Genomic DNA, 124,969 nt, shown 5'->3' with positions numbered 1-124,969 from the left:
TCTGCCCCGCCGTGCAATCTTTGATGTGTGCTTTAATGAGATTTCACCCAGGCATGGCCTGGCTGAGAGGCTTGCATTTCATATTTGTCTGCCTGTCAATCCATCAGGCCCCAGAGCGATGGGCACCCACCATGTCTCATTTAGCCCTGGGCTTGCTATGATCCATGCCTTGGTGCCCAAAGGGACACTGTATTTATAGCATCATGCCTGTTTGTCTCCTGTCTTAACCTTGAAATGGTGGCTTTAACTGATTTTTGTTAACCTTGCCTGGGGAACAAACTGCCGATTCTTATGATTCCTTTCTCACCCTGTTCCATTTCTCTGCAAATGGAGCCTCTTTATCTCTAGGGAAGAACTTTATCATCTCCATTCACTCACACCCCGATTGGAAACACTGCCTGTGGGGGTGGCAGGCTATCTGGAAGTAGAATATGCCAGAGATTCCTGGGTCTGTTTTTCCTGAAGCAATTGCTTGTGCATGGAATTGAGGAGATGAGGAAATGCTAAGTAGCCATCTTTTCCCTTGGGGTGGAGTGGTGTCAGCTTTGTTAATATTAAATCATTTTTATGCAGCTTCTTGCTTGGCATTTTCTGGAGTTCAGCATCTCTTTCTGGTTCCAGAATTCTGGGATATTAAATTAGGTCCCTTGTTGGCCTTGCCCACTTAGATGCAAAAGTTTTCTGGGACAATGTTTGGGGGCTGGAATGTAGCTAAAGGGGTAGCTGGAGAACATGGACAGCACATTCTCTAGCGGCCCCTTTCTTATAATTACTTTTAAAATGTATTGACGTGATGGTTGTTAGACTGTGTTGAAAACATCTTTGGGGAGCTGCATGAAATAGGCAATTGAAACATCAGTGGGAAGATGGGCAGATGAAGAAAGAAGGAAGCCTTTGGGGCACAGTATATTGAAGTGCTGGTTTTCCCCACCAACCCAGGATGCAGGCATGGCTCATGATCTCTGCCCACAGGTTTGTGGGTACCTGTTTTTGACAGTGGTCTTTATCCATGTGTTTTCGTAAACATTAGGACACAGTAAGCTTTTCTTTTGTATTTTCTTTAACAGCAACTTGATTTACACCTGACATTTTGTATTATCCTCATGTGCTAGAGTATATTCAGTAGAGAAGGAGAGGTGAGCACAGGAGGCAGGAGGGGTGGGAGATATAGCTTTCAGTATTGATAGTATTCTGTGGTGATCTATGCATATGGGCCACCAAGCTTTGGGATAATGAGTTAACTAATGTCTATTGATTAAGAAGAGAGTATTCAGTGTCAGCCACACACTGTGATCAGAAAAAGCAACCTCTAACCCCAGCCCAAGTCAATGACACTAATTTCTTCCTCTTGCAGGTGAGCTTTCCCTTGGCTGTGGGTGGTGGTGGCTGTAGTCAATCAGTTAGGATGGGGTAGGTTATGCTGTGGTAACAAACAACTTCCAAATTTCTGTACCTTAAAATAACGAAGGTTTGTTTCTTGCACTTGTTCACACTGTGTGCCCTTTGCAGGTCACAGGAGTAGCTCTGCTTTTACTGGAATTACTCAGGGCCCCAAGCTGACTGAGTAGCCACCACCTAGAAAGTTGCTGATATAGGTGCAAAAAGCCAAACCCTATGAACTATTTAATGAGGTTTATTCTGAGCCATTATGAGTGATCATGGCCTGGGGTACAATCTCAAGAGGTCCTGAGAAAATGTGCCTGTGGTTGTCAGGTAACATCTTGGTTTTATACATTTTAGGGAGACAGAAGTTACAGGCAATGACATAAATCAATACATGTAAGGTATATATAGGTTTGGCCCAGAAAGGTGAAACATCTCGAAGCAGGGTAGGGCTTACAGGTCATAGGTATATTTAAAGGATTTTGGTTGGCAATTGATTGAAAGAGTTAAGATTTGTCTAAAGGGTTGAAATCAGTAGAAAGAAATGCTTGAGTTAAGATAAGGGGGGATGTGGAAGTCAAGGTTCTTGTTATGTAGACAAAGCCCCTAAGTAGCAGTCTTCCAGAGAGAATAGATGGTAAATATCTCTCTTCTTACCTTATGAGGCATCAGACTTTTAGCTAAATCCCTCCTGGATCCAGAAAAGACCTAGAAAAAGAACGAGATTCCCCATAGTTGCAAATTTCTCCCACAAGAGAGGGCTTTGCAGGGCTACTTCAAAATTTGTTAAAGAAATATATTTGGAGATAAAATATTTTTATTGTTTTCAAGGCTTGCTATCATGTGATGCTATACCAGTCAGGTTGAAATATAATATATTTTATTGCTATAAGGAGTCTGTTTTGTCAGTCTTAGGATCTCTATTTTAACCTTAATGCTGGTCAGTTGTGCCAAACTCCAAAAGGCGGGGGTATACCGAGATGTGTCTGACTTCCCTTTTTGTCATGGGCAGGAATTCAGCCTTCGAGGCCTCTCTTGGTCCAGAGAGGGTCCGTTCAGTCAGTTGGGGGACTCAGGATTTTATTTTTGGCTTACATTGGTCACTGTGCCGGGGGAAACAGTTCTGGAGGGACTTGCACTGGTAACTAAATGTTTTAGCTTAGAGGTGAAGGGGATCTGAATATGCCACCCCCAAAAGGCTACTTTGGCCTAAGAATTACCTTGATCTGAAGGCAATTAAGAAACAACAGACAGAGGAGGAACTCTCTCTCCTCCACCTTTCTTCCTGAAAGCAGGGCATACATTTTCCTTTGTGAAGGTGTTACCCCTCCTCTCTCCCATACCAGGAAGAGGAGAACAACTCTTAATCACCAGAGATTTACCAACTCTTATCACTGGAGACTCACCAATGTCTCTGCATAACCAACATTACTAACATAACCTTATCTTCCATTAGTTTCTTCATGTATTTATCTTCACACAATTTATAACCCCTAGAAGCCCAGACACTTTTTCCTCTCTTGTCACTCTTTTACAATTTATTGTCCTTTGTTAATATGGTATATAAGCTTGCAAGCATTTATTTCTTTTCTGTAAATCTCTTGTGTGCTTAAATAAAATGTTTCTCTTGTTAATCTGTCTTTTGTCAGTTTAATTTCCAGGCCCCAGGCACAGAATTTAAGAGAACAGAGAAAAAGTTTTCTCTCTCTCCTACAGAAGTGACATCATGTCATTGACTAGAGCTAGTCACATGGCCACACCTTATGCCCAGAAATTAGACAGAAATATGTGTCAAACAGCATTCATGACTACCCCAGAGGACACTGGTTGCTCTTTTTTGCCCACTGATTGTAACCATCCAATGGGTTCACCTTGCCCACTGCTTAGAGAGAGCTAACTTATCAAGATAAGAATTGCAATCGAGAAAGAGTAATTCATGCAGAGCTGCCTGTGCAGGAGACTGGAGTTTTATTATTATTCAAATCAGTCTCCCCAAGCATTCAATGATCAGATTTTTTAAGGGTAATTTGGTGGGGGAAGGGGGTTAGCCAGTGAGTCAGAAGTGCTGATTGGTTGGGTTGGAGATGAAATCATAGGGAGTTGATGCTGTCTTCTAGCACTGAGTCAATTCCTGTGTGGGGGCCAGAAGATCAGATGAGCCAGTTTATCTGGGTGGTGCCACCCGATCCATCAAGTGCAGGGTCTGCAAAATATCTCAAGCACTGGTTTTAGGTTTTACAAATAGTGTCGTTATCCCCAGGAGCAATTTGGGGAGGGTCAGAATCTTGTAGCCTCCAGCTGCATGACTCCTAAAGCATAATTTCTAATCTTCTGGCTAATTTGTTAGTCCTACAAAGGCAGTCTAGTCACCAGGGAAGAAGGGGTTTGTTTTGGTAAAGGGCTGTTATACAGTCTTTGTTTTAAACTATAAACTACAAATTAAGTTCCTCCCGAAGTTAGTTTGGCCTATGCCCAGGAATGAACAAGCCACAGCTTGGAGGTTAGAAGCAAGATGGAGCTGGTTAGGTCAGATCTCTTTCACTGTCTCAGTTATATTAATAATTTTGCAATGGTGGTTTCAAGATAATGCAATAGCAATCACATTTTACTAAGTATTTATTATAGCTTCATAGAGGACACCTACTTTAGTGTTTAGAGACGGAGTGTTTGCATTTGGCGTATCAGTTGTCAATGAATGTTTAACAACCTGAAAATGTTGTGTTCTCTTAGGTATCTTAAATGGCTCCCATCCTATCTCGTTTACTTCACTTTGCCATACCTGTTAAGAAAGGGCATACTTGGCAGTGCTCACTCACAACAGCCTTGCTGTCCAGTTCTCCTAAATTCTGATTTGGAGGATTTGGCATCAATGAGGTTGTCTGTTTATTGAAACAATTTCAAGCACTACGTCAACCACTTGGTATAAATTGTCTTGTTTGTCTTCCCAACAGTCCCATGAAGTAGATACTATTACCATTTTCCCTATTTTACAAAGGGGGAAACTAAACTGAGGCACACAGAGGCTAAGTAACTTACTCAAGGTCAGACAGCAAATGGTAGAAACTGGATTCAAACTCTAGCATGTATATTCAGAGTACCAACTTCCTACCACCACAATTTGCTGCCTCTCTAACCTGAGTTGGAGCCATTAGAACCATTAAAGATATTCTAAAAATATTGAACCTCAAGAGAAACATTGTTCAGCATCTTGGTATCTTCTCTCCTGGGAGCTCCTTAGTTTCTATGCAAATTTGCTGAATTTCTACCCAGAGGTCTTTAGCTTCAAATATCAAGTGGTAAGGGGAGTATGGTGGGTGCAGGGATGACAATTCTCAAGTCCAAAGAACATTTCATTTTGACAAAATGAAACAACAATAGCATATAACATTTATTAAAGGCTTACAATATGTTAGACATTATCAGTCTCCATTACATTTATTTAATCCTCATTACACTCCAGTGAGTATAGGTCCTATTTTTATGCCCATTTTACAAATGAGGTAACTGAGACACAGAGAAGTTAGGTAAGTGGGATAAGTTCACATGAATGATAAGCAGAGGAATCAGCACACCTTTTGGAAAGGTAGGAGATTAAAGAATGGTTGGATTTTATTTTCTTGCCAGCCCCTTATCATAGTATCAAATGATTTTTAGGAAGAGTATCAGCCCTTTCATTGGAATGTATTTCTTTATCTTCTAATTTAGAACTAGAGGCAGCAGCAAAATGGAAAAGGGGAAACGTGGAGACATGAAGAGAAATGGCCACTGAAAACTCAAAGTGGTGCTTCATAGAGGACACCTACTTTAGTGTTTAGAGACGGAGTGTTTGCATTTGGCGTATCAGTTGTCAATGAATGTTTAACAACCTGAAAATGTTGTGTTCTCTTAGGTATCTTAAATGGCTCCCATCCTATCTCGTTTACTTCACTTTGCCATACCTGTTAAGAAAGGGCATACTTGGCAGTGCTCACTCACAACAGCCTTGCTGTCCAGTTCTCCTAAATTCTGATTTGGAGGCTTTGGCATCAATGAGGTTGTTTGTTTATTGAAACAATTTCAAAATTAAACAAAACTTCCAAGTACATTACAAATAACTTATCTTTTTCTGAACCACTTGAGAGTAAGTTGCTGAACAACAGCCTATGGCTCCTGAAGGCAGTATGCTTTTTTAAAAATAAATACAAATATTCTCCTTCATCAGTGTCTCTCAAATGGTCTCTGAATCAACAGCATTGGTGTCCCCTGATAACTTTTCAGAGGTACACATTTTTGGGTCCCCCTGCAGACTTCCTGAATCAGAAACTCTGATACAGAGTCCAGCAATCTGCATCTTAACAAGTCATCTAGGTGATCCTGATGAACACTCAGGATTACACCCCAGGTATTTTGTAGAGTGTCCCATATTATCTCAATAGAACCATCAAAATCAGGAAATTAATACCAATGCATTAGTACCTCTACTTCTCACAATGCATTTGCATTCTACCAATTTCTCCAATTTTCACATCCTTCATAGTAAAAGGATGACAGTCAGAGTTTCCCATTGCATTTGTTATGTCCCTTCAAAACCCTTTAGTTTGAAACAGTTCTTTAATCTTTTCTAGGTTTTCATAACCTTGACATCTTTGAAGGTGACAGGACAGTGATTTTGCAGCATGTGCCTCAATTTGCCTTTGTCTCATGTTTCCTCATGATCACATTCAGGTGATGCACTTCTGGCAGAAATATCATGAATGTGAAGCTGAGATCTTCTTATTATATCGCATGAGGTGCGTGATTTCAATTTCATGTCTCATTTCTCATGATGTTTACTTTGGTAACTTGATGAAGGTGAAGCCCATCAGGCTTCTCCACTGCACAGCTGACATTTTCATTCTGTAATTAATAAGTATTTTGTGGTGAGAAATGTTGAGATTACGTAAATATACTCCTTATTAAACCTTCCGTTTATTTATTTATTTGTCCGTCCATCCACTCATTTATTTATTTGGGCATGGGACTCATGGATTTCTGTTTTATTAAATGGGTTGTAATCCATTACTATCATTATCACTATGTTCAAACTGTCTCAGATTGGGGTAGTGGAAGCCCTTTCAAACTCGCTTCTCTGTCCTTTTCACGTGTCCTCATTTGCTAAGCCCTCCCTTGCTTTCTGGTGCAAAAAGATATTCCAGGATCCTGTTATGTTTTCTCCCCTAGAATTGGCTACTTCCTAAGGAGCCCTAGTTTCATTTTGTTTCTTTTGTTTTGTTTTATGGCAGATGATATTTAGAAATCAAGATCTGGGCACTGGATGTTCTCATTGCTACTGGGGTGTTACTGCTTCCAGACCCACTCAGTGGACAGAGCTAGAGACTATATGTATGTGTGTGTACACGCAAACACACTTACATTTGCTTCAATATCCAGCTATACATATTAAAGACTATGAGTTCACACTGCTATCTCCAATTCCAGTCTAATACCACAGAGTTTATTCTAGTTTTGTCTGTTTCTGTATTTGCAGCTTCCTGCTGTGATGATGAGGAGATGATTCCCAATCTCTTTACTGTGTTATATATTTGATCAGCCTCCCAGTCTACACCACTCTCCCCTCACCATGGCTGCTCCACTCTGCATAGACACCCTCTCTTCCTGCTGGGTTCTGACACTGTGCTGCATCTGCCACTGCTCTGGCCTGCACAGATGTCTCACATCCCACTTGTGCGTCTTCTGATGCTCTGGCCCTCTGTCTGGCTGTTCTCTTCACTCCACTTGGGCTCTGACACCCCACACTGGACCTCTTTCCTACATAGATATCATTCTTACCCTGCTCAGACTCTGACGGTACGGGCTGGGCTGCCCCTCACATATACACAAGACCTACCTCCTCATGCAGCTAGGGCTCTGATTCTCTGCACCACCACCCTCCTGGCCCCACTAAGTCTCCAGAATCACAGGCTGGGCTGGGCCGCCACCCCTTCTCCTTCTCCTTCCCCTTCCCCTTCCTCACTGCACGTGGGCTCTACAAAGCATCCAGCTATTCTCCGCTCTTTCCCCTCCTCACACCCTCACACACTCATGGGAATGCTCTCTGCACCCTGGGAAGGCTACAACGCTTCACTCTGGGGCTTTGCAAATTTCTCCCCCATCTGGGGCTTTTGGAGTGAATTCTTCAGGTCAGAATGGGAAGGGGGAAAAGGGGAAGAGAAAGAGGAAGATACAGAGAGGCTTCAATATACTTTTAAAATGGACTTGTTTATCCACAGTACCAGAAGAATTTAATTTTAGCATTTGTTTAGGAAGGGTACAAAGTCACTCCCACTTTAACTCAAAGCTTATGAACCTTATACTCTCCTAAAATAATAATTTCATATCTATAGTGAGATAGATATATAGATAGAGATACATGTCAGGTTCCTAGAGACATTCCAAGTGTTTTTCTATGCTTACAGCTAATATGGTAGGGTAGAAGCATTTTTCTTTATTTTTTCTTTTTCTTTCTTTCTTTTTTTTTTGAGATAGGTTCTGGCTCTGTTGCCCAGACTGGGCGGTAGTGGCGTGACTGCAACTGACTGCCGCCTTGACCTCCCAGGCTTAAGCGATCCTCCAACATCAGCCTTCCAAGTAGGTGGGACTACATGCACATGCCACCATGCTAGACTGCTTTGTAAAATTTGTTTGTAAAGACAAGGTCTCACTATGTTGCCCAGTCTGCTCTTAAACTCCTGAGCTCAAGTGATCCTCCTACCTCAGCCTCCCAAAGTATTAGGATTACAGGTATGAGCCACCACACCTGGTATGAGAATTCTTGAATTTAAAATCTGCACAGTGTTGCAATTCTTGTTTTTGTTGTTCATGTCACAGTTGGATTATATCTGTGTGTCTCTCTTCCTCACTAGACTCATTAATGTCTCTGATGCAGGTCTTCAGGGTTTTTCCCATTCCCAGCACTCTGATCTGTGGGCTTGCACTTCAGAAACAGCAACTAAGGAAGCTGCTTGTAAAAGTGTTAGATAAAAGAGTCAGATACAAAGTTTGAAAGCAGGCTTGCAAAATGAATTTTCCTGTTTCCATCAACTACATCAGTCTGAATTGGGGAAGGAGGGAGTAGGGAGGAAAGAGTTGGAAACCCTCTAGGTTGGGCTGGTGGCTGGGAATGATGACAGGGACTTTCTGGGGAGAGTATCAGGGAATCATGTGTAGGTCACTCAGCTGTTCTGCTTATTGCTGTCACCAACAGCCAGTGGTCAGCCTGTTAGCCATGAGTGTCTGGGTTGAAGTGACACTTGTCAGGGCTATGGAGAGCCCATTCAGCCTTTTTCCCTGTCCCAATCATAACTTGGGGATACAGACTGGGGAAAAGATAACCCCTGGTGGGCTGAGATGATGGTCTGAAGAGAAAGCTTGCCCTTAACAAAGATGGGGCTAAGCGGGGACTGGATAGAACCAGTGGGCAATTGCGTCTTGGGCCAGTAGAGTGGTAAATGTGCACTTCCTGTTATATTATTGTTTTTATAGTAGATGTATTTGCAAATTAAAATATTAGCACAGCACTCTCTCTGTGTTAGTCTGTTTTTTTGAAATATCAAGCCAGGTGCAGCGGCTCACAACTGTAATCCCAGCATTTTGGGAGGCTGAGGTAGGAGGATCACTTGAGGTTAAGAGTTCAAGAGCATCCTGGGGAACATAGCAAGGCCCTGTCTCTACAAAAAAATAAAACATTAGCTGGGTGCAGTAGTGCATGCCTGTAGTCTCAGCTATTTGGGAGGCTGAGGTGGGAAGATCACTTGAGCCCAGGTGTTCTAAGGCTGCAGTGAGCTATGACCATGCCATTGCACTCTGGCCCAGGCAACAGAGTGAGATCCTGTCTCAAAAACAAAAACAAAGAAACACCTGAGACTGAGTAATTCATTTAAAAAAAGAGGTTTAATTGGTTCACAGTTCTGCGGGCTGGGCAAGCATGCTCTCCTGGCATCTGCTTGGCTTCTAGGGAGGCCTCAGAAACTTTTACTCATGGCTGGAGGTAAAGCAGAAGCAGATTTATCACATGATAAAAGTGAGAGCAAGAGAGAGAGGGGAAGTGCCACATACTTTTAAACAACCAGCTCTCCCATGAACTAAGAGAGTGAGAACTCACTCATCACCAAGGGGATGATGCTAAGCCATTCGTGAGAGGTCCACCCCCATGATCCAATTATCTCACACCAGGCCCCACCTACAACACTGGGATTCACATTTCAACATAAGATTTGGAGGGGACATATATTCAAACCACATCGTTTTGTCCCTGACCCCACAAATCTCATTGCAAAGTATAATCATCCCTTCTCAATAGTCCCCTGAAGTCCTAACTCATTCCAGCATCAAGCCAAAGTCCAAAAGTTCCAACTGAGACTCACCTCCTTCCACCTATGAGCCTGTAAAATCAAAATAAGTCATTTACTCCCAAGATACAATGGTGGCATAGGCATTGAGTAAACAGTTTTATTCCAAAAGGGAGAACCTGGTCAAAAGAAAGGGGTAATAGGCCCCATGTAAATCTGGAATCCAGTGGCATGGTCATTCAATCTTAAAGCTCCAAAATATTCCTTGAATTTATGTCCTGCATCCAGGGCACACTGGTCCAAGGGGTGGGATCTCAAGGCCTTGGGCAGCTCCACCTCTGTAGCTTTGCAGGTGCAGCCCATGTAGCTGTTCTCGTGGGCTGAAGTTGAGTGTCTGTGCCTTTTCCAGGCTCAGGATGCAAACTGCCAGTGGCTCTACCATTCTGGGGTCTGAAGGGTAGTGGCTCCTTTCCCACAGCTCCACTAGGCAGTGTTCCAGTGGTGACTCTGTGTAGGCCTCCAACCTCACATTTCCTTTCAGCACTACCCTAGTAGTTTCTCTGTGGGGGCTCTGCCCCTGTGGCAGTCTTCTGCCTGGGTACCCAGGCTTTCTCATACATCTGAGGAGGTGCCAAGCCTCCTTCACTCTTGCATATTGTGTGTCTGCAGGCTTAACACTACTGGAAGCCACCAAAACTTATGGGAGACTGCACTCTGTAAAGGAGCAGCTGGAGCTGTACCTGGGGCTTTTTGAGCCATGGCTGGAGCTGAAGTGGCTAGGATGTGGATAGCAGTATCCAAGGCTATGCAGGGCAGTACAGCCCTGGACCTGACCCCTGAAACCATTGTTTCCTTCTAGGCCTCTGAACTGTGATGGAAAGGGCTGCCTCAAAGATCTCTGAAATGCCTTGGAGGCCTTTTCCTTGCTGTCTTGAATATTAGCACTTGGCTCTCTTTTAGTAATGACAATCTCTCTAGCAAGTGGTTCCTCTGCAGCCTGCTTGAATTCTTTCTGTGTCACAGGGCCAGCCTGCAAATTTTCCAAACTTTTATGCTGTTTCTGTTTTAAATATAAGTTTCAACTTCAAGTCATTCCTTTGCTCCTGCATCTGATCATAGGCTGTTAGAAGCAGCTAGGTAACATCTTGAATACTTTGCTGCTTAGAAATTTCTTCCACCAGATACCCAAGGCCATTACTCTTAAGTTCAAATTTCCACAGAGCCCTAGGACATGGACATAATGCAGCCAAACTGTTTGCTAGGGCATACATGGGTGACCTTTGCTCCAGTTCCCAGTAAGTTTCTTATTTCCATCTGAGACCTCATCAGTTTGATTTTCACTGTCCATATCTCAATCAGCATTTTGGCCACAACAATTTGACCAATCTATAAGAAGTTCCAGACTTTCACTCATCTTCCTGTCTTCTTCTTACAATTTTTTGAGACTGAGTCTCGCTCTATTGCCCAGCCTGGAGTGCTGTGGTGTGATGTCAGCTCACTGCAAACTCCGCATCCTGGATTCAAGTGATTCTCATGCCTCGGACTCCTGAATAGCTGAGATTACAGGCGCCTGCCACTACGCCTGGTTAATTTTTGTATTTTTAGTGGAGATGGGGTTTCACCGTGTTGGCCAGGCTGGTCTTGAACTGTTGACATCAGGTGATCCACCCACCTTGGCCTCCTAAAAAGCTGGGATTACAGGCATGAGCCACCATGCCTGGACCTTCTTGTCGTCTTCTGAGCCCTCCAAACTCTTCCAACCTCTGCCTGTTACCCAATTTCAAAGGTGCTTCCACATTTTTAGGTGTCTTTATAGCAATGCCCTATTCCTTGGTACCAACTTTCTGTGTTAGCCCATTTTTGTGTTGCTATAAAGAAATATCCAAGACTAGGAAATTTATAAATAAAGAGTTTAATTGATTCACAGTTCTGCAGCCTGTATAAGCATGGCACTGGCATCTGCTTGGCTTCTGGGGAGGCCTCAGGGAGCTTTTACTTATGGTGAAAGGTGAAGCAGGAGCAGGTATATCACATGGCAAGAGGGGAAGCAAGAGAGAGGGGAGAGGTGCTACATACTTGTAAATAACTAGATCTTGCATGAACTAACTGAGTGAGAACTCATCACCAAGGAGATGGCACTAAGTCATTCACGACGGATTTGCCTTTAGGATCCACCTCCCATTGGACCCCACCTCCAACCCCGTATATTACATTTCCATATGAGATTTGTAGGGGTCAAACATCTAAGCCATACCATCCCCTAACCCAGTTCTGTTAGCACCCTGAAAACATAAATATAAATAAGTATTTACCTCAATTTCTCAATTTTTTGACCTAAACTATACTAAATGGTTGACATCTTACTAAAAGGAGGATGTAATTCACTTCCATTGCCTTTTAAAAAAAGATCCAGTACTTCTTTTCTCCTTATTGTGATTTATTAAATTTTTAAATCTATACTTTGTAAGATGAGAAATTTAGTGCCTTATCCCTTTCTACTGTATCTCCTTCCTCTACTTCTCAGCTGGCCAACCATACCAATACATTTTTATTGATAAGGTTTATAACGTGTGCATTATGTTATATTTCAATTGAGTAAAATTAATATTGAGCAGCATTATAATATTTACTATAGAACTAATAGGTATTATTAGACCCTTAGAAAATACTATGTAATATACCACTAAACTTGGGCCATACAGAGGAAGATACTCCAAGCTTCAAGGTCAACCGGAATTTTTTTCAAAATCATGCCTTTTTTTTTTTTTTGCTTCCTATTTGGAATATAATGGTCTAGGAATATGCATTGCTTTACTGAAAGTTTATGATTGCCTTCCTTTTCTGTTTCTTGTTGCCTAAAAGAACATATGCTTTCTTCATCATATTCCTAAGCTCATTCAGCTTTTTAAAGCAAACCACTTAATGAGATACCAAATGTCTTTATAGGCCTGCTCCACAGCTATCAGCCTGGGATTTTAAAAAATTGTATTTTTAATTGATTATACTGTTTCTAGAATCCTGTATCTTTTTCTGTAATAATTATTTTTTTCTCTACTTTGTTTTAGTGGGGTATAGTCTCAATTTTTTCAGAAAATGTTTATAGAAGATAAACTTTTTGAGTTAATGCTTGTGTGAAAATGTCTTTTATTTTGCTCTTGCACTTGATTGATAGTTTGGCTCAGTATAGATTCCCACATTCAAAATCATTTTTTCTTTTGAACTTTGAAAGCATTGTTTCATTGTTTTCTAGTATTCCAAATCGCAATAATATGTGGTCAATTTTTAAATTTTAATCTATTCATTGCAAGTAACTTCTTTTTCCCCTAATTCTAGATCTTGTTTTTAGATTTAGCATTCTTAAGTATTAGGTAAGCTGTTGTATTAGTCCGTTCTCATGCTGCTAATAAAGACATACCCAAGACTGGGTAATTTATAAGGGAAAGAGGTTTAATTGACTCACAGTTCTGCAGGCCTGGGGAGGCCTCAGGAAACTTACAATCATGGCAGAAGGGGAAGCAAACACATCCTTCTTCACATGGTGGCAGCAAGGAGAAATGCAGAGTGAAGGGGGAAAAGCCCCTTATAAAACCATCAGATCTCCTGTGAACTCACTCACTGTCACAAAAACAGCATGGGGGGACTGCCCCCATGATCTAATCACCTCCCATGAGGTCCCTCCTCCAACACATGGGGATTATAATTAGGATTACAATTGAAGATGAGATTTGGGTGGGAACACAACCAAACCATATCAGCTGTGATTACTTGCATTTTGGAAAATCATCTTCAATTATTTCTGTGATTTATTTGTGACTTCCATATTCTCAGACTTCTAGTGGAAGTTCCTTTCCAGAACTTCCACTGGATGTATATGGCCCTTTTTAATTGATCCTCTTTTATGTTCTCTCTCCTTTTTTCTAAGCTTTGACTTTTCACTTTTCAATACAGTATTTTTTAAAAATGTTTTTGTCCAGTCATTTTACTGAATATTTCAACTATCATATTTTTGAATTCCATTAATTCTATTCTTATTCCATTTTCAGAAGTATAATCTTATCATCTGGAACAATATATTCTCTAATGTTAATTATATGCTTTTTTTGTTTTTTTTTTTTTGAGACAGGGTCTCAGATGCAGTGATGTAGTGGTGAGATCATAGCTCACTATCAACTCCTGGGCTCAAGGGATCCTTCCACCCCAGCTTCCCAAGTAGCTGTAACTATAGGTGTGCACCGTCATGCCCAACTAATTTTTTAATATTTTTTTAGAGATGGGATCTCACTATGTTGCACAGGCCGGCCTCAAACTCCTGGCCTTAAGCAGTCCTCCCGAAGTGCTGGGATTACAGGCATGTGTCTTCTACACCTGGCCTAATTATACATTTTTAATCCTTTAAAATATTTCCTTACATTAATACATCCTTCAGGTTAATTTTTATACTAGTTTGTCTTATGGTCTGTCTGTTTTTTCCCAAATGTCTAGTAATCCTTGGTTATACATTTATATTTATGATAGAAAGATGTTGTTTAATGGGTAGTTGGGTAGATTTCTTCAGTCAGTACAGAACTGAATGAGAGCTGAGAATGCATCGGTATATGTGGTTAGGTCTTATCTATTAGAAGTCTTCATATTAGGATGTACAAATAGGAATCTGAAAGCAGGCAGACCCCTTCCTTTGACCCCTGATGGTCTCACCTCTGGGCTGCCAGCCCCTACACAAAAGCCTCAGCCTGCACAATTTGGATTGCTTAGTTTCTTCAGATAGTATTTCTGTGACTTCAGCCTATGAACAAATGCCATCTGTACACTTCTTCAATCAATGACTTCAATTCCTGAATTCCTGTCCCTCATCTTCTGTTCTGGATTGCTGCTGACTTGGAAGAGTTCATCCAAGAAGAAAGGCTCCCTGCTCCTTGCAGCCTTCCTTAGTGGATGCATCAGGCAGTGGCATTTCTGCGAGTTCATCCAATTTGACTTCTTCCATCGTTCAGAAACTAGTTAGGACCTTTGGTCTATTGGTATCCCTCCCTCTAAGTCTTAGGACTTAGAGGAATATATTCTTTTTCTTACTGCCACTACAATCTGTTTTAGGACTAGGAGCAAAAACTTGCATTCAGCCTAAGATTTTGATGAAGAGAGGAGATTTGCTCATTCAATTTTACAGTTGGCTGGAGTATCTCTTTAAATGTTTTAATTTTGTGGGGGTTCTATTTTATAGAACCCTATGTATCTAAGAATGTCTTTCTGTTGTTTTCATATCAGCAAAAATTCTTAGTTGTGTATAAAATTCTTAGCTCAAAATTACTCTCAAAATTCAGGACATGTCTCTCCATAGCCTATTTCAGTAGAGAATTTGAGGCCAGCCAGATGTTTTTCTTCCAGGCAGTACCCCTTCATCTTTTGTTTCTGCTAAGAAATATGTTAGATTTAATTTAATTTAATTAATTTATTTTTAAGTTTCCATTTTTTTTTTTAGATTCATGTAGTACATGTGCAGGTTTATTACAAAGATATATTGCATGATGCTAAGGTTTTGGGCTTCTAATGATCCTGTCACCCAGATAGTGAACATGGCACCCAATATATGTAAGATTTTTTAACCTCATTTAACCGTTCAAACATTTTAGCACATAATTTAAAATGAGGTGTGGGTCTTTCTTAAATTTACTTTTCCTGGAATGCAATTGTGTTCACCTGCAAAACTTGGCATGCAGTAGGCACTCATTAATAGCAAGTAGACAAATTAATTAATACATTATTTCAATTTGAAATCTCAGTTTCCATTTTTTAGGAAAATCTTCTTTTTTATTTTTATTTTTTTTTTGAAACAGAGTTTTGCTCTGTCATCCAGGCTGGTGTGCAGTGGCACAATCATAGCTTGCTGCAGCCTTGAAATGGGCTCAAGTGAAGTGATCCTCTGACCTCAGCCTCCTGAATAGTTAGGACTATAGGTGGGCACCACCACATCTGGATAATTTTTATTTTAGATGAGGTCTCACTATGTTGTCCAGGCTGGTTTCGAACTGCTGGCCTCAAGTGATTCTGCCTCAGCCTCCCAAAACACTGGAATCACAGGCATAAGCCACTGGGCCCAGCCTTTATTAAGTTTTTGATATTTCTTGTTTTTCAGTTATTCTGGTTTCTTTCCCATAAGCTATTATAATGGCTTTGTTCTCTTAGTCACTGATTTGGTTTTATACAATGTGCTTCTGCTATTTATTGCCTCTGTTGTGGGTTTAAATCCTCTTATTGCATTATAGTGTCCTTGCCACCTTTCCTCAAGTTATCATTTTCATCTCATTCTGTTATTCTTACATCTGAATCTTTCTTCTTATGGCTTTTTGTTCTGTTCCACAAAGGCTATGTCTCTAGACATTCTAATTAGAATGATAATTTTAATAGTTTTCTTCTAGTTTTAGTAGTTGCCTTAGTTTGTGCTGCTGTAACAAAATATCCCAGACTGGGTAATTTGTAAGTAATAGAAACAGTTCTGGATACTTGATGTCCAAGATCAAGATGCCAGCAGATTCAGTGTCTGGTCAGGGCTCTCTCTGTCTGTTTCCAAGATGTCACCTTGTTGCTGGATCCTCCAGAGGAGGGGAGCACTGTGTCCTCACATGGCAGAAGGGACAGAAAAGCAAAAAAAGGGCCTAGCTAGTTCCCTCCAGCCCTTTCATAAGGTCGTTAATCCCATTCATGAGGTCTTCATTCTCATGACTTAATTGCCTCTTAAATGTCCCACCTCTTAATACTGTCATATTGGCAATTAAGTTTCAACACATGAATTTTGGGGGATGTTCAGATCATAGCAGTAGAAAATCATCTTCAGAGGTGTTTAGTTTTTCTCCAGGTGTTACTTTTTCTGGTTCCGTAGTAATTGTTCATAAATACCATTTCTTACCCTTCTGCTTTCTCACCTTCAAAGAGGGATCTATACAGAGTCAGTTTTTATCTGCAGAGAGCTCAGACCTCGGCTTCGTAGTCTGCCTACTTTGGTATGGATCACATCTTCTTCTCAGTGGGGTTTGGGTGTGCACAGCCCCTACACCCAATCCTGGTATTATCAGGGCTTCCTCCATTATGCTTTTCTTGGCTGGATTGGGATTCTCACTTTCCTTCTCTACTTGAGCTAGTAGTCCCCTGAGTGCATTTACACTGGGTTTCTACTTTTCTTTATTCTATCCTCAATGTTTCAGTTGAGGGGATTTAATCTCCCAGAATTTAATATGCTACCTTACTACCTTGAATTCCTCTGTCTTCTCCCTAGCTGTTATTTGGGGGTTACTTGAGTCATTTGATCCTTGAGCCTTCAAACATCTGTATGAACATTAATTTAATTTGTACATGCATGTTTATAGCAGTATTCATAAAAGCTGGGAGCAACCCATATGTTCATGAATGAATGAATAGATAAAATGTGGTATATACATAAAATGGAATATCAGTCAGCCTTGAGAAGGAAGGAAATTCTGACACATGCTATAAGATGGGTGAGCCTTGAGGACGTCATTATGCTGAGTGAAATAAGCCAGGCACAAAAGGACAAATACTGAATGATTCCACTTACATGATGGACCTATAGTAGGCAAATTCATAGAGGTAGGAAGTAGAATGGTGGTTGACAGGGGCTGGAGGTGGGGATTAAGGAGTTATTATTTCTAATAAAGTTGAGATAGAGGAAACCCAACGTAGCTGTTATTGACCAGTACTATTGTTTCTGGGATGTACTGTGGAGAGATACAGGTGAAATAGAAGGCACACACCTGGCACTGGAGAATCATTTGTGTACTTGGGAAAACAGGATATACATGTTTAGAATAAATCAGACCTAACTGTGTACCTGTGGCAAGTGCCTAACCTCCCCAAATCTACATTTCCTCACCCGTAAAATGTGTATACTATAGTGGGTACAAGGGCTAGGATCAATATCTTCATTGGGGAGTTGCAGTAAAAATAAATTGATGTATAGGTAAAATAGCTATATTTGGCACATAGTAGGTGCTCAACTATTGTTATTTTCCTTTCCCTTAAAAAGTGAGATTGAACAATGAGAAAAGCTAGAACTTAAACCAAACATTTCACTAAGACTAGAGCATACTACTCTTTCTCCTAAAAGGCAAATGTTCTGAAATGAAGGAGGCAGAACTAACATCATCTATGAGTGCATTTCACTATGGATTCTTGCCTGTGTGGGCAGATTGATGATTATCTCTAAATATGTGAGAATACTAATATATTACACAAGCGTGGGTTGTAATGCTTATTTGATTAATTCTGTCAACCTATGCTTTAAATGTACAGTAAAGTACCTGTTATCTAAGCTTACATTTACCAAGTATGCATGTGCGCGCGCGCGCGCACACACACACACGCACACACACAATTTTTCTGCTTTGATGATTCAAAGGCTCATACAAAATCATTTTTAAATAATTTGATGAGGCATAAACTACTGTGGTCTTGTTGGGTATGAGTTTATAAGGAGCAGGGAATTTAATAACGATTCTAATTCTTATGCTCCATCAAGACCCTTTCCTTGGGTTGGATGTCCTTTCACAAGTTTCTGTATTATCCTGTGTATATATCTATTATTTCACCTCCAAGTTGTATTTAAGTCCTTATGTGTCTGTTTCTCTCCATGGATTGTGAACCCCTAGAGAGCAGGACTGTCTTATGCATTTCTACATCTATACCATCCTGTACAACACCTGATCATAGTAGGTGATCAGTAAATGTTTATTGAGTTGAATTGAGCCTTGGCAAATTTTACTTGGCAAATTCTTGATGTTAACTTTCTTCCCTTTCTTTTGATGTTAAAAAGAATTATCACTACTCTATACAAATCAAGCTAAAACTTTAAGTTGGATACCAATGACTATAAATCAAATGACTCAAGTAACCTTGGGGTACAAGAGTATTTTTTCACTAGTTAGAAATGTTATTTAGAATGTTCCAAATATCATTCATGTTGATGATACCATTTTTCCTCTCAGTCTCTCCAAAAGAGCAATTGAGTACAGACAGCCCCAACTTATAATGGTTTGACTTAGGATTTTTTTGACTTTATGATGATGTGAAAACAATATGCATTCAATAGAAACGATACTTCAGTACAGTATTCAACAAATTACATAAGATATCTAACAGTTCATTATAAAGTGGGCTTTGTGTTAGGTAATTTTGCCGAACTCTAGGCTCACGTGTTTTGAGCATGTTTAAGGGAAGCTAGGCTAAGGTATAACGTTTGGCATGTTAGGGGTATTAAATGCAATTTCAACTTATGATGAGTTTTTTGGGTTGTAACCACATAAGTTGAGAAACATCTGTATATGGATTTATTGTGTTTCTAAAAGATCAATTTCAGAGCTTCAGGATCATGACATGGCATAGTCTACATTGTGAGACCACATTAGATAAGGTCTTTTAGGCTTTTCTGTAATAAAATCCCACAGGATAATGTGCAGGCTAGAAGCACCTCCTCCTTAATTCTGCTCATTTCTTACCAGTATTGTGGAGAGATTCTAGAGTCCTGACACTGAGGAAAACTCAGGATGTTGTGATTCCTCCTTTTCTGTTACTCCCCTTGCAGAATAGGAGATCTTGACAAGGAGGGGCATGAGATAATGTTTGGTGACAGAATTATGAGGAGTGATGTCTAGGTGGCTGATTTTTGGCATAGGAGCTGAGACTGTAAAAAGCCATCAATAAGAAGGCCTTTTTTTCATTTCTGTTTTTCAACAATAAGCAAATATTAACCTGCAAAATTGAATGAAAAAAAAAAACTTAACAAAATCAAAAACATCTCCCCCACCCCAAGCAACTTATGTTTTAAATTGATAAAAGTGAGATATACTGGGTTTTGGTATTGGCAAAGAAATAACTTGTTTCATCAACATCTGTAGCAAGAAGGGCAAGCAAAATAGAATCCACCTTTGTAGTGTCTGGTAGATGTGTTAGAGGAATTCACTACTAAATTGTAGGTAGGAACTTTCATAAATCCCAACCTGCCAGCCTTTTGACCCCCAAATTGACTAAATGGATTCAACTCAGAGAAATGAGGCAATTTCTTCTGAGAATGCAATTTAGGGAGGTAGCCAGTACAATCCTGGAGACAAGGGTTATTTACTGCATGCCACTGCACAAACAATGAAATCACAATTGATCAAGGGGGAAAAATTCTATCAACAACTCAAATAAAGACGCAGGAAAGGGTAAGGGTTAGATAGGAAGAGGAAATAATCCATCTTTGCTGGAGAACACTGGGATTTAATAAATGACAAAATAAAAATTCCCGACTGTTGTCCAGTCTTAGCAAATGGCACACCAGGAGATTATATACAGTGCCTAGCTCAGCGGGTTCCATGCCCATGGAGCCTTGCTCACTGCTAGCACAGCAGTCTGAGATCGACCTTCAAGGCAGCAGCCTGGCAGGGGGAGGGGCATCTGCTATTGCTGAGGCTTGAATAGGTAAACAAAGCAGCTGGGGAAGCTCAAACTGGGTGGAGCCCACTGCAGCTCAGCAAGGCCTGCTGCCTCTGTTGACTCCACCTCTGGGGGCAGGGCATAGCTGAACAAAAGGCAGCAGAAACTTCTGTAGACTTAAATGTCCCTGTCTGACAGCTCTGAAGAGAGCAGTGGTTCTCCCAGCGCGGCATTTGAGCTCGGGGAATGAACAGACTGCCTCCTCAAGTGTGTCCCTGACCCTGTGTAGCCTGGGAGACACCTCCCAGTAAGGGCAGGCTGACACCTCATACAGGCAGGTGCCCCTATGGGATGAAGCTTCCAGAGGAAGGATCAGGCAGCAATATTTGCTGTTCTGCAATATTTGCTGTTTTGCAGCCTTTGCTGGTGATACCCAGGCAAACAGGGTCTGGAGTGGACCTCCAGCAAACTCCAACAGACCTGCAGCTGAGGGACCTGACTGTTAGAAGGAAAACTAACAAACAGAAAGGAATAGCATAACATCAACAAAAGGACATCCACACCAAAACCCCTTCTGTAGATCACCAACATCAAAGACCAAAGGTAGATAAAACCACAAAGATGGAGAGAAACCAGAGCAGAAAACCTGAAAATTCTAAAAACCAGAGCACCTTTTCTCCTCCAGAGGAGTCCAGCTCCTCTCTAGCAACAGAACAAAGCTGGATGGAGAATGGCTTTGATGAGTTGGCAGAAGTAGGCTTCAGAAGGTTGGTAATAACAAGCTTGTCCAAGCTAAAGGAGGATGTTTGAACCCATAACAAGGAAGCTAAAAACCTTGAAAAGAGATTAGATGATGGCTAACTAGAATAAACAGTGTACAGAAGACCTTAAATGACCTGATAGAGCTGAAAACCGTGGCATGAGAACTACAAGACGCATGCACAAGCTTCAGTAGCCGATTCAGTCAAGTAGAAGAAAGGGTATCAGTGATTGAAGATCAAATTAATGAAATAAAGCAAGAAGAGAAGTTTGGAGAAAAAAGAGTAAAAAGAAATGAACAAAGCCTCCAAGAAATACGGGACTATGTGAAAAGACAAATCTACGTTTGATTGGTGTACCTGAAAGTGACAGGGAGAATGGAACCAAGTTGGAAAACACTCTTCAGGAAATTATCCAGGAGAACTTCCCCAACCTAGTGAGGCAGGCCAACATTCAAATTCAGGAAATACAGAGAACACCACAAAGATAATCCTTGAGAAGAGCAACCTCAAGACACATAATTGTGAGATTAACCAAGGTTGAAATGAAGGAAAAAGTGTTAAGGGCAGCCAAGGAGACAGGTCTGGTTACCCACAAAGGGAAGCCCATCAGACTAACAGCTGATCTCTCGGCAGAAACTCTACAAGCCAGAAGAGAGTGGGGGCCAATATTCAACGCTCTTAAAGAGAAGAATTTTCAACCCAGAATTTCATATCTAGCCAAACTAAGCTTCATAAGTGAAGGAGAAATAAAATCCTTTACAGACAAGCAAACGCTGAGGGATTTTGTCACTACCAGGCCTGCCTTACAAGAGCTCCTGAGGGAAGCACTAAACATGGAAAGGAACAACTGGTACTAGCCACTGCAAAAACATGCCAAATTGTAAAGACCATTGATACTAGGAAGAAACTGCATCAACTAATGGGCAAAATAACCAGCTAGCATCATAAAGACAGGATCAAATTCACATATAACAATATTAACCTTAAATGTAAATGGGCTAAATGCTCCAATTAAAAGACACAGACTGTCAAATTGGATAAAGAGTCAAGACCCATCAGTGTGCAGTATTCAGGAGACCCATCTCATGTGCAGAGACACACACATAGGCTCAAAATAAAGGGATGGAGGAAGATCTACCAAGCAAATGGAAAGCAAAAAAAGGCATGGATTGTAATCCTAGTCTCTGATAAAACAGACTTTAAACCAACAAAGATCAGAAGAGGCAAAGAAGGCCATTACATAATGGTAAAGGGATCAATTCAACAAGAAGAGCTAAGAATCCTAAATATATTTGCACCCAATACAGGAGCACCCAGATTCATAAAGCAAGTCATTAGAGACCTAGAAAGAGACTTAGACTCCCACACAATAATAATGGGAGACTTTAACACCCCACTGTCAATATTAGACAGATCAAGGAGACAGAATGTTAACAAAGATACCCAGGAATTGAATTCACCTCTGCACCAACTGGACCTAATAGACATCTACAGAACTGTCCACCCCAAATCAACAGAATATACATTCTTCTCAGTACCACATCACGCTTATTCTAAAATTGACCACATAATTGGAAGTAAAGCACTCCTCAGCAAAGGTAAAAGAACAGAAATCACAACAAACTGTCTCTCAGACCACAGTGCAATCAAATTAGAACTCAGGATTAAGAAACTCACTCAAAACCACTCAACTACATGGAAACTGAACAACCTGCTCCTGAATGGCTACTGGGTAAATAACGACATGAAGGCAGAAATAAAGATGTTCTTTGAAACCAATGAGAACAAAGACACAACATACCAGGATCTCTGGGACATATTTAAGGCAGTGTGTAGAGGGAAATTTATAGCACTAAATGTCCACAAGAGAAAACAGGAAAGATTTAAAATTGGCACCCTAACATCACAATGAAAAGAACTAGAGAAGCAAGAGCAAACACATTTAAAAGCTAGCAGAAGGCAAGAAATAACTAAGATCACAGCAAAACTGAAGGAGATAGAGAAACAAAAAACCCTTCAAAAAATCAATGAATCCAGGATCTGGTTTTTTGAAAAGATCAACAAAATTGATAGACCACTAGCAAGATGAATAAAGAAAAGAGAGAAGAATTAAATAGACGCAATAAAAAATGATAAAGGGGATATCACCACTGATCCCACAGAAATACCAACTACCAACAGATAATACTATAAACACCTCTATGCAAATAAGCTAGGAAATCTAGAAGAAATAGATAAATTCCTGGACACATACACCCTCCCAAGACTAAACCAGGAAGAAGTTGAATCTCTGAGTAGACCAATAACAGGCTCTGAAATTGAGGCAATAATCAATAGCCTGCCAACCAAAAAATGTCCAGGACCAGATGGATTCACAGCCGAATTCTACCAGAGATACAAAGAGGAGCTGGTACCATTCCTTCTGAAACTATTCCAATCAACAGGAAAAGAGGGAATCCTCCCTAACTCATTTTTGAGGCCAGCCTCATCCTGATACCAAAGCCTGGCAGAGACAACAAATAAAAGAGAATTTTAGACCAATATCCCTGATGAACATCGATGCAAAAATCCTCAATAAAATACTGGCAAACTGAATCCAGCAGCACATCAAAAACCTTATCTACCACGATCAAGTGGGCTTCATCCCTGGGATGCAAGGCTAGTTCAACATACGCAAATCAATGAACGTAATCCATCAAGTAAACAGAACCAAGGACAAAAACCACATGATTATCTCAATAGATGCAGAAAAGGCCTTTGACAAAATTCAACAGCCCTTCATGCTAAAAACTCAATAAATTAGGTGTTGATGGGACATATCTCAAAATAATAAGAGCTATTTATGACAAAGCCACAGCCAATATCATACTGAATGGGCAAAAACTGGAAGCATTCCCTTTGAAAACTGGCAGAAGACAGGGATGTCCTCTCTCACCTCATCTATTTAACATAGTATTGGAAGTTCTGGCCAGGGCAATCAGGCAGGAGAAAGAAATAAAGGGTATTCAATTAGGAAAAGAGGAAGTCAAATTGTCCCTGTTTGCAGATGACATGATTGTATATCTAGAAAACCCCATCGTCTCAGCCCAAAATCTCCTTAAGCTGATAAGCAACTTCAGCAAAGTCTCAGGATACAAAATCAATGTACAAAAATCACAAGCATTCCTATACCCTAATAACAGACAAACAGCCAAATCCTGAGTGAACTCCCATTCACAATTGCTACAAAAAGAATAAAATACCTAGGAATCCAACTTACAAGGGATGTGAAGGACCTCTTCAAGGAGAACTACAAACCACTGCTCAATGAAATAAAGCAGGACACAAACAAATAGAAGAACATTCCATGGTCATGGATAGGAAAAATCAATATCATGAAAATGGCCATACTGCCCAAGGTAATTTATAGATTCAATGCCATCCCCATCAAACTACCAATGACTTTCTTCACAGAATGGGAAAAAACTCCTTTAAAATTCATATGGAGCCAAAAAAAGAGCCCGCATTGCCAAGTCAATCCTAAGCCAAAAGAACAAAGCTGGAGGCCTCATGCTACCTGACTTTAAACTATACTGCAAGGCTACAGTAACCAAAATAGTGTGGTACATGTACCAAAACAGATATATATAGCCAAATGGAACAGAACAGAGGCCTCAGAAATAACACCACACATCTACAACCATCTGATCTTTGACAAACCTGACAAAAACAAGCAATGGGGAAAGGATTCCCTATTTAATAAATGGTGCTGGGAAAACTGGCTAGCCATATGTAGAAAGCTGAAACTGGATCCCTTCCTTATACCTTACATAAAAATTAGTTCAAGATGGGTTAAAGACTTAAATGTTAGACCTAAAACCATAAAAACCCTAGAAGAAAACCTAGGCAATACCATTCAGGACAGAGGCATGGGCAAGGATTTCATGACTAAAACACCAAAAGCAATGGCAACAAAAGCCAAAATAGACGCTGCTGCACAGCAAAAGAAACTACCATTGGAGTGAACAGGCAACCTACAGAATGGGAGAAAAGTTTTGCAATCTATCTGACACATGACCAATATCCAGAATCTACAAAGAACTTAAATTTATGAGAAAAAAAAAACCCCATCAAAAAGTGGGCAAAGGATATGAACAGACACTTCTGAAACAAAGACATTTATGCAGCCAACAGACATATGAAAAAATGCTCATCATCATTGGTTATCAGAGAAATGCAGATCAAAACCGCAATGAGATACCATCTCACACCAGTTAGAATGGCCATCATTAATAAGTCAGGAAACAACAGATGCTGAAGAGGATGTGGAGAAATAGGAACGCTTTTACACTGTTGGTGGGAGTGTAAACTAGTTCAACCATTGTGGAAGACAGTGTGGTGATTCCTCAAGGATCTAGAACTAGAAATACCATTTGACCCAGTGATCCTATTACTGGGTATATACCCAAAGGATTACAAATCATTATACTATAAAGGCACATGCACATGTATGTTTTTTGTGGCACTATTCACAATAGCAAAGACTTGGAACCAACCCAAATATCCATCAATGACAGACTAGACTAAGAAAATGTGGCACATATGCACCATGGAATACTATGCAGTCATAAAAAAGAATGAGTTCATGCCCTTGCAGGGACATGGATGGAGCTGGAAACCATCATTCTGAGCAAACTATCACAAGGACAGAAAACCAACCACCACATGTTCTCACTCTTAGGTGGGAACTGAACAATGAGAACACTTGGACACAGGTCGGGGAACATCACACACTGGGGCTTGTTGTGGGGCGGGCGGCTGGAGGAGGGATAGCATTAGGAGAAATACCTAATGTAATGATGAGTTAATGGGTGCAGCAAACCAACATGGCACATGTACACCTATGTAATAAACCTGTACGTTGTGCACATGTACCCTAGAACTTAAAGTATAATTAAAGTATAATAATAAAGTAAAAAAAAAAAAATTCCAGACTGTTGTCATATAGGTGGTGTAGGGTCAACAGTGAGGTATCCCTAGAGCTTTTTAAGACTAGAAAAAGCAGCCATACATTGGTGAGATCAGATATCTTCAGACACATCTTAAAAAAACAAAGCCCCAAATCACAAGAGTGGGGTATGGGTGTAGCCTGAAAGATGCATTAATATGGACAAAGACTGCTCTCAAGAGAGAGACTATGCCATGGGTTTAGAGAGAGGGCATCCAAGGATTTAGAATTTGTTGGTTTACACATGCTGTGTGAATAGAGACAGAACATCTAGGGAATTTTAGCTATCCAGCCTTTTTTGAAAAGTGTGCTCTGTTTTGGGAAAGGCTTTATGAGGCTTCAGCATGACCGCGGCTGCCTGCGGTGGCTGAGACATTTATGTCTGGGAAGGCCTCATTCATCTCACCCTGTCAATTAACCAAGCAGGATTTACTAATTATTTCCTATGTATTATTACTCATGATTATAGCATTCCCTCCCTCCAACTGAAGACTTTCAACTTGACTGCTGTTCTCAATGTAAGCTTTAAGACATTAAGCATAATTTTTTTGAATGTTTAGATTTTTTAGTGTATTTTCTTCTAAAAGCACTTCAAGAAGTATTCCCACACAAATATTGTTACCTTCATAAAAATTTTTAAATGATTCATTTGTTTATTATTTTACAAACATATATCAAGTAGCTGTTGAGTAGTCAGACTATAATCAAGAATAGAGATGTAGAGATAAAAGACAGAGGAGGTCATGATCCAGTATGGGAGGTGGACATTTACAGTGGAGTTTGAGAAATGTTCTGATAGAATGGATCAGAGGGTGCAGAGGGGAGGGAAATTCAGCTGAGATTCCTCTGGGAAGGGTGTTTTCAGAAAAAGTGATCTCTCAGCTAGGTTTAGAGGATCGAGTAGGAGTTAGGTGCAGATGAGATGGAAGGATATATAGAGGGAACCACTTACATTAATTGAATCAGTAATCACTGAACATCTGGTGTATACCAGCCACTCTTCCAAGCACTGGACATACAGTATCTGCCTTCATGAAGTTTGTGTTCTAGTTAAAGGGTGAAGATGGGTAGACAACAATGAGTATTTAAATAAATAACTGATAAAATTTAGTTAAAAGTGTGATGGTTTTTAAAAATTTGTATATATATTTTATATATTTACGGGTACAAGGGTAGGTTTCTTGTATGCATATATTGCATAGTAGTGAAGTCTAGGCTTTTAGTGTACTCATCACCCAAATAGTGAATATTATATCCAATAGATAATTTTTCAACTCTCACTCCATTCCCACCCTCCCACATTTTGTAGCCTCCAATGTCTATGATCCTACTCTGTATGTCCAGGTGTACCTATTGTTTAGCTCCCACTTACAAATGAGAACATGTAGTATTTGACTTTCTGTTCCTGAGCTAATTTACTGAAGAGAATGGCCTCCAGTTCCATCCATGTTGCTGTAAAAGATGTGATTTTATCCTTTTTTATGGCTTAGTAGCATTTGTGGTATGTATATATGTATATATATATACACACACACACCCACTATATATAGTATAATGATATGTATATACTGTATATACTGTAATATATAGTGATATATATACATATATACTATGTGTATATATGTGCATATATACTATGTGTCAAATAGTCATATACTACATGTTGACTACAAGTCAAATACTACATGTTCTCATTTGTAAGTGGGAGCTAAACAATAGGTACACCTGGACATACAGAGTAGAATCATAGACATTGGAGGCCACAAAATGTGGGAGGGTGGGAATGGAGTGAGAGTTGAAAAATTATCTACTGGATATACACATATACATACAATATATATGTATATATTTACATATATACATATATACTATGTGTATATATGTGCATATATACTATGTATATATCACTATATATTACAGTATATACATATTATATATATCACTTTTTAAAAGATTTTATGTTATAATGATATACATAGTAGTTTATATAGTGATGGTCTGTGTATGTATATGTATACAAGTTATAATTTGACAAGAATAATTTGATCTCTTCTTTTCCAATTTGGATGCCTTTTATTTTTTTCCCTTGCCTGATTGCTCTGGTGAGGACTTCCATTACTATGTGAAATAAGAGTGTTTAAAACGGGCATTTTTGTCTTATTCCAGTTTTTGGAGTAACTGCTTTCAACTTTTCCCCATTAAGTATGATGTTGACTGTTGGTTTGTCACATATGGCCTTTATTATGTTGAGGTATATCCCTTCTATGCCTAGCTTGTTGAGAATTTTTATGTGAAGAGATGTGAATTTTATCAAATACTTTTTCTGCATCTATTGGGATTATCTTATGGTTTTTGTCCTTAATTCTGTTTATGTGATGTATTGTGTTTACTGATTTGCATATGTTGAGTCATCCTTGCATCTTTGGGATAAATTCCACCTGATTATGGTGTATTATCTTTTTGATGGGCTGTTGGATTCAATTTGCTAGTATTTTGTTTGAGTATTTTATGAGTATGTTCATCAGAGATATTAGTCTGTTGTGTGTGTGTGTGTGTGTCCTTGTCTGGTTTTGGCATCAGGGTGATATTGGTCTCATAGAATAAGTTAGGGGGAATTCCCTCCTTGTTGATTTTTTTTGAAATAGTTTCAGGAGGATTGTTATTAGTTCTTTGTATATTTGGTAGAATTTGGCTGTGAATCCATCTGGTCCAGGGCTTTTTTTTTTTTTTTTTGAATTGGAAGATTTTTTATTGCTGATACAATCTCACTACTCAGGTGTTCCATGTGTGGATGAAAAGAATGTATACCCTGCAGTTATTGCATAGAATGTTCTGTAAATATCTGTTAAGTCCATTTGGTCTAAAAGTCCAATTTAAGTCCAATGTTTCTTTGTTCATTTTCTGTGTCAATGATCTGTCTAATGTTGTGAGTGGAGTGTTAACCCCCCACCACACACTATTAATACACAGCTGTCTATCTTCTTTTTTTAGGTCTAGTAATATTTATTTTGTGTGCTCCAATTTGGGTGCTCCAATGTTGGGTGCATATATATTTAGGTTTTGTTATATCCTTTTATTGAATTGCATCCTTCATTATTATATAATGACCTTGTTTGCCTTTTTTTTCCTTTTTTTAAATTAAAAGTCTGTCTTACCTCATACAGGTATCTGACTTTGATTTAAAATCTGTCTTATCTGCTCACTTTTGGTTTCTGTCCATGTGAAATATCTTTCTCTATTCCTTTACTTGCAGTCTATACATGTCTTTAAGGGTGAGTTGAATTTCTTGTAGGTGACATATAGTCAGATTATGTTTTTTAATCCATTCTGCCCATCTGTATATTTTAAGTGGAGCACTTAATCTATTTATACTCAAGGTTAATATTGGTATGTAAAGCTTTGTTCCTGTCATCATATTGATTGTTTTCAAGTTGCTTTATAAATTGTTTCTTTCTCTTCAGTGTCTTTTTGTCTTTGTGGTTTGATGAAATTCTGTTGTGTTGCTATTGGTTTCCTTCCTCTTCCCCCTTTGTGTCATTGTTTTATATAAACTGTGAGTTTTATAATTCCGGGTTTTCATGATGGTGAATATCAACTTTTTGTTTCCATGTTTAAGACTGCTTTGAGCATTTCCTCTAGGGACAGTCTAATGGTGACTAATTCCCTTAGCATTTGCTTGTCTGGGAAGAACTTTATTTCTCCTTTGTTTATGAAGCTTATTCTGACAAGCTACAAAATTTTTTGCTAACAGTTTTCTTCTTTCAGCACTTTGAAAATTCCACCTGATTCTCTACTTGCTTGTAAGAGTTCTGCTGAAAAGTTCACTGTTAGTCTGATGGGGTTTCCTTTATAGGTGACTAGACACTTTTCTTTTGCTAATTTTAAAATTCTTCCTTTCACTCTGACTTTAGACATTCTGAATATTCTCTCTTCCCCCTCAGAAATACTAGTAATTGTATGTTGAGTTACTTTATGTAGTCTCAAATATTTCACAGGTTTTTAAAGTTCTTTTCAGTTATTTTGCTTTTATTTTGTCTGACTGGATGATTTCAAAATACCTCTCTTCAAGTTATGAGATCCTTTCTTCTGCTTGGCCTTGTCTATTATTGAAGTTTATCAATGTATTTTGCATTTCCTTCAATGAATTTTTTACTTCCAGAATTTCCTTTTGGTGTCTTTAAAAACATGTCTTATCTCCTAGATACATTTCTCATACATATGCTGGATTTATTTTCTGATTTCTTCATATTTGTTTTGAGATTTCTCTTGAATCTCATTGAACTTCATTAAAATCAATATTTTGAGTTTTTTGTTTGATATTTCAAGGAATTCTTTTTGATCGAGGTCTACTGCTGGAAAATTGTGGTCCTTTGGTGGTGTCATATTTCCCTGCTTTTTCATGTTTCTTGTTTCCTTCTGTTGATTTCTGCACATCTGATGTAGCACTTGCTTATTGCAATTTTTTGAAATTGCTTTTGTAGGGGAGAGTTTTTTCCTAAGTAAGTATATGTGTTGTTGATTAAAATATTTTGTCTTTGATTTTGAGTGTCTGAGGCAATGTGATCTTTGTATTATCTCTTTGACATTACCCTCATCAGTGGTCTCTGTGATTTTCTCAGTGACTAAGGGTATACTTGTTAGTTGAGGTTGTGATGAAGTTTACCTGGGGACTTAGACACCAACTGAGCCAGTCTTTGGGCCCCAGTAGTGGCAGAAGTTGGGTGGGTGTGCCTGTGTCTAGACCCCACAGCAGCTGATACTGGCTTGGTATTAGCAGGTCCTGAAGCACTGATTCTTGAGCAGCTCCAGGTGGTTTGCTTAGAAGGTAGTGGTAGGAGAGATGGGCCTAGTGTGGGGGTGGCACAACACTGGGCAGCTAGTATTGTGTGGGTAATGGCAGTAGTGGTAGTGGAGCAACCCAGTGGGACCCAAGCACTCTGTGTTGATGTTACTGGAAGTTGTGATGGATTGGGTGGGATAATCTCCAACCCCATAGCCACCCATAGCAAGGTGGTTGGTTTTGTCCTAAGTGTGCTTAGGAGAGCTGGTTGTCCCCTGTTCTTCCACAAGCTGGATGGTGGCTGCAGTCACATCATCTCAAAGTTGGCCTGAATGTGGGGCATAGCCCAGTGTTAAACTCTCAAAATGGTGTCAGCTGTGGGCTTGTGGTCAGAGAGGGTGGGGTCCCTCTCAGGCGAGCAGCATGGGAAAGAAGCTGTGGGGAGTGCTGTCAGCATGAGTCTCAGTTTCACAGCAGTCCACAACAGGGCATTGGGTATTGTCCTAGGTATGCATAGGAAAGCCTGGCTTCCCTGTGTCTCCTCTACAGGGAGGCAGCCACAACCATGTCAAGTCAAACTTGGCCCACAGGTAGGATATAACCCAGCATTACACTCACAAATGGTGCATGGGGCCTGTGACCAGGGAGGATGTGACTCCTCCCAGGCAGGCAGCATAGCATCGGCCAGAAGCTGTGGGGACTGTGGTTCATTTGTGACTCAATATCTACAGGAACCCATTGCAGAGCCATGGATATTGTCCTAGATGTGTATAGAATAGCCTGGTTTCCCTGTTGTTCCTTGGGTAGGTGTCAGCTGCAGCCATGTCAGATCAATCTCAGTCTGCAGGTGTGTTGCAGCCCAATGTTAAACTGTCAAAATGGCACCTTGGTCCTGGGACTAGAGAGGGCAGGGCACCTCTCAGGGAAGTAGTGTGGACAGGAAACTGTGAGGAGTACAGCCTGTTCACATCTCAGTCTAAACAGCAGCCAATTGCAGAGTAATGGTTCTCACCTTAGATATGATATGCACAGGATGGCCTGGTTTCCCTGTTTCTCCTTGGCTGGGTGGTTGCTTCAGCTGTGTTAGACCAACCTCAGGCTGAGGGTAGGACACAGCCCAGTGTTAAACTCACAAAATGGTGCCTTGGGCCTAGAAACTGAGAAGGTGGGGTTCCTTCCAGGCAAGCAGTGTGGGCAACAAGCTGTGGGGAGTATGGTCTGCTCCTGTCTCAGTCTCAACATCAGCCCACAGAAGGGTGGCAGGGACCCTCCCAGGGGCATGTGGGAGGGTCTTGTCTCCCCTCCCCTTCCTTGGGGCAGCAGGATGGCAGCAGCCATGTCTGTAGATCCCCAGTATGAAGGCTTTCAAAATGGCTGCCAGTGGAGCCTTCTCCAGGCTCAGATGCCTGTGGGATTTTGTCTGGGTTCCCATTCTGGAGCAACATCTCTGTGTAAACTTTAGGTAGCTCCGTATGTCAGGCCCAAAGCCTAATGGGTTGAAGGTTTCTTTGGTAGCCAAGATTGTAAAAGCCTATTTTGGAACCCTGGGGGTTTCTCTTTTACTGTTTCCCTGCATCCAGAAGCCTTCCTTGGCTTTCAGTTGGTTCCTGGCTGGGCGAGCTGCCTTGAACCCTCTTACTTACCTCTGTGCTTTCCCTCTCTTCTCTGGTGAATCCCAACATTCTCTCCTACATGATCTGTTCAAAATCTGAGTTTCTGCTTACTATTCTAGCTCTTCTCTATGGAGAAGGCATACACTACCTTCATCTAGTCAGCCCTCTTGATCCCTCTCTCCTGTAATGATTAATTTGATGTGTCAGCTTGGGCTAAGGGTGCCCATGTAGCTGGTAATTATTTCTAGGTGTATCTGAGAAGGTGTTTCTGGAATAGACTATGATTTAAATGGGTAGACTGAGTAAAGCAGATGGCTTTTACCAATGTGGATGGGCATCATCCAACTACTGAGCACTCTGATGGAACAAAAGGTGGAAGAAGAACAAGTTGTGTCTTTCTCTCTTGAGCTGGGACACTCATCTTCTCCTGATCTCAGGCATCAGAGATCTTTATTCTTAGGCCTTTGGACTCTGGGACTTACACCAGTGGTGCCCATGGTTCTCAACGCTTTGGGCTTAGACTGAATGACACCAGCAGCTTTCCTGGTTCTCCAACTTGCAGATGGCAGAGGGTGGGACTTCTTGGCCTCCATAATAGTGTGAGCCAATTTCCATAACAAACCCTCAAATATATGTATCTTATGTTTGTGCTGTTTCCCTAGAGAACCCCAACGAGTACCAAGGTACTAGGAAGAAAATGAAAATGTGATACAGGACAGAGAATGACCAGGAGAAGTGGCAGGGAAGGAGCTGGCACTTTAGCTAGAAAGGCTGGAAAAAGTTCCTCTGAGATTACCAAAGGAAAAAAGAAGACTTGCAGGAAGAGTATTCTAGGCAAGTGAGCCAAAATTGCATGTTTGGAAGGGGCAGGGAGAAAGACAGTGGAGGGGATTGGGGATACAGGGGAGGGGAGACTAGTAGATGAGGTCAAAGAGGGAGCTTTGGTACTGGCTGGCTTTGTGGGTCATGGTGAGAGCTAGGATTTTACTCTAAAGTCAATGGGAAACTTTGGAAGTTTTAATCAGAGGAGCGGTAAGATCAGATTCATCCTTTAAAAGGATCACTCTGGTTGGCACATGGAAAAAAAGGGTGTTGGGAGTAAGAATGGAAGCAGAGTAAGTAAGTAAGTTGGCAGGCCATGCTGGGATCTAGGCCAGATATGATGATGGCTTGGACCAGAATTTGAGCACTGGAGGAGGAGAGATGTAGTCAAAATTCAGGATGTATGTTGGAGGCAGATTCATTTTGTATAGGGAATAAATAAAGACAGTGATCAAAGATGAACCCCCTGGGTGTTTGGCAAAAGTAAAAAGACAGGCAAAAGCAGAAAGTAATAGGGACCAGCAAAGAGTTGATTTAGGGTACTGAATACAACATTAACTTTGGAATCAGAAAACCTGTTTTATTCCTGACTATGTCACTTCCCAGCTGTGTGACCCTTGGACAAGGGACTTACCTTCTCTGGGTGCTGGTGTCTTCAGGGTGACAGTATTTATGTCTTCCCTAGATTGTTGTGAGGGTTCAATAAGCTAATATATGTCAGCTATAATAGTATGTGACATGTAGTAAGTACCTAATAAAAGGTAGCTCTTATTGCTACAGGTTCAAAACTGTGCTGTGTTTTGTCCTCACAAAAGGCTTGTACATTAAAATAGAAATATAAACGTATCCAGGTTCTTCTGTCTTCACATGTATAAGTGTTTTGGTTATAGCTCAATGAAGGAGGAATCAGCTCTCTAGGACTGCTGGTTATTTATTATAAACATTCTTTCTGTTTGTGCAGTTGAATATTCCCCCTTTCTGCTCTTCTCAATCTTTCTAACATTTATTTCTTTGATTGATAATGATTGGTCTCATCAGGAATTAAAATACTTATTGTGAATTGAACACTCACAGGTGTGTTCCTTTTATCAGCTGGGAATAGACCTGTGCTGAGTACATCCTAGCACTCCTGATGTTAAGGCTAATTTACAAAGGAAAAATAGTCACCTTTTCTCTTTTTACTACTGGTTAAGAAGCAGTTTATGAAGGCAGTGCCATGACGAAGGATGAGAGGATTAAGTGATTAATAACTGAATGGGAGGGGCCTGCTATTGGGCTGCTGGCAGGCTCTGAAAATGTTGCTCTCTAGATAGCGGAAGCCAAGCACTGAGTGCTTACTGTGCCTATGCAGCATGTAAAGGGATGGGCACGAGGTTGAAGAGATTGACTATAGACTTGAAGGAGTTTGGTAGAGCTGGAGTTGGGCAGGCATGGTGTAGGGCGGAGACTGACATGCAAAGGGCAAAACACAAGGGGGATTATAATGAGGACTCAGATAATGGGGCAACAAAAGCTATGGGGGCACAGAAGAGAGAGCAATTCATTTCAACCTTTTGATCTTAGAAGCTTCTTGAAGGAGGTAGCATTTGATCAAGACATACAGGCCAGTGGCACTTTGAGCTGTGGGTCTGGTCTGAGCAGAGGCATGAAATGTTTTTTATTCTTCTTTCAGCCCTCAACATGGTACCGACACACAGTGAGTTTCAGAAAACACGAACTGACTAAATTACTATGAAAGGTGTGTATATGGAACCACAGGTAGTGAGGCGGGTCTGGGATGTGGTGGGAAGGAATATTTGCTGTCCTTAACTCTGTAGTTTGATTTCACCTCCTTGTGTGTTTTTTTTTCATTGTGGTAAAGTATATATAACATAAAATCTGTGCTTTTAGGCATTTTAAAGTGTACAATTCCATACCATTAATTAAATTCACAGTGTTGTGCAACCATCAGCACTGTTTCAGAAACTCTTTTTATTACCCTAAACTGAAACTGGGTACCTGTGAAGCAATGGCTCTACATTCTCCCCTGCCTCTTAGCCTCTGGCAACCTGTAATCTACTTTCTGTGGCTCTGAATTTGGCTATTCTAGGTATTTCATATAGGTGAAGTCATACTATATTTTCTTCACCACCTCCTCTTTTTATTATTAACCTGGAAATATCAGATAGTTTTGAGGCATTTTCTGCTTTAGCATGGCTTCAGGCTTTATGCAGGTCATGTTGAGTGTACTGTCTTGTGACTGTTTGATTTCACAAAGTAAAAATCTCTTACAAAATGTTCAGCCTCACTTCTTGCATAGTCATGGGTATGCTCATCTTTCTCTCTCTAGACTGCGAGCTCTGGGCAGCCAGGCAGGTGCCTCACTTTCCTGTTTTTTTGGATGTTACATATCTCTCTTGATGATGACAGTGTGAATAAATATAAAATAATACAAATTAACTGAATTTGATACACAAGGTATAATCAAAGAGAAGATAAAAGTGATGGAGAGTCATGTGTGTTTATAGTAGAATGATTTATAATCCTCTGGGTATATACCCAGTAATGGGATTGCTGGGCCAAATGGTATTTCTGGTTCTAGATCCTTGAGGAATCACCACACTGTCTTCCACAATGGTTGAATTAATTTATACTCCCACCAACAGTGTAAAAGGGTTCCCATTTCTCCACAGCCTTACCAGCATCTATTGTTTCCTGACTTTTTAATAATCGCCATTCTGACTGGCGTGAGATGGTATCTCACTGTGGTTTGGTTTGCATTTCTCTGATGATCAGTGATGATGAGCTTTTTTAAATATGTTTGTTGTCCACGTAAATATCTTCTTTTGAGAAGTTTCTGTTCATATCCCTCACCCACTTTTTGATGGGGTTGTTTGTTTTTTTCTTGTAAATTTGTTTAAGTTCCTTGTAGATTCTGGATATTAGAACTTTGTCAGATGAGTGGATTGCAAAAGTTTTCTCCCATTCTCTAGGTTGCCTATTAGCTCTGATGCTAGTATCTTTTGCTGAGCTGAAGCTCTTTTTTTTATTGCAGCACTATTCACAACAGCAAAGACTTGGAATCAACCCAAATGCCCATCAGTGATAGACTGGATAAAAAAAAAGTAGCACATATACACTATGGAATACTATGCAGCCATAAAAAGAATGAGATCATGTCCTTTGAAGGGACATAGATGAAGCTGAAAGCCATCATTCTCAGCAAACTAACACAGGAACAGAAAACCAAACACCACACGCTCTCACTCGTAAGTGGGAGCTGAACAACGAGAACACATGGACACAGGGAGGGGAACAACACACACCAGGGCCTGTTGAGGGGTGGGTGGGAGGCAAGGGGAAGGAAAGCACTAGGACAAACATCCAATGCACGCGGGGCTTAAAACCTAGATGACGGGTTGATAGGTCAGCAAACCACTATGGCACATGCACACCTATGCAACAAACCTGAATATTCTGCACATGTATCCCAGAATCAAAAGTAAAATTTAAAAAAAATTGAAAGAAGGTTAGAGGTAAAAAAAAAAAAATTCTTCCCTTTGGGAAGGATTTTTAGCTCCCAAATTACAAAATGAGCTACCAAAGATTATGCATTTATTTTAGCATTATAAATATGTTACCAGTTTGACCTCCATTGCAATTCTAAGGTAAGCTAACAATGTTTTAATTGCAATAGTGATTTTGTAATACATTTTAATAAAACTGGAGTGTTTCATAAATTTCCCAATTATGACATCATTTTAAGGCACTATTTAATTGATACTTTATTAAATTGGAGGATTACACAATTAGAGCTCATTTTTTGTTGATTCTGAAAATTTATTTTTAAATAAATATTTTTATTTTTGAATCGGCGTTATTCATTTTATTACAAAGACTAACATATTTTTGCATGTGAGATAAACTTTATTTCCCACTGAAATATCCTATTATTCCAATTTTATTTAATAAAAGGTAATTTTTCCAGTACTGTTATATACCAAGTTCTATATACCAACATATATATAATTTGTAGGCTCTTCATTCTTTTTTTTTTTTTTTTTACTTTAAGTTCTAGGGTACATGTGCACAACGTGGAGGTTTGCCACACAGTATACATGTGCCATGCTGGCCTGCTGCACCCATCAACTCGTCATTAACATTAGGTATTTCTCCCAATGCTGTCATTCCCCCAGGCCCCCACCCCCGGACAGGCCCCCCTGCATGATGCTCCCCATCCTGTGTCCATGTGCCCCCACCGTTCAACTCCCACCCATGAGTGAGAACATGTGGCGTTTGGTTCAGGGAACACACAGGTCTGGGAAGTCCCATGCACTCAGTCATGTTTGCTGAATAAAAGCGTGAGTCAATGCAGGAAAAAAAGAGGAAAAAACCTTTTGCAAGAGAATGTTTAACAGTGGGGACTGAAAAAGACTGGTATTCAGACCAAAGATATTTAAGAGTTTTAAGAAAAAAAGAGGAGGCACACAAGAACATATCTAGAGCCCAGAACGACACAAAACTCATCTAAGCAGTGAGATAACAAGGCGGTAAGAAAAGCCCTTAGCAGGCCGGGCGCGGTGGCTCACGCCCGTAATCCCAGCACTTTGGGAGTCCAAGGCCGGCGGATCACGAGGTCAGGAGATCGAGACCATCCTGGCTAACACAGTGAAACCCCGTCTCTACTGAAAATACAAAAAAAATTAGCCGGGCGTGGTGGCGGCTGCCTGTAGTCCCAGCTACTCTGGAGGCTGAGGCAGGAGAATGGCGTGAACCCAGGAGGCGGAGCTTGCAGTGAGCCCAGAAAGCGCCATTGCACTCCAGCCTGGTCGACAGAGCAAGATTGCGTCACAAAAAAAAAAAAAAAAAAAAAGCCCTTAGCAATATCTTACAAGGCAGGACATTGACAGGTGAGGTCAGTGAGGATAAACGTTAATGGTCTGACTGATTGGAGTAACAGCTACCTTTCAATAGGTCTGCTACTGAACCTTATATAGGGTATCTGTTTTCTTTGTGGCAGTCTTGTGATGTGCCATTAATCCATCTTTCAAGTGACGAAGTTGAATTTTAGAGATACTCAGTTACCTGCTCTAACTCATAAACTCTAGTAAGTAGCTGAGTTGGGATTAGAATCAAAGTCTGTCTGGCTCCAAGGCCCAGGTTTTTTTCCCGCTATGAGAAAAGCTGTCTCTCACATTTGGAGTGTGGACTAGGGGAGAGACTGAGAAAATGACGATCCAAGAATGAGATTAGTAAAGCATCATAGATGAGTTTCTTGAAGACATTGGTCCAAAGTGCACCAAAGGGCCCCAAGAAATATTGGATACCACAGTGAAGGAGATTAGGGAAAATAAAACAACAGTCTTATTCTGCTCACAGCAAAGCCAGAAGAAAAATGATCACGAGTGCAATGCTAGTATAAACACTGGAAGGGTGAGGACTTGTAATAGCACCCACCCCTGCATGTTCCTTGTCATCATGTAGTGCAGAAGCAACACGTATTATTAAAAATAGTTCTGAAGCCCATGGTAGAGCAGCCACTTCTCTTCCTTTTAGCTCACCCAGGCTAACACGATAGCAAAAGAAAACTTGTCAATTTTTTACAAAATGCACAGCAGGCATTTACCCTCAGATGCTTTAAAAAACAGAGATATTTGTACTTACAGGCTATTAGTTGCTATAGAGTAATGTCTGCTAGGGCTGGTTTTTCCATCAGGGGAATCAAATTTCTTGTTGTGCCATTAGTTTCCCGCTATATCATTTTTAAAGGCGAGTCATAAAATGTTTTTTCTCTACTGTGGCAGCAAGGGGGAAACTTTATTAGGGAAAAAGTAATGCAGTTAGAAAGAGTCCTGTAAACTCAAAATCTGTTTAGGGTACATAATTCTGGGCTTTACAGGGCAACTGCATCTTTATTTGCAAATAAACATGCAGCTCTTCAATGCACATGTCAGGCAGAAAGAATGTTCATGTGGGTGTTTGGGCTGTGCTGATTTCATGGCATGGTGGAAAATTTGGGGATGAGAAGGTAGGTTGGTAGGATCAATCAAATAAGGACTTCTGTTTTTTGCTCATTATGTGGCTGGAGTAGGTGTGCAAGGTCAGTGTGTCTGAGAATGAACGTGGCTTGATGTTTCCCTCTTTCCTATCCCCTGACCTCATTTCCAATGAGTAACAACTAATCTGGTTTTTACTCATTGTTACTCAACTGATTAGTGACTGATTTTGACTTATTTGCCCCACCACGAAAACAACCACAAAAATGCCCTAAGCATTATAAAAATAATATATATTAATCACAGAAAACTTGGAAAATATAGAAAAGCAGAGAGAAGAAAGAGAAAATTAATCATCATCTTTTTCTTACCACTCAGGAAAAACTGGATTAAGTTTATCTGTTGATTTTTTTGCCTATTAAAAACATAGTTACGATCATATTCTATATACAAAATTACGTATACTGAGTTAAACATCTATTTTTGTTCTTGGATCCATGTGCTTTGCAGAAAACTTGAAAAATGTGAAAGTATAAAGAAAAAACAATTACATAGAATGTCACCATCCAGAGAAGAATGCTTTTGTTCTATTTTAATGTATCATCATATAGTTTTTTCTATGCATTTAAAAATGTATTTGTTTCAAATTTAAAATACAGTAAATGCAGGGACATTTGTAACTGTGAGGTGGAGGATCGGATAGGGTTTGAAGGAGATGATATTTTCCATAGACTAGTTTTTATTTGGTTTTCACCAATTAAAAAAAGACAACTCTGAGACTTAAGCCATTCAATATGAATTTTAAAGTTGCAGAAAATCATTACTTGAGTTCTTTGGCAATGAAAATGCTTATTATATTGCTCTATGTAGCTCTATTTTTATGGAAGAAGAAAGAAAAATATTTTAGTGATTCTCCCAGCACAGCATCTTAACCATGTAAACAGTTTAGCTATTATTAGAGCAAGTGCTGGAATAGAGTAATATAGGTCATCTTAAGTGGCACTCAAACATGGAAAAAGCTTTTATTTGAACTCTGGGGTAGAGAACAGAATTCAAGAATGGATGTTTTCTGGAATTGATAAGGGAGAAAAAGCCAAGAGTAGCACTGCTGGGCCAAGCTTCCCTGGGACGTGAAATCCATCTGAGGTCATGGAATCCAACAGACATTCTTAAGTTTGTGGCCCAAACAGAGTAAGGGAAGTGATTTTATCCCATAACTGACACATTTTTGAGCTCTTAAATATGATTCTTCTTTTGATTCCTAGAGTACGTTGTTAGTGACTTCTTTTTCCACAATAGAATGTTTGGCAGCCTATTTCAACTTTGCCTTGGGAAACAAGTTTGCTGGGTATAAAATTCTTGGCCTAAAACCTCCTCCTTTGAAATAGTAATTGTAAAATAGTTTTAAAAACTAAAATTCTAATATTAATGTTAATAGTAAAACAACTAAGTTTAAGGTTTATTTGATATTTTTTACTTTTAGAATATATACCCCTAAGAAGGTACAATCATACTTTTGTATTCAAAGAAATTTTAAATACTGATTTTCTCTGTGTAGTTACCAATTTTATATGCAATTAGACTCATTTGTTTCCAATTGTGTGTGATTTTAAGGCCTATTTTTACATAAAATCTTTTAAATTATTTACTCCTTTTTCATATGAGGTAAACATTACCTCTATTTGATAGATTAGAAGAAAGAGAGGTTGAGTGATTTTACATAGGCTTGTGAGCACTAGCATCAGGACCGGTGCTCATGGCGTCTACTGCTGAGAAGGTGAGTATTCCATTCCATTATCTCTCTCTGAAATCCACCTAGGGGATGGTAGATGGTTTTTATCTGCTGGCATCCAGTGCTGTTTCTTTGGCAAGGAAACAAGACCTCGTATTGTCTATGGAAAATTTAGGCTTATTTTTAACTTAATTTTTAAATATGTAAAATATATACATGCTTCAAAAATCAAAATTATATACAAAAATATATTTTAGAGAAGTTTCTATTCCTTTCTTTTCCACCTTATAATCCTTATAATCACCACTCTCTATAGACAACCATTAGTCAATATTTATGTTTCTTTAAAAAATAAGCAAAATTGTGTGTGTGTGTTTGTATACTCATTCCCCCATTTTTCTTATACAAAGGTGCCGAGCTCTAATAACACTTTATACTTTGATTTTTTTGCTTTACAGTGCATTATAGAATATATATTACTCCATATTTATTCATAGAGATCTTGATTCTGCTATATGGTTACATGGTTCCCTATGGTGTATCATAGGCTACTTAACAGCCCTCTATGGAGAGACATTTGGGTTTCCAGACTTTTGCTCTGACAAATGCCACAGCCATAAGTAACCTTGTACATAGGTAGTTATTTTTAGGCTTTTATCATTGTATTTTTGTTCATGTGGTCTCTGTCCCGTGGAGAAGCCCATGGTCAGATGTTCTCATTCAAGTTCTACTTGCTTTATAGTATAAGTAAATTCATTTTGGATACATGGTGTTAGCTTGATGCCAGTTTAGACGTCAGTATTTTTGTCTTTTTTTGTCATAAGTACAAGCTGTTCTTTCCTTTCATATATCCTTGAAAGTTTGTACAAGGGTTGAATGTAGAAAGCCAGAGACTTATTTGATATAAAAGAGGTAGGAGTTCCATTCCTAGAGAGCTAAAAAGGTGATGAAACCGCTAATTACACCTCCGTTTTTAAAACACAATCATTTGATTTATTGCCAACATTTGGTACATGTTCTTTAATTGTGTTCTGTTCCTTCACAATTAATTGAACGTGCAATTGACCTGTCTGAGTCCAATGAGAATCTGATTAAGGTGAAAGATTCTCTGTCTTCAGGCTGCTTAAGTGATTTTCGTCTTTGTCTCAATTGTATTAAGTTTATATGACCTATACTTCTTATCCCTGCTATCAGTACTTTCATTTTTCTGTTTTTGACTCATTTGTATAAAACAATATGACAAAATACAATAAACATCAAAACAATTGCATAAACATTTCTAGACTGAAGTAAACAATGGATCCACAGGTAACACCACTATGTGATAGCTTGAATTGATTATTTCTAGGCAGTTGCATGACAATCAGAATTTAGCATACCACAGAGAGGTTTGGAGTGATAATATCTAGTGTTTGGAACGTACAGACTGTTTGGAAGGCAAATTAATGAAAGCTGAGCAGCCTCTGTATTTTGTGAGAAGTTGGGAGAGTTTGCATGGGCAGCTGCTATGTCAATGCCATTTAAAATTGACCAATAAAAATGCTGAGAAAAATGTGTAGGCAGCCTTCAAATTATGACCTAACAGGAACACAAATTGCATTACAAAGTTGGTTATTTGATAGACAGTTCTAATTCTTGCTCTCACTTCTATTTTACCCTTTCCGTCCATCCCTACCTACCCCCAAATTTTACTTGAATCCTGAGACGTTTCTGAGAAGAGGAATACTGAGGGCAGGATCCAACTGAAAAAATGCATGAATGAGAGGTGCCTTGGTTCTGGTATTCGTCCAGGTCCTACTCACTAAGTTTTTATAAGGCAAGTGATTTTACCTTTCCATCTTGGGTGTGAATCATGGCTTATCAATGGCATTGAAATATACACACCAACTCTGGACAGTGCTTGAAGAAATAATTCTACTGGCTTTAGAAAGCCTGCAAGGGATGGCAGGATACCCCTGCTGACTTCATGGGGAAGAAATGTGTGGCCTGGAGCAGGGTGCCAGGAAACGCAGGATGTGGATCAGAGAGCTTCAGGGTGTGCACAAGATGAAACTACAAGCCAGGGTCAAGTCATGAGTCTGAGACTGAAAAACATTAAATGAAGTCAAAAGAAAGATTTTGGAGGAGGCCAAGAACAAACCCTGAGGGGTGGAGTTGAGATCAAAATGGGATGCTTGAAGAAGAGAGGGTGACACCAAACCACAAGTTTTAAACAGGAGAGGAACCAGAATGAACTGTCGTTAACAGCAGAGTTCCTGGGGGGTGTGGCTTACAGACTGAGAGCCAGCTGTACAACCTGCATGCCCCTTTTACAAAAGGCACACACACGAGGCAAGGGTTAGTTAAATAGAAAAGCAAGGAGAGAAAAACTGGATGTATGGGATGAATGTCCAGGGAATTAAAGCATTGGAATAATGACTATGATGAGGGTTTTTGGAAGACTGGTTTTCAGACTGTTCCATGGAGCAGCTTTGGTGCTCCCACGTGGATGGGGAGTTTGCCTTCAGTGTTCCCCACCAATGGGAAGGGAGAGGGTGGGAGAGGAGAGATGACTTGCAAGGGAAGGGATGGGAGGCTGCTGTTTCACACTCCCACTTGACCACAATAGTTCTCCTTTTACATATTGGTGGGGGGATCTGTGTAAGATTTCATTTGAAAGAAAGGTTCTGCTGTGTATTAGTTTCCTGTGGCTGCTATAACAAATTGCCATCAGGTTGGTGGTAATGGCAGAAATGACAGAAACTTATTCTTTTATGGTCCTGGAGATAGGAAGTCTGCAATCCCAGGGTGCCCAGAATCACACTCCTGTGGGAGGCTTTAGGGGAGAACCCATTCCTGGCCTCTTCCAGCTCCTGGTGGCTGTCCACGTTTCTTGGCTTGTGTCTGCTTCTCTCTGCTCCATCTTGGTGTCATCTTTTTCTCTGTAGAGGCGTCTAATGCCCCCTGCCTGTCTTTCATAAGGACACTTGTGATGGTGTTTAGGGTTTACAGGGATAATCCAGGACAATCTTTTTATCTCTAAATCCTCAACTGAGATACATCTACAAAAGACTTCCAAGTAGGGTGACATTCACACATTGCAGGGATTAGGATGTGGACATATCTTTTTTGGGCTCACCATTCAGCCCATTACATGCTGTTAAAAAAGGCCTGAAACTTTTTAAATCTTAAATGATGAACCTGAAAGAATTGGTTAAAGAAAAAACAGAAAAAGCCTCAACCTTTTGGAGGCGAAGGAAGAGAAATACAATTATGCTGCCAATGTGATGTTTGAATATGTAGATAAAACAGGAAGGGAATGTGGTGTAAGCTTCACAAAAGGAGTAGAATGCATATTTATCCGGGACTGAACGTGATGGTACTCCCTTGAGGACCATTGGCCTCATTACAACTCATCAGTAAAGGGTTAGCTCGCTCAATTTCAACCTCTCAGTCTTTTTGTATCTTGACACTGAACACTGATGTTTTTGAAGAATGATCGGCTAAGGGCTCACCGGATGTGATGTGGTTCTCTAACAAAACCTAGGTGTATGAAAACTGTCAAAGGAGTATTAGAAATATGCTACCCCCATGTCCATGTAACTAGTGCATAACGTAAGCACAGCATATCTAACAAAGGTGTGTGTGAGATAGTCAGTGAGGTTCTGATTTTATTTTCCGTTTCCTCCCCAGGAAGGAAGAAGTGAGAATCTTTAGTCATGTCTAAGGAAATGGTCTTTGTTTTGTCCATTTTCTCTACTGTATAGTTACCATTTTTTTCTTTTATAAATTAGTAAGCAATTTGTGGGGAGAGATTGTGAGGCCAAATAAATATCCTATTCCTTATTAAATTTTCCTTCCTAGATTTAGCATTCACTGATGATTTTTTTTGCCTCAATTTGTGCTTTGATGGTTGTAAAATAGAGTTTTACTAATCTATCATTCCCTCTATATTTATTAGTCAGCATTCTATTAAAAGGAAACATTTTTCCTTCTTTTGTGTTTACTTATTTATTTAATATCTTTAGTATCTGTATAGACTCCTAGATTCTTTTTTTATTTGATAAGTTATGGCCCATTACTGTTACTTCTTTTTGTCGTTTGAATCGTCCCAAATTTAGCCAGTAAGAATTCCTTAAAGCTGGCTGTCATGTCCCTTTAATATGTCCCTATTGTTCTTGAGCGGATCCTTACTTTTTGGTAAAGTAAGATGTTCCATGATTGTCTTCTACCTTCCCTGCCACACCCTGGAGTCAGCCTTTCCTCCAAGAAGCCTGATCCCTTTAGGGGACAATGATATTGTCTAGTAACCAAGGTCTGGACAAGATCTTTTTTCAAAATTTTGCATCACATGGATACTGTCTAAAAAACAATTAAAAAAATTTTTTTTGAGATGGAGTCTCACTCTGTCTCCCAGGCTGGAGTGCAGTGGTGTGATCTCGGCTCACTGAAACCTCCACCTCCTAGGCTCAAGTGATTCTCCTACAATCAGCTGCCCGAGTAGCTGGGATTACAGGCGTGCACCACCACGCCTGGCTAATTTTTGTATTTTTAGTAGAGACATGGTTTTGCCATATTGGCCAGGCTGGTCTTGAACTCCTGGACCTCAGGTGATCTGCTCGCCTCGGCCTCCCAAAGTGCTGGGATTATAGGCGTGAAATTTTAAAAAATATATCATAGGTGAGGCTGGGCGCGGTGGCTCAAGCCTGTAATCCTAGCACTTTGGGAGGCCAAGGTGGGCGGATCACAACGTCAGGAGTTCGAGACCATCCTGGCCAACATAGTGAAACCCTGTCTCTACTAAAAATACAAAAAAAAAAAATTAGCAGGGCGTGGTGGCAGGCACCTGTAGTCCCAGCTACTCGGGAGGCTGAGGCAGGAGAATGGCATGAACCCAGGAGGTGGAGCTTGCAGTGAGCCGAGATGGTGCCACTGCACTCCAGCCTGGGGGACAGAGCCAGACTCTGTCTCCAAAAAAAAAAAAAAATATATATATATATATATATCATAGGTGGTCTCAGTTTAGAAGTGGGCTCTGAGCCAAGAATTAAAGGGGAAGCTTTTGATGGGAGGAGCATGGGTGCTACTAGGTGAGGAGAGAGTGCGACAGGAAGGGTGCTCACAGGCTGGTTCCACAGGGGACACTTTGGAAAATGGTGCAAAACACACACCTCAAAACCATCCTAGTCAGGAATGAGAAAGCTGGGGTATTTATACCCCACACCTGTCAGCTGTAGGTCCAGGGCTGCTGTTTGTGGGTAGGGGAGTGCAGAGAAGAGGGATGGATGGGGGTGGGAAGGTGCATTCACTCCCAGGCCCCTCTAGTCTGGATCATGGCAGGGAGTCAGGCAGGCTTGCACAACATGGTAAGGGGGTTGGAGGGTGTGAGCACTGACAATATTGGCTACAAGTGATGGCACCACTAGAAAAGGGTGGTGAAGCTGACGGAGAAAACAAAAGAAGCTTGGGCCCTCTGAAGGAAGGTGCGCCGAGGGGCCTGTGGTTTCCTGACTTGGGTGGTGCATTTTAGACCTTTAGGTCTTTCTGTACAAAAGCCACTCTGGCTTGGCTGTTACTACTCCGTCCTTTCTTCCACAGAAACTTCCCACATGCTTGGCCTCCTTCACTATTGGCTGCTTTCTTTGATCTCTGTTTGTACTGCTGGGCAAGGAACTTTAAAGAGGAATGGTAGTGGGAGTGTGGGGGTGTGGAGGGGTCGCTCATATTGGCTGGAGAACAGGAGGGAAGGAGAGTAGGAGCCATCCTTGGTTTCTCACCTTCTTTCTCATCTCACATTCAACGCTTTAGCAAGTCCAACATCTACATCCCAAGTCTGGCCACCTCTTACCACCCTCGTTATTCCACACTAGTCAGGGTTGCCAGGATCTTCCATGTGGATCATTGTCATGGCCTCCCACCTGGTCTCAGTCTCCCCCCATGACCCCTGTTCTTCACACAGCAGGTGGAGTGTCGATATGCCCTGCTCACAACTAACAGCGTCTGAGGAGGTTCCGAGTCCTTCCTGTGGCTGACAAGCCCCATGCCACCTGCCGTCTGGCTGGTGGCTGTCTCTCTGATCCCCTCCCCCAGAACTCTTTCCCTCCTTTCTTCTCCTTGTTAATTCTGGAAGATGCCAGCTTATTGTCCATCCCAGGCTTTGTGTTGCTATTCCCTCTGCTTGGAATGCTTTTCCACCAGAGTCACATGGTTCCCTCCTGCCCTGCTTCTTTCCCTCCCTCTCTAATTCCCTCCCTCCCTCCCTCCTACTCTTTCCCCCACTCTCTCCTTCTCCCTTTTCAGGACTTGACTCCAACACCACCACCTTCCCAAACTTCCCATCCATTCACCATTCTATTCCTCTACTCTGCTTTATTTACTTTCAAAACCCCACAGAAATCAACAAAGACCACCCAAATGAGAATAAGCAAAGGCTGCTTACTCAGAGCTTGCTATAGCAAGGCAGCAGCCACCATCACTTCTGTTGGGCCGAGACTCATGGGCAGGCAGAGGGGTGAGAAAGCTTGTAAGTGGAGAAAAGGGAAGTTCTCAGGGGCACCCTGACTGGAGGCTGTTGGTGTGGAAAAGCTATAGGCAGCTCACTAGAAGCACAGCGTCCTATGTGATTGGTGAGAGGTGCATATTTGACTTCCTCTGGTTGGTCCTGAGTTGGGAGCAGGAACAAAAATTAAGGACAGTCAGTGATTAATCCCGTCCTGGCCATTTGGGGCTGATCATTACCTGGGCTGTTGTTTGGCTTCCAGGACTGGTTGCTACAGATAGCAGTCTGACTTCCTGAATTGATAACTTTAGATATAGTAGATTGTCTTCCTGGACTGGTTCCATTTTTATACACAATCTGGCCACTGTCCATTTGTATATTCAGTCTCTCAGCACTTACTGTTTACCAGATGTAATATATAGTTTTTAGTTGATGATTGCCTGTGTCACAGAGAAAGAAAGTTTGGTGAGGAAAGGGGGTCTGGTCTTGTCACTGCTGTCTCTTCTGCCCTGCAAACCATGCCAGGCACATGGTGGGTGCCCAGGAAATGCATGTTACATGAGGAGACGATGATGTCTCATCCTTTAGTTGGTTTCTAAGTGTAAATTATTTTCAGAAAAGCTTCTGTTTCACTCCTTTTCCTCTTTTTTTTTTTTGGACTGCTTACCCCTCTGGTATTTTGGACTAGCCTAACCACCACCTGAAGAAACTTGGAGAAAGGGCTTACTTAGAGAATACTGGGTATAGGCTTCAGAGGAAAGATGCCAGTGTCTACAGGAGGTAGGCAGGTAAAAGGGTGAGCCAGCCTGGTGGGGTGGGACCATAGCGATGAAGATTCTTTGTTTTGTTGAAATACGGTCACCTCCACTCAGAATTGACCAATTTTTAACATGCCAGAATACAGGCCTCCTTTACTTCACTTTCAGAAGAAGCTGGCACCCTGGAGTTTTGTGTAAATGCTTCTAATATTTAAATGTTAGCCACTCCTAAAACACTATACTATGTACTGGTAAGAGGAAGGGAGAGGGAAAGTAATGTGTCTGTGGATTGCATTCAGTCCTTGGGTGGCCAGGCTTGGCCTTTGGTCTAGGCTGTTTCCTCAGATACTCTCTGGAAGTCTCTTTGAGTTTCCCTTCTTTCTACTTTCCCTGACCTTCCCCTGGATCAAGGCTGGACATCTGAGAAGAGGAAAGCTGGTGTGAGCCCCCAAGCTCCAGCCACTAGACATTGCACACCGGGTCTTAGCATACCCGTTTCCTTTCAAATAATTTTCTTCACTAGGAGTCATCTGTAGATTTGAGGAGGGTGATTGCATGAGGCCGTTTTGGCATCGAGCTGATTGTAAGTGAAGCTGCAGGAGCCAACTCTCTGATTAGAACTGAGATCCTGAAGCCAGATGAATTAATAATGAGGTGATGGGGAGAAGGAGAGACTCCCTGACAGCTCTCTTGTTTATGTTAAGAGAAATTTTAGTTGCTTTCACTTGAAAAAAAAAAGATTATTTCTCTAAACTTCATATCGCTGATGATGCCTAGAGCAATTAAGCTCACCTTCCCAGAGTACGGCCCTTCAGGAAAATCATTTTCCTAAGCACCATTCATTATAGGTTGCATAGGATTGAAAGGTAAGACTTCTGGTTAATGCAGATGATAAAATGCGAGAGGAAAGAGCAGAGAAGTTACTGCATGTCATCAGAGGTATCGCGTAAGAGCCCAACACAAATGATATTCAAAATGGATTTTTCCCCTCTAATTACAGAAAAACACCAAAATGCAAACCATATAGTTTTGTAATATTTAAAAAGCTATTGTATTAGGCTAAATCTAAGCATAACAAAACAGCTATCCACTGTTTTTAGAAGTGAGAGATAAATCGTAGTTTTAAGTTGTAGTTGTAAGGTTAGCATTTTGCCAGATTTTGTGGTGGTAGCAAACCCCATACTTATTTGAAATTGCTTGAATTTTTATTTCCACAGCCCTGATTGAGCTAATTAGAACCCACTGGGAATTATGTGGGTAATGGCAGGAATTGTGGAAGTATAAATATGCAATGCAATTAGCTCCTGCTCTTTTTCTGTGTGATGCAATCTTGGCACTTATGGGCTTGCTAAAGGCCTGGAACAATAGGAACCATTGATACTCAAGCTGCTAGGGGAGTCCATAATTATGATATAATAACTTGCCAGCCTCTTGCATGCATGGAGGTAGAATGTAATATGAGTAAATAAAACCCAGCAATTTTCTCCATTCGTAATTCTTTATATCAATAGCATATTTTCTCTATTCTCTCTCCTATTTTCTCCCCCAAAGAAGATAGAAACTTATTTGTGTGAGCATAAAAAATAATTTATATACTATTGAAGGACTTCATCTTCATGGGAATAAATTTGGTTTGCAATCAGTTAATTGAAAGTTTTTCTCAGTATTATTACAAATTGAAGAAAGCTATTCTGCAATGCCCTCTGCCTATCACATGCAGATTTCTTCGACTTTGCTTTCTACTGTTGTGTAAGTTCATGCTAGGAGATACTTGAATTTTACCATGTATTCCTTAATTTGTTAGGACTGTACCCAGTCTGGACCAACTTCATGGGCACATGACTTGTGTTGTCTCACTCTCAAAGTTTCATTTAAAACTAACATTATACAATATAAAGATGAACAATAAAATCTTACTAATAATTTCAATATTGAACTTTTTTTTTTTTTTACTTAGAATGACATTAAATAGCAAATAAAAGATACCATGACAAGTCAAGAGAGAGACCACAGAACAAAGGAAAAAGATTTATATTTTAGTACCTTTAGTATATTTGTCCACGTTCATAATGCTATGAAGAAATACCTGTGACTGGGTAATTTATAAAGAGAAAGAGGTTTAATGGACTCACAGTTTCACATGGAAAGGGAATGAGGAGCAAAAGCACATCTTACATGGCAGCAGATGAGGGTTTGTGCAGGGATATTACCCTTTATAAAACCATCAGATCTCATGAGACTTATTCACTATCATGAGAACAGCATGGGAAAACCCACTTCCATGATTTAATTACCTCCCATTGGGTCCCTCCCACAACACAGAGGACTATGGGAGCTATAATTCAAGATGAGATTTGGATGGGGACACAGCCAAACTGTATCATTCAGTATTACTTTTTCCTGCTTTTTGAACAAGGGGTCCCAAATTTGCATTTTGCACCAGGCCCCATAAGTTCTGTAGCTCACTCTGTACCCAGGTACAGATAGGTGGAATTCAGAGATTGATGCATTCATTGAGCAACATTGACTGAATACCTGATCTGTATATCGACAGTGCCAGGTGTACAAGATGCAAAATATGAAGGAGCTTCCCGGTTGCCAGAGACATAACTGCAGTCAGTTCTTAGAGATGTTGGGTCTTTGGGAGTCAAGCCCAAATAAGGGAGAAGGAGTGAATCCTCAGTTGTTCCTGGTGTTGGGAGGAGTCTAGAAAGAATGCAAACTCAGATTGCATCAGAGTATTTGAACTTGTAAGACATTTTATTATTTTTTAAATTATTTTTTATGTTTTTGGTGAGAACATGTGAAAATCTCTTTTGGCAATATTCAAGTATAAAATACATTGTTATTAACTGTAGTCACTATGTTATACAATAGATCTGTAAGACACTTTAGAAACTCTTTGTTAAGATGAAACCGAATAATTAGAAGTACCGTTGCAGAGACTGGAGGCTTTCCTATCCTCTATTCTATCCTCATAGGTTCATGAGGAATGTCCAGCAATTATCTTTATTCAGATTTGAGGTAGTGAATATATTCTACTGGTAAATATCAAAACTAGGGTTGAAACCCATGTCATCTGATTTCAAATGCTATTCCATTCCATTCCTATTTTCTATTCCACCTCAATCCTCAATTTGACAACTGTTTCTACTTTCCTGTTACTGATATTAAGAAGTTAGAAAATGATATAATATTTTGTAGAATATCTTGCTTTTTACTTCATAGCAAAACTTATGTAAGAGTTCTCTTACAGAGAAAATTCCAGCTGGGTTTGGTGGCTCACATCTGTAATCCCAGCATGTTGGGTGGTCAAGGAGGGTGGATTGCTTGAGCCCAGAGTTCAAGATCAGCCTGGGCAAAATGGTGAAACCCCTCCTCTACAAAAAATCCAAAAACTAGGTGGGTGTTGTGGGTCATGCTTGTAGTCCCAGCTACTACAGAGGCTGAGGTGGGAGAATCACCTGAGCCCAGGAAATTGAGACTGCCATGAGCCATGATTGCACCACTGGACTCCAGCCTGGGCAATAGAGTGAGACTCTATCTGTCTCTCAGATAAACAAAATAAATAAATGAAAGAAAAATTCTATTAGTGTATTTAAGCCACCCCGTCTGGGAAGTGAGGAGTGCCTCTGCCCGGCCGCCCCGTCTGGGAAGTGAGGAGCGCCTCTGCCCGGCCGCCCCGTCTGGGAAGTGAGGAGCGCCTCTGCCCGGCCACCCATCGTCTGGGAAGTGAGGAGCGCCTCTGCCCGGCCACCCATCGTCTGGGAGGTGAGGAGCGCCTCTGCCCGGCCATCCATCGTCTGGGAGGTGAGGAGCGCCTCTGCCCGGCCACCCATCGTCTGGGAAGTGAGGAGCGCCTCTGCCTGGCCGCCCCGTCTGGGAAGTGAGGAGCTCCTCTGCCCGGCCGCCCCGTCTGGGAAGTGAGGAGCGCCTCTGCCCGGCCGCCCCGTCTGGGAAGAAATGAGGAGCACCTCTGCCCGGCCGCCCCGTCTGGGAAGAAGTGAGGAGCACCTCTGCCCGGCCGCCCCATCTGGGAAGAAGTGAGGAGCGTCTCTGCCTGGCCGCCCGGTCTGGGAAGTGAGGAGCGCCTCTGCCCGACCGCCCTGTCTGGGAGGTATACCACGGAGGCCAGAAGCAATCTGGGGGCTGGACATGGTGGCTCACGCCTGTGGTCTCGGCACTCTGGGGGGCCGAGGCGGGTTGATCACTTCGGCCTAGGAGTTCGAGACCAGTCTGGCCAACATGGCGAAACATATGAAAAATACAACAGACAAACCAACCAACCAACTCAGTGACAACAAAACAGGTCTATCCTGGAGTCATACTCTAATTTTTTCTATTTTCCTCCCTTTCTGATCCTTTATCCCACTTTCTTTTTCTTCCTCTTCCTTCTCCTTCTTAGTCAAATAGAGGATTGAGTTATTATCACTGATCCATATAAAGTCCCTCTCTCATTTATTTTGATTCCCACTCCCCATTTCTATTCCCCGTCTTCCCATGTGCAACCTTCCTAATATGTTTGATACGCATCTTTTTGTTTGTATGTATTTTTAGAAAATGTTTATTGTTTTTGTGTGCAAAAAAAATTAATAAAAAAAAATAAAAAAAATAAGTAATAATTTGATTTAGAAAAACCAACTTCTCCCTAACCACTACCACCCTGACTGAGGAATGTCTGTGGTCTGGAGCCAGCCTTGTGGTGTGGAAAGAGCACAGGCTTTGCAGTCAGGCCTGGGTGGAATCTGATTCTGACTTTGAAGAGCCATATAGCCTAGTGACTGTCATTTGCCTCCTTGAGCCTCAGTTTCCTCATCTGTAAAATGGGGGCAGCAAGGACTGCCTCGTGGCGATATCAGAGGAAGGCTTAGTGAAATGAGGTTGTAGTGTACCCAATAGCTACTGGGTCCTCAGGGAATGCTGTTTCCTTCTTTTAAGAGACAAAACATCTTTTGCATCTTTTCTCTAATTCTCTTAAAGTTATTATGTGAAATTGCTTATTTTATTGGGTATTTTATCTGTTTTATCCCTAAAAATTTTATGTTACTTTAAACTTTCTATTAATCTATTGATATAGGGAGACAAAGATGATTCTTCAATTTCAGTATTTTCTTCTGTGTTCACTTTCCATCCCAATAGAGAAATCCCAGGATACTAAAAAATTGGGAGGAGGTATTAGAGTCATAGAGTTGAATAATTTTACAATTGAAAGGCACTTTGAAGATCATCATAATAGCTTACATATAGAAAGGGCTTTACTCTGGGCCAGGCACTGTCCTGGCACTTTCTATGTACCTTCTGTTAACTCTCACGAAGAGTCTTTGAGGGAAGTCTGTTATTGTCTCCATTTCACAGATAAGGAAACTGAGGGACAGAATTAAGTTATCCAAGGTCACCTTGGCTGGCCCAGAGACCACACCCTGATCACTATGCTAAACTGCCTTAATTATGCTGTGTTCCACATTTTTTTGTATTTTACAGATGATAAGCTGTGGCTGCAAAGAATAACTGACTTCCCAAGGTCATCTAGGTGCTTAAATGCCGGTTCAGGACTGGAACCCCAGGATCTTGACTGCCCAGTGCAAAGCTCTTTCTACTCCCCCTAGAATTACTGGCAGGACAGGCTCATGAGAGGGTCAAACTGGGAACCATCTGGGCTAGATAATATTTCTATTCCTGTGTCTTTCATTAAAGATGCATGATTTTTGTAATTCTTTCCTTTAACAGTAATTGCTGAAGGAAACTGGGCAGGAGGAGATAAGCCAGTATATCTGCCTGTTGAGCCTACAGTTAAAAATAATTGTAAGAGAACATGGTGATGCTTCAGATGCTGCAAGGTGGTGGGACATTTTCAAATCATAACTTATCACATTATTCAGTTCTAGTATAGAGGAAAAACCTATAGATGGAATGGAAAGAGAGTAGGAAAAGACAAGCCAAATGTTGTCCACTAGTTTCCTTCATAAAAAATACCTGACCGAAGGTAGAGGCCAATGAAATTTGGATCTAGAGGTTCACCAAAATTATTGACTACACTCTCACTTTCCCAGACGGAATTTGGTATGTACAATGAGATTAGTAAATCAGATTCATAACCTATCATGTAGCCTGAGAATGAAGAGAAAGCAAGGGGGCCAGCTGTAAGGGGCGATGCTATTGTGGTTGGGGAGCAGAACCTTTTGTCTGAGCTTCCTAGCTGCCAAATGAGAGGGAGGCATTTTCATTAATCAGAAGGGAAGGGGCATAGCAATGGTGATGAGGTGAGACAAAATTTATTTGAATGAAATTCAAAAGGTGGTTTCTCCCAAAGTAGCAGAACAGAACTTACATTAGTCAGGGTTCTCAAGAGAAACAGAACCTATCTATCTATCTATCTATCTATCTATCTATCTATCTATCTATCTATCATCTATCTATCTATCTATCTATCTATCTATCTATCTATCTATCTATCGAATCTGTCTACCAAATCTATCTAATCTAACCTATGGGTTTATCTACCTATCTAATATAATCTGTCTATATCTATCAAATCTATCTATTTAATCTATCTGTCTAATCTATCCTATTGGTGTACACACACACACATACACACACACACAAATATAAGGATACATTATTCCTTATAATAAATCTCTTTTGGTCTTCCTATCTATCTTTAAATAGATATTTATATTTAGAGTTAGAGATAAAATTAGATTGATTATACGAAATTGGCTTATGTGATTGTGGAGTCTGAGAAATTCCAAGACCTACAGCAGCAAGCTGGAGACCCAGGAGAACTGATGGTGTGGTTCCAGTTCAAACTCAAAGACTGAGAAGCAGGAGAGCTGAAGGTGTGTGTTTTAGTCTGAATCTTAGTCCAAAGGCTTCTGCCTTCTGATGTCTCAGCTCAAAGACAGTTATGCAGAGAGAGCAGATTCTTTCTTACTCAGCCTTTTCATTCTGTTCAGGCCTTCAACAGATTGGATGGGGCCTGCCCAGCTGGGAGGGCAATCTGCTTTACTCAGTCTACCAATTCAGATAATAAGCTCATCCAAAACACCCTCACAGACACACCTAGAATCATGTTTAGCCAAATATCAGAGCACCCTGTGGTCCAGTCAAGTTGACACATAAAATTAACCATCACAATCCTCTTCCTTTTCAAACATATCTTTCAAACATAACCTTAATTCAGGAGACAGATAAGAATCAGGATTCTGTACTAGTATCAATCTATGTAGTATCAAGAGTTCAAGTTGATAATTTACTTATTGTAAACAGCCAGTGAAGGAAAATGAGACTTTTGGTGGACACAAAAATATGGAATCTGGGGTTATGGAGGGCAGTTGCAATCTTACATCAGCCTCAGGGCCCAACCTTCAGCCTTGTGACTTAATTGCATGATACAGAAGTCTCACAGAGAAGTAGCTATGAAATGTAACTTTTTATGTGTGGCTTGCCTTGATATAGCAGAGTATGTTTCCATTAAACTCATTTGGAAGACGGAAAGAGAAACAGTAGGGGATGTTTGTTTCAAGGTTAAAGAAGTGATGATATGGGCTCATGTTTACTTATAAGCATCATAAAAAAGCACTGAGGACTTAAAACAAGCTGTAGAGAAACTCTACGTTGTCAGTCGTCATCATGCAGCTCTCTCAGTTGGATCTAGATCTGAAGAGATGAGCCTGGCTGGCCTGGTACTTGAGTGATGGACATGTGGACTGTAGCAGTCATATTGTTCCTCTGATGTGGTTTTCTAACCAAAGGGTTGGAATTTTTCAAAAAGCGCAATATAAAACAACACACTTTCTGGTTAGTAACATAGTTACTATTATTACTAGCTAACAGTTTACTACTATTCCTTACATGTGCTGGACACTTTCTTGAGTGGTGGACACCTTTTCTCACTCTCTGTCTCTACACACACATTTACATCCCCACACACAGACACACAGATATAGATGCTCTTTACTCCACAGTGGGGGGCCATGTCCTGATAAACCCATCATAAGTCAAAAATATCACAAGTCAAGACGCATTTAATGCCCTGATAAAACCGATAGCTTTAAAAATTGTTAAGTTGAACCATTCATGTCCAGATGCTCCTCAACTTATGATGGGTTACATCCTCCTTGTAAAGTTGAAAAATCTTAAGTCAAATCATTGTAAGTTGGGGACAAACTTTATGTAACAGTAAGACCTCTCAAATAATGTCATTTTGCTCAATGTTGTTTCATCATAACGTCGATGAGAAAAAAGAATCAATTCCTGCTGGGCCACTATCTGTGTGGATTCAGCACATTCTCCCCATGTCTGTGTGGGTTTTCTCTGGGGACTCCAATTTCTTTTCATATCCCCGAGCTGTGCACCTGGGGTGAATTGGTGTGTCTGCATTGTCCCAGCATCAGTGAATGTGGGTGTGTGAGGGTGCACCCTGCAATGGAACTGTGTCCTGTCCAGGGTTGCTTCTCGCCTGGCACCCTGAGCTGCTGGGATAGGCTCCAGCCACCCTTGGCCGTGAGATGGAATAAGAGGATAAATAATTATCTTACTTATTTTTACCAATCTTTCTTAAATGTCTGTACAGCTCCCATTTTTTCAATATTTAATATTAGAAGTGTTTTGGTCTTCATTAGGAAGTTTGGTGATGTTTTCATTCCTGGAAATATGCTGTAGGAACTTAACTCGTTTATATCAATTAGCTTGTGGTAAAATTGGTAAAGTTGCAGTTGCCAAAACCTATGGATGATCTTAAGAGAGGACTTAATGTATATTCATTTGCTAGGGCTGCTGTAATATGCAACAGAATACCACACACCTGGCGGGTTTAACAACAAAAACTTACTTTCTCACAGTTCTGGAGGCTGGAAGTCTGAGATCAAGGTGTCGGCAGGGTTGGTTCCTTGTGAGGGCCGTGGTGAAAGGATCTGTTCTAGTCTTCTCTCCTTGGTTTGTGGATGGCTATCGTCTCCTTGTGTCTTCACATTGTCTTCCCTCTGTACATATCTGTGTCCAGATTTTCTTTTCTTATAAGGACACCAAGTGTATTGAATTAGGGCCCATGCTAATCACTTCATTTTAACTTGATAACCTCTGCAAAGATCTTATCTCCAAATAAGGTTACCTTCTGAGGTACTGGGGGTTAGAATGTTAATATATGAATTTTGGGGGAACATAATTCAACCCATAACACATATATGATATGTGTGTGTATATATGTGTATTTGTGTGTATATACATATGTTTAGTATATATGCATACACATTTGTGCATGTGTGTATATGTATACATGTATACATATACACACATACACATAAACTCATTTAATCCTCAAAACAGCATTTGAGGTAGGTACTATAATTATTTGCCCTTCAAATACGATAAAAATTAGGCACAAAGAAGTTAAAGAACTTGGGCAGTGCCCCACAGCTACAAAGTTCTGGAGCTAATATCTGAACCCTGGAAACTGGCTCCCAAGATTGTGACAAGGTTCACAGAACAGTGAGCTTTCCTAGCAGCACATGGTAAGACATCAATAGAATGCAAAAGGTGAAAATCAGGGATTTAGTCTACCGAGTTTAGGTCATCTAGTTTTCTGAATATGTTGTGGCACTTCAGAAGCAAGATGTGGCTTGGAAAATCTCATCTGCTTGGGGTACTTACTAGAAGTCAGTTATGGCCTGACCCAAGCAGTAGCCCGTAGCCCATAGGGCATCTGCACTGACCTTCTACCTTGCTAGCCTGGGCTGCCAGATGCCTGTGCACTCAGAGTCAGCTGGCTGTCACGTACATACCCAACTCTAGGTATTTCCAAAAATAAATAAAAGCAATGCGGAGTCATTGTTGACCCAAAGTGTAAAGACTCCATTTGGGACATGGTGGCTGAGGTCATGGGATAAGAGAAGTGTGGCCTTCACTTGGTCCAGGTATGGGATCATAGACAGAGTTCCATGTTCTCTCCTTCCACCAGTGGGTGGCTCTTCCTTCAGAATATCATCAGGATGGCATGAAAGAAAGTGCAAGCCACTAGAGATATGACACTTCAGGCTACAGTCTGCTCCCCAATTGTCTTTCTAACCTTGGAGACGCTGTGTGACCTCACTGTGTTTCGGTTTCCTTATCTGCAAAGTGATACTTGTTGACTAAGTCGTTTGTCTGTTGAAGAGTCTTTGTTGAGGGCCATCCATGTGGTGGGCACTGCAGGGCACAGAAGTCTAAAACACAGAGTGTCTGGTGGTTAAGAGCATGGTCTTAGAGCCAGCCTTTTTAAGTTCAAATCTCAATATGGAAGCTGATGAGCTGCCACCTTGTTATTACGTTTATCTGTTATTACATTTATCTGTGCCTCAGTTTCCTTATCTGTAAAACAGAAATCCTAATAGTAACAACCTCATAGAGTTGTTACGAGGATTTAACAAGTTAATGTTTTAAAGATTTAGAGCCACGATTGGCACAAACATGCTATGTGTTTATTAAGTAACAATCTCTGGCTTTAAATAATTTACCCTGTTGTTAGGTTGAAAAGATGTATACCGGTGGAGCGAGACAAAATTGCTAAACCCAGACCATAATGTTCTAGGAAAGAGCATGAGGTGGCAGTCTGTAAGAGTCATGGGGACTCAAAGAACAGAGAGAAAAAGCCATTGGGTGTTCACTGTGTGCCAGGCACCGAACTAAGGACTGTGCATGCGTTTTCTCTTATTCTTCAAACAGTCTTTGGGTAATGGTCAATATTGTCTTCCCCATTTTACAACTGAGAAAACTGAGACTTTAGAGAGGTCAAGTGTGTCACTCAACCTTCTGAGTGGCAAAGCTGGGATTTAGGGTCTCTGAGTCCAGGAGGAAGGGGGTGGGGTAGGTGGAGGCTGAGTGCCCCAGGTTGTGGCAGGCACCTGTGTGGCCAGACACTGATGGCTGGACTGTGGGGTCTGGACATGCTCCTGCATTTTAAAGAGTCCTGAGCCAGATGCTCACATTGCCTCGTTTTGAAATCCCCTTTAGACTGAGGGGTCCTCAGCAGGTCTCACTGTATTGCTACTGGGATTGTGCTCATTGCTGCAGCAATAATCCAGTGTCAATATTTTATGCAGTGATTTGATTAGACTTTGTTCCTGAGGCTTTAAAAGAAGAGCATATTTTTAACAAATAAGTGTTTTAGCTTGGTGTTATTAACCACACTTGATGCAGATAAGGCTTTCCTTGAAGAGTAAAAGAATCATGCTCTGTGTTCATGAATTTCTGAAGTCAATTACATTTTCATTAATTGGTTTTGCTTCCCCTTCTTTTGGCCTTCTCTTAACATAGAAAATAAAATCTGGGGTTAGGCTTCTCTTGCTGATGGATGGCACCCAGGGGCAATACAAGCACTTTTCAGTCATCTACTTTGTTTTTCCAGAAGTCTCTGAGCAGCCATTACATAAGTCTAAGGGACTCAGGGTCAACTTTTATTTGTGGGACAGATTCTTTACGTTTATTTCACCTGAAAATCTAACCCAGAGGTAATGTTTCAGGATATTGACTTTTAAACACTATGCTTCTTTTCCATGCCTAACAATAAAAACTACCCCTGCAATTATTATTATTATTTTTTAAGACAGAGTTTTGCTCTTGTTGCCCAGGCTGGAGGGCAGTGGCGTGAACTCGGCTCACTGCAACCTCCACCTCCTGGGTTCAAGTGATTCTCCTGCCTCTGCCTCCCAAGTAGCTGGAATTACAGGCACCTACCACCATGCCCGGCTAATTTTTGTGTTTTTAGTAGAGATGGGGTTTCACCATGTTGGCCAGGCTGGTCTTGAACTCCTGACCTCAGGTGATCCGCCTGCCTCGGTCTCCCAAAGTGCTGGGATTACAGGTGTGAGCCACCATGCCTGTCCACCCCTACAATTATAATCACAGTTACTGAACGTTTAACACATTCCGGGGACCCTATTAAGGAGTTCTCATGTATAATCTCACCTAATTCTTCTAGTAACCGTGTGAGCTAGATGGTGTGTTAATCTCTATTTGGCAGATGAGGAGACTGTGGTTTAAAGTAGTTAGGTACCAGGCACAGGGTCACACGACCAGTGGCTGGTTGAAATGGAATTCCAACCCCATCCTTCTGCCTTAGGAATCAAATTCCTAAATCTGTAAATGCAGCTCTAGCAGCAAGCGGGGCTTACCTTCTGGAACAATTCATGTAACACAATGTTGTATGTTTGGGGTTCCAAAGCAAAGGAGGTGGGGCCATCTCAGCTCAGAGACTTTGGAACATCCACCACAATGCCCAGAACCAGCACCAAGGCACAGTGGTGTATCATGTGACCTGACTGGCCAAATGGCCAGCAAATGAAGCTGGGAGCTTTTAGTGCGTCACAGCTGGAGGAATCACCTGAAACCATCAGTTCTTACACACACTGCCTTCCTGCTCAGTTACCTTTCCCAGGTGTGAGTTGATCCAAGTGGAGTGGTGGTCATCTGGTCCCTCTTTGTCTGGGCTTTCCCTGTTTTAGTGCTGCGTGTCTTACTCCCTAGGAAACTCCTCAGTCCTGTGCAAATTGGGAATGTTTACTTTTCCTCTAAGAGAGAGTTCAAAATCACTAGTCTGGGGTTCTACCTCTTGTTATCAATCCAACCTCCTGCTTTTCCTTGTTGCACACTGTGTCAATGCTGGCCAGCTGGCTAGGGCTGCCCACTGAGAAGACTTCCTCTTTGATCAAACTCTAGCCAGGCTCCTCTGAGCCCCCTTCTCAACCAGGCCTCAACCTTGGTCTATAAAGACTTGACAGACACTAAGAGTTTCTGACAGGTCAAGGCTGCATCCCTAGGGTGACTCTATTCCCCCTTAAAAAACTCAAGGCTGCCAAAAGGATTTATGTTTGTTCTAGCCGACACCCAAAGATATGGCCCCTGTCTCCCAGCCTCTGTGGGAGGCTAGGAGACTAATTCTGATAGTGCCAGTTAGCATACCCAGATGGGTTTCACATGGACTTAGCTCCCCTTCCCCCTTTTTGTAATTTTTAACTTCCCTGACTCTGCTGAGTCCCTGCTCAAACTCCTCCCTATTCCTTCCTGCTCTCTTCAAAACTCCCAGTCACCTCTGCACAAATTGAAGTTGTGTTCAATTCATGCTGTACTTTTTCCTATTGGAATAATATATTACTGATTAAAATCTGTCCTTACTACTCTCACCAGTGTCCAGCTTTACATTCTTCAAGTGTTGCCCCCAGTGCCTGCCTCCATTGTCCCCACCCCACAACATGCACATAGGATCTAGATTCTAAGGTCCTGCTTCATCCCCATGGGTCTGCAGTGCCTGCTCCACCTCTGTTCATCCCATTCCAGCTCTTGATGACCTTTGACTTCCTGCGGCATTTGTGTTTGGCATGTCTCTCTGGGAAAAAAAGATATGCCATGTCATATTGCTTTCTCTGCAGACATTCTATTTCTGCACCTAGTTTTGGGTCTCTTGAGGGCAAGAACAATGTCTTGCAGCTCTTTGTATATGCAAGGCCTCAAGAAGGCTTGAACAACAGCAACCAAACTGTGTGTTGTCAGTGATGGCTTAGACCAGGTGATTATCCAGTTCTTGCATTACCTACCTTCCTTTAGAAAACAAGGGCTCCATTTTTTCAGGAACTGTCAGCTCACAGGAAGAGATACAGATACACACACACACACACACACACACACACACACACACACAATCACAGAGGTATTATATATATATTATATATATATCTCCTATGTGCATTGTGTGTGTGTGTGTATATATACGTGTACGTATATATACACGTGTATATACCTGTATATACACGTGTATATATACACGTGTATATACGTGTATATATACACGTGTATATACGTGTATATATACCTGTATATACACGTGTATATACATATATATACACATATACGTATATACATGTGTATATAAATATAAAAAATGGGACCTTAGAAGGGAGATCCTATGTGCATGTTGAGGCATGGGGGTGATGGAGGCAGGCAATGGAGGCAACACATGCAGAATATAAAGCTGGACACAGGTGAAAGTGGACAGATTTTAATGGGTGGTTAGCATAATGAAGTAGCTAAGAGCACAGTCTTTGTAGTTACATTGGCCTGGAATTTCATGCTCCGTAGCTCATCTTTTTAAAAAAAATCATAGATGAGTTTACTTCCCTTCTCTGAGCCTCATTTCACCAACTCTAGAATGAGTATATCACGTTCTTCAGTGGGTGGTGGTAGTTGTGAGGATTAAATGTCACGATAGTACCTGCCACATGGGAAATACCAGTAAATGGAATCAATGTAGAACATCCACCTAACCACACAAAACATAACTGGGATAGACAGTTACAAATATGTGAAATTGGAAGGAAGAAAAGGAAAGGAAAGGGGTGAAAGAGAAGCTGGAGCAATTAAAGTCTTTAGAACTTAGGTCAGGGAATCTGGAAAGACTTGGAAGATTAGGTTGGAAAAGGAAAAGGAAAATTGTCTTTAATTTATTGGGCTTCTATTTTGTGCACTAGATATTTTGCATACTGTGCTTCTTTTGCATATTGCGCTTCATTGAATTCTCAGAACAATGCTGTAAGATATGGTATTCATCCCGTAATTTGCAGATATTGACACTTTTGTGTGGTCACAGAATTATTAAGGGGTAGAGCTGAGAAGGACCCAAGGCTCTCTCATTCCAGAGCCCTGTTTTCCTCATTTGGCTAACTTCCCTCCCTCACCCAATTACAAGTGTGCGAGTACATTAAAAACTTTGAGCTTTCTTTTCAGCTCCAAAACAATTGCTCTATCTTCTCTGATTAAAAAATCTGAATGGGGCTGGGTTAAGACACTGGCTTCACCCAGGAAGCCCCTCTAACCTACTTTGAATATATTGGCTTGTGCAAATCAAAGATATATTTGACTGTAAGGAACAGAAATCCCACTTAAAGTAGTTTAAACAATGAGGAAATTTACTTTTCCTTGTAATGGAAGAAAGGAATTAAGGAAGCTTCCAGGCACAGTACCTTAATCCCCTGGGCTATGGCTTTGTTTCTCTGCCAGTCTTTGAATTCCCCCATAGGCCTTATGCAAATGTGGGCTTTGTCCTAAAGGGGGCTGCCCTCAGGATTTCAAGAGGACTGCTATTAGCAAACAGCTGGAACAAGAGGCTGCTTCAGTCTATGTGAGTGGAAGAAAAATCTCTCCCTCACTCACGGACCAAATATTCATTTTCTTCAGTCTGATTGGGCCAGTTTGTTTGTAAGTCCAATCCTGGACCAATAGCAATCAACAAGGGGAGCGCTCTGTACTAACTGGCTCAAGCCAGAGTTCCTAAACCAATCAGGGGAAAAAAGGATAGGATTATTGTGATAGGCTGATGCTAATCAGGACTCATTTCTGTAGTCAGGACTGTACATAGACTAGTGTGAAGAGAAGCAAAATTCTAAATATGTCACATCTAGTACAGTATGGACATGACCAATCAGAATGAATACTAGCCTGAAACAACCAGTAAGTCTGTTGTGAATTAGCTGATTATCAATCCTGAATATTTAACCACAATGTGGGTTTTCATAAGGAGGAAGAAAGAAGAATGGTTCCTGGATAGGCATCCAACAGTGCCTGCTAGGTCTTTACGTGTCTACCTGAGTATTAGGCTTAATGGACAGCTAAGATATTCTAGTCTGACAGCTCAGTGTCTGTGGCCACAGTGATTAGGCAATCTTTATTTGTAACTTGCCCTTATGTTAGTCTCATGTGAAAGGTGAGCCTACATTTCACCTGACCCACTCAACACCAACTTCCTCCTATGTATAGGGATGTCATAGCAAGTTAATTCAAGTTACATCTCCGTTGATGGAAAGGGCAAAACACATAGGCAAAGCAAGTAAACCTAGGCCTTGCCTAGAGTGATCTCCCACACCAAATAAAAGTTTTAAGAAGTCCCTATACTGTCTTTTCTTTGGTTTACTCAGTCCTTACAAATCCTAATTGGGAGCATAGGCAGCTTAAGCCAGTGGAAGGTCTGATTACAGAAGATTTTAAGAGATGTGCAGCATCACTTTCAAATGCAGGCAGTAACCCAAATTAGATTATAGAGGGATATCTTGTAAAGTCCCTAATATTTATAGATAAGAATGATTAATTATGAGCTTATCGATTATTTGCATTTAATTCTTTGCTTTGAAAGTGTTTATGGTGGCTTAATACTAGTGTGTTCTGCCAACTACTTTAACCTTTCCCCAGAAATCTTGTTTGCACTAATGATTTGGACTATCAATGCCAAGTCTGAAATAATAGGGTTTTGGCCTATTCCTGATTTTGCAAGGAAGACTGAAATCTTATGTGTTCATGAAGTTAGTCTTTCATTGGACACACAAAAGACTGGTCTTTGAGTGCTATTGTTTGGGAAGTCACCTGGAAAGGTGAGGATTTTTTTTTTATATTATAATTATTTTTGAAGGGGAAATGTCAAAATTTGATCTTTAAGATATATATTTTTATTTTTCAATTGACAAGTATAATTTATGTGTTTATGATGTACAACGTGATGTTTTGATATATATGTATACATCATGGAAAGGCTAAATTAAGCTATTTAATATATGCATTACTTCACGTGTTTATTTTTTGTGTTGAGAACACTTATGTACTCTCTTAGCAATTTTCAAGTACATACACAACATATTGTTATTAACTGTAGTCGTGATGTATGATAGATCTCTTGAATTTGTTTGTCTTGTATAACAAAATTTTGTGTCTTTGACTAACATTTCTCCAATCCTCCCAACCCCCAGCCTCTGGTAACCTCCACTTTCCTGTTTCCTTGAGTTTAACTCTTTTACATTCCACATGAGTGGTATCATGCAGTACTATTCCAAACTACAGGATTTCCTTTGTTTTTAAAGGCTGTATAGTATCTTATTGTGTATATATACCACATCGTCTTTGTCTTTGTCCAACCAGTGTCCATTTGTCCGTTGATGGACACTGGTTGGTTCCATAGCTTGGCTAATGTGAATAGTGCTACAATAAACATGGGAATACAGATATCTCTTTAACATACTGATGTCATATCCTTAGGATATATACCCACTAGTGGGCTTGCTGGATCATATGGTAGTTCTATTTTTAATTATTCTGAGAAATCTTCATACCATTTTCCATAATGGCTGTGTTAATTTACATTCCCACTAATGGCATCAGCATATAAAGGTTCCCTCCTCCCTACATACTTCCCTACACTTGTTATCTTTTGTCTTTTTAACAATAGCCATTCTAACAGGTGTGAGGTAATAGTTCATTATGGTTTTAGTTTGCATTTTCCTGGTGATTAGTGATATTAAACATTTTTTCATATACCTATTGACCACTTGTATATCTTCTTTTCAGAAATGTCTACTCAGGTCCCCATTTTAAAATCAGGTTGTTTTCTTACTGTTGAGTTGTTTGAGTGCCTTATATATTTTGATTATTACTCTATTATCAGATGGGTGGTTTGCAAATATTCTCTCCCATTCTGTAGGTTGTCTCTTCTCTCTGTTGATTGTTTCCTTTGCTGTGTAGAAGGTTTTTAGTTTGATGTAATTCTGTTTGTCTATTTTTGCTTTTGTTGCCTGTGTTTTTGTGGTCATATTCAAAAAAATCTTTGCCCAGGTGTGTCGTGGAGCTTTATACCCTTGCCTCTGAGATACATTAAATGAACACACAGAAGAGCAGTTAGCACAATCTGAATGTAAACAGTGAACTCGGTCAGGAGAAATAAGTATCCTCAAGGCTGACAGTGTGGCCAAGTGGGAGGAGTGCTGAAATACATGGAAACCTGGGTTCTGTTCCTTGTTTTGCACTGGTTAGCCATGTGACCTTGAACAAGTCACATAGCTTTTCTGGGCTTTAGCCCAGTCTTAGTGTTCTCACTAGACCAGCAGTGGCAAACATACATGCCCACAGGGACAATATGGAAAATACATGTGAATAAAAAGGCCTGGGAAGGAAACAACAATGAAACAGGCAACAAAACCCCAGCTTCAATATGAGACTAAGGGGCTATAGGGAATGGTGGGGTATGTGGCAGAGCACAGCTCATTCAGAGTGGGAATTCCACTGAAACTGAACACAACCCTTATGTGGCCAGATCTGATTTTTCTTTTAAAGAGAAGCCAAAAAATCCAGATTTTTATGTGAAATGTATTAGTTGTTAAATATTGGGTGAAACAATAAACCCTATGTAGACCAACACCCTGTGAACAAAATGACATTTTTTTCCTGGGCTGAATTCAGCTTGGGGTTGCTAATTTGCAACCTCTAGACAAGATGAACTGAGAAATCTGTTTTAGGTACAGAATGCTGTGGCCCTGTGAGTTTAAGGCGAATGTCTCCTTGAAGTCACACCATCTTAGAGTTGAAAGAGGTCTTAGCAGGTGTCTGATTTGTCTCTCAGACACCTCTCACACCATCCCTGACATTTGTTGTTTAACCTCTGGTAGCTGTTCCACAGGATGGACTTCTCTGCTGCAGGAATGGACTCTGCTGCAGGAAGCTCTTTCTTGTATTGGGAAGAAACCCCTTGGCCAACAACTTCTCTTATTGATCCTAATTCTGTCATCTGGAGCAATACAGAATACATCTTTGGTCTCTTGGGGCTTTAGATGTGGACAGGCCTGTTCCTATTCCCCTCACACAAGCCCAAGAACACTTTCCTGGGGACAGTCAGGACTTGGAAAGGACTTAGAACCCAGAAACTTGGGTGAGCTATAGAAAGTTTCCTAAATGAGAAGTCAAACAAAATCCCTTCCACCATTACTTCATGCCATGGGGGAACAAAACTTTGGGTTATTTCTGATGGAGCCAAATTTCCCTCACCTGGGGGAAAGGGGAGGAAGCTGGGCAGTGTGGACGGCAGATTTACAGCTAGCCTGTTGGGAGGCGTGAGGGAAGCTGGGCTGGACATGCCCCCTTCTGAGGGTCACCACTGGTGGATCTTTGTTCTCTAGGACAAGTCAAACTGGGAGAGTCTTTTTGTCTCAGAAAGGTAGCTCTGTGACTGTGTCCACCTCTCACCTCAAGTATAACCTTAGAACACTTCCTCCTCACACAGGACAGAGCCTGCAATCACTTTCTCCTACTCAGTGTCTTCCCATGCTCTTGCATACAGTAGCAGAGATGAGGGTTTTTCTAGCTGGAGGGAGGTGGGTGAAGTTTCTGCCGCCTGTGACTGCACACGTGTAGTTCAGGGACTGCACAGCAGCCAGTGTCCAGACAGGGGGAGCAGAGTCTTTCAGAGAAGTGGAGGGGCTCAGCGTCTGTTGAGAGCTGTTCTGTGGGGGGTGAAATACTTCTTTCTAAATGTGACTCTGCATTATAGTGGAGTCTTCATGACATATTGTGGGGCTAATCTTTCAGATGCTTTTTGATTCGACCCATAAGGCCAGAACAGGGAAATTAACTAGGTGTAATAAATAATATAGAATCTGGTGAATATTTAGGGTCTGGTAATGATGATAAATCAGGTTTGAAATGTTCCTTGAGGAGATTGTGAGATTCTGAGAAATGAAGCCAGGAAGGTTGCTTAGAACCTATTGCTGCTCAGAAAATCTACTGCAAAAATTACAGGGAGGTATTGCTAGGCTAATAGGAAAGGCGAATACAATCCACCTTGGCCTCTAAAAACCAAATGGGCGTAATCAACAAATGTCATTGCTCTTACGGGCTAATGCGTAGGAGAGCAAAAGACACCTCAAAGCACTGGAGAGTTTGATCTGTAATAGCAAAGAAAGAACACATCAGGCTTTCTGTATGGTCATCATTACAATGAAGCCTCATTTATTTACTTATTAATTTGTTAGTTCATTTACTTATCTGTCCAATTTCAAGGAATGACCCCTATTGAAGAAATAAAGATTATATTCTTAAGAGTTTGTGTCACTAAAATCTGTTCTTAGGGGCCACATACAGCGGGTCCTTAAATAATGTCATTTGGTTCAATGTCATTTTGTTATAACATTGATGAGAAAAAAGATCCATTCTAGGCAGAGTCACTGTCTGTGTGGAGGTGGCACGCTTTCCCCATGTCTGCATGGGTTTTCTCTGGGGACTCCAGTTTCCTCTCACATCGCAAAGCTGTGCATCCCCAAGCTACATGATACCAGCGTGAGTGAGTGTGGAACACTGTCCTGCCTGACATCCTGAGCTGCTGGGATAGGCTCCAACCACCCATAACTCTGAACTGGAATAAGTGGGTCAATAATTATCTTACCTGTTTTTATTAATCTATCTTTAAGTATATATAGTTCCCACTTATTTCATTGTTTAATATGAGAAGTGTTTTGGTCTTTGGAAGTTGGGTGATGTTTTTGTGACCAGAAATATGCTGTAGGAACTTAACTCTTGTTTAATATTAATTAGCCTATGGGAAAATTGGTTTCTTTAAACATTGTTTCACTTAAAGTTGCAGTTTCCAAGAACCTATATATGATGGTCAGTGAGAACTTACTGTACTTGTTTCTCAGCATCTGGTGTGAAGATTCATATCTTACATTTGACACCGAAGCTATACTGAGTGGGGGGATTACGTTAAATGCTGATAAGTCATCTGTTTCCTTGCAAATCTGTCCAACTTGATTGATGAACTTAACATAATGTAAAATATCAAATCTTTTGGAAATTATCTGGGAAGAGAGTAGCTTTAGTTCTGTGGTATTAAAAAAAGAGGGAGAAAAGCCTTGAGCATTTGTGAATAGAAGAGGAAGCATAAAGAATGAAAATGTGGGGAGAAAGTTGTAGTTAATTGTCAGTGGACCAGGGGTAAATTTGTGATAGAGCTGAGAGAAGATAGGCTTTGGGCTCAGATTGACCTGGGTCCACAATGAGCTGTGTGACCCTGGGCAAGTTACTTGACTCCTCTGAGCCTCAATTTCTGCCTGGGTAAAATGGAGAGATTATGCTTGTATCTTGGGAGAATTGAAGGAGATTATGTGTGTCAGTGCCTAGTACTGAGTGTGACACATGTGGCTCCCTTCTCCCCACCTGGTGGCCTTCTAAATCTCCACATTCACCTCTGTGATGGTTCATTTTATGTGCCAGTTTGGCTGGGTTATGAGATTCCTAGACATTTAGTTAAATATTATTTTCTGTGTGTCTGTGAGGCTGTTTGTATGATTAACATTTAAATCAGTCAATTGAGTAAAGCAGATTGCCCTCCCTAATGTGGTGGCCTCCTCCATCAGTTGAAGGCCTGAATAGAACAAAAAGAGTGACCCTGCACCACGTCAAAGAATTCTTCCTGCTTGACAGCCTTCAAACTGGGATGTCGGCTTTTTTCCTGCCTTTGGACTCAAACCAAAACATCTCTTCCTGGGCCTAGAGTACTGGCCTTTGGACTAGGATAAAACCATTGACTCTCTGGGGTCTCCAGCTTGCTGACTCACCCTGCAGATCTTGGCACTTGTCAGTCTTCATAATTATGTGGGCCAATTCTTTGTAGTAAATTTTTCTCTCTCTTTCTACATATATATAACATATATGAGATTTATAAGTATATCATATTTATAAATATACACACACACATATATAAGTGTATCCTATTGGTTCTGTTTCCCTGGAGAAGTCTAATACAACCTTGTTCAGTCCCTTAAACATGATGAGCTTTATTATTTGTTGGTTAATACACAGAGCCAGGGAGTCAGAGAGCATACTCCAAAATCTAGATGACAGGCAGGCAACCTTAACACTGCTGTCTCATCTCTTCATTTGGAACCTAGGGCCTTTTGTGGGAGCTCGCTGGAGCAGCATGCTGCAGGGAAGGTGTACAGTGCGAGACAGACTCTTCACTCTTCTCCCACGCATGTGCACACGTGGGCACCGCATGCCAGGCAGAGCTGGGTTAGTGTGTGTTCCAGCATCTTCCCTTTTTTCTTTCCCCCTCCCAAAGTGAAGAGAGCTAATGGTGGCAAACCAGGTTCCAAATTAAAAACCAGAGATTTAAGAAATTTTTCTTTCTTCCTCCTTTTCTTAATGTGAAGTATGATTTAGAAATGCCAATTCTGTGTAAATTATCTGATTAAACACGACATCCATGTGCTCAATGGTTAGACTTGCCAAGAAACGCGAGGCAAGCTGGTAATGGTTTTCCTAATTTACTCGAGGATAAATAATGCAGGAAGCTCATCAGATAGGTCTGCAGATAGATTTGAATGAATTAGATCCTCAGTGCTTTGGAAGTGGTGATGAAGGCGGAAAAATATTGCTACGAAACTGGTTTAACTGCTAGAGAAATCTGGAGCTGCAAAAAGCCACGTTAAAAATCATATCACAGATTTGTCTTCAGCCAAAAAAGGAAATGGAGAGTTAAAGAAAAACTTCCCTCTCAGACTTGGTTCTATTAATCAGCTTCCATACTGGGTAGTCTGTTTAAAGATTGGCCTATTAAGGCTATTGTGTACTAATGAGACCCTTCCCCAATGGGCCATCCTGGTGTGTGGCTGCACTATTTGACAGGAAGTGGATTATCATAAGAAGGAGTCTCATAGATGAACAGTGGTATGTCACTACAAGAATTTCTAAAAATATGCCTGCTGTCTTCAATTGGCTGCAAATTACCAGCGATTGAAGGCATCAGGGGTATTTTATGACAGATAAATACGCAGTTAAGAAGGCTGCTATTCCTGAAAGGGGATGGAATGGACAAATACCTTTGGAATGTGTTTTGTTCTCAAACATTTCCCTGGCTAAATCACCAGATTGCAGCCCTGGAATCTTTCTACTGGTTACTTCTTTGAGGTGTAAAGGTGTGAAAGCATGATCACCCATGAATGTCTGCGTACAAATTCATTGATTAGCTCTGTCATCACCTGGGTCCTGAGGGAATGGTGTGAATGGGAGACCATCACAGTATCTCATTATCTTCCCTCTCTTCTCCATTCCTTTCTTCTCTTCCTTCCTTTCTTTCTTCCTTTCTTCCCTTCCTCCCTTCTTTCCTCCCTTCCTCCCTTCTTTCCTCCCTTCTTTCCTTTCTTTCTACAAATATGAGTCAAGCAATGTTCTAGGCTCTAGTACAGCAGTGAACACAAAAGAAAAAAACCACTGCCCTTGTGTTACAGTGCTTGCCATCCTCTGTGTGTGTGTGTGTGTGTGTGTGTGTGTGTGTGTAGGGGGAGACAGACACCAAAACAAATATGCATTTTTTGTTTATGTACACATAATTGTATATGTACATGCCAGATCTTTTTGTCATTTAAAAGCTTATTCTGTGATCAATCAGATATTAGAAGACTAAGCTGAGGCATTTAAGGCCCCAAAGATTTTTCCAGAACTCCCCACTATCTCAAAAAGTGGTAAAAGGGCACAAACAACTACAAATTTTCTGTTGTTTGTTCTCCAAATTTATTGCCCTGGGAGACCTCTGAGGAGGAGAGTAAGACGGCAGGCTGGGGGACATGAGACGGTTGTTATTTCAAATTCTAAAATACTCCTGAAGAACTGAAGGACCCCCTAAAGGACAAATAGGTCTTTAATGTCAAAAACCTTCTAAGGTTTGGTTCAGGGCAGGTTGGTCTTGGAGGCCACTTGAGGCTCATACTCACCTTGATTTAGGTCAGTGGTTCTCAAGGTGTCTAGGGTAAGGTCTGCTCATCTGCCCGTCACCTAGAGGGTTAATTACCTGTTGCTGTGGAAATTTGAGTCACCTGGTGTCTTTATTTCATGTTGCTGTGTAATAAATTTCCACAAACTTAGCAGCTTTAAACAACACACATCTGTTATTGCAGTGTTCGTGGATGAGGAACCTGGGTGCAGCTCAGCTGGGTCCTCTGCTTAGTTCCTTATAAGGCTGTGACTAATGAGAGGCTGCCTGGCCTGCATTCTCTTCTAATCATTAGGCTGTGGAAGGATCCACTTCCAAGTTCTCTCGGGTTGCTGACAGAATTCGCATCCTCGGGATTGTACAGTGAGGGTCATGACTTTTTGCTGGCTGAACGTGGGAGGCTGCCTCAGCTACCAAAGACTGCCTGCAGTTCCTAGAGGCCGCCTGTAGCTCCTGACACATGGGCTTTTCCAACATGGCCTTTTAATTCATCAAACCAGCAAGGAGGATCTCTTGAGCAAGGGTCTTCTAGTAAATGGAGTCTTATATGCCATAACCTAATCACAGGAAGGAGACTCTATCACCTTTGCCATATTCCATTGGCTAGAAGCGAGTCACAGGTCCCATCTGGGAGTTACACCAAAGTGTGAATACCAGAAAGGGGGTCTGCTTTGTCACAAATGCAAGTTCCTGGGCTCACTCTGGACTGACTAAATCAGCGTTTCTGGGGTGGGGCCCAGGAACCTGCATTTACTTAACTTCCCAAGTGCTTTCTTGTGCACATTATGGTTGGAAAAGCTGAAGGAAAACATGGACTTGGGATAGCTTGAAATTCCACTAAGCAATGTGGGATACCTGGTGTTCCTTCCTGCTAGTTCTGAGGGGCTCTCAAGCCAGTTATAGTGCTGACCAAAGGCCATGTGGGGATGGATCTGTGAAGCCATCTTGACAGATAGCTCAGCATCTGAGGGATGGGAGTGCATTCACAGCTCATCTGTGTGGAGTCAGTTCAATGCTGAGTGGCCATTTAAAAATATGGCCTGTCTGAGAATGTGGTCTCTAAATTCCATATCCCTGGGCATTTAAAGACCTGTACATGAATATGTTTATAGCAGCCTTATTTATGATAGTTGAAACTGGAAACAAATGCCCTTCAATAGTAAGGAGTTAAACTATGACACATCCATAGCATAGAATACTCCTCAGCAACAAAAAAGAACTATCAATACACCAATAAATTATTGATATACACAGCAACTTGGACAAATAGCTAGGAAAGTCTCCTGAGAAAACAGCCAATTCTGAGAAGTTACTGTATTACTCCACTTGTACAACATTTAGAAATGACAAATGTTAGAAATGGTAGACAGGTTTAGTGGTTGCCAGAGGTTAGCGACAAAGTGGAAGGGGTGGTGAGAGGGAGGTGGGTGAGATCATAAAAGGGCAATGCCAGGGATTCTTGGTGTTGGAACTGAACTGTTCATTACTATGATTGTGGACATGTGAACCTACACAGGTGATAAAATTGTATAGAACTTAATCTGCACACAAATGAGTACAAATGAACTGGGAAATCTGAAAAAGATTAGCACGTTGTATGAATGTCAATATCCTGGTTGTGATAGTACAGTAGAGTTTTGTAAAATGTTACCATTGGGGGAAACTGAGAAAAGTATACAAGGGATCTTTCTGTATTATTTCTTACAGCTGAATGTGAATCTATAGTTTTCTCAAAACAATTTTAACGAAAAAAATAGGGCCTGGACTTGCCCTCATTTTTGCTGGCCCTTGCCCATCTGGAGTAGGTATTTGTTAAAATTTACCTTTTCTTTCTTCCTCTACAACCTCCCCCTCCAGGGGGAGGAGTTCTCAGCTTTAGATCGGTTGCTCTCCTTTTTCTACAAAAATTGTTCTCCTCAGGTGACTGCCATTGTTGGGTAAGAGCTTTGGCCACAGAAAACTCAGAAATCTGAAAAATTAAATTTCTTGGGTTGGGGGTGAGTGGAACCTTGCCTCTTCTTATCCCAGGGCCATAGCCTGCAGCTTCAAAAAAAGAGAAAAAGCGTGACTCCAAAGGCACACGCCTTGCATAGCTTTCTCTCAGCCTCCACTGAAGAATTAATATGTTGTACCCATCTCAAGATAGACTCACTTCTCCTATAGCCTCATTCTATCATGTGATGCCGAGGTTAGTGGCATAGTTATCTGTCTCCCTAGTTACATCAGGAAATTATGGATTGTCACTCTGTCCCATTCCTCTGTGTACCCCTTAGCACACAATGGTGTTCAGTAAATGTCTGTTGAATGAATGAATGTTGAACCTGACTTCATTACTGTTCAGTTCCACTGGAGGGAGGAGAGGGGCAGACACAGTGGTTCTTCAGGAGACATGCTATGTGGATATTCTTGTCAAGGTTTATTTCTCAAGGCTGGAATCAGTGTCAACATGATATTGTTTTTTTTTTCCCCTTTGATTTGCATTTCAGGAGTAAGTTCCTGCTGAGCAATTCTAAAAGAATGGTTAAGAGGAATTTTGGGCCAGAGACTTGAAGAGGAGAGTTTTCTTAGCCTTTGGAGTCTTGGCAAGCTGTCCCTTGTGATTTCTGAATATTTGGAAAAGAGTCCTATAAGAAAAATTGAAGTAAAGGATTGGGCCCTGTGTGACTGATAGCCTCACCATTCTCCCCAGGCTGACTGTCTCCACCCCTCCTCTGAGCTGTTTCCAGAGGACTGACTCATCCAAGATGTTTTGCAAATTCTTCTTGATTGATAGGTTGAAGCAGCACCCCATCTTCGCAGCATCTCTGTAAGGCCAGCTCTGCATGCAACAAATTGCTTCATTCCTTCACAATTTTGAAAGTTTCACTTCACGAATTCTTGAATAAAACATCTTCAGCCGAGTGAAGAATAACAGCAGAAATATCAACCGGCCTGTTGTCAAGGAAAGGGGGTTGGGTTTGGGGTCTCCAAGGATGCATGCTCCAAATGTCAAAGTTTAGGTCTCTGGCCCAATCATCCTAATATCTGTGAGCACTAGCCTACTCAGGCAGTTGCACTATGTTTTTTTGTTTTGTTTTTGTTTTTGTTTTGCCTTGGTGGGACAGTAATTCTCCAGCTGGCAGCTTTATGTGATCAGAAGTGGAGAGGCAGGAGGACTTGCCCCTTATTACTCCTCTGGTGTTTGGGTAAAATGACGTCTCTCCTCCCTCCTCACTGTGCTTCTCCTTGCATTGCTTCAGGGTGCGGGCCTGTGGGTTTCCTTACCTTGATGGCCACTAGGACTGATGGTGCCCTGGGCTGTCTGGTTGGTCATCGGGAGCAAACTCTAGTGTAAAAGGTACCCGTGCGTGGGGGCATGTACTTGTTCACCTTCTGGATTTGTGTAGATGAGGTCCTTAATGGAGAATACACAATGTTATTGTGGGACAGTGATGATGACGGTGCCTCTAGGTGAGGTGTTAGGAACCAAAGTACCAGATCACCACAGTGAGCAGTTGCTAGACTGTAGATTCCAGTGGGATGGGAGAAGGAAAGGAGGCTGCCTAGAGTTGCTGTAGGAGATCTGTAAGGAAACATTATAGGTCAAATCAACACTATGCTAGACATATGTGTATAAGTCATATAAAATCCTAGCATCCAGAATAACAGGGATAGGAATTTCAGGACTTGGCAGTCTCTTTTGAAAATGCCGAAGGGTAGATGTGGGGTGGGTGGCAAGCATATCTGGTCGGAAAATCTTGCTCTTTGCTCTCTGTAAATTCCCACAGGCTTTCTCTGACACTTTGCCTGGAGATGATCTCTCTCCACCAGCCTCTGCTGACCGGCTTATTATTGTGTGCATCAACTCAGCCTCTTTCACTTCTTTGGACTGAGTCAGCTCCGCCGCCCGCTGCTTAGTCCTGACTAGGAATTTGCCAGAAGAGAGCACAGGCCTGGACCAGTAGGTTAGAGTCCTTGCTCTCTGGAGGGGCTGTGGTTTGGGGATGTCAGAGAGAAGGAGGAAAGATTGAACTCCCTATAATTTAAAACATTTTCTTTTATCCCTGATACATGCTTGGCTGTATCTCAAGTGTGTGTAGATTTACATAATATATATATATTATGTAATATATATTATTACATAATATATATATATGATTTACATAATATAAAGCTATTTAGAGGGTCACTGAATTTATAGAAACTTTTCATCATTTACATTTTTCTAATCAATAGGTATTAGAAGGACAAGTACTATCAAGTAGGAGTGTGTGAAATTTTTGGGTATTATTATAACAGTTTTCTTACTGTTAAAGGAGGTGGGGAATCTATAGGTTGAAAGCTGCCATTTTCATTTTTTTGGAATAACTTTCTGAAGTGTTTCTTGTGCTTTTAAAAATGTTTTGAACTTTAGCTTTTTTTTCTGAATTAGTGAAACCAATCTGAGGGTAAATTATCTCACTCTGTGGTATACTTGTAACATGAGAGGAGTGATTAATCAAAATAATATCCCTAATGAAATAGTGGCTGTAGGAATGATTGTCAATGGCCACCAAAAACACTGGGTGAAAGTTCATGTGAGAGACTTTTAATGAATGGACTAGGTTGGCATCATCTGAACCCATCACTGATTATCTCTAAAAGTTAGACAATCAGACATTGTATGCCTTCTGATGTGATTCAATAGGAAGTCACAGCATTATCTACGTCATCTTGTGACTAAAAATACTGAGCCTAGATATAATTAAGTTTCTAGATCCAACTACCAGTTATATGGGATGCAGAGGAAAGGGGAGCATATTGGATGGCACTCCAACGATGCATTCAGCCACTGGATAAATGACTATTCAAATAATAAAGGGCATGGGGAAGAATGGGAGAGAAAACCGTTTTGGATAAATAGACTTAAAAGGCTAACAAAACAAATGCTATGTGTGGACTTTGTTTGGATCCTGATTTGAACCAATTAACTATAAAAATAAATTTTTGAGATGATAATGGAAGATTAAGGCAAGTTATTAGATGATAGTAAGAAGTTTCTATTAATTTTATTAGATAACAATATTGTAGTGATATTAAAAAGAAAAAAGTTCCAATTACTTAAAGATACTTACTGATATAGGTAAAATAATAAGAGTTCTAGGACTGGCTTTGAAATACAGTAACAAAAAAGGTGGTGTAGAGATGAAATAAAAATAGCAGGACTAGACGGGCATGGTGGCTTACACTTGTAATCCCAGTACTTTGGGGAACCAAGGCGGGCAGATCACTTGAGGTCAGGAGTTCGAGACCAGCCTGGCCAACATAGTGAAATCCCATCTCTACTAAAAATACAAAAATTAGCCGGGCGTTGTGGTGGGCACCTGTAATCTCAGCTACTCGAGAGGCTGAGGCAGGAGAATCACTTGAGCCCAGGAGGCAGAGGTTGTAGTGAACAGACTTTATGGCACTGTACTCCAGTCTGGGCGAAAGGATGAGACTCAGTCAAACAAAAACAAAATAGCAGGATTGTCCATAATTATTGCAGCTGGGGATAAGCCCCTGAGGGTTCATATTCTATTTTTTCTATTTTGTATGTTGTTTGAAAACCTGCATAACACATGCTTAAAGTCTAATTGAAACAAGTTCTAGTTTTTATTTATAGGTCTCAGAGAAATGAAGCAGAGGACATACGTTATAGAATTGGCTATGCCTCTTATCAATGCTTTTATTTTTCTTTCTTAAGAATATGTTTTAAATATGTCTATAAGATTAGAAGATGAGAATGCTGTAGACACAGGCTTTGGCTATCTCAGGTGAGGGGAGCAAGGGTCCTGAGAAGGTGGTGGTAATGGTTGATCAGATGGCCAAGTGCAGGAGGGCCAGTGCTAATTTAACCGAGGAATTTTGGGGGCATGTTTCTTTCTAATATATTTCCCTTTTCTGCTAAACTTGAGGCTGGGCACTATGTCTCAGTTATTGACCTATCCTTCGTCCTTCCAGAGTGGTAGTGAAAATTTTAGGCACTTAGTGCAATATCAACTTGATAAATAATTAAATTTTAATGAATTGGCATCAACTTTTTGTATGAGTGATGTAGTTAAGGCTTTAACAAATGGTTAATGCAGTGAGTAGGCTGTTCTAAACAAATCCTTAGTCTTGAAGAGCAAATGGCCACTATTAGGTGTAGAGAACATTATGCCAGATAAATATGTCATCTTCATTACGGTTAGGCACGGGGCTGTTTTTAGATGGAGTCACTGTACCTGCTTTTCAGCCTCATGAATTCCCATTATGATCTCCCTGGTTATAACAAACACACATAATGCTAAAGATACTACTTTCTTAGGGACGGCGTTACAGCATGGAGACACAAGATTACTTGTAAACGAGGAGACAAAAGGAGCTTCAATAAAATTACTTCCTATCAAGTGTAATAAACCTGTACAATAAGTTATTAAGTACCTTTAAGGCAGCTCACATTAATGATCCATCGAGACAACTAAATGAGATTTTAAGTAAAATAGAGAGAAAAAGAATACAGATGAATGTAAAGAAAAGACGAGAATGGAAAATGAAGAAAACAAAGAGAAGCAGGTATGATGGAAATTGCCCTGCCATCCTGGAGCAATGGTGAAGCAAATCTAACGAGTTTCTCTGCTTTCAGTTTTAAAAATAAGACACATTTCTCAAATATGAAATGTGGTCCATTATCTGTCAATGGTGTTCTGAGTTGTCTTCAGGCAGCAAATATATGCCATAAAATAAACTGCAAACTCCCCACTCCTCCTTTTGAGGTGTAGCACAAATTTAGCCTGTTTGGAAAATTGGTTATTGATGACAGTTTTTATAGTCTAACTAGAGAAATTCATTGACGGATGTGATGTGATGTGTGTGTGTGTGTGTGTTACAGTTCATAGGTTTTATGATGAACACTTTTAACATCTCTGAAACCAAGATGTGTGTATCAGGGTCTAATTAGTAGCATTTTTTTCTTGATGAGTTACAAAATTGTGTAGAATATTATAATCAGCCATGTCTTATATTGTAAATTTGATCTTGATGAATTATAAAATTGTGTAGAATATTATAATCAGCCACATCTTAAATTGTAAATTTGATTTATTTGAGGGGGGAGAAGGAAGAGTATAGAAGAAATGGAAGAAAATGTGATGTCCTATGTAATGGCATAATTTAGAAAAACTTTTTAGAAACTTTAATTCCTACTTTTTGTTTGTATGACTATTGAGGGATAAAAGTCCCGTTTGCTTATATTCCTTAGAGGGACCCATGAAAACTGTTCAGTTCTTCCTTCGGAATGGTCCTTCACTTTTTTCTCTTACCTTTTCTCTGCTTCTTGTATACTTATAATTTTGGCTTGCTAAGCTTCACATTCACAACTTTCCAAAAGGTGCTTATGACTTAGATCAACCATTGATTTGAGAAGAATTAGCTGTGAGAAGATATAAAGACAGCACCTAGATCTCTACCATAAGGTGGAACACAGATGCCCCTTAATATCTTCATGAATACCACTTCTGCTACACCCAAACATGCTTATGTGTGGCCTACAAGCTGTGATTCTGCTTCCATTTCTCACAACTGATTTCTGGTTTTCTGGGTACTTGCTCATGCTAGATGCCACACAGCTACAAAGTTCAGTTCAGCAGCTATGAGAAAAAGGGGCCTTGGCTCTGCCCCACAGAAGTGAATAGCTTTTAACCCTTTAGAGCAATTCCTTTTGTTCCTTTGCAGCTGTAGGTCTTGTAGATTTCCACTGAGAGCCAGGGACATTAACCATCGTGGGCTCAGTTGGCAAGTCATCAGTCACACAGAGTGGAAGTGAAGCTGGAAACCCCAATGCCTGGCACCCTCAGGTCAGGAGGCTTGAATGTCGATTTGTGATGTAGGCCCAGATTTTGTGAGACAATGAGTCTCACATGAACAGGTGATAGACCGTAGCAGGGACGGGCTCAGCAATGTGGAACTGCTAGAGGGTCTGGGGGAGAGGCTAAAGGCATCTGTTTGGATACTGGTTGCTGAAAATCAGATGAATTTGGACAATAGATGAAAGAAAGCCCTATCAGTCTCTGGCTGTATCTGTCACCCAAACAACTGGCAAAAATTCAGTGAAAAATATTCATTGAGGCAGTTGAACAAAATCAGTGTCTGTAAGGCTTAAGAGTTCTGGGCATACACTCACTGCAGGCAGTGGATGCTTTCTAAAGCATCTGGTTTAGAAATCTAGTGATGTTCACTTGTGTTCTATGCAAATGTCCTTTATACATCCATATAGTTACTGTTTCATTAGACCCAATCATTCCTCTCCAGAAACCAAACAAAATGTCACCTCCCCCTTGGAGAGATTTAGTCATTGACAGAAACATAATTTCACTTACCCAGCAAGAGAAATGTTGACACTGACAAGAAGATAGTACCTTTTACCTTCAAAACTGTTTTATAGGAAACCATTTAAGCTAAAATAGCTTTTTCTTTCATTTTCTCCATTTTATCAGCAATGATTACCCTCTTTGCTGTTCCAGTGGCCCTGCCATATCAACCCACGCCCACAGTGCCTGAGACTGATCTCATTGATCTCTGGTTTAAAATGAAGATTAAACACATATGGGCCAGGTCTTAGGGTTGGGGCACCTGAGAGGATCTTGGGCAAAGGTTTAGTATCCTGGCAAGGTTAGCTTTGTAGCTGTGAAGGGATGTTGATGTGAGGGAAACATGAAAGCTCAGTGCACTGACAGCCCCCATGCTGGGCCTGCCTCTGTATCAACACTGCATTGAACAAAGTCATTGCCAGGAAAAGAGCTGTCCCAGGTCCTGAAAAAGGACTCACAGGAGAGCAGGAGAAAGCCAAGGAGAGTAGCAACAAAGCGGGCCATATGTCTGTGTCTCTATCTAGAGGCAGATACCTTTGTGGTTAGGAGTGCACCTTGGGAGTCCTGTTGCCTATCTTTAAATCCCAGTGCACCATACCACACTTCCTGGGCTCTGGGAACATTGGTGAGCCTCTAACTCTCTTTGAGCATTATCTGTAAAATGAGGATAATAATGATTCCTACTTCACCCGGGGCTTTGATGATAATGCACGTGCATCATTTAGCTCAGTTCCTGTCACATAGTTAGTGCTCAATAAATGTTACACTAGCTTTTTATTCCTTCATCAATCATATCGGCCTTTCTCATCAGTCCGTGAACTCTCCTGGAACGACAATTCTATCTTATTCACCATTTTACTCTCACATCTTCCTTCACCTCTTTGCAACCTTAGAACAGCCTCGAGGCAGTCTCTCTCCTTGCTTGCATAACATGGCTCTCTCCTGGTTCGTCTCAGACCTCACTGGCTATTCCTTCCCGGTTTTCTTTGCTGCATTTTTCCTCCACTAGATCTCTAAATGTCAGCTTTTTTCCTTGGACTTTTCCTCCCCGTTTACTCTCCAAACTCTAAAATAGATATTTTCTGAGCTGAAATCTTCTCTGGATCCCAGACTCACATAGCCTAAGTTTTACTAGACATCTCTGCTCAGAGGTCTCAGAGCAAGTTGGATTTCAGAAACTATGGGTTCAAAATAAAAATTATTGTTTCCTTTTCTTCTCTTATCAAATCATCTAAGTATCTGGCTCCACTATCCATCTAATTTCTGAAGCAGAAACCTAGTAGTCTGCTTTTTGTTCTTTCCCCATTAGCAAGTCCTTGTGGTTCAGTCTCCAAGGACCTCAGAGCCAGCAACTTCCCTCCACCTCTCTGCCACCACTCGAATCCAGGCTGTCTTCATCTCTCTCTTGGAATGTGCAGGAGCTCTCTAACTGTTCTTTCTGTCTCTACCCATGACTTCCGACAGTCCGCTTTCCATGTGCAGACAGAGAAGTCTTTTAAGATAACAATCGAATTACATCCTCACCTTGATGAAATTCATCATGATTTTCCATTGCATATAGCATAATGCCCAGGGTCCCCAAAAGGGCCTACAAAGGCCCACAGGCTCTGGCCCTGCCCCTGCCCCTGCCCCTGCCCCTGCCTATTTCTCAAGCATCCTGGTACTTGCTTCTTCCCCTCACTCCCCATTCTCCAGTCTGATGAGCCTTCTTTACACTGGTTTCATGTCTGGAATCTTTTCATGGTTGTTCCTGCTGCTTGGGAGCCTTTTCTCCCAGCTGCCATGGCTGCTCTTCTGGCTCTCCAGATCTTGTTTTGAACGTTGTCTTCTAGTGCGGCCCACCCTTCTCCTAGTGTGCTCTGTTCCAGCCTCCTGTTGATTGCCTTCACAGCACATTCCACAATTTGCAATTTGTAATTCTTTTATTTAATTGCCTTATGTCTCTTTCTTTCACTGAGACACACTGAGGTATCCCTAGTGCCTAGCATAATGCCTAGCACATAGTAGGACTCCACAAATCCTTGGCAATTGAGTGACTCCAACAAAGTGCTTTGGAGAGGTGCTTTGAATGAATGAGCGAAGTTAGTGATATCTAAAAGTGTGTGGTTCTTTTTGGGTGATTGCATTGTTATCAAGAGAGAAAGTGTCAAGCCTGAGGGGGGCACATGGTTTAAAGGAAAGGCTGGAGGCTTTGAGGGGGGTATAGCTTGAGTCTGCCTCTTATTAGCTGTGTGAACTTGGGAGTGTTTCTTCACCACTCCCAGCTTTAATTTTCTTATCTGTAAAATGGAGATTAAACGTGTATGTCAGAGAGCATCATGAGTATTAAATGAGATAATGTATGTAAATCCTCTGGCACAGAGCTGGCACACGGAGGTACTTGATACCTGGGCATTTCATTCCTTCTACCAAATCAAAACTCCATGGAGTTGCAGGCATCAGTGAGCTGGGAAGAAAGGTACTTTTGGAGGAGAGAGGCTGTCTGGGTGCCAGCTCTCTCCCAAGTCTTATCCTCTGCTCTTGCCCCCAAATCACATTGCATCAGGAATGTCAGATAAGTACAGGAAGCACATTTTGCCAGCAGTGAAGATTGCCAGTCATTGTAGGACACATGGGCCAGTTAATTGCCCTTGTTTATCCTTCCTTGAAGTTGCAAATTTCAAATGTAAAGTTCTCAGATCCTTCAGTTTGGAATATGAGTGTATTTTGGGGTGAAGCCCAGTGTCATTCTTTTCCCCATTTTTTCCAGCTACGTTTTACAATACCCTCCTGACTCCCACCTCCATTATTTGAAAAGCCTGCTCAGGTGAATGTGAGGAGGACTCTAAGAGCTCCTAACCATATTTCACTAAGTGGCTCTATCCGCTGTTGTTTCCATGTCTCCTTTTAAAGATGTTCCCTTTGTCCAAAAATCTGCTTCTTGCTCTTCACCCTGTTCCTTGTGCAGGTAGATAGAGTTTCATCTTATTCTCTGTGCATCAAGGCCACATTGAACAAAGTCATTGCAAGGAGAAGAGCTGTCCCAAGTCCTGAAAAAGGACACACTTTCATGGGATCTTAGCTGCTCCCTCTGACTTGACTTCTGGATTCCTGCCTTTCCTTTTCTCATCTCCTTCCTGTCCTGTGCCTACCATCTTTCTTGCTCTTTGTCCCTCTATTCCTCTCTAGTCCGTTATCCACACTGTCTCTCCTTTTATGGTTCATTATATAATCTTTCTGCTCTATGGTCCTCTTTGATTGATAGTTGGTGGTGTGGATGCTTGGGTGCCCCGTGCCACATCCCTGGGTCTACCTGTGATTTCAGCTGCAGATGTAAAAGATGCTTTTAGACCCTCCTTGCTCTCTCTGCTTCTAGGCCTCAGGGCCTTCTCCAATGCCCAGGCAAGTAGCTCACCTCCAGCAAGTGCAGCCTGAAAGTGCAGGGGAGTTATCAGTCCAGGGATTACTCTCAACCAGTGGGAGATTAGAGCAGTGATCCTGCGTCTTGGTAACTAATTAGATTTTTCATTGAGGGAGATGGAGGAGTCTGAGACTGCCAGGTTGTTGTGGCTAAGGAGACCAGCAGAGTTACAGGGATGGTGCAAACTGTCAAAATAGAGGGTACAGGAGAGACATCAGGTGGAGATGAATGACCTCAGGGCAGGGATCATATTTTATCTCTGTATTCCCAATACCTAGCATAGTGCCAGCATTTGTGTTCACAAAAGGTTTGCTGAAAGGGCAAACCCGTTTCTTCATGTGCTGTCCCTTTCATGAAAGCTGTTCTGTTGATATTGGGAAGCCAGGTGTGGCTACCCATGTACCTTAACACTGTCCTCAAGATAGTGATAGATTTTTTCTCTTTCAGTATTTGTTCTGTTGTTGCACAGAACATCAGCATCAGATTCATAAAACTGCTATTTGCTTGTCATTTGTCAGGCCACTTTGGAAGTCATTTGCTTTGGGGGAAGATTAATCTTCTGGAATATCAGTATTGCATGGTATTTCAATAAGCATCCTAAGTGGCTCAGCACATGTAAATTGTTTAGCACTTATATATCACTTATATTCTCCAGGAGCTCAACATTAGTTAATTCTCATGATACTTAAGAGATAAGTGTCATTTCAAGTCATGATTTGTATATGTTTCAAGTTTACAAGTGTTCTCCACTGCTTTTTTTTTTCAGTAGCTGTTTCATTTTCTATCATCAGGACTTCTATTTAATTTTGTTTACTGCTTTCTTTGTGGACTTGGAACATATAAAGACTTTTGTTTAACAAAATGTGCAACAGCTCAAAGAGACCTACAGGGTCCTTTGTCCACGTTCCTCGGAATTAGAGGTTTGTAACGGAGATACAGCAGCAAGGGATAAACAAGGACATTGCTTCATGAATGGCTGAGTTGTCCTGAGTTCCAGCTGTTTCTACCCTTGAGAGGTTATCCAGGAGGCTTCACAAAAACACCTACCACCAAACCTTCCCACCACCATTCCAGCCCCTCAAGTGGCCAGAGTGTGAGCATTAGCTTGGGAATGGGTGCCAGCATGCTGCCCTGGAAGATGCCTGAGTGAGTAATGGTGTGCACACCAAGGAGCAGGACACCCTGTTGGGGCATGTTTCTCTGGTGACAGCCACAGGGACCCTTCATTGCCCTTTGAGGGTCTGTATACTGAAAGGCCAGAAGGCAGCTGAATGCTGCCAGAGAAGGCTGTACACCACCCAGGAAGAGGCATAACAGCAGGCAGCACCAACACTAGATCAACCCAGATGTAGAACAGGGAGGGCTATTCCCCCTGCTGGGTTTGGTCATGGCTATGGCTGGCATGGACCCTTCCGGCATGGGGCCCAGAACAGATGTGGACTCCTACCATGGGAGCTGAGCAGACAGATACTGCCCCCACCCTAATACCCTGATCTTATGAAAGAATCCCCTTGGACCTGCTTGCCTTTCAGGGATGGGGAAGTTTGAGGGATGAACCCTGAATTTAAGTGACTACCGCCAAAGAAAGTCTTAAATTAGAAAGGACCAAGTTACCTCATACTGAAGGTTAAAAGTTTTCCCCTGTCAGCAGAAATGAAGGCTCAAGAGCTAAGCTGAGATTGGTGATAGATAAAGTTTTAAAAATCAGTTTTGCAATTTTTATAGACTCTCATGACTGTCAAACATTCTATCACTTATTTTATTATCTCATTCAGCAAATGAGGAAATTGAGGCTTAGAGGTATTGAATCACTCACGCAAAGACACTTGACTAATAAATGGTGGCAGTGTTTTCAAAGCCAAGTCTAGGCTTTGCTCTCAACCCTTACCCAAATGGATGATATATGCTTCTTAAACTTTTCCACCAAATGCATACCCCTCCCTCAGCTGGGAGCTGAGATGGGAGGGTGGGCTGGGTAGAGGTTACATTGGACACTGCACGGAACTTGCAATTTCTTTGAGTGTTTTTTTTTTTCAAAAATCATGTTTGATATGAGGAAATCATGCATTTTGTATTCTGCTACATATTATGTATTTTCTCACTTTTAAAATGTTTTAAAGTATGTAACATTTAGATAAATGAGCCATTTTAATCTTTGGGCACCCACCATCCCTCAGCAAACCTGGCAAACCCTCCAGGGCACACACATCCCAATATGAGAGCCAGTGGGTGGTACAAGTCTTGGGGACATAAAATGCATTTATTTGTTTTTTGTTTGTTTGTTTGTTAAAGAACTAAAGCAAAATAGAAAACATTTTTACTACTGTATGAGGAAACAAGGAAATAAAGCACACACACGTGTGTGTATGTGTGTGTGTGTATGACAGAGAGGTGGGGTGGAGAGAGAGAGATTGACTGGCCCAGCAGGGTGCTAATGAAACCTGAGGCTATTGGCATTATGCCCATGGGCCTGTGGGACTGATTAACTTTGTAGATTAGAGCAGAGACAGATATTTTTTGATCATGTGGCTCATCTATGACCATAGACCCCTCTCCTGGCCACATGTGTGAAGGGAGCAGGCCTTTGGCTTGGCTTGGCTTGGTGAGAGCTATTGTCCTCAAGACAAGAAGAGCCAGAGAATGGATCCTTCAGTGGCTGTGGACCCCAGCTCTGTTTGCAAATGTGTTCTGGGTTCTAGGAACCTCTCTCACTGCTTTTCTATGTGTCTAGGGTTACATTTATAGTCACCAAGCAACCTTCTGATTCCTTATTTGTTTTCTAGAAGGGAGTATCCTTGGCATTGGTCACAAATATTCCCATTGTTGTAAAGATTATACTTCTTCACCTGTGAGTTGGTAAATTCGCATCCTGGTGTAGCAACCCATCTCTTGTGAATTTTCTTAGCAAACTTCTGTTCTCAGAGCTAGAGCACACTTGGGTGAACAGAAGAAGACAGGTTTTACATCTGCAAAACTGAGGTGCAGCCCTTGGGACCTATATTAGGACACAGTCTGAGGCTGGATCTGAGCAGCCAATAGCCCATCTCACCTGCTCCCTTCTGTGCTGTCTCTTCTGCCAGGGACCAATCTTATGCTTAGGGATTGTGAATGCACTTACAAGTGTTCAATCTCTTTAGTAAGTAGAAGAATGCAGATAGGAAAATGACATGGCATTCTTTACTTAGCAAATTGGCAAAATCATAATAATACCCAGAGTTGGGAAGCATAGCAAAAACTGCTCTTTCAAACTGCTAGTGAGAGAGTAAATTGGTACACTTTCACTTTTTCTCAAAATAGTAAAAAGATTTTAAAATGCCCATGCCTTTTGATTCACCAATCCTATGTCCAGGACTGAGTCCTAAGGAAATAGATGACAAGAATTGCTTGTAACAGTGAAAAAATTGTGCCTACCCTACTGTACCTGCCTTCCAGTAAGGGAGTGGTGAAGTAGATCATGGTTTATATACATGATGGAATGTGTCACACCACTAATGTAATCTTGTTGCAGCACATTCACAGACATGGACAGATGCTTCCTGATCCAGTTGAGTAAAAACATACTGAATGACATAAATATGGTATCATTTCATTCTTAATATTTGAGAATGTGTATGGGTATATGTATATGTCCATATATGCACGCTTATATATATGTGCCCATGCCCATCAACAATGGCTATCTGGTGAGCAGTGGGATGGTGACTGCTTCCAACCGAAAGCCCACTGGTCCCTTACCCTTGTGACATCAGAATACCCTTGGTGTTATTGCACTTAGACTTCCTAAGTCTGACCACCATCCCTGTGTTAATGATCTCCTGTTTCTGGACTTTTAGACCTTGGTAGTCTTTTGGTCGCTCCTCTCAACTGCTGCCTGCTCTGTGTTCCTGGCTCTTCCACCTCTGCCCTACAGAATCCCATTTCTCCCCCACCAACTCCAGCCAAGCCCCTCATGCCTCTGGGGTGTAATTCTTCAGTAGTCCATCAATGCTGTCCTTCATTTTCTGGCTGTTGTTCTTTGCCAAGCCTAGCGTCTTTGGGACTCAACTTCTTTGCCCCTTCCCGGCCCATGTACTCAGTTTGCTGCTGTAGCTCCTGCAGCACCCACAGAGAGGCCATACCATCTGTTTGGCTTTTGCTCATCCCTGATGTGTTTCTTCTCTCTCCCAATTTTATCTCCACTGCCCCCATGCCTTTGCCTGCTCACATGGCAGGGCCTGTCACTCATTCCTGGAGAACGTCCAGGGCAGTGGGGTTGAGTGACAGTGAGCTCGCCTTCCATGTGGGAGGACTGGCCAAGATCCAGGCAGCTTTGCTGATGACACTGCCCTGCCATTCTTTATTAAGCAGGACTTGTGCCTGGCGTGGATGACATTGTCTTTCCACAGAGAACTAGGCTTAACATGTGCATGGAAAATGGCCTCAATGGTGGCTAGAACAGTGGGATTTAGAAAAAAGAAAGTTTCAGAACCAACAATAATTCAATGCTGTACTTTGATGTCAGTATCCAAACTCTCTCATTTAGGATCTCTGTAGTTTGTCCATACAGCCCTGAGATATTGGAAAGAAGGTTCCAGAATCACTGATCCTCCTATGTAGGTATACCTGAGTTTTAATGCTGATTCTATTACATATTATCTGAAAATCATGGGCAAGTGGCTTAGCCTTTATGGTCTTCATTTTCTTCACTTGATAAAAGGAGGCTTACTACTAATAATAATGACAATGGCTATTTATTGTGTATTTACTATAAGCCAACTACCATGCAAAACCCTTAAATTTAATCCTCCTAAAATGATATGGTAGATACTATTAATTTCCATTTTATAGGTTGGGAAAAGGAAATTTTAAGGATGTTATATATTCAAATTCACGCTGTTTATAAGGCATGGAGCCAGTAATTGAACCCAATCAGCCAACTATGACCCTATGCTTGAAGTCCACATTATTTACTTCTCCCAATGAACTGGCGTAGGTGAAGCACCTCCTTCAATGTCTCTCACATACTAAATGTTCAAAACTGCCCCTCCTGGGGGCATCCTGGGTCAATCTTTGGAGTCAGGGGTTCTTTTTTTCATGGACATTTCAGGACTTCACAACTAAAACCAGGAAGCAGGCTGGCTGCCCGTCTCATATCTGAGGCTCTAGGCTGAATCTTTCATTCCCTTTGTGACAGTGAAGAATGAAACTCTAATTTATGATCTCCCACTCTGTTTATGGAGCCTGTGTTCCTATACCTCATCAATCATTGTCACTTTGAATTTTGCAGTGTCTTACAAAATCAACCTATGTTGATCCACCCATTGGTTTAAAGCTTCTGCAATGAAGATCTGTGTCTATCTTGTCTATCTGAAATGGACTTTATACCACATAGAATCTCCAACAACAAACCCTCAATAACAGCAATGAGGACAACAATCACATCAGCCACCACCACCATGATTAATGTTATCCCAGATCCCACCTGTATTAGTCTGTTTTTACCCTGTTATAAAGAACTTACCAAAACTGGGTAATTTATAGGGAAACGAGGTTTAATTGACTCACAGTTCCATATGGCAGGGGAGGCCTCAGGAAACTTACAATCATGGCAGAAGGTGAAGGGGAAGCAAGGCATGTCTTACATGGCAGCAGGAGAGAGAGTACGAAGTGGGAAGTGCCACACTCTTGCAAACAATCAGATCTCATGAGAATTCACTATCACAAGAACAGCAAAGGGGAAGTCTGCCCCCATGATTCAATCACATCCCACCAGGCCCCTCCTCCAACACATGGGGATTATAATTTGAGATGAGATTTGGGTGAAGACACAGCCAAACCCTATCACAATCACACTGGGTACCCACTGTTTCATGTGCTATGTGCTGAGCTCAGAGGTCTCAAACTAGAATTCCTGCTGGGCTAGGCAGGAGCATAAATGAAGAGTCAGGCAAGGTGGGCTACAGTGAGCCACAGCCTGTGGCCTCACCAAGGAGGAGGCTGTTACTTAGCTTTGGCTGACTGTTGCCATGCTAGACTGCAATCTCAGTTTTGTCAGATCTTTACATTTCTTAAAAGAAATTGTAAATATGGATTTTTATGTGAGATTTCCCAATGCAAAAATGTTGGCAAAGAGTTCACATTAAAAAAAAATCCTTATCTGTGGGATGCATACCATTTTCTTTTACAGCCTGTTATCTAGCTCTTGTAGGCCACTGAGTGAACATCACAGCATAAGCCATGATCATGGATAGTGGATATAATCAAGGGTTTTATGTCCTAGAGGTCTCTAAAGGGCTATTGCAAGGCCACCGCCACTTTAATGGGCAGCCTAGGACTCCAAAGGGGACGTCAATGTAACTATACTAATTGCAGTGGCTTGCACGCCAATCCCAGGCTCCCATCCTGGCTTCCACATTTTTGTTTCCTTGGCCTTAACACTCTTTGCTCTCTACTTGGCCTGGTCTCCTACCAGCTGACCACAAGTTTGGCCTGGTTCTCCTTTTGGCTCTGGTGCCCTCCATCTCCTTCTTTAAAAGGAACTGAGCTGCCCACCGACACTGAAGATCTGCTAGAGGTGAAGCTTTCCTCACCTAGGCTTCTCTCTTGATATCTGTGCTGTTCCTCCTACAGGGCCAGATTTCCATCTATTCCATTGGGAGTCTTGGAAGTAGAAGCCAACACATAGATCCTAGCCATGTAGTATAGTCTCTATGAGTTTCTGTCATCCTGAAAAATTCATATGTTGGGGTCCTAACCCCCCAGTACCTCAAAATATAACTGTGTTTGAATATAGACTCATTAAAGAGGTGATTACATTAAAATGAGGTTATTAGGGTGGCTCCTAATACAATGTGACTGGTGTTCTTATAAGAGGAAGAGATTAGGACATAGATACACACAGAAGAAAGAGCATGTGAGGATACAGGGAGAAGGTGGCCATTTGCAGACAAGGAGGGAGGCCTCAGAAGGAACCAATCCTAAGGACAGCTTGATTCCAGATTTCTAGCTTCCAGAACCCTGAGGAAAGTTCTACTGGTACTTTGTTATGGCAGCCCTAGCAAACTAATGCAGACCCTGAGCAAATATCTCAGCCTAGTGTTTCTTGGTTCCCCATGGTCATCACTACATGCAGCCTGACCTCACCATCACAGTGACCCATATCATGCACTTAACCATTTGGTTTAGAATGGGAGTGTGGGCACAGATAACTCCTGGTTTGTTTGGGGTCCTACCCTGGGACTGAGGTGAACACAGAGGGATTGTTAGGTATTAGAGATATGCATAACTGGGGAGAGTTTATGACAGTGGAGTTAAAGGGAGAATCCAAGCTTAGTCAAGAGGGGAGGCAAGGTTATGTTCTGATGGAAAAGTCTCACCAGAAACCTGTGGGGTCAGGGGAGGTTTAGACTCTGGTTCACGGATAGGTTGGAGTAGGTGGTTTAGGATCAAAGCAGTGAATAATGAGAGGATATTAGAGCCCTATTTTTGTATCAACTTAAAGGGCCTGGGCAAGGCCAACTTAAATCTCTGGTCTGTGAGACTTGATTATATCATCTTGGTTGATTTTCTGTCAGATGAAACCTGTGTATTGAAGTGTCCAGTATGAAGAACGTTTGTAGCTTCTCAACATCTTCCCACATCTTCATCTTATTATTTTGCATTGAATCTGAAACTCTTACACATATCGACCAGCACTGAAGTAAGCAAAGCAAAAACATATTAGTTGATACTTGTGAAATTCATATTTTCCAGGAAAAGAAAAAAACCACTGTGACATATTATTTTAACGTCTGAGAATTTCCAACAAATAAAGGCCACTAAAGGAAGTCACTAAAGGCTGCCTATGGCCACGTGGCACAATTAGCAGACCATGGCTCCTTGGCTTTGCCAAGCTTGGCAGAAGTGGTGTCCTGTGACATGTGAGGTCTGCCCTGCTGTGCATCTTCCCCATTGATCTCGTCTTGGCTCCAAGAACTGGAGGAACTGGGAGGGATGGAATCTCAGCCTTACAGAGCCTGCAAGTGTCAGGCTTGCATTTCCAGCAGCTGACAATTCTTGTTTTTGACAAGTTAAACAGTCTTCTTGGTGTATTGGTGGTTCACTGCAAATCATTAATGCAAGTTTGTTTGGAATAGAAAGTTCACGACGTTGATTTGCTGAAATGAGGTAAGAGAAATGCTAGATCATCAGATGGGTGAGTCTCTTTAGGGCCAGCAAAAATGCTGACCCTGGGCTCAAGAAAGGGAGAACACTGAACTATGCTAAGTGGGACCTTTTTTCCCCCCCCCCAAAGGCAATCAGCGGCAGCTGAATCTGGACCAGCACACTGCTTCACTGAGACCTCAATTATTCATTCCTCCAACATTTATTGGCCATCTACTATGTGGCAGGGACTATTCCAGATGCTGGGGATATAGCAATGAATGATTAACATGGTCATTTTTCTTGTGGCTCTTTCATTCTGGTTGTGGGAAGGCAATGGACATGTGATATATACCATAAAGAACATTAAATAGGTTAATGAGATAGAGAAGGTGGCGGAAGGCTGTCTTAGGGCTGGTTGGGAAAGGACATTCCTTCCAAGGAGGTGACATTGAAGCTGAGACCTGAATCATGAGGAAGAAGCAGCCCAGGAAGATCTAGGAAAAGAGCAACTAGTGCCAAAGGAAGAGCAGCACAAATACCCTGAAACTTGCCCTGGTTGTGTTTGGGGGAAGAGCTGTGTGCCTGGAACAATGTGAGCAAAGGATGGAGTGGAAGGAGCTGAGGTCAGCAGAAAGTCTGCTCAGGTGGCAACTTATGGGCAAAGTAAGAAATTTAGATTTTATTCTAATTGTCTCTTTCAACCAATATCAATAAGGCACTGGGTTTAGAAAAGCAATGTTAATCATAACCTCATGGAGCCAGATGAATGTCCTTGTTGGTCACATGTCCCAGGTGTACATCAGGTTCACAGTAGAGAGTGGCCAAATCAGTGTGCACACCCAGGCCTGTCTGCCTCCAAAGTGTGTGCCTTCCCAGCCCGTCTCTGACTTCCTTCCTACCTGATACTGAAGACAGGGGTTGTGTATTACAGGGAACATGGTTCTGGAGGCACAATGTGGCACCCACTACCTGTGACCACATAACACTCTGAGACTCAGCATCTTCACCACACAAAAAGGCCTCAGGTGAGCATAAAGCTCTCATCTGGGCATTACATGGGAGGAAAGATTTTATAGCCCAAGGGTAACAGGATGTATTAGTTAGGATTCTCTAGAGAAACAGAACCAATAGGGTATATCTATATCTATATATCTATAACTATCTATAGACTGTGTCTCCACTCAAATCGTAATCCCCATGTGTTGGAAGAGGGGCCTGGTGGGGTGTGATTGAATCATGGGGGCAGACTTCCCCTTTGCTGTTCTTGTGATAGTGAGTTCTCATGAGATCTGATTGTTTGCAAAAGTGTGGCACTTCCCACTTTGTGCTCTCTCTCCTGCTGCCATGTAAGACATGCCTTGCTTCCCCTTCACCTCCAGCCATGATTGTAAGTTTTTATATGGAAATTCATTATAGGAGCTGGCTCACATGTTTATGGAGGCCAAGAAGTCCCATGATCTGTCATCTGCAAGCTGGAGAACCAGAAAAGTCAGTGATGTAATTCAGTGTGGGTCCAAACGCCTGGGGACCAGGAGCCACTGGTGTGATTTCCATTCTGAGACTAAAGGTCCCAAACCCAGGAGATCTGACATCTGAAGCAGGAGAAGATGGGTGTCCCAGCTCAAGAAGGGAGAGGGAGGGCTCACTTTTCCTCTGATTTTTTTTTTCCTATCTGAGCCCCCTAAGTGGATTAGATGACAGCCGCCCACATTGGTGGGCACACAATCTTCCCACATTGGGTAGATCTTTTTCACTCAGTCTATGAATTCAAGCACTATACTCTTCCAGAAATACCCTCACAGACATACCCAGATGTGTTGCATCAGCCATGTGGGTATCCCTTAGCCCAGTCAAGTTGACACATAAAATTTACACCACAGTGGCTTTCATTATAGTTCCAAAATAACTGAAGTGCATTTTATGAGGAATAGTAAATCTTACCTATTTTCACTGGGGACAGAATAAGACAATAGGTTCTTTTTAAGCAGAAGTTCTTGACTGATGTCCATACACCTCTCAGGGATCCACAAAGGCAATCGTTGGGTACATAAGCTATTTTCCACATTTCAAAAATGTCTAATGGAGCCACTTCAGCAGATTGGCAGAATCTATCTACTAAAGCCGAATATGCATGTATCCCAGGGCCCAGCAATTCCTCTACTAGGTATGGATACTAGATACAGAAATTCTTACATATATTCCCCAAGAGATATGAACCAAAATGTTCAAAGTAGTGCACTTGGAAATAGACAACACAGGGAAATTACCCAAATGCCCATCAACAGTAGAACTGATAAATGTAGTATATTTATATAGCAGAGTATGAACTAAGCACTGAGAATGAATGATCTTTAACTATGTGTAACATGAATCTTAGCTGATGGTGAGTGCAAGTAGCTAGACACAAAGAATATATACTGTAAGAATAATTTACACAAAGTCCCAAGACCAGGAAACCTACACTATACTGTTGGAAATCAGGATGGGTTTATCCCTGTGGGAGCATGGTGTTTAGTGACTGACAGGGAAGTTGAGGGTGCTGGTAATCCAAGGTGCTGATGATGGTCTGTTTCTTGATCTGGGTGCTGGTTATGTGGGTATGTTTGGTTTGTGAGGATGAATTGAGCAATACATTTTTTGGTATGTGTGCTTTCTGTAGTATATTATGTAATACTTCAACTAAAGTTTTAAAAATATGGAAAATTTAAAAATGGGAATTATACTATGGCTATTGGCGATTTTTACTGTAAATGCAGTTAAATGTAACTATTCATAATATATGATGGGAGAGGAAATTAATTGTTGCTGGAAAAACTGTTTGTAATGCTTTTAAAATGTGGGCTCAACCCAGGGCAGAGAATTATGAAAAATGTTCCTGGGGAACCCACTTGTAAAAAGTTTCAGGGCCAGTAGGCTAAACTTTTAAAACAAATTGTCTCCCTTGTAGTGTGTGTGTTACCAAGGGTTTCCAGAGACATTTTGTGGCATTTTCATGAAAGATATTAGAGAATGTTATCATTTCAGGATGACTTAGATTTAGACCTTACAAGACACAGGGAGGTGAGTTAATGCTTGCTTCCCACAGACATTTTTAGATTGGCTTGTTATGAGTTTCCTGTTCAGTGAAAATGAGGTGAGAGGCCCTAGTTAACCTAGCCTTTTCCCCTTTGCCCCATCCAGAGAACTGCAGGTGGCTAGCTGTGTTTTCCAAGGCTCAGATACAGTCTCCAGTCAATCAATAAACAAGACCTCGGGAAAGAGGAAGAATGGTTTGCTTGATTGAAAGTGAGTTTGTCACGTGTATCAATAAGACAAAGTGCTTATGGTCTTCTAGTACTAGGCTTTACTCTCCTCTTGGCAACCAGACAACCTTCCACCATCTGCTAGCCACTTTTTGCCACCATCTTCCAGTCACCAGCCAATCCAGTCTCCTACCTGCTGTGTGCCTCTGTCGGGGGAGTCAGGGAGTCCTCATCACTAATCTAATTCATCTCGATTTTTACAGAAACTTTGCCAGAGCAGAGTTTGCTGCAGTTGGTGGCAAGGAAGTGAGAAACTGCTACCACTTATTACCTTGCTCCATTAAATTAGTTCATGAATTAGTTCAGACAATGACTTCAATCTGCGTGCCTGGAGGAGCTGAGGGTCAGCTGTCTCGCCTGGAAGGACTTGGAAACCCACATTCTAGACAGCAGGTGGAAGGGCCAGCAGCTAGAAGAAAGCTGTCTTCAGCAGGAGTTGTGTGACAGTGAGAATGGCTCATCAAGTGCCATGGCCTTGGACCCCAAGACTCAGCCAGAGGTGCAAGGTGGTGGGGATGCCCTACCCAGCAGCCAATCTCATTCTTCCTCTTGAGTGTCCACTTCTCCTCTTGGCCCAGGTGGTAAATCTGGATTAATTTAAGCCAAACTTAGGAGTCCAGTTGTTCTTGCCGATGACTGATTTAAGGAGGAGAATTTATCCCAAATCTAGCCAAGTAGAAGAGAGGGGAAATATACTTGGGGGTGTCTGGTAAATGTCTCTTCTTCTTTGTCATGCCTTCATGTGACTTCTGAAATGCTTGCAGCCGTGCTATAACTAAGAAGGAAGCAGGCCTGGAGATAAGCCCATGTGTTTAGGTTGCTGAGGGGAAGATGGTAAGGGCCTGGATCCCTCAGGCCACTAGAGAGCCTTTGAAGTAAGTAATACCAGACTGAATTTCCATTATGGGAGCTAACACATTTTCTTTATCATTTAAGCTGGTTGAATTTGAGTATTTGGTTACTTGCAGCCTAAACCTCCCTAATTAATCTGATGCTTCATCCCAACTTTTGCCATCTGCATACATATATTGTCAATTTCCAGCTAGAAAATCTTACTTGGATATATCCTGTAAGGCATTATTTTTCAGCCTAAAACATTTAAAATTTAACTACTCGTTTTTTCCTCAAATATACCTCTCAAATTTTTACTAGAAATAATTAGAAATCTTTGACTTACCCTACTTTCAGTTAATGCACCCTACACATACACAAAATTATACAATTTTAACAAGCATACAAAAATTTAAATCTTTTATGAATGCTCTCTGTATGGCAGGCCTTGTGCTAGGAACTTTTATGTAGATTTATATAAACTATTGCAAATTCTTAAAATAATAGGGCAGAATAGATAATTTTATCTCCATTATGTATCTTAGGAAAGTAAAGCTAGAGCTGTTAGGTAACTTGCCCAAAGTCACACAGCTTGTCTTGGCTGAAAGGACACTGGAACGTAGTACAGATATTCCCCCTTTGGGTGTTCGTCTTGTCTGGCCACCTCTTCCTGCAGACCTGTCTTTCATCTATATTTCTGTTTCCTCTCCCACTATCGCTTTTCAGGTTTATTCCTAAGTGTTTGGTGCCTGGACTATTGCAGTGGAAAAACCTTCTGGACTCTCTTGCCCTCAAACCTTAGCTGCACATTACTGCTGTACTGACTTCCCCAAGATTCGGCTCATTCCACTTTCCCACGTTAACATCTTCAGTGATTTATCATCATCTGTATAGCAGCAGTAACAGTGGCAGGCAGGTAATATAAATATGTGAAGTCTGTTGAAGACACTAGGCTCTAAACTGCTTATGTGGGGACCAAATGCCTCTTGAAACACTGGGCACTTTAAGTAATAAAGCATAAATTGGCTACTAGTTTGTAACCAAGTGCCCTGAAGACAAAATTCATTATTTTTCTCACAGCATTCAAGGTTATCTAAAACTGAATCCCAAACTAATATCTCCCTCTTATCTCTTAGTCACCACCTCTCTGAAGCCTCTCATTTAGATACAAGGCTGAGTCCCTCCATTCTCTAGATGGACTCGACTGCTGTGCTCTTTCTCATGCCTTTGTCCCAGGTATTTTGTCCATTCATTCCTACCTACTCCTCGATGGTCACAACCCAGCTCTAGTCCCTCTTGCTTGACAAAGCAATCCTGGGATCTCATAGAAGAGACTCTCAGGTGTGCAAGAGGCCTGCAAAGCCTGCAGGCCAGGCTCCTAGATGATCCTTGCTGGGCATTTGCTTGGCCTGAGTTTGAACAGGCCTAAGACAGCTTCTGCCACTACTGGGCTTCACTGGCTGTTCAAAGACCTGCTGTCAGTTAAGCCAAATGTTATTACCCTAATGTCTACCTTTTGAGGTCAGGTGTGACAAGCCTACTTTTTCCTTTAAAATATTGAAAGAGCAATTGTATGTCTTCCCTCTGTACAGAATCCTCCATATTCAAAGCTCTCTCAAAGAGATAGTTTTAGACAGACATATGAAGAGCTTCAGAAACAAATTAATAAATTTATGGCAGGTTTTTATGTAGTACTGAATACATTAAAGGAGAATTACCAAATGCTTGCTTTGGGAGGGGATGCCAAACTGGAGCTTGTAGGCAGCTTGGGTCCTTTCTCTGAAGGAATCATGTTCACTGTTTGACTACCTATGAAAAGTTGGAAGAACATCTTCAGCCTTTCAGGAGAGAAAATGCTTAGTTCATTGGCTATTTATTTATTTCTTATTTTTCTTTGAGACAGAGTCTCACTCTGTGGCCCAGGCTGGAGTGCAATGGCACAATCTTGGCTCACTGCAACCTCTGCCTCCTGGGTTCAAGCAATTCTCCTGCCTCAGCCTCCTGAGTAGCTGGGATTACAGGCACCTACCACGCCTTGCTAATTTTTGTATTTTTGGTAGAGACGGGTTTCACCATGTTGGCCGGTCTGGTCTCAACCTCCCAACCTCAAGTGATCCACCCACCTCGGCCTCCCAGAGTGCTGGGATTACAGGCATGAGCCACCATCCCCAGCCCTGGCTTTAGTATTAGCTCTGCCCCTCTACAAACCCACTCCCTTTTACTTCAGGGACAAAGCTGATGCAGCCGTTGATTTTAAAAATGTGTCCATTGTTGCATTTTATAAATATGAACAAACAGAAATAACCAGTTCATAATAATTTCTCTTTGAAATATTAATATGTTTGAGATTTCAGATAGACTTACTGGAATTTACAAGATCTACAATATAACAAAAAGTGTTGCAGTAAACCCAAAAGAAATTGCATCTAAAGGACTTTGTTGAACTTGTTTATTCTTCCAATTGAATTGGCATAGATTTGGTGTATTGTATTACTGATTTTCTATTTGTAAAGGATTTTGAGTTATATAGAATACGTATTTTTAAACTGGGAAGAAACCCTCTAAATTTCTCTCATATCTTGCCTGTATTCTACAAGAGGATCAGATGCAGTGTTTGACTGTCTAAATGCATTCCAAAGCCCTCTAAGGAAGCATTTGGCTTTGAGCAATGAACAGGTGATCAGACCACAGGGGACAAAAGTGAAGAGAAACACAAAAGTGGTATGGATTCACCATGCAGGAGCCATCCTTTGAAAAGCCTTCCCTGCACAGTGATAATATGTGTGTGTGTGCTTGCACACACCTGTGTATGTGTATGAGGTGTTGGTATGGGGTGGAGTTGGGAACTTGAGAGTAGGGTAGAGATTTTTCTGAAACTTCTGTCTGAGGGAACTGGAAAACTGTTTTCCTGATAGCATATTTAATCTAAATTTGTTCGGAATCAGCCACAGTGAATTTTGGTATATTCATCCATCCCTCTACTGAATTTCCACAGCATTAATCGTCTGTGGCACTTCCTTGGCAGTAACCTCTCTCCTCCTTGTGATGCTGTGAGCTGTGTGTCATTGCAGGCCACCTCACTGGGCTTCCCATGGCTGTCCATCAGCTGCCCAGATAGAAGCCAAACCCCTCAGAGGGAGGGGCTATGGTCCTGGCCCAAGTTTCCCTCATAAATCTTCACAGAGCGACAGCAGAGCATAGGTGTCCATAAGCATTTGTTGTCAGACCCACAGAGAACAGAAAGAACCCTAAATACAATGGAAGAATTTCCAGGTGGGCTCCTCAAGTTAAATCAGGCTATTACCAATGTCATCACATCTCAGGGTTTAGGGGCTTTAAAGACCATCTGTTTGAAAAGTCTCCCTCCCATTTAACTGAAAAATGTTTCCCTATGGCTTCTACCAGTTAGTCTGCAAAGAACAAAGGTTTCTATTTCTTAGACAGCCATTATGTTTCGTCTTGTACATGTAACATGGGTAATGAGTATGTGTGAGTATGTGTGAGCACTTGGGCATGTGTGTGTGTGCCTGGTGGGCACATTATCTTACCTGTAGTAAACAGCTGTAATAATGGACCATGCCAATCAGAAGTTCTACAAGTAATAAAAATTTTTACATTATAAATTTACTGTACAATTCGTACATTTGAAAGAAGACTACAAAAAATAAGTAGATGTGATTTTGCATTTAGTTAAGGTGAGGTTTAGTTGTTATTTTTATTTGCATTTTCTCTTTCTCATATCTACTGGTATACATTATGGGCTTTTAAATAAAACTTTTTTAAATCTCAAAAATAATCTCACTGTTATCCTGAATTGATGATAGTATGTGGAACCCTGGCAAAGATTATTAAAGCAGACGGAACTCTGGCAGAAGAAGGTTCTATTCTTTGGAGACCCCATCCCAGGAAAGGCCTCAGGCCAGGCAGTAATTTCTATTTCCTGTCTCTTGTCTTCACCTTCTGGGGACTCCCACACAATCCAGTGCCCCATCTGGACACCGAGATCCATAAGGATAGTTTATTGCCAGGCCCCTGCTGAGCTAGAAACATTCTTCAGACAGTGCTCAATCCTCCAAAAGACTTCCAGAGTCTTCGCATTTCAGCCATGATTTCTGCATCAGATGTGAGCTGGGGCAAGAAAGGCTGTGAATTAAAAAGGAGCTATAACTTCCTCATCAGTGATAAGGAAGAGGAGGGCCTACTTCCCCTTCATTTGCCATTAATTAAAAAGAGAGTTTATTTTTTTCTAAATACCTTCTTATGTATTCCAATTTTACAAAAATGAGCATACAGTCATATTCCTTTATTCACTGTTCTAAGCATCTATTAAAATATTTACAGTGAGCTAGGTGCTATGCTAGGGTAAACAATGGGTAAAAAGTGCTTGCCTGTGGGGAGCTTATCATCTGTTGGAGCAGTTTATTTTATTGAGTAACTACTATGTGCCTGGCATTGCACCAAGTATTTTACTGATGTAATCTCATTTAATCCTCATCATAATTTCATAGCATGGGAGTAATCATCCTTATTTAATAGATGAAGATTTTGAGGCTCAGAGAATATAAGCAACTTTACTAAAAGCTATTAAGTAGCAGGGACAGGGTTGGAGCCTGTGGTAAATAGCTTTTCCGGTCACCCATGTTTAATGCCCCTTCCCTGTTTTGTTGACTTTGGGTGTGAGTCCGTGGCCAACTTTGACTAGTGAGAGGAGAGTGGAGGGGGATGTCTCTTCTGAATAGAAGTTTGAAGATCAGTGCATAGTTTGCCTTGTTCTCCGCCATGATGTCAATTCCAGGTGGAGGCTGCCCAGGTAACCTGAGTCCCAGAGTGAAGAAGACATAAAGTACAGATACAGCCCACCCATAGCAGGCATGCAGAGGGCGTGAAAAATAAACTGTTGCTGTTGTAAGTCACTGAAACTCTGGGGTTATGTTTTCTGCAGCCTGGCTGTCCGACTGGTACAGAACCTTTAAGCCATTATACCAGAATGCCTTCTTTTATATTATTTCTGTAATTAGAAGTGAAAAAAAAAAACAGTTGAAATTGGAGAAAACATTAATCTGGGCCAGATTTTTTGTTCTAAAAATGTTTACATTAATGATGATTTTTTTCTTCTGCCTTATCTGCCACCCTTCTTCCACTGTTAGAATCTTCTATATCCATGAGGATGACTATCTATAGGACTCATCCTGCCCCTTGCTGTCTTAATGCCTTAGTGGATACCTCTTCCTGCAGTGCTTATAGCTGAATTCAGTTCCACAAGCACTTTTTGAGCATCTTTTGGAATGTCTATTATCCCGCTTCTTCAAAGTCCCAAACTCCTACCCTCTCTGTGCGGCCATCCTGATGACCCCATACCTATATGATCTCTCTCGATCTCCCCTAGACTCTAATACCATTATTTGCCACACATTATATGTTCCATTAAACTGTTTACTATCATCTTTGATTGGAATAAAATTCAAATAACACAAAATTCACCATTTAAAAGTGGACAATTCAGTGATTTTTAGTATATTTACAGTGTTGTGCAACCATCACTATTTAATGCCCCAAACTTTTCATTACTCACAAAGAAACTTCATTATTTATGAAGTAAGCACTCCCTATTCTTTCCTCTCTGCAGCCTTTGGCATCCACTAATCTCTTTATTTTTCCTCTATGGACTTATCTCTTCTGGACATTTCACATAAATAGAATTGTGCAGTATGTTGACTTTTGCATCTAGCTTCTTTTACTTAGGATATTTTCAAAGTTTGTCCAGTTGTGGCATGGATCAGTATGTCATTTTTTATGGTTGAATAACATTCCATTATTTAGATATAGCACAATTTGTTTATTCATCAGTTGATGGACATTTGGATTGTTTCCATATTTAGTTTTTGTGAATAGTGCTGTTGTGGGTGTGCAAGGTTTTGTGTGGATATATGTTCTTATTTCTCTTGAGGATATGCTTAAGAGTAGAATTGTCGGGTCACATGGTAACTTTATCTATGGTAACTTTATCTTTTTAAGTTTCGTTTTTTTTTTGTTTGTTTTCTCTAAGACCCTCTGGGCTTCTAGCAGAAAGTTTTCCAACTCTGTCTGTGCTGCTGCAGTACATACATTCATTCCTTTGACAAATGTGAGTCGAGGGCCTATTTTGTGCCTGGTACTCCTCTGGGCATTTCTGCCAAATTGATTTTCATAGAATCCTAGCCTGTGATCTGAGAGGTCATTTGGTCCCTTTTCCCATCCAGTAGAAGAATCCTATATCCAAATCCTCTGGTCTTTGTATCAACTTCCATCCTCAAACCATAGAGCTTAGCTCCTTAAATGTAATTTTGGTTGCATTTTGTGACTACAGAAACAATATATACTTATTGTGCAAAACTTCAAAGTATAAGAACATATTAAAAAAGAAACAAAAATTATAATTCTATAACCCACCACTAACATATTGCTAAATTTCCTTTCAGACTTTTTGTCCGTCCAATAATGTAATTCATGTAATTGGGATCATTCTGTATTCATCAGATACCTCTTGTGCATGGCTTCAAACCCTCTCATCATCACCCCATATTATGAACACTTCCACCAGTTTCCCACAGGCATCAGCCAACAGCACCTCACCTTGGGCAAGACCATTGTACCTCTTGCTTCTCTGACCTAATGGTGTCAGTGTGATGTGTCTAAGGGATCTGCTCAACATGTGCAATCTAAACATTTGACCAAAGATCAGTGACCTTCTGTTCCTTGGACTTCTCAGAAAGAGATGGAATAATCAGTTTCTCCCAATAATGGTCAATGGTGTGATTCATCTTTTGATTTTCTCTCTCTTCTCCTCTGTTCAGTCCTCCTATTCTTCCACTCTTGCTTCCTGGAATCATCACCCCGAATAAATGACCCACACATCAAAGTTTGTCAGATGTTACTTTGCGGTGGGCAGGGGGAACACGGACTCTAAGGTATTGTATATGCAATTTCAGACACAGATTTAAACATTATGCCATGAGTTTAGAATATACACACAAATACATATATATATGTATGTATATGTATTTATAAATTTAAATATGTGAATTGCTGTATAAGTGTATATAAATTTATATTCTTGTATATGTAAATTCAAATATATATTTGAAGTATAAATACTTTTTATATATAATACATTGGCATTCACCCCTCTTCCCTTCTTTTTATTTTCTTTTATTATTATACTTTAAGTTTTAGGGTACATGTGCATGATGTGCAGGTTTGTTACATATGTATACGTGTGCCATGTTGGTGTGCTGCACCCATTAACTCGTCATTTAGCATTAGGTATATCTCCTCATGCTATCCCTCCCCCCTCCCCCCACCCCACAACAGTCCCCGGAAGTGTGATGTTCCCCTTTCTGTGTCCATGTGTTCTCATTGTTCAACTCCCACCTGTGAGTGAGAACATGCGGTGTTTGGTTTTTTGTCCTTGTGATAGTTTACTGAGAATAATGGTTTCCAGTTTCATCCATGTCCCTACAATGGACATGAACTCATCATTTTTTATGGCTGCATAGTATTCCATGGTGTATATGTGCCACATTTTCTTAATCCAGTCTATTGTTGTTGGACATTTGGGTTGGTTCCAAGTCTTTGCTATTGTGAATAGTGCCGCAATAAACATACATGTGCATGTGTCTTTATAGCAGCATGATTTATAGTCCTTTGGGTATATACCCAGTAATGGGATGGCTGGGTCAAATGGTATTTCTAGTTCTAGATCCCTGAGGAATTGCCACACTGACTTCCACAATGGTTGAACTAGTTTACAGTCCCACCAACAGTGTAAAAGTGTTTCTATTTCTCCACATCCCCTCCAGCACCTGTTGTTTCCTGACTTTTTAATGATGGCCATTCTAACTGGTGTGAGATGGTATCTTGTTGTGGTTTTGATTTGCATTTCTCTGATGGCCAGTGATGATGAGCATTTCTTCATGTGTTTTTTGGCAGCTTAACTGTCTTCTTTTGAGAAGTGTCTGTTCATGTCCTTTGCCCACTTTTTGATGGGGTTGTTTGTTTTTTTCTTGTAAATTTGTTTGAGTTCATTGTAGATTCTGGATATTAGCCCTTTGTCAGATGAGTAGGTTGCGAAAATTTTCTCCCATTTTGTAGGTTGCCTGTTCACTCTGATGGTAGTTTCTTTTGCTGTGCAGAAGCTCTTTAGTTTAATTAGATCCCATTTGTCAATTTTGGCTTTTGTTGCCATTGCTTTTGGTGTTTTAGACATGAAGTCCTTGCCCATGCCTATGTCCTGAATGGTAATGCCTAGGTTTTCTTCTAGGGTTTTTATGGTTTTAGGTCTAACATGTAAGTCTTTAATCCATCTTGAATTAATTTTTGTGTAAGGTGTAAGGAAGGGATCCAGTTTCAGCTTTCTACATATGGCTAGCCAGTTTTCCCAGCACCATTTATTAAATTGGGAATCCTTTCCCCATTGCTTGTTCTTGTCAGGTTTGTCAAAGATCAGATAGTTGTAGATACACAGCATTATTTCTGAGGGCTCTGTTCTGTTCCATTGATCTATGTCTCTGTTGTGGTAACAGTACCATGCTGTTTTGGTTACTGTAGCCTTGTAGTAGTTTGAAGTCAGGTAGCGTGATGCCTCCAGCTTTGTTCTTTTGGCTTAGGATTGACTTGGTGATGCTGGCTCTTTTTTGGTTCCATATGAACTTTAAAGTAGTTTTTTCCAATTCTGTGAAGAAAGTCATTGGTAGCTTGATGGGGATGGCATTGAATCTATAAATTACCTTGGGCAGTATGGCCATTTTCACGATATTGATTCTTCCAACCCATGAGCATGGAATGTTCTTCCATTTGTTTGTATCCTCTTTTATTTCATTGAGCAGTGGTTGTAGTTCTCCTTGAAGAGGTCCTTCACATCCCTTGTAAGTTGGATTCCTAGGTATTTTATTCTCTTTGAAGCAATTGTGAATGGGAGTTCACTCATGATTTGGCTCTCTGTTTGTCTGTTATTGGTGTATAGGAATGCTTGTGGTATTTGCACATTGATTTTGTATCCTGAGACTTTGCTGAGGTTACTTATCAGCTTAAGGAGATTTTGGGCTGAGACAATGGGGTTTTCTAGATATACAATCATGTCATCTGCAAACAGGGACAATTTGACTTCCTCTTTTCCTAATTGAATACCCTTTATTTCCTTCTCCTGCCTAATTACCCTGGCCAGAACTTCCAGCACTATGTTGTATAGCAGTGGTGAGAGAGGGCATCCCTGTCTTGTGCCCGTTTTCAAAGGGAATGCTTCCAGGTTTTGCCCATTCAGTATAAAATTGGCTGTGGGTTTGTCATAAATAGCTCTTATTATTTTGAGATACGTCCCATCAATACCTAATTTATTGAGAGTTTTTAGCATGAAGGGTTTTTGAATTTTGTCAAAGGCCTTTTCTGCATCTGTTGAGATAATCATGTGGTTTTTGTCTTTGGTTCTGTTTATATGCTGGATTACATTTATTGATTTGCGTATGTTGAACCAGCCTTGCATCCCAGGGATGAAGCCCACTTGATCGTGGTGGATAAGCTTTTTTGATATGCTGCTGGATTCAGTTTGCCAGTATTTTATTGAGGATTTTTGCATCAATGTTCATCAAGGATATTGGTCTAAAATTCTCTTTTTTTGTTGTGTCTCTGCCCGGCTTTGGTATCAGGATGATGCTGGCCTCATAAAATGAGTTAGGGAGGATTCCCTCTTTTTCTATCAATAGGAGTAGTTTCAGAAGGAATGGTACCAGTTCCTCCTTGTACCTCTGGTAGAATTCGGCTGTGAATCCATCAGGTCCTGGACTCTTTTTGGTTGGTAAGCTATTGATTATTGCCACAATTTCAGAACCTGTTATTGGTCTATTCAGAGATTCAGCTTCTTCCTGGTTTAGTCTTAGGAGGGTGTATGAGTCGAGGAATTTATCCATTTCTTCTAGATTTTCTAGTTTATTTGCATAGAGGTGTTTGTAGTATTCTGTGATGGTAGTTTGTATTTCTGTGGGATCCGTGATGATATCCCCTTTATCATTTTTTATTGCATCTATTTGATTCTTCTCTCTTTTCTTCTTTATTAGTCTTGCTAGCGGTCTATCAATTTTGTTGATCTTTTCAAAAAACCAGCTACTGGATTCATCGATTTTTTTGAAGGGTTTTTTGTGTCTCTAGTTCCTTCAGTTCTGCTCTGATCTTAGTTATTTCTTGCCTTCTGCTAGCTTTTGAATGTGTTTGTTCTTGCTTCTCTAGTTCTTTTAATTGTGATGTTAGGGTGTCACTTTTAGATCTTCTCTGCTTTCTCTTGTGGGCATTTAGTGCTATAAAATTCCCTCTACACACTGCTTTAAATGTGGCTCAGAGATTCTGGTATGTTGTGTCTTTGTTCTCGTTGGTTTCAAAGAACATCTTTATTTCTGCCTTCATTTCATTATGTACCCAGTAGTCATTCAAGAGCAGGTTGTTCAGTTTCCATGTAGTTGAGCGGTTTTGAGTGAGTTTCTTAATCCTGAGTTCTAGTTTGATTGCACTATGGTCTAAGAGACAGTTTGTTATAATTTCTGTTCTTTTACATTTGCTGAGGAGAGCTTTACTTCCAACTATGTGGTCAATTTTGGAATAAGTGTGGTGTGGTGCTGAAAAAAATGTATATTCTGTTGATTTGTGGTGGAGAGTTCTGTAGATGTCTATTAAGTCCACTTTGTGCAGAGCTGAATTCAATTCCTGGTTAACTTTCTATGTCGTTGATCTGTCTAATGTTGACAGTGGGGTGTTAAAGTCTCCCATTATTATTGTGTGGGAGTCTAAGTCTCTTTGTAGGTCACTCAGGACTTGCTTTATGAATCTGGGTGCTCCTGTATTGGGTGCATATATATTTAGGATAGTTAGCTCTTCTTGTTGAATTGATCCCTTTACCATTATGTAATGGCCTTCTTTGTCTCTTTTGATCTTTGTTGGTTTAAAGTCTGTTTTATGAGAGACTAGGATTGCAGCCCCTGCCTTTTTTTGTTTTCCATTTGCTTGGTAGATCTTCCTCCATCCTTTTATTTTGAGCCTATGTGTGTCTCTGCTCGTGAGATGGGTTTCCTGAATACAGCACACTGATGGGTCTTGACTCTTTATCCAATTTGCCAGTCTGTGTCTTTTAATTGGAGCATTTAGTCCACTTACATTTAAAGTTAATATTGTTATGTGTGAATTTGATCCTGTCATTATGATGTTAGCTGCTTATTTTGCTCGTTAGTTGATGCAGTTTCTTCCTAGCCTCGATGGTCTTTACAATTTGACATGTTTTTGCAGGGGCTGGTACCGGTTGTTCCTTTCCATGTTTAGTGCTTCCTTCAGGAGCTCTTTTAGGGCAGGCCTGGTGGTGACAAAATCTCTCAGCATTTGCTTGTCTGTAAAGGATTTTATTTCTCCTTCACTTATGAAGCTTAGTTTGGCTGGATATGAAATTCTGGGTTGAAAATTCTTTTCTTTAAGAATGTTGAATATTGGCCCCCACTCTCTTCTGGATGTAGAGTTTCTGCTGAGAGATCTGCTGTTAGTCTGATGGGCTTCCCTTTGTGGGTAACCCGACCTTTCTCTCTGGCTGCTCTTAACATTTTTTCCTTCATTTCAACTTTGGTGAATCTGACAATTGTGTGTCTTGGAGTTGCTCTTCTTGAGGACTATCTTTGTAGCTCTCTGTATTTCCTGAATCTGAATGTTGGCCTGCCTTGCTAGATTGGGGAAGTTCTCCTGGGTGATATCCTGCAGAGTGTTTTCCAACTTGTTTCCATTCTCCCCGTCACTTTCAGGTACACCAATCAGATGTAGATTTGGTCTTTTCACATAGTCCCATATTTCTTGGAGGCTTTGTTCGTTTCTTTTTGTTCTTTTTTCTCTAAACTTCTCTTCTCGCTTCATTATGTTCATTTCATCTTCCATCGCTGATACCCTTTCTTCCAGTTGATTGCATTGGCTACTGAGGCTTCTGCATTTGTCACGTAGCTCTCGTGCCTTGGTTTTCAGCCCCATCAGGTCCTTTAAGGACTTCTCTGTATTGGTTATTCTAGTTCCCTCTTTCCTTCTGTGATCTCCTGTATCAGAGATGCTGGAAGCCTAGGACATGATTTCCCAGAATCCTTTGCCAGCAGGCTTCTAATTTAGACTCTGCTGCTCATAAATGAATGGATGGCAGAAAGAAGCAGAAGGTAGTATTGTTTCTCTAGCACTGGTGGGCGAGTGTGTGGGCTTTACATATGGTGAATGTGTTTTTCTTTTTGCAGTGGCTTCTTTAGATTCACATGCAGTTGTAAGGAATAATATAGAGAAATATTGTATACATTTTACATAGTTCCTCACAACAGTAATATTTTGCAAGATAGTCATATGGTATTACAACTGAGATGCTGACATTGATACAATTCACTTATTCCATTCAGAATTCCTTGGTTTTACTTGTACTTGTGTGTGTGTGTGTATGTGTGTGTGTGTGTACTTAGTTATGTACAATTTATTCACTTTTTTTTTTTTTTTTTTGGAGACAGAATCTTGCTGTGGCCCAGGCTGGAGTGCAGTGGCGGGATCTTGGCTCACTGCAGGCTCCGCCCCCTGGGGTTCACGCCATTCTCCTGCCTCAGCCTCCTGAGTAGCTGGGACTACAGGTGCCCGCCACCTCGTCCCTGGCTAATTTTTTGTATTTTTAGTAGAGACGGGGTTTCACTGTGTTAGCCAGGATGGTCTCGATCTCCTGACCTCGTGATCCGCCTGCCTCAGCCTCCCAAAGTGCTGGGATTACAGGCGTGAGCCACCGCACCTGGCCTATTCACATTTTTACTGGGATATAATTCACAAAATATAAAATTCACTAATTCAGAGTTCAATGGTTTTTAGTATATTCACAGAATTATCCAGCTTTCACTACTATTTAACTCTAGAACGTTTTCATTACCTCAAAGGGAAACTCTACCCTTAGAAATCACTGTCTATCTCTCCCTCTAGCCCTAGGCAACCCGTAATCTACTTTCTTTCTCTAAGGATTTGTGTATTGTGGACATTTCAAATAAACAGAATGATATAATATATGGTCTTTTGCAGTTGGCTTCTTTCCCTTAGTATAATGTTTTCAAGGTTCATCCATGTTGTAGCATTTATCAGTACCTCATTCTTCTTTGTTGTAGATGATATTTTATGGTATGGACACTTCGTTCGTTGGATGATGACATTTGAGTTGTTTTCACTTTGATGGTGTTATAGATATGCTGCTATAAAAACTGTGGAAACTTGATGTGCAAGTTTTTGTGTGGACATATGTTTTCATTTCACTTCTTTATATACCTATGAGTGCCATTGTTCATCATATGGTAACTCTGTGTTAACGTTAAACAACTTTTAAGCTGTTTTCCAGAGTGGTAGCACCGTTTTACATTCTTACTAGCAGTGCTTGAGGGTTCCAGTTTTTCTACAACCTGGCCAAAATTTGTAATCGTCTGTCTTTTTGATAGTTCTATATAATTTTATCAAATGTATAGGTTCATGTGTCCACCACCATAGTCAAGGTACTGAATAGTTTCATTAACACAAGGATCCCTCATGTTGCCTTTTTTTTTTTTTTTTTTTTTTTGAGACGGAGTCTTGCTCTGTCGCCCAGGCTGGAGTGCAGTGGCACGATCTCGGCTCACTGCAAGCTGTGCCTCCCAGGTTCACGCCATTCTCCTGCCTCAGCCTCCCAAGTAGCTGGGACTACAGGCACCTGCCACCACACCCAGCTAATTCTTTTTGTATTTTTTTAGTAGAGACAAGGTTTCACCATGTTAGCCATGATGGTCTTGATTTCCTGACTTCGTGATCTGCCCACATTGGCCTCCCAAAGTGCTGGGATTACAGGCGTGAGCCATGGCGCCCGGCCATGTTGCCCTTTTAAAACTGCACCCACCTCCCTTCCACATCCTCCCAACCCCTTACCAACTCCAGGAACCACTAATCTTTTCTCCATTTCTAAAATTTTGTCATTTCAAAAATGGAATCACAGATAGTAATCAAAGGCTACTTAGTATATAAACAGAATAATACATTAAGTAACCTTTGGGGATTGACTTTTTTCAAACTATTGATACACACAACATGGATGATGTCCTGTGGATCTACTACAATTTGTACATTGTTTAAGCATTTATTCACTGAAGGACATCTGGCCTGTATCCAGTTTTTGGCTATTATAACTGGTATAAACACTTATGTGCAGGTTTTTGTGTGAGCATAAGTCTAAATTTCTCCAGCATAAATGCCCAAGAATGCAATTAGTGGGTGGTTGTATGGCTATTGGAGGTTTAGTTTATAAAAATTGCCAAACTATTTTCCATTTTCCATTCTGGCCAGGTGGGTATGAGTACTGTAGTTTCTCTGCATCCTCACCAGCATTTGTTGTTGTCACTCTGTTGTTTATTTTTTAATCTTCGCTTATTGTATCTTTCTCTATGCAAACTTTCAAAAATTTACCTTTTTAAAAAAGTATTTTTTTTTATTTATAGCAGTGATCTTCATGTTATGGTTAGGAAAGTCTTTTTCACTATCATATTATAAAAACTATTTCTTATATTTTCTTCTGGTATTTTTATAGAGAGGCAATGCAGGATGGAGTAGATCAGAATGGTTGGAGTCTGTCTGTGGTGAGATCTGCTCCGTTTAAGTCTTGGCTCCATCACTTGCTACTGTGCCCACTTTCAGTTGACATGTATCTCTATACTTTCCCTGTGTATCTCCTCTCCTGATATCTCCTCTCCTTCAACTGTTTCTTACGTAATGCTTTTTCATCCTGGTCAACCTCTGCTGGAAATTCGCCAGTATGACAACGTCTATCTCAACTTGACATACTCAGATCTGAGCACTCCATTCCAGATAAATTTTGACAGTGCAGAGAAAGTGGGTCTTAACTTGCACTGTTCTGCACACTGTTAATGTTAGCAAAGATTGCAGTGACTTTTGGAGGTGACCATGTTAACTCCCTGGCCATTAGGAAACTTCTGAAAGCAAAACATCATCATTTTCACATGAACTGCTATTAAAGCAAGTCTCTTCCATCTCACATTTCTGCAGGCAATTTGATGATTTTTATCTGTTTCTCCAGTAGTTCTTTTGATTAATGTATAGTGGCCCTATTTGTTCCTAATAATGCTTTTCACCTTAAAGTCTATTTTGTCTTATAAAAATGTTGCCATATTAGAATTTTTTTTGCTAAGGTATTTCTTGAATATTTTTTGCCTTTATTTTCTATTTTCAGTATTATTTTGTTTTAGGGATGTCTTATATATAGTATATAGCTTGATTTTTTAAAATCTTATTTGATACTCTGAATAGGTGAGCTTATTTATATTTGTTGAAAACCTATATAATTGGACTTGCTTATGCCATCTATTTTGTACTTTTATTCACCTTTCCTGTTTACTAAGTTCCTATTCTGTTTTCTTCTGTTTGAGGTTAGAGATTGTTTCCAGTTGTTAAGTACTTATCTTTAACAATTTTAACATTCCTTCATAACTTTTTTAAAGCCTATATTTATTTAATATCTTTGTCCTATTCCATACTGTATTTCTTCTGTTCTTTTTTTAACCTTAGGACAGATCTTTATATTTTTCTAATTAAAATTAATCTCATTAGTTTCAATTCATCCTGATGGCCTGTTGAGTGATCAAGAGGTCCTGATCCAGTGCTGAGGGATTCTCCTCCTGTTTTGTGCCATCCTAACTTTTATTATGCCTGAGTCTATCCAAGTAATTAATTAAAAAAATATGTAGTAGAGCTAGGTTCAGGATCCTCTGTTTTCTATTTAGGAACTCCATGCCTTGGGGCTGGAGGGTGGAGAGTCGAACGAAAAAATCTACGTTTCTAAACTGCTCAAATTGTTTCTGACCATGACCAGCTTTCTTTTTCTTGACTATTACAAGACAATTTCATCACTTTCCCCCGAAAGTTCCTATCACTTCCACTCCATCATTCAAGCCAGGCTGTTGATTAAAATTAATTGAGATAAAGATGCTCCTGTGGTGGCTTCTTCAGTCTTCTGAGTGATGAAATTGTCAACAATGTGAGGCAGGAATCCATCAGATTCTCATCAAGTGAGACTGCTGGCCGATGTGTAGATAAGAGTCCTGTAGCTGTGATGGGGTGGGGGTGGGGAGAGTAAGAGGACACAAAAAGACACTTGCGTGTGGCATGACATGGTAGCCTAGTGACAACTGCGAGGCAGTAAACCTGGGCTCTTGCATCATACTTTAGGAATTGAAAATGCCACACCTTTGAACACATACAGATGCTAGACCATTATTTAGTTACCTTGGAGATTTTCCCTCAGTTTGTCACCCACGCACTTCTTAACCCCTTGCAATCTGTTTTTTCTTCTTGCTTCTATCAAATCTATTTCTTCCTTCATGCTTCTATCAAAACTATTTTCTTTTCCTTGACCAAAACCCCAGAGTCTGTTAACTGTTCTAATTCTAGGAACCTGTCTTTTCTATTCGGCACCACAGACCCTCTGCTTTCTTAATGAAATTCTTTCCTTTTTCCATTTCTCTGTTGCTGCCTTCTCATGTTGCTCCCCTACCCCCTTCTTTTGCTGAGATGCTTGTTCCTTCCCCTTTTCCTTGAATGTGTGCCCCACTCCCCTCCAGGCACAGCCACAACTTCCTGCTAGATGTCTTCTTTCTGCTCCTTAAAAGTTAACGTGCCCTGCATTGAATTCTTTACATTGTTCCTAAGAGGAGTTCATTCTTGATTTCATTCTTTCTCTTAATGGAACGTCATTTCCCCAGGGATACTGGCTCAAGATCCTGAGTCCTAGAATGGAGTGCTGAGCTATGGCCAATCATACTGCAGTTTAATAAGCATGTACTGAGCACGTTTGGCGGCGCTGGGTTATAGGCTTTTTCATCGAAGAGCTCATTGTCTAGAGGATTGGAATGAGAACACCGCATAGCCAGGGCTGCAGCAAGCAGGTACACAGCCTCTGGTAGCCCAGAGTAGGGAGGGAGGGGAAGATGATGAATATTCATGAAGGACCTGCTAGGTGCCAGTTTTTGCACTGGGCTCTCCATATATATCATCTCAGTGGAAGCTTATGACCCTCTGAGGTAGACGTTACAGCCAAGGAAAGGTAAGCTCAATAGGGTCAAGGTCAAATGACTGCATAATAAATGCTGGAACCAGGATTCAAAGTTGAATCTGTTATTTTTCCAGAGCACTACATTGCCCCCTAGGCTGTTACAAAAGAGGGTACGCGTGTGTTAATCATTTAAGGATGAACTTTTCTTGGTAGTTAATATGCAGAAGAGAATTCCTGGCACAGGGAATAGAATATAAAAAAGCACGAAGAGTATGTATTAGAGTTTTAAGTAGAAAGAAGGAACAAAGGAGGAGGAAGTTTAGGGAGAAAGATGATGCATTAGGCTTCAGACATGTTGAGTTCCAGGCATTTATAGGCTACCCACATTGTTAGTTCAGTGAATAGTTGGAAATATGAGTTTGAGAAAGTGATAGGTCCACAGAATGAGAGAAAATAGTTGGAAATCATACCTCCAACTAGGGGTTAATATCTAAAATATATAAGGAACTCAATTCAATAGCAAGAAAACAAATAACCCAATTTAAAAAATGGGCAAAGGACCTGAATAGACATTTCTCAAAAGAAAACATACAAGTGGACAACAAGCTCATCATCAGTAATCATTAAGGAAATTCTAATGAAAATCACAATGAGAGATCACCTCACATCTGTTAGAATATCTTTTATTAAATAAAATGAAAGATAATAAATGTCAGACAGGATTCAGAGAAAAGGGGACCATACATTGTTGGTGGGAATGTAAATCAGTAGAACCATAATGAAAAATGGTATGGAGGTTCCACATAAAACTAAAAAGAGAGTTACTATATGACTTAGTAATCCCACTTCTGGATATATATCCAAAGGAAATGAAATCAATATGTTGAAGGGATATCTCTACTCCCCTGTTTATTGCAGCATTATTTACCAAGGTATGGAAGCAACCTAAGTGTCCATCAGTGGATGAATCTATAAAGAAAATATTATACATTTTACACACATTACATGCATTTACATACATTATACACAATGAAATGCTATTTAGCCTTAAAAAGGGGGAAATCCTGTCTTTTTTTTACAACATGGATGAATCTGGAGAACATTATGTTAAGTAAAATAAGCCAGGCATAGAAAGACAAATACAGCATGATCTCACTTATATGTAGAATCTAATAAAGTTGAACTCATAGAAGTGAAGAGTAGAACAATGGTTACCGGGGCAAGGAGGGCAAATGGAGTTGTTGATCAAAGGGTACTAAGTTTCAGATAGATCAGAGGAATATGTTTTGAGATCTGCTGCACAGCAGGGGTGACTATAGTCAATAATAATGTATTATACATTTCAAAATAAGAGGGTAAACTTCAAATGTCACATCATAAAAATGAAAGGTAAATGAGACACATAGGTTAACTAGCTTGATGTAATCATGCCACATTGTAGACATGTATCAAAACATCACATTTTAGCCTATAAATTTATACAACTATGATTTGTTAACCAAAAAGAGATAGGAAACTAGAAATTTAAATCTGCATGTTTCAGTGTCAATGTAAGGTAGGGGTTGGAGTCGTGGAGGTGGTAAAATTATCTAGGTAGACAGTATTGTGCCAAAAAAACAAAAAACAAAAAAACAAAAAAACAAAAGCAAGACGTTACCAAGGACCAGGAGATTGAGAGGGAGCTTCCAGAGAGAGGGAAGCAGGAGAGAGCAGATGATGAAAACCAGAGAAGAATTTCAAGAAGGTGAAGATCAACAACAGGGTTTCCAAAGAGATAATTTGGGGTCAGGACTAAAAATGACAATTGAATCAGGCAACTGGGAGGTCACTGGAGAATTTGTTGAGAACAGTTTTAATTTAGAGGTGAGGAATGGAATGCAAGTTTCAAGGGGTTAGGAGATATGCAGGAGGTAAAGAGCAGAAAAAAAAATATCATGGCGGTTGATCTCTATGGTAGTATCTTCTCCCATTTTCAAGGCCAGCTCAAATATCTTATCTAAGAAATTTCCCCCCATATCCCTCTTTTTCTCTGTGCTTGCAGGTCATTCTTATCTCCATTGTATCCCTTGTCACCATCCAATCTGTGTTTGTGATTCGGGTACAGTTTCTAGGACTGAATTGCAAGCTTCATGAGGTGTGAGATCCTTTTCTTGATGTCACAACACTAACCTGGTACTCGGTGGGTGTTCACGTAGTGCCTTGGATTGGAAACCGTAGGCATTCACAAAATAGTTGCTATATTGAAGTAATCAGACACTAGCATTACAAAAAGTAACAAAAAATTCTTGTAATAATTCCAGTGAGGTTTCCTTTTTTTTTTGAGGGGAGGGAGTATATGCTGAGTGAAAGAAACCTGAGTAATTCTTCTGTCCAGGCAAATGGGGTGTGCATTCTGAAGCTAGATAGCTCAGTCAACAATTCTTTCAGAAATGTGTTTTGTCTGTATGAAACCAAACAATTGGCATGAAATTTTTGTCAAAGCTGACATTTTCTTCAATTTGTTAAACTTTTCTTCAACCAGTTGCAATTTTTAAATGGACTTATCTGGGAATTTTAACTGTTTAGAAATGAGCTTTTAGGGGTTCTGATCAGACTGTGTTCTGGATAGTTTTGGAGTCATGAAATGAAGAAAAAAGCATGCTAAATAGTGTTAGCCAAAAAGAGGGAGAGCAGTGCTGTGTGGCATTCTAGAAAGAGAGGTACGATATATCTGACTTCTGCTCCTAACCCTGCTCCTAATAAGCAGGGTTACCTCACTTAGTGACTTCGTGTTTTGGTCTCCATATCTGTAAAACAAGGCAGTGAGACAGGATTCTAAGATCCCTATTCCTGTTTTAACATCTTATAATCTAAGAAAAACCCTTCTACAGTCATAGTCTACAGAATATTTCCACTCTCATGATCTCTACTTTCCAACATCCATTTGGCAGTGAACATGGAATTACTGAAGGAGGGAAGCACAGCATTGGCTCGTTTCCTCCCTCCTCCTCACCTTAATCTGACTTGCTGTCATTACAGAAAACTAAATGCAACTTGATGGCCCCAGTTTGATTATTGAACTGTAAGCTCTGCAGAGAAAGGGACCATGTCTAATCCTCTCTGTGTATCACACCAGAACCATGGTTCCGGATCCTACACACGCTGTTTGTTTAACTGACTGTTGGAGAGCTTGGCTGTGTTGAATCTGTGTAGTGACCTGCTGAAGGTGAATTGCTCAACTTGGCAGGTAATTTATGATTCCTATTTGTTGCTATTTATTTTAATTATGTGCCGTATTTCTACAGATATTCTACATAGACCCAGAAACTTCAAAAGTACATGGCATATATATATATTTTAAAGATTAAAAATGAAAACCAACAGAAAGCAAGAGAAACTCTAGTGAGTTTCTGTCACAAACCAACGGACAACTTCCTCTGTTCTAGCTTCCTGAGTAATTTCTCAGTTGAGCTCGGGGGGTAAGGTACGAGTGGATGGATGGTAAGAGCCTTCTTATCTGATGTGACAGGACTGGTAGTTGTTTTAAAGATTGATTAAAAAGAAGAATTTGAATAAATGGTGCATACATAGCTCACCATTTGATTTAAGTATAAAATTCTGTGACTGCATACTGCTTTTCCAACCTTTTGATATAAAGTCAAGGTCTTTTTTCGTGGGATGGGGGCGGATTTGGGAGGGTTCAATACTCTTGCATACACATTGCCTACAACACTCAGTTTCTATCTCTCGAGATGCAAGAAAAACCTAGACCTTTGTAAAGCAATTTGACTGTAGAACCCTTCTAGACATGCATGGTCATTTCCCCAGTCTTTTACAAATCTTTTACCCTCATCTAATTAAACACACTTGGGAATCTTTCCAAAGTATTTAATTATCATATAATTAAATCTCTTTTTTCACTCACATTTTATCTGCTTAGATAATATTTGGCTATATAATTTCAACAGCATGTAAAACTGTTAACAACAAGCTAAGAAATATTCAACATGCTCTTGGTAGATGTGAGGGCTTCTCAAAGCAGCCTCGTAGTCACATGCCTGGATGGTGCCACAGGCATCAGACCTGTGTTCTGTAGAGGAAATGGGGGATGCTGGGTCATATGGCAATTTGGTTATTAGAAAGCCCTTACAAGTCCATCTTCTGTAACTTTGAAATATCTCTTCAGCCAAATATCCAGAGGCATTCTTTTTAATTTTTCACCTTTATTGAGGTATTATTAAAAATTATATGTTTTAAGGTGTACAACATGATGTTTTGTTATACAAATACATTGTGAAATGTTTACCACAATCAAGCTAATTAACATATCTTCATAGTACCTTTTTTGGTGATATACTTTCTTATTAGGATGTACCCTCTTAGCAAATTTCAAATCTACAGTACAGTATTGTTAACTACGGTCACCATGTTGAGGTCCTCAATAAGCTTCCTCTATGATGAGTTTATCCATGACACCTGTCCTTAAACTACGAGTGGTCCACCCCTTCTCAGAGGCAGTAATAAACTCTTGCCATAGTTTATTTTCTCTTAAGACAGAAGAATGGCTATCTCATTATTGTGTTTGCTAATTTATCTTATTTAGGAAAGCATTTAACCAATACTAGAAATCAAAACCTATTTCTATCTGGGACTCATTGATTCATCTACATTTTCTCTGATTCCTCATATCTTTGAAACCAAATCTAAAACTCAAGATCTGACCTAATGAGGGTAATGTTACTTCTATTATGAAATAGTCATTGCAATATTCAGTGAAAAATGCCTTCACGGAGTGCCACCTGCTTTCCTCTTCCTGCATTTCTCTTGAAGGTGATCCTGAAAAAGGCATTAGGAAATTCCCCTGACTTAGGGGGAATTCCAATCAGGCCTGAGGCTAGGGTCTGCTGAGGAATATTCAGCCAGGAAAACTGATTTTTATTTCTTTTGTCCCTTAATCCACACAAGTAGTTCCTTTTGCACCTGTTGAGGATTTAGCCTTGCAGCTAAAGCCTATGGACACCCTGGGCAGCCATGTGGATGAAAAAGGAAGCCACTTTACACTTTCTTGTACCCTCTCCCATCATGGGCAGTATCACCAGTGGCTGCACATTCCTGTGGGGACTTGGGGATCATATTTCCATATGGGTGTCTGTTACGTTGCTTCCTTTTTGTGCCATTTTAATAAATTTCCCTATTTGCCATGAAATGTACTTTACATCTGTTTGTTATCTGTTTTCCCCATGAGCATACAAGTCCGTAACTTTTTCTAGATATATTCACAGTGTCCACAACAGAATCTGCACATAGAAGGTATTCAATAAATAGCTGTTGAATGAATATGTTCTCTAACTGTGTCTATTGTATATTTCCATCAACTACCCGGTAGACAACAGACAAGATGCCAGTCACTGGAGCAGAAAGGGGTAGGTGAGGTCAGTGATAATGGCAAAGCAGGGCCTTGGTGCCATAGGACCTGTGACACTGGACAGGCTATCAAAGGAGGCTCAGCAAGGATTATGTCACCAGAATCAAGACTTAGGGTTTGATTCTAAATCCCCCAGATGGACACAAACCAAGTGACAACTTCCTCTGTTCTAGCTTCCTGAGTAATTTCTCAGTTGAGTTGAAGGCTTCAAATGGTATAATGGACTGCAGTCTCTATATTAGCATCATTAACCCCAGACTAAGAAGAGGTGTGTCATGTGGAGAAAAATTGTGGCAAAGCACAGTAGAGCTTTCTCTTCTTAAACTTTTTGGCCAGTGTAACACTTATGCATTGATTGAAATCAGGCATCCTTGGTCTTTATTGGGCTGAGTGACAATTTAGTTGTTAAATAACTGACTTGTGGGCTAATAGTTGTTAATTGAATCTCTTTATGAAGAGCATTTAAAAAATTACCTCAATATCCCTTCTGCTTGCCTCTGAAAACTGAATGCTTAATAGCAGAGAGAAAAAAATATTGTTTCCATAGGAGTCCCAGAATATTGGCAGAAGACAGCAGGGTGCCTCCAAAGAACTAATTTCAGGCACATAAACAGGTCAGCTTGTAACGGTGGAATATCCTTTTGTTTATTCTATTAAATAGAATTTTCCTGGGCTTTTGCTGTGCATCAGTATTTGCTGCAACATTGCAATGCAGCACAGCCCCCTCCCCATTCTTATCCCACAAGTGAGGGGCATTTGGGTCAAGGCACTAGTCTCCTGGCTGTTGAAAGCCGCACTCCTATCAATTTGGTCTGGATTTATTGAACTCTGTTACTAGAAATTATGTATCACAGCGACATTAAGGCCATATATAGTGAGCCCTGTCCTATATTTCCTAACCTCACTTCTGTGCCTGCACCTCTGTCTGCCCAGAATTTTTGTGTTTCTCTGCATTTCCAAATCACCTGTAAAGTGCCCATTTCTCTTTCCCAGCTGCTCTCTTGTGTTATTTATAATAGGCCCCAGGAGGAAATGTTCATTCAAAGCAGAAAGAGGAGATTATGATAGAGAAGAGAGAGATTTGGCAGTGCTCTTTGGAGTTGAAACCTGTGACATTAAAAAGAAAAGAAAAAATCACGTGCTGAGCAAAGGCTGTAGCTGAAGGTGAGGTGTGATCTAGGGGCTTCAGGAATTGATTATTTTTCTGTGAAAGAATTGTTTAAGAATAGGCAATTTAAAAAATGTTATTACCACACACTTCTTGTCAGGGCTATAATAATTAAGTGAATTACTTTTAAGGAATATGACAAAGGAAGTAGACAGTTGGGGTAAATGAAAGCTTTCTGCTTAATCTTGTCCAATCAATAAAAACCCCAGGGGTCCCTGTTCAATGAAGAAATTCAAAAGACCCCTGGCATTCCCACAAGCAGAATTCTGCTTTCTGAACTCAATATAAATTCTGTAGCAACTGATGGATTTGTTTGCTCAAGAATACTTGCATTCAGTGTGAAATCTATTTTTAACAGAACTTTGGAACATGTGCCCAGAACGTAAGTGGATAAATCACTTGTTTCTAGAAATATTAATGATTCTAGTAACAGTTAAATTATTCTACCTTCAAATTCTGGGTGGCCGCTTCCCATAGACTTGCTATTTCACTTTGAAAGTCTGCATAATTCCTTACTGGTCTAAAACTATGTAGGTCTATGATCAATGGAGAAGTTTCTAAATTTCTTTGTCTCATTTCTAGGTCTAAGTGAACTAAAAACATGTCCTGTTTTCAGGACATTAAATCTGATGTTCAGTATTGTAACCTCTATTCACCCACCCCTCAGCCCTGAAATTTCCCGGTATGTGGCCCTGACACCAACATAGATCCTCAAACCAGTAACCTCTGAGTCTACCTTGGCTCTTCTCTCTCCCTCATTCTCCACATCCAGTCCATGACAGAGACCAATGGTTTCTGCATCCTAAATATTGCTTGAATCTGTTTTCTTCTTCCCATCCACCTAGTGCAAGCTATTGCTCTCTCTTCTGGATTACTGCAAGAGCCCTTCAGTGTCCTTGCTCCTGATCTTGCCCCCATTTGCCCCACAGCCCGTCCTTTCCTGCCTTTTTTCTTGGCAGATGTGGTTACTTCTGCTGGAAACATTTTCTCATCCCCACCCCCCTTCAGTTAGCAAATTCCTACTCCATTTAAAATTCAGCTTGGATTTAATTACCTCAGTGGAGTCTTTCCTGATCGCTCTGTCTACATTGGAATATCTTTCTTTAAGCCCTTATAAAATACTGCACTTTATAGTAGCACAAATCTCACTTCTAATTGATGGTTCTATGCTTGTTGGGTTATAGGCTCCCTGAGGGCAGGGATAGAGTCTGTCTCATTCGCAAGAGCTGACATACATCAATTACTCAGTAAATAGTTGTTGCACACAAGAGGAATCTTAGAAATGATTGATCATCCTTCTGCAAATGTATTTTGCATGTACAAGAGGCCAACTGACAAAATGGATGGTGGAGGCATTATCTAGTCATAGGGATATGAAGGTAGTTCTGATCAATGCTAATTTGACTCCCTAACTGAAGTACAGTTGGTCTCCAGATTTTTTTTTTTTTTAACTTAAGTGTGACATCTGCATCCTGGGTGAGTAAGTTTGGTTTTAATTTGTCACCCTGTGCCAATTCTTTTGTGGTCATTTGTGTTCAGATGGAAATAGAAATGTAGTCATCTCCCATGCTGTGCTACTTTTTTTCTCTTTTATTTTTCAGTATTTTTCAGAGCCTGTGTCTTCTCTATTTCTATGATCTTTCAAACAAATACATACACGCTTTCAAGGATATTTTGTGGGATGGGAATGGGTTAGAAACATGCATCATGTATTATTTTGGTACTTGATCTCCTAAAAGCACGTCTTGGTAACATGTTGAAATTTATAACCATCCCAAGTCAGAGTTGCTTTCAGAAATTTTGCTGAGTAAAAAGTTCTAAGTAAAAGATGAAAAAGTTGGCTGACATGCCACATGTTACAGTTATAGAATCACTCTTGGGGACTTGCCGTGGGCTGAATCTCAGCCCCTATGTTTATGAAACTTTGCTGCCATGAACATGACGAGATGAGAAACAGTGCTGCACTCATGGGGTTTACTTCAGCAAGATGGACACTGTTTCATTACACAAAATATCATGGATTTTGGCATCTCCAGATTAGCACCAGTTCAACTTTCTAACCTGCTACTTGGCATTTTCAAGGAATTATTATTTTGATTTGGTAGAAACTTTGGCCTCATTCTTGCCAAAGGCAACATCTCCGTGGGTTTGTCATGAAAGGCACATGCAGCTTTTGCCTGTAGAAAGACAGATGGAGACTTCAAATGGTTGTGTGAAAACGGTGCTCATCATGTTCCTGGAAGACTTCAGTGTTTTCATTGATTAGCAGCAGGGGCGAGCAACATCATCAGCATGTCTGAATATCTCAATAATGATTTTAATTTACTCTTTTGAGTTTAGAATGATTTTGGGGAGAAATTCTTTAGCATATTTACAGTTTTAGTACTTGATTTGGGGGAAATATTTTATGTTTTTATATTTGCTTTTTCTGGAAGTACCCTTTAAATTAAGACTTGCTGAATCAACCTGTAACAAATTATCACCCTTTTCAAAAACACTTTTAATATAAAGTACATTGGTCATCTGTATTTTTTCCTATATATCTAATAAACTCTTAGTAATTTAAACATTGATTTTCCAGTTTATGGAGTTTCTAGTCTTCCTTCCTTCCTTCCTGTCTTGTGATCTGTTTGTTCCTCCTCAGAAGGAGGAATTTGACTATAGAATCCATCATTCTATCAACAAATGCTGATCACGTTTGTGCCCAGTGCCATCCCTGCTTAATGAAAACTTGCTGTTCTTCTTAGAAAATGCTATCCATGAAAAAGTTGTGATCCATCTGAGGTGGTTTCTTATCAGGTTCTGATTTGGTGGTCTAGACTATGTGAGAAGAGTAGGAGGTGGGTGAAACGTAGAAGGAAAAAGCGTTAGGCTTTTCCTAATGCATAGGCTGAGGAGAGGTTCATCTTAGTTGTAAAGATTTTGGAGGATGAATAAGAGTTAGACAGAAATAAGATAGAGAAGAGAGCATCATAGACCTTCAAGGGATCATTTTTTTTTCCAGCTTGGATGTGCTATGAAAAAACAGGAGAAGTGACTTTGGGAGACAGTGTGGACTGGATTACAAAGGGCTTTGATTGTTGGAAAGTACCTGATATAAGAGGATTTTTGGCTTTGTGTGGTAGGCAATGAGAAGGCATTGCTGATTTTGACCCAATCCCTGAAATTCAGAGGAGTTAGCATGACTTTTTTTGTAAAAAGCTTTGGCTAAAGCCATGACAGAGAGAAAACTGAATGAAAGTTTAAAATTAAGTTTTGGGAGATTTATCAGTTAACTTTAAACAATGTTAATCCATCTAGTTTTCAGAGATGGCAGAGAATTAGCCTCATGTCATTTTCCTCCTTTTCATCTTGCCCCTTTGTACATTCATTGATAGGAGATTTGCATTTGAAAAGTTTTATTATACATTCCAGTAGGAAAATTGTACATTGTTGATAAATGTATCTTTTATAATCCTTGCTGTTATTGGAACACTGCTAATTTTATTAACATTTTCTCAAAGGAAAAATAAAAGTGAAATAAATGCCTGTGCAACCCCTTCATTATCTTGTCTGCCCTTGCCTCACTTGCTTTGCTGAAATTCTAATGGGAGAAAAAGGGGGCTGCCCAGTAATTTTCTTTTCCTATGACATTTCAGCCCTCCTCCAGTTCACTGCTGTAATGAAAATTGGCAGCTTTTGAGAAAAACAGTAACCATTTTGAGGAGAGCACCTGCTACATGGACCATAAACAGCACAAGAACCTCTCCAGCCCAAATATGATGCCATTCTTTAAATGTGTTAGAGAAAACCCTGTTAGATTCTCAGAGGTCAGTCAGTCTAAGCACAGGAGATGGGCTGCACATTCTATCCCAAATGCCTTATCTATAATGGTGCTCACAAGGATGAGAAGTTTGCAGATTAAGGGCAATAATGTCCCAAGGTCATTATCATTTCTCTTTGGACTTTTCAGCAAGAAGTTAGGGCACCAGGTGACCTAATAGAATTAACATCAAAGACTATTAGGTTTTCACTCAGTTTTTTGGTTTCTTTTTATAGAATATTCCATTCAGCAGTAGTTAAGACAACATCAAATTGATTTGCCTTGAAGGATGAATAAAGTGTGACTTTATTGTCACAAGCATAGTATTTTAACTATACCAGTTCAATGTTGAAGTTTGAAGGGGCAATCTTAGGTCCCTTCTTATTGCAGCAATGGGACCTTTGCTCAGAATCTGACAGCAATTCTCCTTTGGGAATTTCTCTGAGACAGTCAATAAAACACATAAAATAATCACGCTGTTTTCTCTTAAACTTTAAATGATTATCACCCAACAATGTCACCTACAGTGTTTACCAGTTTTGCTCTGTGTGACTTCTGGCTGTCCCCTAAGTAAGCTCTGCTCTGAAAGCACAAGGCTCCATCATTATTGAAGATAATCAAGAATGTACTCAAGGCTAGAATGGAAATTTCAAAAGTGGGCCCCTAGGGGATTTTCATAAATGGTAACATCATTGGAACAGTGTCATATTTCAAGATGACAAATTTAAACAAGAAAATATGCAACTAAGTGTATACATTCTTGGTATAGTATTCAACGGCATAGGATTTGGAGCAAGATAAACTGTGTTTAAATTTTGGTTCTGCTACCTTGGAGAAGTCATTAGCTATGAGAGTTTCAGATTCTGCAGGGGAAAATGGATATCGAAATATCTATTTTGGGTTGGGTGCAGTGGCTCACACCTGTAATTCCAGCCCTTTGGGAGGCCAAGGTGGGTGGATCACCTGATGTCGGGAGTTTGAGACCAGCCTGGCCAACATGGTGAAACCCTGTCTCTACTAAAAATACAGAAATTAGCTGGGCGTGGTGGCAGGTGCCTGTAATCCCAACTACTTGGGAGGCTGAAGCAGGAGAATCGCTTGAAACCAGGAGGTGGAAGTTACAGTGAGCCTTGATTTACTTCCCATTCCCTAAAACTTTATGGCTTCCTCATCAAAAGAGACAGGTTGCTTTCTATCTCTTAGACGGTAAATATGGTTAATGTGTTGAGTAGTGTTGCACCACTCTTGGGCACTTTATTAGGAACAAGAGTTATTTAGTGACTCTTCCTAAATAAGAATTAAGTTAACTGGAATTAAACTACGTGAAATCTATGTACATATATGTATAGCTGCATACCTATTTATATATTCATCCACCCATTCATCCCTACTCACATGGCAAGGGTCCAATAAGTGGTAGTTATTGTTACTAAAGCAAAAAGAGTCATCGTGATCCTTCCTATTCTCTAAGATCTAAACTTCTTGGGTGGCTCCATTGGTTGCTCTTCTTTTTTCCTCCCTCTCCTCTTCTTATCCCTTCATAAGTCGGTCTTCTCACCCTTGTCATCATTTCCCTCTCTTTTTTTTTGGTCGATCTCTCATAAATCCCTTCTCTGTTATAAATGAAGACCTGGCCTGCTTCCCTAGCATGGAGAGGGAATGAGGATGAGCAGTCTGTGGACTCCACTTGGGCTTTATCACTTTCATGCTGAGCTGGACATTTACTCAGTCTCCTTGGTAAACAGGGGCAAGTCTGAATATTCTCTGCCCGCTTTTGGTCTTCTACAGAGGGACTGCTCCTCTGAGGGGAGGTGTACAGCCTCCTTCTGCTCCCCTCCCAGCGACTCTCTCAAGCACTTTCCTTTCCACCAAGAATGAGGGAAAATACACCAACCCTGCTGAAATTAGACACTTTCTTTTATTTCTGGAGTTAGTGAAATATCAA

General features: G+C 40.7%; 1 pseudogene; it reads left to right on the top strand.

The window, feature by feature from the left end:
- Positions 1–40,805: 40,805 nt before the first annotated feature.
- Positions 40,806–98,007, top strand: LOC116463031 (structural maintenance of chromosomes protein 4-like; annotated as a pseudogene).
- Positions 98,008–124,969: the final 26,962 nt, after the last annotated feature.

The sequence above is a fragment of the Hylobates moloch genome, unplaced genomic scaffold (assembly GCF_009828535.3).
Source record: "Hylobates moloch isolate HMO894 unplaced genomic scaffold, HMol_V3 SCAFFOLD_24, whole genome shotgun sequence".
Lineage (NCBI taxonomy): Eukaryota > Metazoa > Chordata > Mammalia > Primates > Hylobatidae > Hylobates > Hylobates moloch.
Note: the sequence above shows the minus strand (reverse complement) of the source record. Positions and strands in the feature narration are given on the sequence as shown.